Here is a 144,179-nt window from a genome sequence, read left to right on the forward strand (position 1 = left end):
GAGTGACAGCCCCATCCTCCATCCCTGAGGAATCAGCCCCTTCCCCACTACCTTTCATGCTGAGGCTTTCTATTCTTGGCCTTGTGGGAGTAACTCTGAGGTGGCTGGAGTGGGACAAAAGAGGTGACATAATATGCAATTAAAGTGGCTTAGTGGGCTCAGGCTGCCCAAACAGAACACAACCTGCTGGGCAACTTAAGAGGCATCTCCCAGTTCAGGAGGTTGGAAGTCCATGATCAAGGTGCCTATAAATTCGGTTTCTGGTGAGAGGTCTCTTACTGGCCTCTTGGAGACAGCTTTAGTCTCTCTTCTTCTTCTTATACACCAATCCTATAGGGGTAGGACTCCACCCTTATAACCTCACTTAACCTTAATTACCTTCTTAAAGGCCCTATCTCCAGAGACAGTCACACTGAGGGTTAGGGCTTCAACATATGTACTTGAGGGGATAGAATTCAATTCACAGCTATAAAGAATAGCTATTATTATATATGAGGCACTGATTATATGTCAGGCGTCACACTATGGATTTTTACATTATTTTATTCAATACTTGTAAAGTCTTTCCAGTATATATGAGTATGAGTTTATAGCCTCATTTTAAAGGTAAGGAAAATGAAAGCGAGGTTGAAAACTCAGCACCGATAATAAATAAATGACAGATCCAGGACTTGAACTCAGATGTGCTTGTCTCCAAAGATACTACTCCATGTCTTAATTTCAATCTCTCTCTCTCTCTCTCACACACACACACACACACACACACACACACTCCTTAAAGGGATTCTTTCAACTTGGAATTTTATCAAGACAACAAAGAATTAAGACTAAACAAACCTTAGAGGGGTTATATGTGGATTCATCAATAGTTATAAAAATTATCTTCCAGAGAATTTAAAGCTTCATCTAAGGACGTCCTGCTATTAAGTGACAGTTAATCTTCGGTAGAGCAGCATTGGCAAGCTCTTTAAGAAGAAATTATGACAAAAACAGTTTTGTACGTGATGTGATCCCTTCCTTCTTTCACTTCATAATAGCTATGTATTTGCTAGTCATCCGCGTCTTGGGCTAATAGCAACACATGTCCAGGACGATGTCAGAATAGCCATGTCTTTCTTTTCCATGGAAGAGATACCTGCAGAGAAGAATCAGTGTTCCACCTATATGTGCTCAAAAGGCCCTCCCTATAGATTCATACCGACCGCACATCTGCATCTGTTCCTCTGATTTTTTCCTCTCTGTTAAATGCACAGACGTGCGAAATAGCAGAAACTTTAGAAAGACACCACCAGCTTCCCCACCCCCACTCCAAGCATCCACAAGATGCCTGCGACAAAGAAAGGTGTCTCCTTCCCTGCCACGCTGAGCTATGTGGCTACAAGGATCTTCAATCCCACCCCTCCCCACACCTGCCCTTGCTTTTCAGGATGACAGCTGCTGGCCTAGGTGTGCCTCCCAGGCTCCTCTCCCAGCTTTCCTATGCCCTGGAAATAATCTCCTTCTCTCTCTCTGTCTCTCTGTATCTCCGTCTCTCTCTCACACACACACATATACACACACACATTTCTGCCCATGTCACAACAGCAATGGCCATCTCCAACAGGAAATCCATCTCACAATGAATTAAAACGGTCAATGTGGTCCTGTTTCTCAGGTGTTCCACCATCTAACCCAGCCATGGTTACTTTGCTTCAACCTACCCACCCACCCTCATCCTTCTTCCTGTTTAAGATTCATTTTGATACAGACACCAGGAGTTGGAGCAAAGGTGGAGCGGTCATGAAAGCTGTGAAATATGTTTAAATGAAGGGCAGTTTTCCCCAAATGCTTAAAGAGAGCAAGCTAATTTCTCTATAAATTAAGGGATTCAACTCAGTGTGTGTGTGTGTATTTGTGTGCACGCACGTGAGCATGGGTGTCTGTGTCCAGGGGAAGTGAGGGGTGTAGAGAGTAAGGGAGGAGGACAGAGAGAGAAACAGAGAGAGAGAGGGAAAGAGATAGAAAGAGAGAGGGAGAGAGAGAGATAGAAAGAGAGAGGGAGAGAGAGAGAAGGAGAGTAGAGAGAGAGAGAGAGGGAGAGAGATAGAAAGAGAGAGGGAGAGAGAGAGAAGGAGAGTAGAGAGAGAGAGAGAGGGAGAGAGATAGAAAGAGAGAGGGAGAGAGAGAGAAGGAGAGTGGAGAGAGAGAGAGAGAGAGAGAGGGAGAGAGAGGGAGAGAGGGAGGGAGAGAGGGAGAGGGAGAAGGTGAGAGAGACATTGAAACTCAACCAGAGCTTGCTAAAGCTACTAAAAGAAAGGAAATCTGTGGAATAAGGTCACTCATTATTCTCCCTTTGCACTTCAAACAAACAGTGATTGTTGGTTTAGCTAACAAGTTGTGCCTTAATTACAGGCCATTAGGCACCATTAATAAAGGAAACCAATTCCACAAGAATCTAAATTTCACTTCTTGTATTTCATTCTCTAGAAGGAAAACCAACTCAAAATAGATTTTATTCTCCGTTTCCAAATCCTGTAACAGCCCGGTATCCCGGTCCATCCAGAGCTTAGCTCAGCTGTCACCTCCTCTGCGAAAACTTTCCTGGGCTTGTCTCCCCTCCCTGCTGCTTGAGGCAGGGCAGCCTCCCTGGGCTTCCTGCCGTGGACTTTCAAGGGGCAGGTTGCTATGTGGACCTGTACCCAGATGACCTGCCTGCTTGTCTACCTCTCCAGATAGCCTCCGAGCTACCCAAAGGGGAATGATGCTTTTTTTAAAAAGCCTATTTTCCAGTGAAATAATAACAATAATTACTACTCACCTTCGTCATTGAATCTCTTATTTATGAGGACACACCCTTCTATTGACTTCTACTATCTAATTTAATTTTCACAACAACCCACTAGGGTGGACATTATTGCCTCTTCTACTATGCATTTCCTCCGCAGATGCACTCCCCATCTGTACCCACCCTCCCAAAAAATAAGGAAAGGAAAGGAACTGAGACTTGCCACTCAATCCAAAACCAGTTTCTCCTGACAGGAGCCTTGTCACTGGAAAATCTGATCCCTTTGAAGAATAAAACTCTCACTTCCAGTAAAAGGACATGGGTACCCATTCTAAAGTGGCTTCCTCCTCACTTGGGAGTTACCTACTATAGACCCAAGTCAATCCAGCCACAAGTGAAAAATCTCACAGCCTAACCCAGTCATCAAGTTATACCAAACCAACACTCAGATTTGTGTGATATCCATGCTCCAGGTAACATTTTGAGATACTTATTGAAAAATCTCTCAGCACCTCGGCAAGGTAAAAATCCTTATGCTGCTATCCGAGTGATCCTTCTAAAGCTCGTATTTGCCATGTTCCTCCCTTCCTTCATCCTCTGCCTGGTTCTGCACTGCCATCAGGAAGGACTTAGCACGGCGTAGATGACTTCCCCCATCTCAGCACACTCCATTCGGGACCTCAGATTTCACCATCTGGGGAAATGACACTTACATCAAGCAATTCACTGAGCTTCTGGTTAGAGACAAATCTCCGGCCCTAAATGCGACTCAACTTTCCTGCCTGACTTTTACTGAGATGTGTTGGTTTAGCAGTGAAAGTTTATATTCTGTTACAGAGTTGCCAAACCAGCACAGTGTCAAAACAGTGGCAGAGCATCAAAGAAATCTTCAAGTACGTGGAGACTTCCGACATAGGAAGAAGGGCACAGCTAAATGGAAGAGATTTGGAGTCCTGTATATGTACTGCGCTCTTCATGTTGTCTGGAGCCCTTCAGACATGATCTTTCTTGTTCACAAACATGCCTGCTTTGAAGACTAGCAAGAGAAATGGCATCTGATCTAACCACCTACGCGGGAGTGAAGCCTCTCAGGTATGTATGAAACTGATCTATGCAAAAAAGAAGAAAAGAGAAAAAAGTAAATTAAATTAGTCTTAGTAGGTTAAAGAGTCTGTGATTCTCTTTTTTTTTTTTTTTTTTTTTGGCCACGTCACATAGCTTGTGGGATCTTAGTTCCCTTGGCAGTGAAAGTGCAGAGTCCTAACCATTGGACTGCCAGGGAATTCCCAAGGGGTCTGTGATTCTTGACCTTTGTTACAATGGACAAAACTCTTTTCTGGTTTTGTAGGTAGCTCACTTGCATATGTCCATAATAAATACTAATTAAATGAATGAATGTGTATTAATATGTAAGCATCCTTAATACTTTCAATTGTAGTCAGGTAACCGAAAGTGGGGTCCCGCTGCTCGCTGCTCAAAAGCCAATAAAGAGGCCAGGGTGGTGGAAAGGAAAGTTTGTTTTATTTTGGATGCTGGCAACCGGGGGTGGGGGAGAGACCCCTGTTCAAAGGCCGACTCTCTCCCCTGACAATTAGGGGGCAAGAGCATTTATAGACAGAGGCAGGGGGCTACATGCAGAAATCATACAATCAGCTCTGACGGTCATCGTGAAACTGGTCATCTGTGGTCTGACCAGCGTCATCTTGATTAGTTTAGGTACAGTTCATCTTCAGTTCCAGGTTCGGTTTGTTTCCATTTCTTTGAGGCCAGTTCTTGGAACCGTGGCAGCTCATGTCATGGCTACAGCCTGGTCATCATGGAGTTCACTTCTTCCACCTGGTGAGGGTTTCAGTGTCTATAAGACAGCTCACGGGACATGGTTCAGGATATGATCTACAGCGCTTGAGGAGGAACTAAAGGTCCTTGACTTTGCTTAATGACTAAACTATTATTATTTGGTCTCCTTTGTCTGTTTTCCTTTGTTTTTGCATTTTCTCACTTCTCTGATTAAACTTATTCTTTGGCTAAAGTTTTTCCACAGGCAAAAAGCAGGCTGAGGACCTGGGGGATGGGGGGCAAGGACCATAGGGTCCTGCTCCGTTTCAGTCATAATCAAAACACCTTAATATTTTAAAAATCACCTTATATAATGTGTCATTTAATGTTCACAACACTGTGAGATTACCCATCATTCTCACCATCATCTTATGCCATGGAAACCATGTACCAGACACTGTCTTCATAGCGCTCACAACAACCTCTAAGGGACACACTTCCAGCATCTCTATTGACACGTGAACAAACTGAGGTTCAGAGAGGTTAAGTAATTTGCCCAAAGTTACAGAGTTGCAGAGTTGGTGCTTTAACCAGTGCTGTCTTATTGCAGAAGCTGTGTTGTTAAGCACACTAGGAAGGAAAAACAGAGTCTCGGGGGTAATTAAATGACTTGCCCAAGGTCAAGAACTGTGGGAGGACCCAGTGTTCATTCTTGGGATCCGAATTCCAGGTGTCTCAAATACATCACAGCGGCACTTACAATGGAAACCTGTAAGCGTCAAGTGTCCGGTGGAATAGCTTTCTTTTACCTGAGCCTTGACTGACATCAGCTCCGCCATGTACGTTCCAGCTAACATTGATCCAAACAGGCAAAAGAAAGATTCAGATTGTTGTCCTAACAATAGATTCAGGCTGGATGGCTGATTATATTACAGTTCCCTTTGATGCAATGGAAAAGGGCTCTGGCTCAATTTCTCTGAAAGGGCACGTCTTTGAAGCTCCTTCATGTTGAATTTAATGAGTCTGATTGTCATCTTCCAGAAGAGAGTGCAAGTGAGGCCTCTGCAGTTGAGGTGGAAAGAATCACTCTTCAATCCTGTTGTCACGATCATCAAGCAGTTGGGAGAACCAGGGCAGGATGTGAAATCCATCTGACCATCTATTTATAGATGAGGCAGTGCCTTTGTCATGGTGATCAGACAGGCCGCATGGAAGGCAACATCTGCAGCTGATGACTTCTGCAAATTAAAAATCATGTCCTAACAGCACAGAAAAGGCAATTTTATTTTTCATTCAAAACTATTGTATAAATGGAAACTCTTCTTCCTCCTGTCCCCTTTATCTTTATGACCCTCCTTCTATTTCTATGTCTCTCCTTTTCTCTCTCTCTTCCCTATGCGTCTCTCCCATTGTTCTTCCTTCTTTTTCATTCAACAAGAATTTGTCTCGTTATATGCTGGGCAATGTGCAAATGACTGTGGATAATCTAGAGATGATATTCCATGAGCCCCGCTTCAAGCCATTTCCAATATCTTTGTAGAATGGAGAGCACTCATAACTCAGAATCAAGCACCTATTTTCCAACTGTTTCCACCATTTATGTTTTTCCTCTACGATCTTGTAGCAGTCACTTTCTGTTTCTATACTGCAGACTCCTCTCCTGTGAAATAAAGCAATGATTCTTATAGCACAGATATTTTGGGGTGGCTTACATAAAAAGGAATGAGTTTAATGATGCTGATAAAAAGCCTAGTTGGACAATCTTGAACAAAATCAACTTTCTATGTCTCAATAGATGTAAAGTGAATATAATGGTAGCATGCATGTTGTAAAATTCATGTAGTGATCAAATGAGATTTGATAAATGAAATGCTTAACACTGGCAGGATCTGGCTTAAGAAGCACCTGGCTCAGTAACAGCTCAGTAGAATTTTGTTAGTAACATAAGATATGGGAGTGTACTTTATGAATGATAAAATGCTGTAAAAAGGCTACCTACCTTCCTCCCTTCATTCCTTCCTTCCTCCCCCACGTTCTTTCTCTCAGTTCAGAGCCTTGTGTTATAGTTAATCTCTTAAAAAGGTGGGATTCTGTTTCCACCTAAGATGAAGAATGCTGCAGAGAATGTAACTCTGACAATGTAGGTACTTTGATCACATTAAATCATCAGTTTTCTTGAGCCCATCAGAGAGCAGAACCATGTAGCCTGAATTCTAAATAGGGCCAATCCTTCCCAAGGGGAAACTCAAATTCTCTCACTAGTAACAGAATACAAGCGATATAAGTGGCTCTCATACAGGATAGTAAAAAGAAAACTACCTAGGAGAAAAAGATTCTCTATCTCCATGAGAGAGAAAGTAAACCATCTTGAGCCCAGAATCTGATACCAATGTCTAACAGAAATATCCCATCACCGAAGGAAAGATGGGAAATTCCAGACTAAAATCAGCCAGATACAAGATAAAGTTTGACTACCATGGAAAGGAGGGGCATGAATACCAAGAAAGCTGCAGCCAAATAGTCTGGAATCTTGATCTTGAACTTCCAGTCTCCAGAATTGTAAGAAAATAGATTTCTCTTATTTAAGCCACCCAGTCTTGTGGTGAGAAGACTAAGGCAAACTAAAATAAAATACATACCTCAGTCATGGTTGGTAGATGGATCTTGAAATAATAACCATATCCTACCTCCAGCTTTTCCTTGAGAATTTTAATTTAAATGTTGTGCATTGTAAGTGTAGCCATATTTGCAAGACTTGGTACCTATTTTCTTACTGACTTTCATTAAGTTTGTACTAAATTATACACCTAACAATACTGTATGAGAATGACTTCTTGTCAGATAGGATATTCCCTCCCCTTCCCTTTCCCCCACCTCCTCCTCCCCCTCCCTCTCCTGCTCTCCCTCTCTCTTTCCTACCTTTATGAAATACAAAATCATACTATGTAACCTATATCTTGTGACATTTTCCCTCTCATCTAGATGAGGCATTGTCTCAGGCTACTTGGATTGTTGTAAAAACACACCATAGTTTGGGTGTCTCAAACAGCACATATTTGTTTCTCACAGTTGTGAAGGATGGGAAGTCCAAGATCAGGGTGCCAGCTGGTTCAGTTCCTGATGTGGACTCTCTTCCCAGCTTATAGATGGCTGCTTTCACCCTGTGTTCTCACAAGGTGGAGAGAGTGAACTCTGGTCTCTCTTCTTCTTCCTATAAGGACACTAATCCCGTCATGAAGGCCCCATCCTCAAGACCACATCTAAACTTAATTACCTCCCAAGTAGATGTTTGTAAATCACTTAAAAGACAGTTTGGCCACATGGAATGCATTATATAAGTGCTTGATAATACCTACCTACACACATACATTCCATAAGAGAAATCTAAGTCTGATTTTTCATCAGAAGACAACTTAGCAGGTGTACAGTCTATGTCCCTGTTTTAAGGCACGGATGCACCCAACTTTTCTTGAATTGCAGAGGCTGCTTCAGTTCACTGCATCATAGCATCTCATCAACAAAATCTAAATGCATTATATGGAGCTGCCTGTGAATAAAAATAGCTCTATTCCTGATAAGGAAATTGTTTTTCCTCTCACCTTCTGATGAGAACTATTCTCACCCCCAAAATTCAGTTTGAGCACTTCAAGAATGTAAAAAGAAGGTGGAGAAAAAGGACTTCAGGGAAAGCTAGGCTTGTCATGACATGAATAATGCAAAGGTTAAAGGAGTCTTCAAGCATTCTGTATCCGCAGCCTTGGCATGGCAGCCCTGCCATTTGTCTATAAATAACTGACAGGTCCAAAGTCTAAGGGATTATTTTTAATGTTACAAGTGATAAAAGCAAGGCTCTGAAGGATTCAGAGGAGAGAAATAACCCTGTAGAATGTCAGAGGAAAGAACTTGCAAGTGATAAAAAGAATGAATAATTTAAGACTTTCTAGGGTTGAACGTGATCATTGGAGTTTTATTATGCTTCCCTAGGCCTTTGCTTTGAAATCCATGGTCCCTCCACAAGTGTAGTCCTTGCTCTGTTTGGCCTGATCTACGTCATGGGACCGTGGGCTTCCTCCGCATCACCAGATCAGCAGCGCTGTTATATGGGCACTGGCTACAGGTGATGTACTTGTGAGAAACTTTCTTTTTGTTTTTTGCTTTTTTTCATTCATGGCCAAAGAGTAAAACACGTTAAGAGAACATACAAGTATTTCAAAAGTTCTGTTCACGTTAACGTTCCAGAAAGTCTTACTTCTGTCTATTCTTCCTTGCAGCCTCTTTATTTTGAGGCATATCACCTTGGACGCTGTCACGTTTAGGTTACTGAAATAAGTTTACTACGTGGCCTACCTGTTGTCAAACTCATACTCAACCGGTCCAGGCTGCCCTCCACTAAACCAGATGAAGCTTTCCACTGGGTCCCTTCAATGTCCTGTCCACAAGGCTCTGGCAGCTGCCACTGCCCACAGAAACAAATCCTACTGACTACTAGGGCTTCCTTCCACTGCCACGTATGTGCTGATGACTCTTGAATCTTGACTTCTTTGCAAAAGGTCCAAACCCACACGTCAAATTGCATATGATAAACATATCCATTTTGGTTGTCCACAAGCTTCTCCAATTCAAAATTTCCAAAACGAGATTCCTTATACCCACTTCCTTCCCATGGAAAAAAAAAAAACAAAAAACTCCTTCTATTTCTTTCATTATAATCAAGTAGTCACTCATCCAGAAAAGCACTGAGACCCAGTCTCAAATATCACCCTCTTTCACTCACCAAATCCTAGCACATCAAGCTCTGTCAATTTTACTTCTTAAATACCTTTCTACTCTGCCCCCTCTTCACAATCTCAAGCCCTTATCCTCTCCTGGCATACCTCCTGAAAAACCTCCTCATTTGTCTTACCAGCTTTGGTCTCCTCTCATTAAAATATCCTCCACTCTGTCCTTACTCTGACTACTGTAGGCAGCAAACTTGAACAAGTTGTCCTCACCTTGACTTCCACTAGCAACTATATAATTGCCAGCAATTTAATTTTTAGCTAAGGTGGTTCCACTTTCGACACAGCAGGGTAAGCTTCTAAAAGATCAACATATGTGGGGAAAAAAGATACACAAAACAACTTCTAGAAGTCTCTGAATAGAGACCAAAAGCAGAAAGATTCTGGAAAGGTATTGAAATTTTGAATAAGGGAATAATATAATTTAAGTTCCACATTTTTGCAGATTTTGCCAGACAGTAATCATGTTGTGCGACCGCATGGGATGGCTAAAGTTCCCATAGAAATCCCACTGGCCTTCTGCTCTGAGGCATAGAACAACAGAACCTAGGATAACCGCAACCACCATGAGGTGAGGGGAGACTCCTAAAAGAGAGAGAGTTAGAGATGGGAAGCCCCAGGTTCCGTGTGCAAATTCTGCAAGATTCTGGCCGGTTCCCGGGGCAAGCTCAAAGCAACCTCCTTAAAAGATAAAAGAAGTGACTATGATTTGAACCACAGCTGAGACAAGATTTCAGTTTGAGTCTAGGCAAAAGGAATTATCAGCTCAAACAAAGGCATCACAATCTTAAAAGGAAAATAATAAATCTGCAGTCTCATTAACAAATCCTTCACAGGGCTCACAATGCAATCTAATATTGCCTGATGTAAGAAGAACCAAGAAAATGAGACCATTCTCAAGGAAAGAAATAGTCACAGAGACAAAAACTTGAGATTAAATGAATGGTGAAATTAGCAGGCAAACATTTTAAAGCAGCATCTCTAAATTTGTTTAGTGAGGCTAAAGAAAATAAGCTTATTTTAAATAAAAATGTAGGATATCTCAGCAGAGAAATAGATGATATGAAATAGAACCAAAAGGAATCTTAAAATTCAAAGATACAAAGATTTAATAAAATTGTGACTTGTGATCACAGAAGATGGCTAATGAACTTGAAGATAGATCAATAGGAATTATCCAATTTAATAAAGAGAATAAACACAGGAAGGGATAGATGGAGGGAAGGAAGTAATAAGGGAAGGGAGGGAGAGAGGGAGGGAGGGAGGAAGGAAGGAAGGAAGGAAGGGAGGAAGGAAGACTGAGCCTCAGGAATCTGTAGTACAGTATCAGAAAGCTTAACCTATGTGTGATTGTCGCCCCAGTCCCAGAAAGTGAGATGAGACAGAATGGGCAGAAAAATATTTGAAAAAATAATGGTCAAAAACTTCCCAAATTTGGTGTAAGATATAAATTTTCACATTTAAGAAGCTCAAAAAAAAAAAATCACAAAGAGAAGAAATATGAATAAAAAGCATGGCTAGGTACATCATAACCAAACTTTTGAAAACTAAAGATGAAGAGAGTACCTTTAAACAGCCAGAGAAAAGCTGCATAGTACATACTGTGTCTTGTGAAGTATAACATTCACTGACCACATGACCTTATCATTCCACTGCTAGATATCTATTCAAGAACATGGAAACACAAGGACTTGTACATAAATATTTATATTAGCCTCATTAAAAATTGTAAAAAAAAAGCCAAAAACAAAAACTGGAAACAACCCAAATGCCCATCAACAAGTGATCAGATAAGCAAAACATTATTATTTCCAAACAATGGAATACTACTCAGTAATAAAAAGGAACGAATGTACCAATGTGGATGAATCTCAAAATATTGTAGAAACAAAATATACATTCTGGATGATCCTATTACAGATAATTCTGTAAAATACAAGCTAATCTATAGGGGCAAAAAGTGGCTTCCTGGAGTTGGAGGAACTACAAGGATATCAAGGAAACTTTTGGGGTGATGATATATTCTGTGTTTGAATTATTGAAATGATACCATATGTATACACATCTTTCAGAACTGCTCAAAGTATACCTACTTAAATGGACGCAATATGTAAATTATACCTCAATAAATTATTTAAAAATATTATCTAAAGAAATCCAAGATGAATCAAAGAGGAAATGCATACAAAGTCCTGTTGTTCTTCAATATGTTTTGACATTGATCTGTCAGTTGTTGAAAAGTCTAAATCAGAGCATGGATTATGAAAAGAAGTGTACCATCATGTTCAGTAATCTATGAATGTCATCCAATGGCCACCAGTTTTTCAAATGAGTCTTTAGCCTCTCATGAAGAGATTTAAATCAGATCTCACTATAAAAGTTAAAAAAAATGGTTTTTAATTGGACAACTAAATGCATAGTCATATCAGTTACTGCAATATATTCTATTGATTTTAAAACATTTTGTCTTTAATTTTTTTCTTAAATTTATGGTTATATTATAATTGGTGGTAACTTAAAATCAAGAAATAATGTTATATGTAAAAGTGTTCTATCAAACACCTAGTATTTAACAGGTGTTTTGTTGTTTAAAGTTTTAGAAGTAAACATTTAACATTTGGGAAAGGAGATATAAAATAGCATTTTATATCAAAGTCTGTCAAAAAATATAATTCGCCAGAAGAGGCTTTACCTTAAATGTTCTGGCAAATTAGTTTTACCAAATTCCCTTCTGTGATAATTTATGGTCCATTTACCACGCAAGAACTAGGTAGCCAGAGTTTGGAATAACTCATGTCCCTCTGAGAAATTTTCTTAGCCTGAAGCTTCAGGATTATTCACCTTAATCTTGCTACACTCTTAATCCTGAGATGAATGGCAGCTTAAAATGTTATTAGAGATAGTTAAAAGCTGAGTTTTGCTCTTTCAAATAAAGAGGTAGAACAGAAAGGGGACTGAGATTATCCTACTGCAATGGTGATGGGGTAAAGACTTGTTTTTCCTTTATAAATTAACCTCAGTCAATGGCAATACTCATGAGGGTTTCTAATCCATATGGAGTAATCCACCTAGTATATAAAAAACAAATTTGATGTCATTTCATTTGAAAGAAAAGAAACTTGATGTTTTCATTAACAGTTAGATTTTTTTAGATATTAAAATAGCTCACAGACACAGTGCTCATACACCTGTTGGATGCCAAATCTCATTCCCCAATCAAGAAATAACCAGGGCTTCTTAGAGAAATGGCTGTTGCCAGGTCTAGGCCAGAGAAAGTACAAGATGAGCTTGAGAAATCTTGGTAAGCCAGAAAAAAAAAAGGAAGTTCTTAAAGGTTAATGTGGTCATGACAAGATGACTGCATAGCCAGCTCTAGGGAGCTCCCACTGGCCACGTTTAGGATATGTGAGAATAAAATTGAGAGAGATTGATTTTAAAGACTGATTTTTTAAAGTTGAATAAGTAAAAATCCCTGCATTCATAGGTTTATTCCAAAAAAGAAAAGGAAAAATAGAGAGAATGAAGCTTTCCTGTACAAAATAATGCCTGTTAATAGACATAGAAAGGATACAGAATTGTATTTAAAAAATAATTTTGCAACCCTGAATACATAATAATTGATTCAAGCAAGAATCATCAATGGTTTAAGAAATTATTGGTCAATGTCTACTTATGAAACAGGATCTTTGCATGATGTTACAATATCACCTCATGGATTGCTTAGTAATTATAAGGGAAAAGCATACCTTGACAATGGAGAGATCTGATGATCACCTCCTTAACCAAGTGATAAAATATAGTATTGGCAACATTGTACAACCTGACATTATTACCCTTTTGATGATGAGATACCTTAGGGAATATAACATTGCCTGCATATTATTCACACCAAAACATACTGAACTTGAATTTCATCAAGCTTTAGATCTAAATTCCAGTTGGAAAACACCAAGGAGAAAAAATCAGACAAGCCCAGAACATGGGAAATCTATGAGACAGCACTCTTAAACTCTTCCAAAAGTCGGTATCATGAAAAGAAAATATTCAGGAATTGTTTTCAGACTTGTCCAATAGAACTTCCAGCAATAATGAAGCTCCAACATGGTGTCCATTAGCTATCTGTGGCTATTGAGTACCTGAAACATGGTCAGTGCTACTCAGAAACTCTATGGAACAGTATAGTTCTTGCTTAAAAGAGATTGAAATGACATAAGAACCAAATGAAATACCATACTTTGATTGAATTCTGGCTCCAAAATTACAAATAAATAAAAGTGATAGAATACATTTTGGGTGCAACTGGTAAAATTTTAATAAGGAGGGCATATTAGATGGTATTGTAAATTATTAACATTTTGAAGACTGCTAATAATTTTGTGGTTATGAAGGAGATTGTCCTTGATATACAGGAGATGGATGTTTAAATATGTAAAGTTTAAGTGAATGATATGTACAATTTTCTTTAAATGGTTTAACAAAAATGCTGGGGGAATGAGGAGGGGGAGAGAGACAGGGGAAAAGGAAGCAAATATAGCAAAATATAAACAAATGTAGGTGTAGGGTATGCGGGTGTGTATTATACTATTATTCCGAATTTTCTGTATTTTGAAATTTTTAGTAACAGCTGTGGGGAAACAGCTCACAAAACCCTAATTTCCAGCTTTACTGACCTTAAGTGTTTGGAGACCTGAGTTGGCACTATTGGTGGGTGGGAATCTGCCCACCCAGAACTAGATGGAGAAGAATCAGAGGCCAGAAGGGAAAGAACTTGTTAAAGGCTCCACATCATTAGTAGGCTAAGAAGAACCTGTCAGCCTGAATCCTGACCCCCACTGCCGTGGGCTTTCCACTCTCCTTCGACCCCGTGCCAAATAGTGGCATAAGAGCAAAGGCTTCAAAATTAAACCTCTCTTTGACACCTCGTTTCATCAAGTAAGGTGCCCTCATCAGTTTCCCCATTTGTAAAATAGTTATAATCACAGCGCTGACACAGGAGATTTTTTCTGAGAAAAATTAAGATAAACTATGATGATTGGTCCCCAGTGACTGGGACATAGGAAAATGTCATTATTTTTATCATTATTATTTATGTTCTCATTAAGTAAAATGCTTGGCACAGTGTCTGGCTTCTAATCATTTAATAAATGTTTAGTTAGTGATAACACTAATTGTGATGATTATAATAACATACATTGTATATGAATGTATGCATTTTTAAGGGGAAAAACCTTGTTGGCTTTGGAGACAAATAAATTGCTAATTTTAACTTGGATTACACATTATGTAAGACAGGCTAAGAGAAGTGTGGAGAATAATTCACCCTAAAATTTCAGCAGCTTAATACAATAAAAGTGGATTTCTTGGAATATTGATATTTACTTTCTTAATTTGTAGGCTGGTTACATGGATATATTTAGTTCATAAAAAGTTACCAAGTTAAAAAAAAAACATATTTTGTGTACTTTTACAGAAAAGTCAATAGAAAGTTTTTAAAAATTAAACAAAAAATTAGAGTACATCAGCTTTAAATTGCCTTATTTGTAAATTTATTTCTCTTTCACACAAAATCCAATGTACATGGTGTAAGTCATGCAACGTAATGACTCAGAGGATTGTGGTAATCATTAGAGCTCATCATAGATTTGCTAGTTCTAGGCAAGTAGATCTGCCTTCTTGAAGTTAAGTGTGGCTGTACCACTCAGGGTTCTCCAGGCAACAGAAAAGCAGATGTGTGTGTGTGTGTGTGCGCGCGTGCATTTTAAGGGATTGACTTACACTATTGTGAGGGCTAGTAAGTCCAGAATTTGTAAGGCAAAGCAGTAGGCTGAAAAAACTGAGGCAGGAATTGATTCTGCAGTCTTGAGGCAGAATTTCTTCTTTCTCAGGGGAACCTCAGTGTTGCTCTCAAGGCTTTTCACTGATTAGGTGAGGCCCACACAGATTATCAAGAATAATCTTAAAGTCAACTGATTGCAGATTTGGTTAACAAAACACCTTCACAGCAACACACAGCCTAGTGTCTAACTGAATAACTAAGTACTATAGCCTAGCCAAGTGGACACATAAAACTAGCCATCACAGTGGCCACGTGAAACTCCTTGCTAATGAAATAAGAAGTAACGTTTGTCACTTCTGAAAGACAGACCAAAAGTGTCTCAATAGTCATGGAAGTATGTGCCAAGGTGGACCACACTTCAGCCTGGGTACCTGAGTAACCACAGTCAGTAGAGCTGCTGCCATCCCCAGGGGGAGCAGCACTTAGAGTTTGTATGTTATAGCAGCAGAACCTGTCCAACATCTCAATATGCAAGCAGGGGAAGAAAAGTTAGACGGTCATTCACTGACTCTATTTATCTTTAGCCCAGATAAAACGCATATCACTTCTTCTTTCAATCTATTGGCTAGAACTAGTCTCGTGGTCTCACCTACAATAGAGCTTGAAAAAGCAAGGGAGAGCACAGAGATACTTAGTAAATGTTTTTATCTTATACATCCTATTAGTCACATGAACTTTATTCATTACTCTAATTATTTGAACTTTGTTTCTACCTCTAGATAAATGGAGATAGAGACACCCACTTTATGTGGTTGTGGTAGAGATTAGATTAGAAGATAAATGTAAAGGAATATCATACGCTAAATCCCCGAGAATGGAGTTACCTGCTTTTATTGGTCCTATGCATCAGAGGTTCTTAACCAGTACAGAGCATGGTCTTTAGATCACAAACACCTGATGTTATAAGCAAAATGTTGTGAAAGTATAAATATGTGCATATTTTTTGTAGAGAGGTCATTGCCTTCCACCAGATTTTCAGAGAGATGTTGGGCCCAACATGTTAAGAATCAAATGATTTTCTTACCTGAAAAACAAAACTAAACAACCCTCCCTGCAAACCAAGTCATAGACTCCAGATGATGATCTATCTGGTTGTTTGCTTTCTAGAAGGAGTTAGGCTCAAAACTGTGGACCTCCATCCAGCTCACAGTAAATGCCATATCTTCACTGCATCTGCTCTTGGGTCCATCTGTCTTGCCCAAATATCTCCTATCTTTGACTGGTTACTGGTCTCTCAGCATCCTCTTCTCAGAGCTTCTCACCATCAGGCTCTGTGATCTGAGTTCCTCAAGTTTCTCTTCCTGCTCCCATAAGGCCCCCTCCTCATGCAGAGTCATTAGTCTGGCTCTTAAGTTACAGCTCTGCTATTGGGAAAAACCATCGCACTCAACGAATTCAGTAATTTCCACACATTATTTTTCTTCAATTTGATTTGATATTCCTGAGGGTCTGCATTAAGCAGAGTAAAATTGCTCGGTTCTGTCAGGAGATCCTAGATTTGGTTGAATTTTTTAAAAATTCTTCCCCCCCCCCCCAATTAAATCTCCTATGTCAATTCTAGCTACAATTTGTCAGATTCTGAGACCTTGAATACCTTTCTTCAAGGCAATTGCAATTAAGAGAAATCACTTCTTATTAAACCTAGAAGGGCCTGTTCTTAGTTAAAGGCCATTATTCCCCATTCAGACTCCTTCTGGGACTGTTAAGCCATTATGTGGAGTAGTTTTTTTGCCTTTAACCTTGAAATCATGTGGATTATTTAATTCTTAATGAAATCATGTCATATGCATACCCTTTTGATCTTCAAATGAATTAATTTGATCTGCTTTCAGCCTTCCCTGATCATTCTCAAAAACTTGGCAGAGAATCAGTATACATTGCAGGTTCAAGCCCAGAAGAAATAAGAGCTATTATCTGGTTTTCCAAGTTTTGATGCTTATTATATGGTCATTTCTATGTAGGAAAGACCAATGAGCTTGTAGTGAATGTAGCTCTCTTATTTACTGAGGTACAAATCCTTCCCCAGGAAAGATAATCTCATTATTGTGTCTTGGTAAACCAAAATGCATTGCCCATGAGTACCAGGTTTCCTTTAAGCTACAGAAGCAATATCCTAGTAAAAGAACCTCAAGCTGACCTGTATGCAATCTCATCTTTGAACTTATTGGTTGTTGGACCAGGGATTAATAAAAGCTATTTTAAAGTGACTTTGATGATAATTATGTCAGATAATTATATGAAAGCACCTAGCACACAGTGGTCATTTCATAAACGTTCTAAGGGACATTATATGCCAGGCATATACTATGTCTCCCCAGGGTTCTATTGCAATCACCTTAATTCAGAGCTTCTGCTTCTGCTTCTATTCATCCAATCCAAGCCTACATTTGTTTTTATCCTTGTTTTTTCTATTCTTATGGTTTTTACCAAGAAGTGCAATCTCTAGAAAGATGTAGTATACAGAGTAGGGGCATAGTTTAATGTTAAATCTTTTATATTAAATGGCCCAGCTTTGTCATTTTCTAGCTGTGTATCCTTTGCAAGTTACTACTGTATATAATGCTTTGGTTTTCTCATCTGCAAAATGAAAATAAGAATTTTATTTTTGGGCTTCCCTGGTGGTGCAGTGGTTAAGAATCCGCCAGCCAATGCAGGGGACACAGGTTCGATCCCTGGTCCGGGAAGATCCCACATGCCGCAGAGCAACTAAGCCCGTGCACCACAACTACTGAGCCCACGCGCCTAGAGCCTGTGCTCCACAACAAGAGAAGCCACTGCAATGAGAAGCTTGCACACCACAACGAAGAGTAGCCCCCGCTCGCGGCAGCTAGAGAAAGCCCGAGCAAAGCAACAAAGACCCAACGCAGCCAAAAATAAAATAAATGAATTAATTGATTTCTTTAAAGAAAAAGAATTTTATTTTCTATTTCTTTTGTCAGGACTAAATTAGTATACAGTTGACCCTTGAGTGACACAGCGGTTAGAGGCTCCAACCCTCCATCCAGTCAAAATCCACGTTTAACTTACAGTTGGCCCTCCATACCTGCTGTTGCCCCATATCTGTGGTTCCTCCGTACCTGCGATCTCCTGTATCCTTGGTTCCACATCCGCAGAATCAACCAACGCTGATCGTGAAATACTGCAGTATTCACTACTGAAAAAAATCCACGTGTAGGTGGACCCGTGCAGTTCAAACCTGTGCTGTTCAAGGATCAACTGTATTTGCATAAACCACTTAGAATCATGCCTGTCATGTTAATTATCATTATTATTACTCTTCTAGTGGGAAGAAACATATGGAAGAGATAAAAGAGAATAAAGAACAAGATATGGAAAATAATTAAGAGGTACGACCCTCTACTTTTAAAGAAACAAACATCTTTAGGATCAAAACCATTATGGAGTTTTGGAAAATCCAATTTAAAAAAGACATATAAAAATTGTAAACTTCTAACTGTATTTCAATTTTTAACATAATCAAAGAGACTAATTCAAATAATTGAACATGGTACTCTGAAGGTGCATTTGTAGCATAATATTATTTAAGGACAAAAAAATCAAGAAAATTTAATTTTTACTTAGTAGGTTTATTGTTAGTATTTAAATTGATACTAAAAATCTGGAAGTATTTCTTTATATTATAGCTAAGCAAATAAGTAAGTATGTTGATATTATGAAAATCCAAGGTTTTTGCTGTAGAAGAAGTGAAATAAAAATATAAAATAAAAGAAATTAAAGGAAACCCTGTGATATAAAATTTGAATTGGAAATATCAGTATGAACTTGTGATTTAAATATTTCCTAGCTTTTCTACTGAAAGGACTTAGAACCGGGGATGCCACAGAAGCAAGGAGCATACGTGGCACCCATATCTCAGTTTCTAAATTCCAGGGAGTCAGACTTCCCTAAGAAATGGCTAATTCCAGATCTGAGACAGGGAAAGGCTGCAATAAATCTTCAATATCATGGACCATAAGGCAAAAAAGTGCTCAAAGCCTAGGGGGCCATGAATAAAGGAGTGTGGTTGGCATGTGTATTTCAAAATATAATAAAGTTTGCTTCATCCTGTTTGCTTGTAATCCCTGGTTATGTCACCCCAAATGAGACTCAGCTACTCCGATAGGCATATGGCCACCTTGCTTAGGAAAGATACAAACGTGGTGAGCGTGAGAACATTCAGGAATAATGATGTAACCCTGAATGACTTAACCCAACTGATGTAACTCAATGATGTAACTTGGAACTAATAGAATGTGAGGCATATGGTAACTTTCAGGTCCTACGTTAACTAGCACAAAACTCAGCACTGCCACCCTCCTCCCACCCCTCTCCCAGCTACTTTCATCGAAAAACCCTTGTGCTCTGCTTGTTGTGACTTTCCAGGAAAGATCAGAGTATCACAAGGCAGAGGACACTTGGTGGTAGGCAAGGCAGAGAGCAAAACACTGAACAATCAGGGAATTCAGGTCATGAATCCCTTTACCACATTTTAATTTTGCCACTTAACTTTTTAAGGAAATAATGCTTTAATTTGTAAATGCTTAAAATAAATAAATAAATAAATGCTTTGTGTGTTTTCTTGATTCTGCTTCTTTGTTCTACGGCTGAAAAACTAGATTTTGCAGTGACTTGAATAAACTTGAAATTGAAACTAAAATTGGAAACTCAGGTGGAACACCGAAGCCATCTTTTAGAGGCTCTTATTGTCTAAATGTGTGATAATTTGAACATAAAAAGACTAATTTTGGAAATGGATCACACTGAATTTTTTTTAAATCCATATACCCATAAATATTATGCAGAAAAGATAGGGAGGAAAAGGGGGGAAATGGAAAGAAGGTCAGCTTATAAATGTAGAAATAATAATGGTTAGAAAAATCACTATTTTCCAACCACCAATACAATAATTGATTCAGGCATGTATCATTGACGGACACTAAAATCATTTGGCAAAAGTTGTTGGGAGATACAGTAGTTACATTCATTACAGAATGTAGATTCAATAATTTAAAGTAAACAATTTTAAAAAACATCCCTTCAGAGTAAAAAGAAGCTTTTCAGGTATTGCTCCTCAAAATGTGTACAATAAAATTCCATGAGATATTTTAAAAATCTCTTTAGGAGGAAGTTACAGCATCCAGCATCTCCAAACACAAGGAACTCAGTTTCCCACCCGCTTCCCCACCGCCCTCCTGCGCATCTTAAAACGCTGGAGTTCTAAAGAACACTCTTTAGGAAATACCTAAATTGAGTGAGTCTTACCAGATAATTCAGGTCATGATTCTTGTGTCCAGAGAGGACCATATCTGATAAAGTTCTCTTGGCCAGAGTGTGTCTCACATCGGTTGAGGGGCATCTGTCTGGGATGGGGGTAGCGGCACATCCACAGCCATGCATCTGCTGCATCACGTGGGATACAGTTCAATGATGCTCTCCACAGTACCTTACACACACTTGGCTCAGAGTCAAGGACCCACGAGTTTCTGCTGAACTGGATCCAAAGGATTCTAAACCTAAAATTGCTCTTAGGTAAAGAAATACGAAATTACTTCTTGGGAATTTGTGATTTATACTTGGAAATGTTAAGATAGCATTTCATTACCCAGATAATTCTAATCTTAATGAAAAGAAAATTACATCCAGGAGAAATCTCCCTAGCAATTATGAATCTCTACGAGACTGAAAACAGGAAAGGTGACAGGAACCAGAAAGCATGGAAATTCTATCATTTCTGTTGTATCTTCCCGGGAACACACCTGCAGATTGAGTGAGCAGAGCTTCAGGATTCCTAAACCTCATTCTAGCTCAGTCGTGTGAGTCTAGGCTAAACCGGATTGGAAAGACTGCAGCATCGCTGAATACAAATGAAATTTACTTTCTCATTTTGTGGGCTGTATGTATTTGGAGGACAATTTGGCAGAGAAACATTTATACCAATATCAGTTCTCCTCGGCAGTCATCAAAGTCATTTTTGCCATTGAAATCATGGTGTGGATAGGAGGGAAAAATACAGCCAAATTTATTATTCTCCAAACTTTTAATAAGCACCCACTATGTGGTAGAAAATGTTCTAAAGCTGCGGTGAATGAATGAATAAAATAAAAATCCTTTACAGCAAAGAGCGCACACTCTAGTGGAGAAGACCAATACGTACACATGCAGTTGGAATCTTCATTCAGAAAATATGTCTTGGATTCCTACTATGGCTGAAGAACTGTGCTAAGAGTGAGAATATGTAGGGATAAAAGGCAATACATATTTCTGAAAAAATTACTTGGAGAAAAAGGCAGTAAGTAATTCACTGTATTACAGTGTATTAAGTACTGTAATATAGTTGCTAACTCTGCCTAAAGAATTAGAAACCCTTTCATTTCTGAGTACTGTTTTTCTAGTCTTTGAAGCGTGAGGATGAATCCATTTGTCAGAGAAGAAAAAGACATAAGAGCAGTAAAGGCAAACGGAGGGAATCCTCAGCACGTGTCCTTGAGGAGGAGAGCAGAAGTCCTCTGGGCTCACACACCGTCCACTCTGGAGAGCGGTGTGGCTGTTGTCCCTAGGAAGGCCTAGGTCGTCACCATGGGAACACAAATTGCTAATGTACTTGTTCACCTTCTAAGATAAACGGCCCATGCAGGCATCTGTCCTGTTCTGGCTTTGCACCATGCTGTGCCCTTTTGTCCCCTACACCTCCTCCCACTTCTCCTCTCCCTTTCAAGTCTTTCCGCTGTATCCCTTGGAATCTTGATTCCTTATTTCACCAAGCCCTGTATTTCAACCTCTTTACTAACATGCCCTCTGTTTTGTATCTTAACTGGTCAACCTCTCAAAGGGGTGTTACTTACCATCAGATCCAAACGTAGCTCAGGGTCAGGAGCTAGGATCTATCTCGCTCCTGTTCTCCAATGGCCCTTTTGGAATATTGCAGGAGACTTCACTGAGGAAAGATCACTGCTCTTTTAATCCTCTGACATATGGTTAACAATAATAATAGTTATTATTATTAATTTATTATTTTTATTATTATTATTAAGAGATTATGGCTCAGATTTTAAGTGTATCACATACAGTCATTATAAATAGGCTTTTCTTTTTCTTCTTGTTTTTTTTTTACTGAAGTCTAGTCGATTTACAATGTTGTGTTAGTTTTCCTTTTTTTTATGAAGTGTTAGAGGTCTCCACTCAGACTAAGGTGGAGAAGAAAGGTCAGAAGCTCGAGGAGAGAAGAAGAAGTATGAAAAAGTGGAAATCAAATTTATTGAAAGTATAAGATTTCCAGGCATAGTCATGGTAAAGGTAAGTAACCACTTTACCCAAGGATGGAGATTTGCCGAGCAAGTGTTAAACAAAGGAAAGAGAGAGAGGCCAGAGGATGCAGGTATTTGTAAGACAGTGTTAGGATTGCTGGTCCACACCAAACACTGTTGAGGGCGGTGAAACTGGAATCACTCCGTTACGTGTAGGACCTTTTTGTCTTTGCCTAAGGACACACATAGGCACCTTAGTTTTCATCTTCATCTTCACCTTCAAATCCTCCCCACTCATCTGCCAGACAGTGAGTGAATGAGACTTGTTGATCCCAGCCCATAGCAATTGGGTCACCACAGCCTTAGATCCTTATAAGCCGAGACTTCAGGTATCATGGAGCAGAAACAGGCTATCCTTGATAGGCCCCTTCTGAATTCTTGACCTACAGAATCCATGAGCATAAGAAAATGGTGATTGTTTTGAGGTTTGAGGTGGTTTGTGATGCAGCATTAATGATTGCAACAGAATTTGGTGCCTGAAAGAGGCTGTGGACACAGCTATAACAAACATTCCAAAACATGAGGCGTTAGTTATGGGCCCAGGCAGTGATAGAACTGGGAGGGCCTTGAGAGAAGGTGGGAGTTCAGAGAAAATTTTGTCAACACTGTCACCTGTAGTGTCAGGGAAATTAGAAAATGTACTTAACAAACTGGTGGATTTGTCTAAGATTTTAAAGCAGATTGTTAAAATTTCCATCTGGTTTATTTTAGCCATGTATGATAAGATGAAAATAGAGAGAGATGAGCTAAAAAAAGAATCTTTTAGCTTTCAGAAAAATTTAAAGGAAATATAAAGTATTCAGGAGGTGTTGGGTTAAAAGAAAAAAAACAACTATATTTTATCCTTAGTCTCTCCCAGCAGATTATTTTCAGGTTAAGAAAGGTCCTCAGAGCAAAGATCAAATTGAGAGTGTTGTCAGAAAAAAAAAGTCTTAGAATGAAGGTAAAGGCAAGTATGTGATTGTAAAACCCTTTGACAAGACCTCAGAAAGATTTAAATTGGTGCTTCATAAACCCTTTAAAAGAGGTGAAAGTTCATCCAGGATCTTAAGGGCATGCCTCACGCATTCTTTCAATAGAGCTTCCATGAATTCTAAGGACATTGTCCCAAGCCAGCCTCAGAGGGAGCCCAAGTCAGAGAAGAGATTATCACAAGGCTATTTGTGAGTGTGACCTATGTCTAACGGTGGATATTATAAATTGACACATAGGAACCCTGCAGAATCTTTAAAGGAATTGTGTCAACTTGGGCAAAAAGGGACAGAGACGCTATGAAAGAAAAAGAGTCCTGTAGATCCACATTCATGTATGTGGACGAATCAGGAAGAGAAGGCTACTACTCAGTCGCAAACATGAATTTTTTTTTAATATGGACAATAAATGATGATTTTAGGGGGAATCAAGAGCCCCTGGTCTTATTCCTATCCTGGAATATAGGCTAAATTTTAACTGTCTGAAAATTGTCTGACTTTTCCACTCTACTGTAAGCTCCATGAAAGGAGGGACTTTGCCTAGTTTATCCCGTTTCAGGTGGATGAAGAAATAAAACAGACGTAAATGTCATATAGCCCCTGAACTCAAGGAGACACTTTTCCTCCAGTGGAGAGTGGGACAAGAAGAAATTTTTAAATGGATGGGATTTAGATAAAGAAGAAATAATTTCTGTCTAGAGAATCAGGGATAGCATGTTACACATAGACACACTGACACAATTCAACTGGGCCTTAATGAATATCACTGTTTGAAAAAAAAAAAAAAAAATGAAACCAAAAGAAAACAGTCTGTATTATCCCAAAAGTCTAGTGATTTTTCATAGAATTTTATAGGATTAAAATCCATTTCTACCTGAGCCAAGTTTCTGTATTTTGCCTTTAGTTATTTTCCCTCAAAAATGAAATTATTCTTGAACATTTTGAAAATTACCTGTAGGTATTTATGAAAGAAGTTAATTTGTAGGTGTTTGCAAATGGATATTCATCCCTGAGATTGAGGCCATTTCTTTTTCAGAACTGCTGAATGATATTGATATGCAGCAGAATTGTACCAGCCGGAGTCACTAGGGCCTGCTCTGTTCATATGCTAGTAGGTGCAATTATTTGAAGGGAATGCTGAAGGTCATTCTCATCATGGCAACAGAAATTGCAACCCATAATCAGCACGGAGTTTGAAGAGCCCTCAAAGAAATGAGCTACATGTATAATTCGGGGTTTGAGCTAATTAGAGCCAGAGTGAATATATCTGAAAAGGTTAGGATCCATACAGAGTAGAATTGTCTTGATTATAGAATATAGCTGCCCCTAGGCAGACATCATGCATTTCACTGTGGTTTGGGTTTTACAGGGTCTCCTGTCGCCCACTCATTTGAACAATTTCAGAAGAGCCTCTCAACTCAAAGCATCTTGTGGAACAGCCTCTTGAGGACGGTTCGGAATGAGGCATTTGTTTCAGAATCCAAAGTGTGCTCCTGATGGCATTGTCCATTCTGGGTATCATATAATGTCCCTGGGTTTAAAATCAAAAAAGTAATAAGAGAGAATTAGGGAAACCCATATAATGAAATAATTTTTATTGTATATCCATCTATTTATCTATCCATTTGCTCACTCATTTATTGAAAGCATACTTATTAACCTTTAAATATGTATTATCAGGCAAATAATAGTACTTACTTCATGAGGTTGTTGAGAAGATTAAAAGAGAATATCTATAAAGCTCTCAGAGCCATGCCTGTCTCATGATAAACGTTACATAGATGCTGAATACTTTTTCTCTCATAGTTTGTGTCCAATACCATTTTTTTGTGGAATGAATCAATGAACCAATAGACGTGTTGATGTTAATCAGGGAGGGACCAGACTGTTAGAACTTGAATAGCTGAACAGAAGGGAAAGCCCACATTTCATGTGCAGGGGAGATTAGATGCTTCTTTTTGGAAACAATGGGCGGACGAGGACCAGAATAAGAGAGTGCTTTCTAACACTCAGGGTAGTGGTGACTCTCATGACCTGGAGGTGCTTGCACCTGCACTGGACCTTCACTGTGCAGGGGTGGGTGAGGTGGGCAAGGGAGACCTTTGAGGTCCCTTTCCAGTTGAGGATTTTAAGTTCCAAGCAGTCTCTGAACATCTCAAAGATATTTGATTCGCCTCAGTTAGTGGACAGATTAATTTAAACTAAAGCTTTTTCAGTAAAATAGCACAAAGTAGCTATAAAGTAAGGTTAAATATGGTGGACTTTCAGTTCAACCATACTAATTCTGTGTTGACTGAGGTGCCCAAACTGTTTGCATTAAATCCTGAATATTTCATCAAAGGACAATCAAGAACAACAGAATATTTTCTCCTCATTTTTCTTCATGCTATAGAATTCACTTATGAGCAGTCACAGGGAACATTTTTTTTAACCCGAGTCCCTGATGTCATCACTTCACACACACACACACACACACACACACACACACACACACACACACACACACACAGGCAAAGTGGGGATGCAGGAGATGATATCTGGGAACACAGGCCTAATGGTTAGAAAGCCTTGGTTCCTCGTTCTGTCCGTGCTGTTTGCTCAGCAAATTTGGGTAAAGTTACTTGTGCTTCTGAGCTTCAGTTCCCTCCTCTTTCAAGTAAAGATATTATTTTGATGACTCCATTATTCAAAGAATATTTAGAGAGCCAGAAGATCAGGATTGTAGCCCAGCTCTGTCGCTAACTCGATAAGGGATCTTTGGTCAAGTTGTCTTCCCGTGGACCATCTGACATGCCTATAAAATGAACTACCTAACATATGACCTGGGTTTCCCTGGTGGCGCAGTGGTTGAGAATCTGCCTGCCAATGCAGGGGACGCAGGTTCGAGCCTTGGTCTGGGAAGATCCCACATGCCGCGGAGCAACTGGGCCCGTGAGCCACAACTACTGAGCCTGCGCGTCTGGAGCTTGTGCTCCGCAACAAGAGAGGCTGCGATAGTGAGAGGCCCGCGCACCGCGATGAAGAGTGGTCCCCACTTGCCGCAACTAGAGAAAGCCCTTGCACAGAAACGAAGACCCAACACAGCCAAAACTAAATAAATTTAAAAAAAATAAAATAAAATAACATATGACCTGCTTGCTTTGCAGAGTAATTGTAAGAATCAGAAATAATTGATATTTTGAAAACTGTATCTACAGATAAAAATATGAGTGTCTGCTTTAAATATATAAATATATTTATAGTTGTGTTTTAGGTATTTATACATCCATAAGTAATAGATCATACAAAATCTTTGCCAGTTTTATTATAAATTGAAGTAGGATCAAACACTGTCTTCTGCAAAGTTCCTTCAGCCTTTCATTTGTCCCGTATTAGTTCCACAATATCTTTTCAATTTGTACTAGTTTTTAGGGCTGCTGTAACAGATTATGACAAACTTAGTAGTTTAAAACAACAGAAATTTACTCTCAATTCTGGAGGCTAGAAGTACAAAATCAAGGCATCAGCAGGATCAATTCCTTCTTCAGGGCTCAGACGGAGACTCTCTTCCAGGCCTCTCTCCTGGCTTCTGTGAACAGCCATCAATCTTGGTGTCCCTCGGCTTGTGGCAGCATCACTCCAATCTCTGCCTGTGTCATCACACGTTGCTTTACCTATGTTTCTGTGTGTCTCTGTTTTCTCTTCTTGTAAAGGCACCAGGCATTGGATGAGGGCCCACTCAAATCCACAAATACCTCATCTCAACAAAAACCTGGTTTCTACAAAGACTCTATTTCCAAATAAGGCCACATTCTGAGGTTCCTGGTGGACATGAATTTGGGGTGGGGGGAAACCCTATCCAATCCAGTACACCATAAAACCCTCAAAGCCTGTTGCACAGAGATCTGCAAGAAAAGAGACTACTGATCTTATGCAGCGTATTAAAATATATGACGGGCTTATTATGTTGCCTTATGATGATTTCTGCTTTGTGCCCTATTTTCTACGGCATATTACTGCAGCGACTCCTTGTTTCCCATTAAGCGGGTGCACTAAGTATTCGGCAAGGGGAAGAAGGATGAAAGGAAAGAAAATGTACATGGATCTGGCTCACTCCCACCCTGTCCTAGTTAGAGATTTACACCCCAGCCGGGACTGTGTAGAATGTGGACCCCAAATGATGAAGAGGAGGCTTATAAGCTAAATTGTCAGATTTCCCATTATTCAATACAATTATGTTGAATATGTTGTTCTAATCCCAGCCGGCTGCAGAGAATTTAGATTCCACGCATGTTCTTACCGTGGCTCCGGCCAAGCTGTGAACCTCTAAGGCCTGATCGTTGGCAGAGGTGGTAATTGCAATAGATTCCCAGGGCAAAGGGAGTGTTCTGAAGAAGAGCTGTAATTGGAAGGTCTAGCAACTTCTGTTTCTAAACAATTTTTCCTTCTACTAAAAACCTTGAAATCTATGAATTTGATTTATTAATGAAGTCTGTCATTTTCAGATAAAACACACAGTCTGTAAGTGAACGTTCGCTTAATTTAATTGGGATAAAATTGGTCCTATGAGCAATGTATGTCATTGACAAAGTCACCCACACTCCCTATATTTCAGCTTCGCAAAATACAAAACAAATACTATTATCTGCAATTTTCCAGCAGGAGGGAATTCAACAAAGGCTTTAAAATAAGCTTCAAATGTAAAATAACATTCTTTCTACCATATATAAATCCGGGGTTTGCCTGGGATTAGTACCAAGAGAAGAAAAATAAGAGAATTTTTCCTACTCTGTCTTTCAGTTATAAGCCCCCTTCTGTCACCTCAAGCCAGGAAGAGACGGATTTTATTCCATCTAGTACACGGTACACAGGAGGATTTAGGCTGCCTTTGGATCTAAAACGGATGTGTACTCACCCCACCTCAGTCAGAACTGGAACCCTTGACCAAGTACTGTCACCCATTTATTATGCAATACTCCTTTTAGTTCTCATGGAATACTTTTAAAAATTGACCATAGCTGGACTATAAAATCTTGTCACATTTAAAAGAACAAAAATTATTCAGAGAATATTTTTTAGCCAGAGTACAATTAAGGTAGCAATCACTAGGAAGTAATTTGAAAATTCACATATGTTGAGAAATTAAGAAGTATACTGTGAGAACCCATGGGTCAAAGAAGAAACCATAATGCATATTAAAACATTTTGAATAACGTGATAATAAAACTATGGCATAGCAAACTAGTGAGATGTAGCTAAAGCTAAGCTTAGCAATTTATAGGCTTGAATAAATATATTAGAAAAGAACAAAAGCTGAAAAATAAGTATTTTCTAAACATCTATCTCAGGATGTTAGGAAAAGAATAGCAAATTAAGCCCAAAGAAAGCAAACAATAAAGATATGAGGAGAAGTTTAATGATAAAGAAAATAGGTATACAATAGAGAATAATAAAGCCAAAACACTAATAAATGGAGAAACCCCAGAAAAAACTGACCAAGGAAACAGGAGACAAAATATCAGGATTAGGAAGAAAAAGTGGGCTATATTACAGATACTACAGAATTTTAAATAGCATATCTGAAGGTAATTTGAAAAATTTCAACAATTTAGAAGAATAAACAAACAAATGCCTAAAGAAATTTCTAATTCTTACATAGGAAGAAAACATAAATATGAATAGCCCATAAATTTTAAAGAGATTAAATACACAAAATTAAAAACCTCACAAAGAAAACTCCAAACCCAGATGACTCATCAGTAAATTATAAAATAACTTGTAATAAATAATACTAATCTTAGGCACACACACACACACACACACAGTTTATTGTGCAAAGATAAATATATAATCACTTTTTAAAGTTTTTTTTTCTTTTTAAATTTATTAAATTTACAACAAACTTTCTTGCCTCCTTCCCCCCTCCTTCCTTTCTTCCTTGCTTCCTCTGTATAGTGCTATAAGTTTTGCTTATATATGGAATCCTGTGGCCACCACCACAATCAAGATGCAGAAGTTTCATAACCAAAAAAAGAAAACCAAAAAATTTTCCTCGTGCTTCCTCTTTGTAATCAACCCCTCTTTCACTCCAGTCCTTGGCAATTGATAATCTGTTCTCTGACCGATGATTGTTGTCTTTTCCAGAATGTCACATAAGTACCTGAAATCAGCCAGTGTGTGTTCTCTGGGTCTGGCTTTTTCATTTAGCATCCTGCATTTGGAATTCATTCATGTTGTTGCACGTATTTGTAGTTAGACCCTTTTAATTGCTGAATAGTACTGCATTGAACGTGTGTACAACAGTTTTTATCAACTGAGGGCCATTTTGATGGTTTCCAATATTTTAGCAATTATGAATAAAGTGCTTTTAAATGTTAGCTTATAGCTGTTTTGTGAACTTAAATTTTTGTTTCTCTTGTATAAATATTTAAAAGTGGGATTGCTGCTGTGTCATGTGACAAGTGTACATTTATATAAGAAATAAACTGTCTTCCAAAGTGGCTGGACCATTTTGCATTCTCACCAACAGTGTGTGAGAATTCCAGTTGCTCCATGTTTTTGCCAGACTTGGTATTGTTGGTTCTTTTGCTTTTAGCTATTCAAATAGGTGTGTAGTGTTATCTCATTGTAATTTTAATTTTTTTCCCCCAGTGGCTAGTGATGTTGTTTTCCATTTGTATATTTTCTTTGGCAAAGTGTGTACTCAAATTTTTTGCTCGTTTGTAAAGTTGGGTATATTTTTTAATGTTGAATTTTGAGAGTGCTTTACATATTCTGAATACAATTCTGAATACAAGTCCTTTGCCAGACTTGTGATTTGTGAATAAATTCTTCTATTATGGCTTGTTAAAAAAAAAAAAAACACTAATCTTAGGCAAACTTTTCTACAGAATAATAAAAAGGAAAATTTCCCAGGGGTTCTTACTGTCAAACAGCATTTGTTCCAAGACTGCATTTAAAAGTGAATCAATGTAATTTATTACATTAACAGAAAAAAATGAGAAAATTAATATGACCATGTCAATAGATAAAAATAATCCTATTTATTAAAATTAGAAATTCATTCCTGAATATTCAAATATATGTTTTGTTAGAAAGAAACTTTGTTAATCTGAGATAATGTTTGAAACCAAAAAATAGAATTTTTAAAAAAATTACATGAAAAAATGTAAAGAGTTCCCTCTGTAATCAGGAATGAGACAGGGTTTCCCATTATCTCAAGTTGTATTCAGTATTATAATAAAGACCCGGCCAGCACAATTAGACAGAAAAAAGGAAAAGTATAAGGTTGGGGTTGAGGAGGGGCCATAACTGTCATTATTTGCATACGGTATTATATGTGTAGAAAATCTATAAGAATGCACAGAAAAATTACTAGAAATAATGAATAGGTTTAGAACCATCAAGTTCATAGGGAAGTTGATTATTTTCCTCACTATATCAGTTTTATAACCCCATTTTCCTGCTTAAATGTGGTTCTATGTATTTTACATTCACTTGTTCCACGTGTATGTTATGGGCTGAATATTTGAGTCTTCCCCAAATTCCTATGTTGAAACTCAACCCCTCCATGTGATAGTACTGGGAGGTGGGCCATTTTGGAGGTAATTAGGGTTAGATGAGGTCATGAGGGTGGGGCCCCACGATGGGGTTAGTGTCCTTATAAGAACAGGAAGAGATGAGAGATCTCTCATTCTGCCATGTGAGGACACAGCTAGAAAGTCTGCAAGCCAGGAAGCAGGTCAGCACCTTGATCTTGGACTTCTCAGCTTCCAGAACTATGAGAAATAAAAGTATGTGGTTTAAGCCACCCAGTCTGTGTTACAGCAGCCCAAGCTAACTCATGCAGTGAGTTATTGTTATTATGATGACATATTATTATGATCATATCTTATTATGATCTTTGAATAATTTTCTCCTGACGAATGACAGAGGGCCTGTTTCTTATTCCATATTTACTGTTCATTTCACTTCCTAGTGGGTTCCCATAGTTCCTGACTCTACATTATGTGTTTGGTCCATTTTGTATCAAAAAATTGTTTCTGATATTTTCAATCAATCCCTCCCCAAGAAAAATGGCCTTTATTAAAACAGCCTGCAAAACCACAGTTACTAGGGGAGGTGGATGGATAAGCATCTGTTTGGCTTCCTCATTTTTTCCTACGATCACTACTACAATTAATGCAGGAAAACTCTCTCCAGCTAAAGCAAAGGTAATGCAGCAGAAGGGAAACCACAGGGGTGTGGGCATTCTACATGGTTCCATTCTTATACCTCTACAACTTATCGGCTAAGAAAATTGGGTGAGCAGCTTAGTTTTCTGACACAATTATCTTATCTATAAATTGGGATTTTAAATAAATACATCTCAGGGTTATCCTAAAAGTAAAATGAGATATCATGTGTCAAGTCCTAGCATAGTGTTTTGATATTTCTTCTTAGTAAATATAGAAGATAAAACAATAAAGAAAACAGAGTATAAAACCTTCTAATGTTTTAAGAATGAAGAGCCTCCAGTTCAGAAGTTGACTGTATATATTTTCTCCAGAACCTTTACACTTAGCTGTGGTCCACTTTTTTTATCTTCCTCAGCCTTAAGGCATGTGGCATTTCATTTAAAAAGGCGAGATCTTTCCCTTCCACCATCAATTAGCCATGACTTACCAAGTACCCACTGTGTAAGTGGAGGAGCTCTTGGTAAGAAATGCTAATAGTCTTAATAACACATACCTTAAATACAGCACCTTGGATTTCAGTAAGCTTTCATATACATCATGTTATTTGACCTTCACAATATTACTAGGGTATAAGTAGGGCAGAAATCTAGTTAGAAATCATCCCCTATTTTACAGATGAGAAAACTGAAGACCAGCAAAGATAAAAAGTATGTTAGTTCGTAACAGACCATACTATATGCCCCTTACTCTTGGAGATCTCTGGAAAAGTTTTTAGAAAGGGATACAGAGATTATCATATTAAGTGCATTAAGTCAGACAGAGAAAGACAATTATCATATACTATTACTTACATGTGGAATCTAAAAAAAATGATACAAATGAACTTATTTACAAAACAAAAATAGACTCGCAAACATAGAAAACAAACTTATCAGTACCAAAAGGGATAGCGGGGTTGGAGGGAAGATAAATTAGGAGTTTGAGATTAACATATACACACTATTATATATAAAATAGATAAACAGCAAGGACCTAATGTACAGCACAGGGAACTATATTCAATATCTTGTAGTAGCCTATAATGGAAAAGAATCTGAAAAAGAGTTTTTTTATATATATATCCGAATATATATATATATATCTGAATCACTTTGCTGTACACCTGAAACTAACAAAGCATTGTAAATTAACCATACTTCAATTTAAAAAAATAGCTTAAAAAGAGGGGCGGCTAGAGTATGAATCCAGCCACTGGTGCCATGGTGAGGATGTGAGTTGCGTTGGGAAACGTTCTGACTTAGAAGTCAGGAAAGATTATCATTAAGCCCAAATACCTGCCTTGCTATTTATTATCTGGAGGGGGACTTGGAAAATGGCTCCACCTCTCTGAGTCTCAGTTTCCTTGTCTGCACAATAAACATAATATGTTTCCTGTGATTATCCAAGCATTCACTGAAAAGTAGTTAAAGCTTTTAGCACAAGTAGCTGGCAAACAGTAGACGTTTACTAAACCTCATTTTGCCTTCTCCACCCCCTGCACATTCAGTGCTTCCAAAGGGCATTAAGATCATTTAACATTTACTCTGAAATAATCCCTTTTTTCTTATATGACCTCAGGGAACAATATTGTCTAAAACTGGGAAAAAAGAAGTGCTGAGGAATCAGATCTTCTTTTCAGTAATTCTGCACTGTTCTGGCAAATTTTAAAGAGGTTTCTTATTTTCACAGATGCCCAGTGTGGAGAAATACACCAAACACCCATGCTATGTTTAAAGCCATCGAATTAGATGACTCAGAAGGAACTCAAGGAGCTCACTGGGTCAGGGTTCTGGAATGAACCTGCATAAATTATCTCTGGACCAGTGTCAGAGCTCATCAGGGAGCATTTGTACGATGGGAACCAGAAAAAGACAGGGTCAACACTGTACGTTACAGAATCTAGACAGTCATAGAGCAGAGGGGACACGAGAGATCACCGTCCAAACCCCTCAAAGTTTAAATAATGAAAACAATGTCGAGGGAGTGGGAGAGACTGAGCTAAGGTCTAACAGACCGTGTACTCAAGAGTGCAGAGACAGTAGCGTTCCCATGAACGCTTTGTCAATCTGCCACCCCTTCCACATCTCCTCCAAAAACAACACACCACCCTTCTCTCTCTCAGCTCTCACTTTCTATCAGAGCTTTCCTCTCACCTGCAAACATGCACTAATATCTCTTCTCCTTGTTCCATACCAAAGCCAAACCAAACCAGAAAGCAACCTTCTCCAAGAGGGCACAGGAGATAGCTTCTCTGCCTTTCTTTCTCTTTACCAACAAACCTCTTGAAAAGGTCAATTGCATTTGTTGATTCTACAGCTTAATTTCCCATTCACATTTTTTTAAAGTAATTAATTAATTAATTTTTGGCTGTGTTGGGTCTTCGTTTCTGTGCGAGGGCTTTCTCTAGTTGCGGCGAGCGGGAGCCACTCTTCATCGCGGTGCGCGGGCCTCTCACTGTCGCGGCCTCTCCCGTTGCGGAGCACAGGCTCCAGACGCGCAGGCTCAGTAGTTGTGGCTCACAGGCCGAGTTGCTCCGCGGCATGTGGGATCTTCCCAGACCAGGGCTCAAACCCGTGTACCCTGCACTGGCAGGCAGACTCTCAACCACTGCGCCACCAGGGAAGCCCCTCCCATTCACTTTTTAGCGCTCTGAAATGAGATTTCTAGTCCCGCCAGACTTCACCATTCACCAAGGACCTTCTAATGACTGCTTTCATTCCTCGTCTTTTCTAATTATGCCTCCCTGAAACCCTTGTTCCTGGTTTCTGGAATGCCCTGGCTCTCCCCTCCCCACCCCTCCTGAGACTGTCTCTGACTCTTATTGGATGGGAACCATTCCTCCATTCCCTAAGTGATGGTATTCTTCCGCTGGGGACCCATCCAGGTCCTGGTCTCTGCAGGAATAGTTGGCTCTGTTAATCTTATCTATAACTTTAATCATTACCTCAATAGAATGATTCCCAGATTTATAATTTTACCTAAGATTCCATTTTTCACTCTAGACCCAAACTTTCACCTACCTATAGGCCCTTCCTGGATTTTTTACTAATTTCAACAAATCTAAAATATAATTCGTTCACTTTTTGTTTCCTGTGAAAAATATTCCTATACTGTCTTCTTACCCAGATGCAATCCTTGAAGTCATATTTTTAAAAAATTCATCTTTCTCCTTTGCCCTGAAATCTAATTGGTAGAATTGTCAGTTAAAGCAACACCATTTTCAATAGTATAAAAAATACAGCATACTTAGGGATTAACCTGGCCAAAGATATATAAGACATGTAAACTGAAAACAACAAAACATTGCTGAGAAAAATTAAAGAACACATAAATAAATGGAGATATATACCTACTCATATATCAGTCGACTATATATTGTTAAGATGCAAATTCTCCACAAATACAATCCCAATCCCAATCTTAAAAGCTTGTTTGTGAAAATTGACATCTGATTCTTAAATTCATATGGAAATGCAAATACCCTGGAAGAGCCAAACAACTTTGAAGAAGAGCGAAGTTGAAATATCAACACTATCTGGTTTCCATACTTAAAGGTAGAGTCTTAAAAGCAGTGTGATATAGAGACAGACAGAGAGAACAGAGTAGAGACTCTAGAAATAGACCCTCATGTACATTGACAGGTTTTGAAAAACATGCAAAGACAATTCAGTAAATAAAGGACAGTCTTTACAACAAATGTTATTGGAAAATTAGATATCCATATTAAAAAATGAACTTCTTCAATCTATAACTTGAACCATATACAAAAGTTCATTCAAAATAGACTAGACTTAAAACATAAAACTATAAATCATTTAGAATAATATTTACATAGGAATCAATTTTGTGACCTTGAGTTAGGCAGAAACTTCTTAGATGAAAGACAACATACATCTTTACCACATGATCCAGCAATTCCCTCATATGTATTTACCAAGAGAAATGAAGTTTGCCCCTAAGGAGAACACCTCACTCTTCCTATTTGGCTTATTCAGCCCCTCTGGGAAACCACTGGCAGAACCCAAGCCTCCATGGGTCCAGGGAGATCAGATGTGGGTACTTGAGTTCCTACAACTCCAACCTCAGCGAGCTCAGTGGCCCTTTCCCTCAGGAAACTAGACACTCAGTCTCATTAGACAATGGAGAGTGGGTAGCAGATGGACTTTAAAACCACAAGAGAGACCTTAGCCATCACTAGGGCTGATGTACCCACAAAAAGTCAAGGACCAGGAGTAACAGGCTTAAGTGGATATAGGCTGGCTCATAAACTGCATCTCACAACCTCCATAATTCTTCCTCTTGCTCATGTTCTATATCAGGTCAAGCACTGACTGCTATTTAAGAGCTAGGGCTTTGAAGACAAACATGCCTGAGTTCACATCTCAGCTCTGATGCTTTTTACCTGTACACCCTCAGAGAAGAAACTTATATCTCAAATTCCTTATCTGATAAAGGAGGATCATTTCTTCTGTAGGGAGTTCTTCTAAAGGTCAAACGAAAGTACTATGAAAAGTGCTTAGCACAGTTCCAAGCACATAGAAATTATTTTCTAAAGAGTAACTGTCGCTGTCGCTATCAGTCAAAATTGTCTCCATCTAACTGCCATTTTCCCTGTTTATGTCACCATCAACCCTCACCTTTTAATGGGCTTTCCTACTGGTGGGTTTTTCTCCCCAGTGTAGTCTTCCCAGTTCATCCTGGTCTATACATTGTTGGACATCATGTAGTTGCACTACAAGAACGTACAGACAAGAAAAATGGGGATATAATCTCTATACTCAGCTGAACTGCCCAAGAAACACATAAACTTTTAACCAGATATGTATCAATAGGTGTGATGAGATTAGAAAAAAAAGTATTTCAATTATTGTGGCACCAGGCAGAATCAATCAACCCCTGGCATGTTTTCAAGTATTTCCCTTGTCAACTACCACAGGTCAGACAAGAGGCTACTTAGCATCAGACCCATCCTTACAGCCCCCTGATGTCGATACTATCACCCTATTTTACATATGATAAAATTAAGCTTCATGGAATTTCAGAAATTTTCCCAAGGTCATAGGACTAAATGACAAGATCAAGATTAAAAACATATACTTGTCAAAGATCTGTCCTCTTCCCCCACTGTACTAGATAATCTCCCTGCCCACTTAAATGTGGTGTTTTTATATACATTTTTCACCCACAGAATCCCTTGTGAGACCCTGCTGTCACCCCCAAATCAAGAAATCTTATCCTACAAGAGCAAACAGAGCTGTGACAGGTGTGAGTTCAAGGTAAATCCAATCTAGGGAACCTCGGAGATTACAAATGTGTTCTAATTCTACCTAACGTCCCCTTCTACCCCATAAGAAAACTGTGCAGAGATTCTCAAACTTCTGAATTTCCTCTTTGACATTTTAAATATTCCAGCTGCTCTCCTAACAACCATGTCTCATGAGCACCCAACCATAACCTAGGAAAGTGGGACCAGATGCCCTGCCAAGTGGTTACAGTTTAATAGTAAATAAATGAGTCCCTGGTACTTCTCTTATAGCTGGCTGGGGAGCCCACTCCCACCTGCTGGGTCCACTAACAGCTGAGTAAATACATTGCCAGAAGCTGCAACCAGAGAATTACCATTCAGTGCCCACAGCCCAGGATATACTAGGACTGCTGTTGTTTATCCATTAACAGGCGGGAAATTACCAAAGCCCTCACTACTAAATCCCCTACTATGTTGTCTGTAAAAAAGATTGTTCTATTTATTGAACTGGAGAATCAGAGGCAGGACTATTCATTTAGATAAAATTAAATTAAAATCTTTAAGTTATACTCAAAGCCTGTATAAATGCTGCAGCCTCGTAACTAAGCCCGGGTCTTGGACAGCAGCCCACCTGATGTATCCATCACCAGCAGGTGAGGGTTTAAGCAGCAAGCAATCAGTTCTGTTATGCATTCTTCTTTTTCTTTTTTTCCCAGCTATAACCTATTTTCTTTTATTCCTTTAAAAATAACAAGAACTTTATTTTTTTAGTTAATTTTTATTGGAGTATAGTTGCTTTACAATGTTGTGCTAGGTTCTACTGTATAGCAAAATGAATCAGCCATACATATACATATGTCCCCTCCCTTTTGGACTTCCTTCCCATTCAGGTCACCACAGTGCATTAAGTACAGTTTCCTGCGCTATACAATATGTTCTCATTAGGTATCTATTTTATACATAGTATCAATAATGTATATGTGACAATCCCCGTCTCCCAATTCCGCCCGCCCCCCCCTCCTTGGTATCCATACATTTGTTCTCGTCTGTGTCTCTATTTCTGCTTTGCAGAAGACCTAAACAGACATTTCTCCAAAGAAGACATATAGATGGTCAACAAACACATGAAAATATGCTCAACATCACTAATTACTAGAGAAATGCAAATCAAAACTACAATGAGGTATCACCTCATACCAGCCATCGTCAAAAAATCTACAAACAATAAATTCCGGAGAAGGTGTGGAGAAAAGGGAACCTTCATGCACTGTTGGTGGGAGTGTAAATTGATACAGCCACTATGGAAAACAGTACAGAGGTTCCTTAAAAAACTAAAAATGCATTTTTCTAATGAACACCTATGGACCAACTCTGTGTTAGGTCATTAGGCCCTGGGCTATTATGCTCAGTGGGAGTATTTGGGTAGAACGCGTTGTCCCTTTCCTCATGGTATATCAGGGAAAGCCAATATCTGAAGAAACAGTTTTGATTCTGGGGGACACACATAACAGTAGACATATATTCAGGCCAAAGAAGAAATATCTCTAGCGGGATTAAACAAGGGATTGCCAAACAAGGAATGTGTGAGTACAGTTTCAAGGATGAATTTGAGTGTGTGAGCTGGGGAAGGGTAGATGTCTGATGAGAAATGTCATTCCATGTAGAGAAAGCAGCGAGTAGCAAGGAATGAAGGAGTAAAACAGCAATAGCATGTTGTAGAAAGTCAAAGGAGTTGGGAGTGGCACAAAAATGAGTCTGGGCATAGGCATGGGTGAAAACGCGGCCTCTCCTTCCAGCAATGCCACTTGCTTATCTCAAGGCTGAGTTCAGCCCTTGGTATGGTGTCCACAGGACACAGATGTGAGCATACCCTAGTCTGTCCTGTCCCCAAGAAAGAGACATTCCCTTTCTACGCTACACCATCCTTTGTTGTACTTCTATTAAACACCTTCCCTATTCCTGTGTTTTTCACCTAATGCTATTAACACTTCGTGTTTTCTGTAGATCAGGGGTGAAATTTTCCCTCTATGGTTCTCTAAGGCACGGTTTTCTCTACCACAGCACCTATTTGAATCTGGTACTTAACTAGAGTGGGAGGTTTTGGAGTGTAGAGACCATTCATTCTACATTTACAGAGCTTCTATTCAGGCCAGACTCTCTGGTATGTACTGGTGTCACAGGTAATAAGTGACAGCTAAGTACCAGGAGCTGAGTAAGCAATAGAGACAGCTGTCCCAGCCTAGCCCTTCCAGTGGTCAGAGGAAGCATCAGCTTTACTGATTTTTCTCTTTATCCCAGTACCAATCGTAGGAACTTGGACAATGGTGGTTACATTGTTGTGGCAATATTGTGTCTTGGAATGAGTAGTGAACTCTAGAATACTGAGTTCATGTCCATTTCTCTCATAATAATAGCTGGACAAGTCTTGATCATTTATTTTCCCATCAAAGAAATAAAAATTAAAACCATCCCATATTTGCAAAGCACTTCCTATTTCTCAATGTGCTTGAATGTGCATTGGCTCATCCATCTTTATAACAAATCTATGTACAGTTGTAGATACTGAGCTTTGGTGGTGAAAGGGCACAGCATGAACTTGAAGCTGGGATTTTCTTTGAATTTCAAGTCCTTTTCTCGTGTCCTAAGGTCCCACAAATCTCTAAAACTCTACATTCTGTGGCTTGGGATTTCTTATTTTCATTGAAGTGTTGTCAACTCATCCTTATTACATGTTGTTCATTCAAACCACATCCGACAGAACAATGGCCTTGGCAGATGTCGTTTTTGCTTCGTTCTGAACAGAAATAACGATGATTCTTCCTGCTGACAGCGGGTCCTCTCCCTGACCTCAGTACACACTTCTATCCCCAGAAAGAGAGGTCAGGCAGACGCCTGTTCCCAGGCAGTAGCAGATTTCTCTTTGTTGCCTGGGAATCTTCCACAGCTTTGGAGATATAATAGTATTCTGTCGTGTTTGGTGACGACATCTACCCTGTAACAAAACCTTTCCTTTATCATTTTCTCAAAGGTTAAAATCTTGCTCACTTCGTTTTTCTTAATAGCCACATGTCCCTTTTGGTTGGTTATATGTGCTGTGCTGTGTCATACACTGGCAAGGATGGTGAACTTGGAATCAGAGGATGCTGCTCTGGGTCCTGAACTGATGCCTTGTGACCTGGGACAATCTACTTAGCTTCCTTGAGACTTGACCATCTGTAAAATGGGAATAATAATAACATCTGACCTCCCTGCTACTGTGATTATCAAATGCTATTAAAATAGTGCACACTCTTATTATTACTATAGTTTTATGCACAGCTGAACTATTGAAGAATTGTGCTAATACACCTAGAACACAATTAAGTTGCAGTGCCATGAATTCAAGCCCATTCTGCAGTGATGCAATATGATTCAGTCTTTCTAGAGCATGCAAGTCTTAGCACAAGGTGACTGTGCTAAGGCAAATGCAGCCCCACTTGTGCAGATTTCAGGAAGGAAGGAAAGAAATAAACATTTATGAGTCTCACTGTTTTCCAGATGTGCACTAGACATGTGACATTTAATTTATTCGGAGCACCAAATGCTACAGAATCGGCATAATTATGCCCATTTTATAAGTGATGAAACCTAATGGCAGACAGGATAAGGATTGGATCCCAGGTCAGTTTGTTAATATTTAATATTTCATTTATATCCACATATGTGTATGATATTTGGCCTTGTGTAAGTATCAAGACTGAAATCGAACCCAAGTCTAGGGACTCAGAACCCAGTGAGGTGAGAGAGCATATAGTTTGCAGTCAGCAGCAATGGTTTTGGAAGCTGACGTGTGTTTGGATCTCATCTGCCCCACTTGGTTGGTCTGAGATAATAATGGGCAACTTAGACAAAATTTCTGGATTAATGAATCTGAGAAATGGCCACGACCTGCCTCACAGTATCACCGGCACACACAGCACAGGGTCAGGCGCAGAACTTCCTTTCTTCCTAGGCATTAAGCATCCATTCTGAAGTCACACACAAGCTATGTCTCCAGATTAAACATTTGGCACTTATCTTTGAATCTCACTGTAAATTCCTTGAGAGCACAGGCTGTGATTTATTCATCCTGCGTCTCCATAAACCCCAGCGCAGTGCTAAAGTCACAATGTGTAACTGGGGTAACCTGGCCAGAACGTTGCAACACGAAAATCTGGTTTTAAGTCCAGGTTCTGCTTGGGTGATTTTATGCAAAGGCTTTCTTCTTTTTTCTCTCTCCTGAGACTTGGTTTCTTGTTCTGTCTAATGATTCCTCTATCACAGGCTTATTATGAAGATTAAGTAAGTTAAAGCCCATCGTCAAAGTATGAGAACTCTAAACTGAGATAATGTTGTGAATGATTGAGTAAACCTTGTTTCCACCTAAAATAAGGCCGCTACTTTAAATTTCGTCTAATGCTATTTCCCCCATTTCATCTCTCCTCCTATCCTTATTCTCTCCATCTTTAGTGACATGATAGTGGTCTAGCTCTGGAATGTACTCAGGGCTATGTGAAACCAGTGACTAATACATTGATACATTAATTACAGGAAACTGGTAGAATTTGCAGGCCATGCTTTCTAGTTCTGATTACTTGCTGAGTGGGTTCAACTGCTTTCTGCGTCGCAGTGTTATCATGTATTTGCATTCAACTTCTTATTTTCTGACACCATTGCTTTCCGTAGGCACTCCTTTCCTCAGTAAATTGTGAGGAGGAAGTCAGGTGATAAAGACAAATGAAGAAGATGTATCTGCATCTAATTGAAGCAGTCCAAATATAATCAAAAGCAGTAGAGGATTTGGAATTATCCTGTCATTTTAAACTGTTAAAACCAAATACTAATGGATTAGATGAATTCCAATGGATCTTGAGAACCTATTGCTTTTAGTAGAGGGATCATGTGTATTTGTACTAAATTCATATACAGGCTCCGGCATCTTAATGAAAGAGTAATCATGACCTATGTATGTTATGAAGTTGCATCGAACTTTTGTCATTTCATACATTTAGACTTGTCAATTATTATAATCATCAATTTTAAGTGATTTATTGAAGAAGGGAAAAAGCAATGATAATTGCTTTTTCTTAGTAAGATATTTGAGGATTGTCATAATATGCAGTACTCTCAATATGATAATCAAATACTTTTATATAACCGACAACCTAATCTTAGCGTTGTGTGCAGATAAGTGGATTAAAGTCAACTCTCTTTCCAAATGTATAAACATTTACAAAATAGAAATTTGTTTTAGAATTAAAATAAAATACATTTCCTGAAAAATACAAGGGATGTGATCTCACAGAATCAGACAGAATCACAGATGACCTTTTTTGCTTGATTGAAGATTGTTCCAGAATGCAGGTGGAAATTTTATAATTATATAAGATACATAGTATGTATCTTTAAAGGGGAGGAAACAATCGGAGTGACTTGGGAAGAAAAACCCAGTATTTATTCAAAAGCTAGCATTTGTTTGATGCTTGTGTGTACATGGCACTATCTTGGGTATTTGTAAATACAGTATCTCATTTATTCTTTAAAAAAAGCCCAATACCAATATTTGACCCCTCTTTACAGATGAAGACATTGCGGCCTGGTTTTTTAGGGCTGTGTACTTAGTGTCTGAGCTAGAATTAGAACTCAGGTCTTCAACATCAGTTCCATTTTTCTTTCCCATATAACATCACAACATGCGTTTGAGCAAAGGAATGACATAAAGATTTCCTTAAGAAAAGCACAAAACCTATGACTGTAAGACACATTGTTTTCAATGTAACAGGCAAAATTTCCCCCCTTTTCCCCCTAAGATGTTTGTAAATCGAGCAGTAGCTGAATCCAACAAATGCAATCACACATTTTCCCTGGTTCCACCGAATGTCATGTGCATAATTGCACTTAATAATAATGTTATACACTCTGATTTTTTAAATGCGTGTCCTCATTTTTCATTTGGTCTGTTTATATAGCCTGCGTAGGTTCATGGGTGATTTGAAATATGCCTTTGCCTGAATCCTTTCATAAGCACACTTTTTTCCTTTCCACACTTACTTCTCTGTAATAATCCCATGCTTCAAAGTCCAACAGCTCACCTGCTGCAGCTTGAGCATGAGATAAATAAGGTCAGGAGGGGATTTATGAATCATCTCTTCTACCACCTTTTACGGGAAAAGCTGAAAACCAAACCCATTTGGCATTGACTCAGAGTGAGACTTCCTGAAGCAGTGAAAGGAAAAGGAAAACTATTTAAAGTCACATCTTCTAAAATAGAGCTTAACCCCAGTGACCCTACCTACGTGATAAGCCAGAAACCTAGCATCAAGAGTCATAGAACTTTTTGGAGAAAAAGTCAAGGTATGTCTCTGGCCTACCCATTTTTTGACTGACTTTGATTTCTTTTTGTCCACATTCATATCAGGTGGTCAAAGAAATCCCACTCGCTGAAATACATTGTGCCTGTTACAAGCCTCACTTTGCAGAAGGAAATCCAGTCATTCATCCAATTGATTGATCAGTAAGTCAAAGGTATTTACTGAAAAGTTACGACCATTTGTCAGATACTTCTTATGTACTTGATATTAACTAGGTGATTCTACATATTTAATTTTACTTAATCTTAAAAATTAAAAACAAACCCAAGCCATATAAAAATATATGAGAAAAGCTCTCTGGCAAAGGTAGATACATGGACAAAAATAAAAAGCAGTATTCTTGTAGTCTAGGTTTGTCACTCCACTTTTGTGCTTTTGCAGAATTTGAAAGACAGAAGCATAAAAAATAATTATAAATCTATGTTCATGGTTACACAATATATAAAAATGTAACTTGGGACATCAATAACATAAAGGAGGTGGGGCTGTAAAGGAGTAGAGTTTTGTATGCAACCGAAGTTAAGCTGTCATCAGTTTAAAACAGATTGTTGTAACTTTAGGAGGTTATATACAATCCCCATAGTGACTGCAAAGAAAGTATAGAATATAGACAAAAGGAAATGAGAAGGGAATCAAAATGTGTCACTACAAGAAATTAACCAAACATAAAGGAATGCAGTAAGGGCAGAAATGAGAGACAAAAAGCTATAAGACACAGAAAACAAATAACAAAATGGCAAGAATAAGTCCTTCCCCCTCTGTACTTACTTACTTTAAATGTAAATGGATGCATCCAAATGGAGTATTAGTTGGCCTTAAAAAGGAAGGAAGTTCTGGCACATGCTACAGCATGGATGAACCTTGAGACGTTATGCTTAGTGAAGTGATTGAGTCACAAAAGGCAAACACTGTATAATTCCTCTTATTTGAGGGACCTAGAGTAGTCAAAGTCATAGAGACAGAAAGTAGAGGGGTAGTTGCCAGGGCCTGGGGAGAGAGGGAAGGGGGATTTACTGTTTAATGGGTACAGAGCTTCAGTTTTGCAAGACGAAAAGAGTTCTGGAGATGGATGGTGGTGATGGCTGCACAACAGTGTGAGTGTACTTAATGCCACTGAGCTGCACACACACAATGGTTAGGATGGTCGATTTTATGTATGTGTATTTTACCACAATTTTTAAAATAGTAACAAAAAGTAAAGACAGAAAAATAGTAACAAAAAGTAAAGACAGAAAAGCACGGTAGGTATTATGGTTCCCATTTTACAGATGTAGAAACTAAGGGCTGTAGGTGTGTGGTGGTCCCATGGCAAGTCAGGGCCGGAGCTTGGACACACCATCAAGACCTCCATAAATAAGCATCTAAACGACCTCATAAAAAGGAAAGCACACTGGAATTCCACCTACATGAGAAAGACAGTAATTCTTTCTCAAGGTATTTTGTAGGTGAGAATTTATTTTTTAGCAAAATATGAGTTTTAGGACTTGGGAGGTATATAAATATCTCAACAAATTCATTTGTGAAATGAAAGGAAATTTTTGAGCCCTTTTATGGCCTTATGCAAGTTTCCTTCTGAGTGATGAATAATGGCATTAGTAAATCCTATGCTTTTTATATCTTGTCAGTGAAGTTTTGTCCTGAGATATATCCAAAAAAGGGATTGTATCTAAATAAGGTCTCTCTATAGCAAGATACTAGCCAGGAGACCAGTTAAGAATAAAAGTATAATGCCATAGAATCAAAGACCAGAACAACAGAAATGGAGTCTCCTGGAGTCTAAATTGGGAGCCAAGGATTATGCTAAACTCTGGGAATAAACAGACTTTGTGGAACCCACTGTTTATAATTTTTTGACCCTAAATTGATAAAATAAGGGAAACAAAGTCCTCTGTTCTCTAGTGGGAATATAAAAGAAATGTCAATTCCCATTTATAGAACACTAGATAATGAATCAAGTACCTTCACAAATATTACCCTAATCCAGATAAAACAGACCCAGGAATATAAAAACACTTAAACTTGCTCTTGAGTAGTACTGGGGAAATTAGCAACTAATGTCAGGTGCTGAAGCTGGCCTGGTACTTAGAAGGGAGTTATTGAAAGCACCTTACCTCACCGGAGTAGTGCTAGAAGAGGATGTATTAATTCCTGAGATAGTTTTACCCCTTGTCTAAATTTTATACTGGGTTCGTTGACTGATGAAAGCAGTAGCAAAAACAAGTCATGACTCTGAACATGAAAAAGTTTCTAAAGATGCTTCAGCCCATGAAAAAGAGCCAGCTGTGAAGTGTCTGAAAACTCCTGTGTAGTGGATATCTATTTTTCTTGATTCCTCAAAATCTATTGCACATTTTTGGTGGTGAAACCTGATTTTTACTTGGGAAATTTTTCTTCACCACTGGATAAAATCAGAGACAGAGAGATCTGGCCCAGCCAGGAGGTAAGCCCATGCTAGATCTCCCTTCCTAGCACTTGAAGAGAGAGAGTACCCAAAAGGTAAGACATGGAGGTTCAAGTGTTCCAGCCGTGGCACCCACAGGGGCAACCCTGTCCAGCAGGTCCTGTCCTGAGGCCTGTTCCTGCCTTTCCAGCCTGGTTTTCACTTTCCCTCCCATCCTATGAGTTCCACCCCAGCCTTCTAATAAACTCTCTGTTAGTTTATGTCAGCTGGAGTAGGTTTCTGGTGCTTACAACCAAAGGGTTCTAACTGATATATGAGGCTTTTTTGTTTTTGTTTCTCATTTATTCTTTCATTGAGTCATTAATTCATTCATGCATTTGTTCATTCAATAATCATTTATTTACCAAATATTTTGTGCAGGCCCTAGAATTGCATCAGACATGATAACTGCTCTCAAGATTATAGTCCATTGGAAGGAACTAAGATTACACTCCACTGTTTGCCCATGCTTTGTTCATGTTGCTTTGTTCTTCTGGAATGGCCTCTGTGCCTCTCCATTTCTTCCTACTCATATTTGTCATTAAAGCCTCAGCTCCTCCAAGAAGTCTTTGATGCCCTACAGGCTGGATTAAGTGACCATCTCTAGACTTGACACCACCATGTATTATTGTAGGTTCCTTCACTAGAGAATAACCTTCTTGAGGGCAAACACTCACCACCTTTATCTCTGCATCTTCAATGCCCAGCACCATGCAAGGCCCTCACTGGGAGTTCATTCATGGTCTCTGAAGAAATGGAGTGTGATGAGTGGTGAACAGACTTACATGCAAGATGTTAGTGGGAGAATAGAGACAGGAGGGACCAAATAGACTTCCAAACAGAGGGTCTAGTAAAACTTCAGAGAAGAGATGCCACTCAAGTCAAATTTTAAAGGATGATTGCAAGTTTTCAGATAATAAAGGACTAAAGTTATTGAATGAGCAGAGGGAGACCATAAAGAAAGACATGAAATAATGGGAATGCATAGAAGGGGAAGGCTGAGTACTCAGGGTGTCTGGAGTCTGGAATACAGATGTTTAGTGGCGTGAGGGTAATGAATCAGAAGAAGGGCTTTGTCATGTTGAAGGAATTTAGTCTTTACTCATATTCAGTGAGAGGCAGTATGACTGTATTAGTTTGCTAGAGCTGCCATAACAAAATACCACAGACTGAGTGGCTTAAGCATTAGGTTTATTTTCTCACAGTTTGGGAGGCTGCAGGTCTAAGATCAAGGTGTCAGCGAGTTCTCTTTTTTTTTTTTTTTTTTTAGAAGGGGGAACATGTTCTTTATTTTACTTACTTATTTTTTGGCCACACCATGCAGCATGTGAGATCTTAGTTCTCCAACTAGGGATTGAACCCACGCTCCCTGCACTGGGAGTGCAGAGTCTTAACCACTGGACCAGCAGGGAAGTCCCAAGTTTGGTTTCTTGCATGGCCTCTCTCCTTGGCTTGCAGACGGCTGTCTTCTTGCTGTGTCCTCACGTGGTCTTTCTTCATGTCTGTATGCAAGTTTCCTCTTTTTATAAGGACACCAGTCAGATTCGATTCAGGCCCACTCTAATGGTTTCATTTTAACTTAATTACTTCTTTAAAGGCTTTATCTCTAAGTAGAGTCACATTCTGAAGTACTGGGGCCTAGGACTTCAACATATGAATTTTAGGGTGACACAATTCAGCCCATAAAAAGAATGTAGTAGTCAAGAGCAGAGACTCTGCAGTTGACTTCCTAGGTTCAGATCCTTGATTTTTTTATTTAGTAGCTGTACAATTTTGGACAAGTGACTTAAACACTCTTTTCCTCAGTTTTCCATCTGCAAAATAGTATTAATAATTACCTTTTGGGTTGTTATGAATGAGAATAGTGCTTGGCAAAACAATACATAAAAGGGAAAATATTCACTGGGGAGAGACATAATCAAGAATCACTCTGGAGTCAGGGTGGGGGATGGGTTGGAAATAGAAAAACTGGAGGCAGGGAGGTCAGTAGAACATACAGAATTTTGTAACCTAGTCATTATTTCAGAGAAAGGGGAGGAAAGAGTGAAGATACATAAAGATGTTGGCATCAGCTGGGATAGGAAAATCCATAGGGAAAGCATATTTAGAGTGGAGGGAGAGGCGCTCAGAGACATTGTGAGTTTGAGATGCTTGAGATTCACCCAAGAATCAAGTCTAGCAGAGAGTGACACATACAGTTCTGAAGCCTGGGGTAAAATCTGGGCCCTTAAACAACAGAGTCAAGAGTCATAAGAGAAAAAATGGCAGCTGTATTCATAAACTATGGTGAAATTGTCCACAGAGAACCAATCCATATGACTTTGAGACTAGCACCATAATTTTCCAACACGATCACTAGGGAACGTAAGACCAAACCCCACATCCTTGCCAAAGGTCATCCTACTGACCAGGATCCTGGTAAGAGCAGCACCAGGATTAAGGTCTTAGTGGCAGAGAGATCTGCCAGGCTTCAGTTTCCAAGAATGAGTGTCAGGGAAGACAGGATGGAATAGAGGACCCTGAATTCCATCTTGTTTTCAATCTAGCCTATTGCGGGGGTTTTTTGGGTTTTATTTATTTATTTATTTATTTATTTATTTTTGGCTGTGTTGGGTCTTCGTTGCTGCGCACGGGCTTTCTCTAGTTGTGGCGAGCAAGGGCTACTCTTCGCTGCGGTATGCGGGCTTCTCACTGCAGTGGCTTCTCTTGTTGCGGAGCACAGGCTCTAGGCGCGCTGGCTTCAGTAGTTGTGGCACAGGTGCTTAGTTGCTCCACGTCATGTGGGATCTTCCCAGACCAGGGCTCGAACCCATGTCCCTTCCATTGGCAGGCGGATTCTTAACCACTGCACCACCAGGGAAGTCTGCCTATTGCGTTCTGACTGAGTAAAATCTAGAGATCAAAAGTATCACTGATTTAGTTCATAATTGTCTCCTAGGCCCAGGAGATAAAGAACTTAATCAAATGTAATCTCCTTCCTCAGAAACCACCATGTCTACTATGTATACAAATGTGACTTTGCACGTAGTCAGGTCATTCTGAGCCAGTGTTCTCTTCTGAAAAATTACAGTAAAATCGTAGTAGCCTTGCCCTTCCTCTGGTATCAGAGTGATGATATGTAATAGGACAATGGTTTATAGTTCCCCAAAGTTTATACCGGAGGGTGTTTTTGTTGTATCATTGTTATTAGTAAGCACTGACAAAGCCATGGTCAGTGGTATTTCAATAGAAAGGGATCCAGTGGACCCTACCTTTGTCTACAGTGTAGCCTTTGAATAACACTACTACCAGGTACATCACTTGTCAATGCCCAGAGCAGCCTTCTGGTGACCACAAAGTGACTATGCACAGAGAAAGCGACTTCATCGCAAACCATGTGAGAAATCATTTGAGGAAGATATCCTCTCGCCCCAAGCATCCTGTGACGAAGGATAATGTTTATTTCAGTGCAGTCCAGTCATGGGACCCAGTAGCTGGGCAGGAAGTGGTGGCCAGTCTTACAGATGGTTGACTCAGTCCCCAAACCATCTGCCGATGAGCACCAAGGCCCTACCTCGTTAGTCAAGCAGGAAACAACCAAGGCAGCTGGAGAGGGGAGAAGTGGCCTGGTTTAGTGAAAAGACCACCAGACTGAGAATCAGGACACCTGCTCTCCCCATCCCTGCTCCACCACAAATGAATTATCTGGATAAATGGTGAAAAACCATTTTTCTTCTCTGGGCTTCCAGTTCCTCCTCTGCCGAAAGAGGGATTTGAATCAGATTCTTTCTCAGGGAAAGGAACTTCCCCTAAATAACATCTAACACTTCTCTGTATATTACTGATAGTTGCTGTACAACTGGCAAGGTAAGTGTGATCACCCTACTCAGTAGATGGAGGTAAAATCTTTCAGCTTTACCTTTCCTCTCTTCTCCATCTCTGCCCCATGTCTATGGCTCCACTGAGGGCCGGCTCCATGAGTGTCCAACTTCAGATGGGTTCTGTGCTTGGTTTAACACTCTACTGTCAGGTCTCGAAATGCACAGTAATTTTTGAAGAAGGACCTCACATTTTCATTTGTCATTGGGCCGCACAAATTATGTAGCTGATCCTGTCTTGATTCTATGATCCCGCCTTGATTCTATGATCCCTGGCAACTGAGACTCTGGGCGGTAGGTGCTCAGGAACAGAAAAAGGTGTTTTCTACAGGGTGTAGTTCTCACTCCACAGAACCCCAGTGATGTGGGCAAGATGAAGGTGACAGAGGTGAGCTCATTAAATTGAGTCAAGTACTTCCAGGGGAAGATGCAGGGTCAATAGTTACAGAAAAAGGAAAGAAACTCTCCTGATCTGGGAGGAGCTAGGAACTAGCTCCTTGTCTCCAGATATTCTGACATTGTGGGAGAAAATTCTCTTTGTTATTGAGTCAAGAAGTTGGGAAATGTGTATGTGTTCAGAGTGGGGTAAGGTGCTAATTTCCTTCCAACTTTTTATGTCTCTGAGCCCTCAAGCTAGGGATCGCTTGAGGAGCAGGTGGGAAAGGAAGACAAAGGTTAGACTCAAATGATCACAATAAACCCTATGGTCCTAACTGCTACCAGAGCCCTTCCAGTGTGAATGTCGGATGAGGAGTCCAGGGTTTCCATGTGGTACCCTACACCTCATGCAGCTCTCTATCAGGGCCTCCTGCCTGCCTACGCCTGTGCTCTCTCTGCTGACAGCATCAGAGCTAGCAGTCCACAGATACTGCCTGGGATCTCCAGAGGGCTTCATGCCTCCCAGGCTTACTGAGGAGAGCCTGGAGTGGTGGCCTGGGAAATGCACCAAAGAAAATATGTGGGTGTCCCAAGGGAGAAGGAAATGGGAGTCCAGAGTCTTGGTTGAGAGACCTAGGCTCTGCCATGCATCTTAGCAAACTGGTCCTTTTGTCCTCATCTACAAATGATGAGGTTGGACAGCAGAGGCGATGTAGTTTAATATGTGAAATGTACTCCACGCAGAGTTAAGTAGTTCTGGGTTCAAATCCTGACTTCTCCGCATCTGTAACTGTGCGATCCTGGGTGAGTTTCTTCACTCCTCAAAGCTTTGTTTTCCTCATTAACACTTGAAAATAGACTCAATAATGTCTCTTTCACAGAGTTGCTATGTGACATGAATAGGCTGATAAGAGGATCACAGGAGGGTCCCACTCTGGCACATGTAAGCATTCAATCTTTGAAAATGATTACTACTTATAGAAGCTTTGAGACTTTCCCAGGGACCTGTGACTATGTGATGAAATGGTGTTTGTTCTGGTGTCTGAGACACGGTCAGCAGGGGCAGGAGAGGGGGGGCTCTTGCAGATTCAGTGCACATTTGGAGACATGGCCATGCAGTGAGCAGAGACTTCCATGGTATGCAGGGGCGGGGGGGAACAGAGTGCTCACGGGAAAAGGAGACCCCAAACCCCTTCAGTGCAGATTCTGTCCTTGGTGCTCATCTTCCTGTTGGCCAGGAGTGCGTGGGCGTGGATCACAGGGTTTGGTACCTCACAGGTCCAAGCTGGGCTCCATCTAGACAGACAGCTGGAGGCTGGCAGCACAGGATGCCAAGCACGTTGGGGAGGAGGCGGTACCTCAGCAAAACATGTTCTCTTCCTGCCTCCACTGACTGCTGGCTTCCAGGAGATAGCCGGGAGTAGCCGAGGGCTAGCCTAGGAGCCTCGGCCAAAATCGATAAATCAAGGGAGCTGTCTGGCTAGTGGTGATTTCTCTGTCTTGCCCATCAGCCTCCTAGGTAACAAGCAGCTCTGCCTGTTAGGTCATCTGTCAGGTCAGATGGCCATGGTGACACATCATCCTAAGGGCTCCCAAAGCAGGGTCCTACCCTTCTCAACTGATCTTCTTCTAACCACCAGTCCATTCAAATCTCAGGCATTGGGAAACTCTGTCACTTAGCCTCATTTGGACTTGCCCATCTATAATCTCAATAGGTACAAGGAAGTCTCTATGACCTGCCCCCTGCATTCATATCTCATCATACTTCCCTCTGCTTCCCACCTCATCTTTATATGTTGGTAATACCGAATTTCACTTAAGCTCTTTCCTCTTCCTAGGAAATAATGTTCCTCATCTTCCCGGCATCCTCAGCTACCACCAATTGGACTGAGTTCTTCATTTCCCCCCAGGCTGGGCTAGGTGCTACTTCTTCATGTTACCATGACTACCTGAGTGTACCTCTTCCCTGGTACTTGTCAAAATACATAATAACTCTCTCCTACTAGACTTGAGACCAAAGAGGATTCCTCATAATCCTATTACTTAATGCATAGTCAGATCTCAGGGTATATATATTTAAAAGAAAAAAGTGAAACAAAACAAAACTTCTACAAGTTCAATTCAATCTACCTTGATCCATCCTAAACCCCTTCTCCTGCCACTCGTTCTCCACAAAGTAGCCAAGTTCATGTTTGTACAACACAAAGCTAGTTGGGTCCCTTTCATGCTCAAAAGTTTTCAATAGCTTCACATAACCCTTAGGATAAAAATGCTATATCCTTATCATGCACTACAAAATCCTACTGGATCTAACTTCTGCCTATTTCACTCTCAAAAACACTTGTCCATATTTTTGGTTTCTGTATCAGTTTGGTTTGCTGTATAATAAATCACCCTAATCTAGTGGCTTAATACATAATCAGTTATTATTGTTCAAATGATTATTGTTTTAAGCCACTGGTCTTCTCTGGACTTACTGATGCGTCTGTCACCAGGTGTGGGTCAGGTAAGCAGCTCTGCTGATCTTGGCTGAGCTTGCTCACACGTTAAGGAGCTGGCTTGCCACAGGCTAGTCTAGAATGGCCCCAGAGAGACAACTTGGCTCTCCTCCATGTGGTCTCTTGTTCTCTAGCAGACTCACCTTCTCTTGTTTATAGGGTGGTAGCAGGGTTCCAGAAGACTTTTCTTGAGTCTTAGGCTCATAATTGGCTTAAAAACACTTCCACCTCATTCTGTTGACCAAAGTGGGTCACAAAGCCAGTCCAGATTCAAAGAGTGGAGACAGAGGTCCCACTGTTTGACAGGAAAAGCTGTCAGGTCACATTGCAAAGGTCATAGACTCAGGAAAGGGTAAAAAAACACAGTCACTTTTGCAATCAATTTACCAGAGACCGTGATTCAATAATGAGAATCAAGCATTTGTATTTTTAGTAAGTATTCAGATGATTCTGCCAAGTCACTCCAGGATCGTCCTTTGAGAGCACTACTTATCCTCAAGTCACACCACCTTCCTTCTGTCACCTGAACATGTCCTGTTCTTTCCAGAGACCTAGAAAGATCTCCATAAATCTGTGTTGACTGAATAAACAATTGATGATATTAGAAGTCAGGAGGGTTGGGAGCAAATCAAGATCAGAGATTCAGGAAAAACAAAACGAGAAAGATAAAATCAAAGGTATCGGAGGCCCCTTTTCTACTTGAGGTCCAAGGCTGGACGTAGATGCCTGGAAGCGAGCCCAGGCAGGAGGCTATGGAGAGAACCCGGGAGAGAACAGGGCAAGCAGCATTCAGATCTCATCTCAAACTCGCCTCATCCTCCTGTCCCTTGGGACTTCAATGATGTTGAAAGAACACATGTCAGCCCCACAGCTGACACATCTGCTTCAAAGGCAGCAGAGCCATATGGAGTCTGTTTGCTCCTGTGCCCCATCCTCTCCCGAGCTGATCACCGTTCCACGTGGACCTCCTGCAATTGATTAAAAAAAGGATTCTGCTCTTACCGTGCTGTGAGAGAAGAGCAATGCGTCTTATCACAGGGAAGGTCCAGCGTGTTCCAGGGCCGCTGTGGGGAATCTCCAGCTCCAGTCCCACTTGAAGCCTGGTTTCTCCTAGCAACAAGAAAGAAATGCAGGAGCAAATCCCTTCCAAAATCCCTCAATCCCCAAATCACAATCTGTACATCCAGAGAACAAAGATCCGCCAACATCTGCCCCCAACACCTCATTCTTCCAATATTGAGACTTGAAAGACCAGGACACATTTGCTTTTTACCATTCTATTATGAAGGGAAATCTTAGTTTTCTATCACACTCACTCAGCTGGAATACTTTTCACATGTTTCTCCTTTTCAAACTCTCTCTCTCATCTCCCAAAATAGCCACATCAATGATGCACGTTTTCTTAAATAAGCTCCTGTCTCCTTAGGTTCTCATTACCTGCCTGGAAAGCTGAGTCATGCAGGATTCACACATCATTATTCTGGGTCATAACTCCAGGCAGGGTGCTCCCACCTCCTCCCCATGCTCAAGTTACCCTCTGTCAGTCACCCTGACCCCACGGGCTTTCTCATACATCCTTGCGAAGCTGAGTTGTCAGAGGAACCAGAGTGCCACATCCAGAGGCAGGACTAAGTGATGGCTGGTCTCCCCCAAGCAAAGAAATTGGCCCAGATGAGAATGATTCCCTCTTAGCTTGCAGCCAGTTACCTTCGTCTCCTGGAGACTCATGTGAGAGTGGGAAACATCCATTGGTCAGGTCCCACCATCCTCATTTGAAAGAAATTATTTTGATGGCTGGTCTCACTTGGAAATGGGGATAGTAATAGTTAGTACACTGAATTCTTGGGAGGGTCAGATGCCTAGGAAGTATCCAGCATGGAGTTTGCTCAATGAAGCGTTGGTTGAGTGTGATTCTAGGTTGAGATGGAAAACGGATGATGACGGGAATGAGGCTGTCCTGTGTATGCCCCAAAGCATGCCTGCAGCAGATACTTCCAGAAGTTAAGGAAATGCACCTGTCCTGGGAACTCCCGAAATGAAACTTTTAGTTGAATGATGAAGCAATTCAACCGTTGAGTTCATCTGTGCCTTAGGAAAAAGAGAGTAATAAAACTCAAGATGATGAGAGAATTAATGTAAGTCCTAAAGGAATGAGGTGAACAGAATTACTGCAAAGGACGTTGTGCATTCTGGTAACAGAGATTGTTTGCTACAGTTTGTAAGAACTTAATAATTATAAGTGAACACATTGGTAAAATAACCTACATAAAAACTCTGGCAAGAAGTTTTGGACACGGAGTGCCCTTGACATTAAACTCAGATGTAAGAAGCATGCATGGCGTATTAGGAAAGACGTTGGACGGGGAAACAACAGACCTGGGTTCCAGTTCTAGATTGCTTCATCATCTTTTTATCCAGGGTTTTATTCACCTTCTTTGTAAATTGAGGGGTTGAAATGGGGGTCCTTAAAGATCTTTTCCAGTGTGACTTTCTCCGATCCCTTGTGGGTGATTCCAGTGAGCAGGAGACTGAGGTCTCATGAGCTGGAATCACCAAAGGATCACAGATACCGGGAACTTTACGTTAGGAAACACATTGCAATGCAGTCGGAGGCCCTTTCAATGGGTGAGTTTGGACTGACCAGGCAAGAGTGCTGCCATGCCCTCTACTTGGAATCCAACTTCCTTCTCCATCTGTTCCTCTGTCCTCTCACTACAACGCCTTTCTCTGATCTCCACTTAGACGTCCAACCTTTCCACTGGGAAGCTTCTCTGCCCCTCTAAGTCCGGGTCCACTGCCTTTCTCCCTTACTTGTCCCCATAATGCCCTCTACTGCCTTTTTCATCATATTTCTACTGGATCATGGCTTCTTTTCTCTCTGCATTCCCCTCTCAACTGCAAGCACAGTGAGGTCAGAGACGCTGTCTATGTTTCCCCAGCTTCCAGCACAGTGCCTAGTACACATTCTGTCCTCAGTGTGTGTGTCTGTGGGTGTGTCTGTGTATGTGCACATGTGTTAAATGCAAACCAAGACCTTAGTTCAAATACTGGCTCTGTCACTAACCTGGGCTCACCAACTGCCCATTTCCCCATCTTTTCTGTCCTCTCTATCCCCATTGCCAATTCTCAAGTTCAGGTTGTCATAATTGTTTACCTAGATTGTTTCTAGAAACTTCCTTTCAGCCTGTCCTCCCTTCTTCCAATGCTTGCCCTTTGCTTGCTTTCAGATAATTTTCATTAAAACAATGTTACCTCTAATTTTAAAAAAACCTTAGGATTGATATAAAAAGTCCCAACTCCTTAGTCTAGCTTTCAAGGCTATTACCATCTAATCTCAAAGTACCTTTCCAGCCACTTCTCCCTTGAACTCTGACTCACCAGCATCAGACTATTTGCCATTTCCTGAGTGCCCCATCAGCTGTCACATCTCTGGGCTTTTAGTGCAACTCACTGCTGCCTAGGATGTCTCTCTCACTCCCTTTACTACCTCGAGAAATTCTCTAGGATCAGAGAGATCTTGTTCCTCCTCTTCCCCCGGCAATTAGCACATTTTTATAAAGGTGACATTAATGTGTGCTTTCTTCATTCAACTGTAACTCCCTTAAGCAGTGACAAAATGTCTTTTCAGCTTTGTCGTTCCTGTGGGCCTGGGTGGAATGCCTACATGGCACCACATAGAAATTGGTCAATGAAAGTTCGTAGGAGGAATAAATATCTACGTGTAAGGGTCTAAATTGCTAATTTCATTTTGAAGTGCTCTCTCTCTCTTTCTCTCTCTCTCTCTATCATCTATCATCTATCTATCTATCTATATGTATGTATGTATTTCTAATCAAGGATATCCAAACACATTTACAATCCCACTTTCCCATATCAGGTGAGATTTACAAACTGCAGCTTAGAAGTAAGTTTCTCATGAACTTAAGTTGAAAGTCTGAATAAATATTCAATACATGAAACTACTTGAATAATTGTTCTCAACTTTGGCTGCTCAGTAGAATTTCCTGGGGAATCTTTAAACCCTTGATACCCAGACTGCATTTTGCATTTTCAAATTTGATTACCCCTTACCAAGTGAATCAAAATCTCTAGTGGTGGAACCTGGGCATCATTATTTTTAAAGCTCCCCAGGAAACTAGAGTGTGCAGGCAAAGTGGAAAACCAGGGCCTGAACAGAAGACAGAAAGGAACCGGTGGAGAAACTGGCTTCTGTGACTAAAGCAGCGTGGAAAGAGCCCAGGTTGTTTGGTTGAATCATATTTCTTGGTTCCAAAAGCATTAGATGAGGTCATGGAGTGGGATCCTAGTCCAATAGGACCTGTGTCTTTTTAAGAGGAGGAAGAGACATCAAGGATGCTCACATAGGGCAAAAGCCAGGTGAGGACACGGTGAGAAGATGGTTGTCTGCTAGCCAAGGAGAGAGTCCTCAGAGAAACCAAACCTATCAACACCGTGACCTTAGACTTCCAACTTCCAAAACTGTGAGAACTTCATTTCCGTTGTTTAAACCATCCAGCCTGCCATATTTGTTATGGCAGCCCCAGCAGACTAACATGCTCCATCATCCATGGCATCAAGAGGTTTGCTCAGATAAGCCAGCTCTGCGGTGTGATCATGAAGTTGTTCAGACAGAATCTGAAATTAGCCACTTGACTTCTCTCCTCTTGGCTATTCCTCAAAGTGGAGTCAAATTGGTCAAGTTTTCTGGGGTTGGGGTTTTATGGACCATGTTAAAGTAAAGCTAGCCCCATCTGACATTGGTGGAAGAGGCACGAGGCTGATAAGAGGCAGCTAATTCGTGCAAGTGGGCTCAGCTTACCTGGTTACCATTGTATTTGCTCCCTGTTTACCCCAAACGGCTGGACTCCATGAGCTACCCCTGCATGATGTCACACTTCTGTGCTGAGAAGCCCAATTAGGAAATTCTTTGCCTCAGCATTTTCCGTCTTATCCCCTGCTCCATTAACAGCATCCTCTTGACTCTGGAGGGCGGACCATTCTGTAACTCAATCCACTCCAGAGCACTTAATAAATTTTTGTTCAGGGTGATGGACAGTGTGATGCAAACAAAGAGTTTTACAATCACACTGCCCTGCTACTGAACCCTACCTCTCTCGCTTAGGAGTTGTGAGAACTTGGGGCCACTGTTCTGAGCCTCAGTTTACTCATGTGCAAAATGAGAATGAAAGTAACTTTATGTAGTTGATATGAGGGTTAATGAAAAATTTATTTCAGAGTGTAGAATGATGTCTAGCACATTGTAGCTAACCAATATTCCCCTTTGCCTGTGATCTTTTGAATTTCAATATAATCTAGTTTTAGCTTATAATTTAATGTTGAGCACCAGCTAGCAGTAAGAGATTGCCAGTGTTTTGGAGCTGACACGTTCCTTATGTTTCATAGTCCAATCCCTCCACTTTACAAGGAAACCATTTTCCCCAAGATTATGTAGCAAGTTGTGCTCAAGCTGAAACAAGATCCCAATCCCCCTGACTCCAGTTCACCACTCTTTCTAGAACTCCTTCTGCCTGATAGAGCATGCAGTCACTGAATTTTCCTTCAGATGGTAAAACCACATCGGTTTCATTCCTTCCTCCCTGGACAATCTCTAGTTTACCCATTGGATTCTCAGCTTCACTCTGCCTTATTCTTCAACATTCCCAATACAGACCATTGCATTGCCCTCTGCTTGTCCCTGAGTAGATGTGTCTAGTAAGTTTGCCTCCTATGTCCCAGGGGTCAAAATGTGCGCATTGAAGGTGGCTGTCCGTCAACAGCAGAAGCCATACCTAACTGTTTTCAGAGACCTTCATTATTAAAAAAGTTTTGATTCTGTGACTCTGAATGAATGCAGTAGAAAAGAGTTCCCCATACCATACATGAAAGTCATTGTGTTAAACAGGAAGAAACTGAACTTGGAAAAAACTTCATGTTTTAATATTTACCTACAGCTCAAAATGATGGAGTGCTATATGAGAACCCCAAGATCCAGTTCTAGCCCTTTCAGCATCATCTCTGCTGTTATTCTCATCTGTTTCCCCAAACTGCTAACATATATACGTACATGCCAAAGGAGAGAGAGCATTGCTCCTGCAAACTTCACATCCTTGCACGTGCTCTTCTCTTTGCCTGAAATGCCCTTCTCATGTTTTCTACCTGGAAAACTTTCACTCATCATCTCAGTCTGTTTGGGCTGCTATAACAAAATACCACAGACTGGGTGGCTTATAACCAACCAAAATTGATTTTTCACAGTACTGGAGCCTGAGAAGTCCAAGACGAAGGTGGTGGTTGCTGAGGGACCACTTTCTGGTTCAAAGTCAACATCTTCTCACTGTGTCCTCACATGAAGGAAGGGGCTGGGCGCTCTCTGGAACCTCTTTCATAAGGGCACTAATCCCATTCCTGAGGGTTCCACCCTCATGACCTAAATACCTCCCAAAGTTCCCACCTACTAATACCATCACCTTTGGGGGTTAGGATGCAACACATAAATTTGCAGGGGACACATTCAGAGCATAGCATTCATCTATCAAAAGTTACTTAGAATATCATCTTCTCAAGAGGGTCTCGATTCCCTACCTTTTTTCTTCTGTGCTAATTCCATACTTTGCGATTTTCTATAAATATTATCCTTGTCTCACAAAAGTGTAATTTTGGCTCTTGGCACTGGGCTGTTATTTCCCAAAGTTGCTGTGGGAAATCATCCTGGGGGATAAAGTAGGAGGGTGGTTATTGGTCATTAAAAGTTTGAGAAAGCCATGTTAAGCTAGTTACCTTACTGGAAGACTTTTCAAAGACTTTAATATGGTGACCTGGTATTGTGTATTTCCCTGAAGAATGACAGAGAATTCAACATTTTCTAAAACTTTTAGACACGGTACACTGTTTCAATGGTTCATCTCCAGGGACTAATGTTCTGTAAACACACTCAGGGAAATTTTGCACTAACCTGTAAGTCCACTGAGAGAAGAGGCTGAGTTGAATGTATTTATCTCTTTCCAGAGCCCAGCACTGAGCCTGACGCTGAGAGAAATTTAATAAACATCTATGTATTGAGGTGAAAAAAAAGAATTACATTAGATGGCTAATTCTTTATCCCAACGCCAAGGGGAGAATCTGGAAGTGGGTAGCAGGCAGAAAACTCTTCCCTCTTTCCAAGAATTGACTAATTCTCATCAGTACCAGACAAGATGCTCAAGCAACATTTACTCTCTGCTGCCACCCCCTCACTCTGACTCACAGCAGGTTCCCAGAGCCTCCCCCAGGAGAAAAAAAACAAAGTGACATGTTTTGGCTGGAACTCAATGGCCGAGAATCTTGTCACCTGCCATAGTTTTGGGGGGAGAGCTGTTAATTTGACAATAGTTCTTGTTTTTTGTTCTCGCACAGACTGTCTGGGGTGGGAAGAACCTGGCCCCAGCAGAAGGAAGTGGGGCTTTTGCAAAGAGTTTATAGCATGGATCCTGTTCGGAGCCTGGCAGCTTTCACTTCACCATCTATCAAAGTAACCCGAAGCAGATATGCTAAGAGACTCCAGCATTTTCGAATTGTACTCTTGGCTCACAGGGCCAGCTGGAAGCCCTTGAACATGTCTGCAGGGTTAAAATTGGCAAACGTCCCCCTCAGAAGATGCTGAGTTCCCTGTTTCATTTGGCCAGGCTGCTGGGGATACTGGCTAAAGTGGAAGCTGATTTGGATCGACTAGCCTAGTGGCTCCGGGTTTTGGCAAAGTCTCTGGAAGGATTTCTGAAATATTCTGGTTTTGACAGAGGCCAAATTATCTTTCTGAAGTTTGTGCCCCCTTAATAACGAAATTCATGTACATTTCATGGGAAATTCAATCCATATGTTTGCAGGCTATTTATCCTTAATGTATTCAAATGCCATCTTGCAAGAGAAATTTGATTTCAAGAAAATATTTTGAGTTTTCGATAAACTCCCTCTCCTTGAGTCAGAATCAGTCTTTTTGTTAATTTCCCCAAATCTCCTATGCAAAGGGCTCAGATTTGATTTTAAGTTCTTGGCCCTGATATTTCCAGAACAAATGCTTTAAACTCAGCTGTATTCTAAACTCTTCTTCCTTCTTGCTCTCCATATTCACCACAGAGTCACCAGAATCAAGAGAAACCAAAAGGATGTTGAAATGATGCTGGTGCTGAAGCAATGTGATTGTGGTCAGTGTTTTGTTTGGTTTCCTCCTGATTCAGAAAAATAACATTTCTCTTTATTTTTAGACTTCTTCATCAAAATGACATTGTTCCTTGAAAGCAAACGAAAGTTAAGTTTGTATTTAGAATTGGTATTACATTGAAATGTTTCAGAGGCTTCTGAGTTCATGGATTTCAATTTCAATAATCTGCAGTTACCACCATGAATCTACCATGTGTCTGTCACTTAGGAAGCCATGTGCATGAGATATGACCACTGGTGTGAACACACACGGTCAAGTTGTGGACTTTCTGCAAAGCAGTCAGAAATGCCTGACCAGTGATGGGGGGACAGATCAGATCCAGATCTAGACTGATTTACAGAGAGCAAGATTCAGTTTCTTATCTGAAAGTTGAGATAAATGATAGTGGGGTTTAAATGAAATAATGTATAGTTTTGCGATCATTTTTTTTTCAAAACAGAATTCTCAGAATAGTGTGAACAAAGTGATATACTGAAAAAAATAATGCCTAATGTGGAGGCAAACCGCTACTACAAAAATTTATTTACACTTTCTGTTTTCTGGAAGAAAAGGAGTTAACTTATGTTAACCATGGGAGTACTAGGGAGTGTGCAAGTAGTTGAAATTTTGGAGCTTGAAGAGACGGTAGAGATTATCCAGGTCGGTCACCATTCCTTCTTTGTACACATGGAGAAACAATCCAAAGAAGACAAAAGCCTTGTGTAAAACTACAGAGCAAATGAGAGAGAGACCCAGGCCTAGAACCCAGGTCTCCTGACTCAGAGGCCAGAGCTCCTTCAGTGTCACAAACTATATTCACCACAATCTCCGTCACCTTCTTCATCTCCAGATTTGGACAGTGGCCCTTGTTTTCCATAGTGCTAACCAGAAATCGTTCAGGAGCCTGTGGGTAAAGTAAGATCTACTAGTGAAGTTCTTTAGGAACAACAAAGCCATGAACAGGTGTAGACATCAGGTTTTTCCTAGACCTTACCCATCAACTCAAGACATTAGGTAATTCATTCCATGGGAATTTTACCTACAAGGATTGGTTTTTTGCTCAGTTATCCAGAAAATGAATAACAATAAATCCTCAAGGAGGTTTTAATGAAGCATCACTGCCTTCTCTTCAGGATGACTGTTTTTCAAATCAGGGTGTTGACTCTCTTGGGTTTGGGGCAGTATACCAAGGTTTATGCAGAGCCAAGCCCAAACGTGGTACCTCATCTGGAAAAGCCAATTCTACTGGAAATTTGGGGGGAAACATTCTTTTCTTAAAAAAATAGAGACAGCTCTAGAGGAAAATACAACATTGCCTGAATTTAAATGAAACATGAAACTTGCAATTTTGTTTTTAAATGATAGCTTACATGTATTGAGCCCTTATACACAGGAACTGTGCTAAGAGCTTAATATACATTAACCCAGAGCAACCCTATGAGGAAGATAAAATCAGTGAAGCAGGCAAGAATGATAACTGACAGAGGCAAAAGAAGCTGCCCAAGCCACACAGCTCCTAAAGATATCAGGATCCAAACACAAGAGCACCAACCTCCAGAGCCCATAAATTTAACCCCTATGTTATAGCATCTCTCATTCTGATATCTACCGGGAAGGGCAGTTTTAGCCATGTCACCATAAAGCAAGGGAGAGCTCATTCACTCTCTTCTGTTGGCTTTGAATACTCAGTGGAAAATTTTGAGAAGCCTTGGATTCTAGCTTCCCCTGTGGCTGGTGGTGGTTATATAACATGCGCATCAGTAAAAAAAAAAAGAAGAAGAAGAAGAAGAAAAAAAAAAAAGCTGAATTGCAAATAGTCTACTAACCTGGAAGGAATGTCTGAATGACTCCCACACCACACTGGTGCTAACTCAGTTGGGAGAGTTTTGCGGGTTTGCTGTGATTTTATTGAAATAAAGGGTTTGGCTATCATTGTTAGTAACTCGAGTGTGTCTTTTGATCCATGTAGAAATCGCTCAGCTAAATGACATTTACATGTTATTCTTAACTGCCTGTGGAATCAGATAATCCTTTCCCCAGAAGGATGTCAGCAGCCTCCATAATTTGTGAAGGAAGAGCATCCGGGAAGGAACAGGGGGTCATGCATGCCTGGGGGGAAGATGTCTGGGTTGATGATTCACATACTTTTATAGCTTCGGTTTTCACGGTCTTTGTTTCTAAAAAGCAATTTGAATGTATGTGAGCTTTATGATTTGCGTGTATTCTCAGGGATGCACTTGAGTCTATTTTCGCCCACATAGACTCTAGGAATGTGATCCAGGGGATGGATGGTCTGATTTGCTTCAGTGTCAGAGGGTGACCATGTGACTGAGCAGGGTGGAAACGCCCATTCCAATATGCTAGTCCCAAACTGTGCCAAGAATGAACAGACCAGGAAAAAATATTGTGTCATAAGCCCAGACCTTGAATATTCACCAAAGGTCTCACCAAATGGTGTAAGGCTGAGTCTGAGGGCCAGAGCGTTCTGTGCAGGATGTGAAAGTTCACTGTGGAAGAACTCCAAAATTTATGACTTGTCTGAAGTCAGAGGAAAAGTACCATGCAGGCTCTGATTTGCTTGGTACCGGGGGATCTGTTTGCAAAAACAGAGGGAGAGATTCAGACGTTAAGAGCAGAGAATCTGACGCAGGTGTCCAAGGACGGCAGTGACAGCCACCGCAAAGGAACAATCACAGTCGTCAGAGAAGCCCGGGGGTTTTCAGAGCATCCGTCTTTACGTGTTGACTTGGGTTCACTTGCTCTCCAGCACTCCTTCCTTACCCGGCATCTGACATCCAGTCGGTAACTGGCAATCCTGCCTTTTTTATTCCTCAGACCCAGTCTCTCCCCACTCCCCACCTGCACTCTTCAAAAGTGGGGCGGGGGGTGGGGGATCATCATTTCTTCCTCGATAATTGGAATCGTCTCCCCAAAGAGTCCCTTGTTTCCTTGCTACAAGTCTTGCCCACCAGGCCATCTGATACCAGGCTTCCACAGCCATCATTCTCATCTGCATTTTGGTTGTGTCTTTTCCTTGCTGATAAAGCATCCTGTGGCTTTGCATTACAATGGGCTAATGTCCAGATCCCTGAGTGGGGCAAGCATAGCCCCCCTCCCCCATCAGTAATCCTGGCCCTTGCTACCCTTCCCACCATCGCCTTCGCACATCCAACACTTTGTTCCACCAACGCTCAGGGCTTTCTCACCATTCTGTGCCTCTGCTACCAGTGTTCCCTTTGCCTGGAACATGGTCTGACATCTTACCCATGCTGCTCCCTCACTGCCAGGTTAAGGCATCCATATCCTTTAAGTCCCAGCTATTATCACCTGCTGACGTCTCTCCTGGTTGCCCCGTAGCCTTGACACACTCTTCGCTGTCAACCGAGACAATCCTGCTATACCACAGGATGTGACCAATCTTTGTACATCATAACGTTTACCCGACTGCTTCTCCTTCCAGACCACGAGACCCTCGAGGGCCAAGACCGTATCTTATTTGTCACTGTGTCCACAACGCAGCCCAGCCCCAAGGAAGTTCTCAGCCAACCTACATTCAATTAAATGGAATTGAGTTTGCCTTACATAAAATTGAGGGGCAGTAGAGATTTAAATGAATTATTTCTCTTCTAAACCACATGCCTGGATTATGCAAAAGGCGAAGGGATCTATTTTTTTGTGGCCAGTGACATTTCAGCTTCCAAGGGGCAACGCTGGGGCATCAGTGCTCAGCCTTTCCATCCTGTCCCTTCCAGATGAAAGCTCCGCAAGCAGGCACTTGGTGCTGCCAGCCACCAACTCACTTTATATCTAGAAAAGCATCTTGGCTCTTTTGGAACAGTCTGCCATTTGGGACAATTTGTATGGCTACACAAGCACAATTCTACTTCACTTCAAAAGGCCAGGTTACAACAACAACAACAACAAAAAGCCAGATTTTTGTTAGCCTTCCTTGCCCTGTGGCTCTCCAAAATTTGTTTATTTGTACTCCAATGCATATCTAAGGCTTAGGGTTTGAAAGAAGGAAAAAGCAGAATTATGTTCTCCTTGTCCCTCTGCTGGGTGGATAAGCAGATATTTAGAGGAGAGGTTCATTTATGCAAATTCTCAGAACAGCAGATTCCAACTTCAGGATACTATAACTGGGCAAAGGGAAAGTCCTATCTACAAATTCACTTCTGTTAGTCTGGCTTATCCAAGGTAGACAGGGACCCCTATTTGCCTGAAGATCTGCTCAGCATTCTGACAGAAGGATGAGGTAGCTTGGAGACCGATGGTTGGGAGCAAAAGAACAAAAGACTTCTGGAGAGAGCACCTGAGCAAGCAAGAAAGACCTCTGAGGTTAGTAACAACTTTCAGCTTTGCACAAGTGTGAAGAAACAGGTACTTCATTGGGTGGTCCACAGGAACATCTTCTAATGCAGCCCTGAAAGAACATGGGCCAAGTTCTTTATTTCCAGAGGATGGTAAAAAATAGAAATGGTTAATGTTATGGACTGGATGCTTTCTTCATCCCAAAATTCATATGTTGAAGCCCTAACCCCCAGTGCAAAGGTATTTGGGATGGAGCCTTTGGGAGGTGTTTGGGGTTAGATTAGGTCATCAGAGTGGGACCCTCATGATGGAATTAGTGTCCTGATTAGAAGAGGAAGAGAGGGACTTCCCTGGCGGTCCAGTGGTTAAGACTTTGCCTTCCAACGCAGGGGGTGCGAGTTTGATCCCTGGCCAGGGAGCTAAGATCCCATATGCCTCGCGGCCAAAAACATAAAACAGAAGCAATATCGTAACAAATTTAATAAAGACTTTTAAAATGGTCCACGTCCAAAAAAAAAAGAAAAAAAAGAAGAGGAAGAGAGAAGGACCCCCTTATCTGTCTCCACCTGCACACACAGAGGAAAAGCCAGGTGAGCACACAGCAGAAAGGTGGTTGTCTGTAAGCCAGGAAGCAGGTCCCACCAAGAACTGGCACCTTGAGTCGGCCGGCACCTTGATCTTGGACTTTCCAGCCTCCAGAACTGTGAGAAATAAATGTGTCCTTTAAGTCGCCTAGTCGATGGTATTTTGTAAATAGCCCAAGCTGACTAAGACAGCTGGGCTAACCTTTGGTACAGAATAAAGTACTGTAAACTTCAAGGCATACCATGACTTGGTGGAAAAAGCGTGGAGAGTATCTGTAAACCAAGAGATGGCGCCTCTCTCACCAGCCATGCGACCCTGAGAGACTCACTCATCGTCTCTGCACTTCAGGTTCCTCTCTGTAAAGTGGGAGCAACACCCACCCTACTGGGACGTTGCGCTTGTTAAATGTGGTAGATTGGATGATGTCATGAAGAGATGCGTCATCAGGAAGAGAGAAGGGAAAGGAGAGGCAGCTGCCATTGCTTAAACCTGCAGGCAGGGAAGTGAAAGACCCAGGAGGTACCAGCCCGATCAGGGAACATTCAAAAGCGATTAGAAGCCCTATTACTGTCCTGTGTGGGGTCCTTGAGTCCAAGGACAATTTCATAGGTGTTTCCCGTACCCCCTCCCCCAGCCGGATGAAGTAAGAGTTGTGTGGGTTTCCTTTGGGGAAGGAATTTAAGCCCTTTCCCCATGACACTGGGGCGGATGGTGAAGTCAGTCCTACTGCAAGGGCTCAATGGCTCCTTGTTTTGCCTTTTATTGAGATGAATGTAAAATTTAGACTGGATGTTTTCGTTAGGGAAAAGAAACTTGAAGACTATATAATGCAAATGGAGATTCCATACATCTCCACTTCCTCCCTTCAGGAAGCTGGAGCAAACTGGGCTCCTGAAGCACAGGACTAAACAAAGAACTCCAGCATCCTGTCGTTCTGACTTGTGCAATTCCAATTTGAATCACGCCGCAAATGTAAAATGACTTCATTTTCCTGTGCCAGATCCCCTGAGGATTTCAGACTTGTTTACGCCTCTCTGAAATGCAGCTCAGCCTAGCCTGAGTGAAGGAAAACACTTCGATAGGCAGAAAGCTGCTGGAGCCAAAGCCAGAGCTATTCATTCTCTTTTGACAAAACTCATCCTCTCAGAACAAGGGGACTTCAGTCCCTCGTGTCCCAGCCTTGGCAGCGCAGTGAGAGCTGGTTTCATGTTGGGCTTTAGAAACCAGTGCTCCAGTAGAAAATCTGGGAACCCACAGCGCTCACTCTACCCAGAACTCTGCTCCTAGCACAGCCCTAAACCCGGCTCCACTCCTCGACATCGCTTGTAAACAATGAGGTCAGAAGAAAGATCCCCCTCACCACACACGCTCAGGGCTGTTAAATCTCTTTAACAGTAAATGGTATCACTTTTTGGTTTCCTGGATATTTATCTCATCCTTGAAGAGCAAATAGTACCAAATAGAGCAAATCTTTACCAATAGGGATATTCATTGATTAGATATTTATTGATCTCTAACCATAGGGGATAACAGGCACCAAAGATACAGAGAAAAAAAAACCAAACGTGATCCCTGACCTCTGGTTCCAAGTTTGAGAGGCCTCATGGTACAGGTGAACCAAGCCCTGCTTCTCCTACATGCTGCTTCCCCATCTACGGAATGATGGTCACGGTCTTTACCTTACAACAGACCTTGGGGGGATTACCTAAGAAAAGGGCTGCTGCGGACCCACACAATGGCACTCACCTCTTCATACTGGCCCTAACCCTGTTTGGTTACATGTTTCTGTATCCCCTGCCTTCCCTCTCAGCCCCCTTGAGGAATTAACTGAAGACCCTGAACTTGCGCTGAGGAGTTCTCAGCCCGAGTGGGAGGATTAGGTGGCTTACACGCCTCAGTGTGAATTAAGCAAAACTGGCCAATGAGGCAGGGTGATACAGTGAGAATCCCAAAGCAGAAATAAAGACGCTGTATAAGTGCGTGTCCTTTACAAAGAAAGAATTGTTTTGGAACACTTAAACTAAGCCATTGAATTACCCCACCCCAAGAATCTCTGAATGTAAATAGACTCATGTTAATTTTCTACACAAAAGGCTTCCTGTAATTGCACAGAAAAAAAACAAAAGGTGAATTTACAGCTATCAGAAAGGCTGTGTGGGAAGAGCAGCTCAGAAAAGAAATGACCCCAAGGCTTCAGAGATGGAATCGGAGGAGGGTTTGGAAGCAGCCAGGAGATGTATTTCATCAGATTCACGGTAAAAAGTCAAGGCCCCTTCATCTCTAGCTCCTTCCACATCAACCTGTACTCACCACGGTGCGACTTTGAGGACTGGTGAACTCCGTTTGCCTCTTATCATGCAGCTAGCTGAGATGTATTTCTCCAACTAATCCCTGTGCAAGAAATTTAAATGGAAAAGAAATGTGTTTGCAAATGACAGTGCTTCCTCATCCGACTGTTCCCAGGCCCATTCTGGCCGTAAGCTCCTCTGAGGCAGACAAAGCAGGGAGGCTGTTATGGTAAATCTGTGCCGAGCATTTTCTGGAGTGTGTGCGGTGGGGTGTGAGGGGGGCGGGAGTGGGGGGTGAGTGGAGGAAGAGGTGGGGGTCTGTAGTGGAACCGGAGCAGGCCTGGGACCCAGATGCTCTGGACCCCAACCTCAAATATGCACTTACTCTCTGGGGTACCTGGCCCCAGAGCACAGAGGTGTACTGGTTCCCACTGCATTCCAGTCTTACAGTAGTTTTGTAATTAGGGATTAGTAACTTCCTCTTGGAGATAAGAACATACAGGATCAGAGAGGTTAAGTGACTCTCTCAAAGTCACACAGAACTGTCTGACTCCAATGCCAAGCTCCTTCTACTGCAGACCCCTCATAAGGCCATGTCTTCTCTCAATCACTAGGCTTCCCCAACAAAGCGAGGATAGGAGAGGACAAGCCACCTCCGCTGTCTCTCCCAGCCTTAAAAGAAGCTAACTGTGAGGTTTTTCAATAATTCACACTAATATTTCTCTAGAAAGATGCAGAAGAGACATAAAATGCTGATCAAGTGTTATCAAAACACAAAGAATTAGTGTCAAATGTATCCAAAGGGAAGAAGTTAGTAATTGAGAATTTTCATTTGAGACATTACAAATACAAACAGTGTAGTTCATAGTCTTTATTTGTCTAAGAGTGGACTAAGCATGGGTGCCGAGGGAAGGCAGAAACTAATGAAAGAAAAATGAAGTCATGGAACTTTGCTCTCAGGTCTATGTTCTGAAACTATCCCATTGCCCTGAAACACAGGGGGAAAAAAAGTATGCATATATTAGGTATTTGAGCAGCTATTAAACCTAAACAATGTTAATTAAGAGAAACAGAAGCACAGGAATTCCCTGGTGGTCCAGTGGTTAGGACTCTGCGTTTTCACTGCTGAGGGCCCAGGTCCTGGGTTTGATCCCAGGTCAGGGAACTAAGATCCCACAAACCATGTGGCCAAAAAAAAAGAAAAAAGTTAAAAAAGAGAGAAGGGGAAGCATCTAGAAAGATTATCACTGCCTTTATTTAATCTGACATTTTACAGTTTATCAATAAAGTTCATGTCCAAAATCTCATGGGATAACCATAATAGCCTCTTAAGATATAAAAGACGATGATTATTATCTTCAACAGATATAGAAAAGGATGCTCATTAAATTTGAGTGAGTTTTCCAAGTTCAAATGGCTTAGTTAACTATAAAACTGAGGCATGTTGTTTCATTCTATTCTCTAATCTGTCCCCCGGTGTGTAGTATTATATATGACAAATAGTTGGCACTTCGTAAGCTGTTCAATGAACGAAATTCAAATTAGAAAATCTACCCTCATAAGGATGCTAAAATTTTTCTTGTCTTTATCCATAGATCCAATAAGCATCTCTCTGCCTGTTTCACTGGAATTGAAAGTTGAGGTTTCCTGGGAAGGCTGCCTTTACCTGAAATTATGCCATTAGAAATATTTAAGAAGTACTCTGTTTTCAACGCCCATAGAAGAGAGACTATGGTTGCCAACAGATGTGTTCAATAATGTTGCGGTAAATAAATTGGATAAGTCACCATAATTCAACAAGCATTTAATGAGCAACTGCTATGTGCTAAGCCTTTGTCAAGCCACAAGGAATGTCAAGGGAATGAAGCACAGTTGCTGTCATAGAGAGTTCACAGTCTAGGGGTGCAAAACAGGCAATTATAAGATAGCACGAGGTATGATACTGCTAGAATGGTCATAAGGCCTTACAGAGCTAAGTAAGAAAGCAGAGAAGGGAATCCTAAGACTACATGGGGAAGACAAGGAGGTGTCAATAGGGAGTCTTTTTTTTTTTTTAACTTTTTATTTTATATTGGAGTACAGCTGATTACCAACATTGTGTTCAGGACTTCCCTGGTGGCGCAGTGGTTAAGAATCTGCCTGCCAATGCAGGGCACACGGGTTCAAGCCCTGGTCCGGGAAGATCCCACATGCCGTGGAGCAACTAAGCCCGTGTGCCACAACTACTGAGCCTGCACTCTAGAGCCCACGAGCCACAACTACTGAGCCCATGCGCCACAACTACTGAAGCCCGCACGCCTAGAGCCCATGCTCTGCAACAAGAGAAGCCACCGCAATGAGAAGCCCACGCACCACAACGTAGAGTGGCCCTTGCTCGCCGCGACTAGAGAAAGCCCGCACGCAGCAACAAAAGACCCAACACGGTCAAAAATAAATAAATAAAACTTATAATAAATAAATAAATAAATAAACAATGTTGTGTTCATTTCAGGTGTACATCAAAGTGATTCAGTTATAATATACACGTATCTATTCTTTTTCAAATTATTTTCCCATTTAGGTAGTTACATGATATTGAGCAGAGGTCCTTGTTGGTTATCCATGTTAAATATGGCAGTGTGTACATGTCAATCCCAAACTCCCTAACTATCCCTCCCTTCCACCCATCCCCCCTGGTAACCATAAGTTCATTCTCTAAGTCTGTGAGTCAGTTTCTGTGTTGTAAATAAGTTCATTTGTATCATTTTTTTTTTAGATTCTGCATATAAGCGATATCTTACAATATTTCTCTTTCTCTATCTGACTTACTTCAGTCAGTATGATAATCTCTAGGTCCATTCATGTTGCTGCAAGTAGCATTATTTCATTCTTTTGTATGGCTGAGTAATATTCTGCCAGTGAGTAGTCTTGGTGTCAATATTAGAATGCTCTGTAGAACTTTGCTTTATTTAAAGTTTAAAGGGTCTTTGAGATCAATTTGGATCAAATCTCATATAATTAAAAGGTAAGTCAAACCAGAGAGGGGAACTAACATGCACAAGATCACGTGGGGTTACTGTCAGTGGTAGAACACAGGTTTCCTGGGACTAATACCAATTTTATTTCTCAGGCCCTGTAAGTATAAAGAAGCCTGTGAATGAATGATGTCTCCATTTCACCTTAGGTGGACAGTCCCCCCGAACTCACAAAGACCAGGTGAGGTATGTATGCACCTCATTATTCAGGATGGAGGAAACCCACCCGACCACACAGTGATGGGTCCAGGATTTGAACCTAGACCTGCATGTCTCCAAGCTGACTCCTGCAGGGGTCAGTGAACAAATCCATCAGCTTGTAAATTGGAAGCTGGAGGTAACAGAAGAATCCCAGCTCTTCATTCTTTTTTTTACAAAAGGATGAAAGGACGTCCTAATTATGGACACATTATGCTGAGCTTAGAGTTGCTATCTTCTAGAAGTTGTGAGGTCATGCACCATCCCATGCAGAATTGACCAGACACTTGGACATGATGTGATCTGGTTTATAGGCCATAGGACTTGAAGGAGGTGGCCATTCACAAATCCTATGGAGAATAATGGAAATGATTGTTGTGCTCTGGTCAGCCAGAGCCATTAACAGCCCTTGGTCAACGATGATTTCATTACAGTCCTGTCTAAAGGAAGAGGATGTATGTGCTGACCTCTCCTGACTTCTCCATTCTTGGGCCCGTGGGATTGTCTTTATTGGGTTGAGGTGGTGAGAACTGAGATATGCATCTCATCTGGGGTGATTTGTTTGGTATATTTTTCAAGATTCATGAAGCAGATTGTTAGAACAGATTTTTTTAATTTTCTTTTTTGTTATGTTTTAATACTATAGTGTATGTAATGGCATAGAAAGAACGGTTTGAAATCTGCTATATTCTTCCTTGTTTTAAACTGCCTCTCATTTACACATATCTACATATGGCACTTGAGGCATTGACATAAGTAAGGACGCAGCATGAAATCTCAAGAAAGGGGGAGATCTCTCTTTGCAATGTGGCCAAATATCTTCACCAGGGCTTTCCTATTGCCTAGGAAAATGGATGAATGTGATCTGACCCCGATCCTTGTGCCCCTAATTCATGGCAAAAATTAAAGTTCTGTTTCACAGAAGATAGGAATGTTCAGTAAATCCTGCTTTCCTGCTACCATCCATGTTTATTCATTGTAATTTTATGTCATGGAAATCACCAAGAATGTTGGATGTGGTTATTAATTTATGTTTAGGCTCTTGACCTTGAGTCTGTCAGTCAATTCAACTGGAAAGATTTTTTAAAAATTTTTTCTGAACATGTGCTAGGTGAAAACATGCTGTACAAGGACTATGGATAAATCTCTGACCTACAGGAGCTCACAGACTGGTGGACCCCAGAAGTCCAGAAGGGTGAAAAATTAAGCATATGTAAGATGCAGCAAACTAAAAGCCCATGGAATCATAAACCTTTCATATGAATGTGACTAGTTAGACTGCCCAGATGGAAGAACAGAGTAAAGGCAGAACATGCCTTCAATCTCAGACTGATGACCAGTCCCCACTCTGAAGAAATTTTAATAAAATTATAGATCAAGGAAAAGGAGCCAGTGCCATCTGCCGAAGACCAATGTCCTAGCTCTCCTCTTTCCCTCCAAGGCAGCTGAAGAACTGAGCAAAGACTCAAGCCATCATATCCCACCCTCCAGCCCATGTTTGATTCAACTACACCATTATTGGCTATTATCCATCCTAGCTGCAACAGCCTCTATTCAGAGAGAATTAAGAGAGAAAGCAAAACAATATGAAAGCAATGCAAAAATTGTGTCAAAAGATGAAATGAAATAAAAAGAAAGACACAGATTATGAGTACTCTGGAAAAATGTAACCCCCCCCTCAAGGAATGGAGCCAATTTTAGATTTAGTGCTTTTTATTTTCAAGGAAATTACGAGAATATAAATGTTAAGAAGATCAGAGCAAAGAGAAGATGATGAAATGAATGATACATGGTGACAGCAATGATAAAGAAAATAAGGACACAAAAATAGAATACCATTGCAGAAGTTTTAAAAGGGCATTAGAAACATCAAAAATAGAACTGATATGGCACTACAGAAAACTAAGACAGTGACATAGAGGATAGAATGAGAAAAAGTCCATAAAACAAGAAAAAGATAAAGAATAAAAAAAGAATAGATATGGGTAATAAGCAATGGAGCCAACACTTTGGGATAATTAATATTGCTAATATAGTAAAAAGAATGTCTTAAACCAAAAAATTCAAATACACAAATGAAAAATTTCTGGAAATGAAGACCTGGATCCAAAATCCTAAAGGGTGTGGTATGTTCAAAGAAGAGTTTGTGAGAATGACTCACATTGTGTTATATTTTGATGATAGTATTGAATCTTGGGGATAAAAGAATGATACTGACAAGTGTCCTGGCAAAGACGTTTACCCACAAAACTGCAAAAAAATGGATGGACTCAGAATTTACCAACAGTAGCATGAGATGATAGAAAACAATAACACAATTGCCCATGAACTTTTTTTTTTTTTTTTTATAAATTTATTTATTTATTTTTGGCTGTGTTGGGTCTTCGTTTCTGTGCGAGGGCTTTCTCCAGTTGCTGCGAGCGGTGGCCACTCTTCATCGTGGTGCGCGGGCCTCTCACTGTCACGGCCTCTCTTGTTGCGGAGCACAGGCTCCAGACGTGCAGGCTCAGTAGTTGTGGCTCACGGGCCCAGCCGCTCCGCGGTACGTGGGATTCTCCCAGACCAGGGCTCGAACCCGCGTCCCCTGCATTGGCAGGCAGACTCTCAATGACTGCGCCACCAGGGAAGCCCGCCCATGAACTTTTGAATAAAATGAGTGTGACCCTTGAATTCTGTATATAGCCATATTCTCAGAAACATAAGGATAAAGAAAAAACATTCACAATATACTCTTCTTGAAAAAAATCTATTTTAAGATGAATTCCACCCAATGAAGAAATCTTATTTTTCAAGATAACAGATGTGGCAATTTGCACATAGATTACACGAAGGGTGAAAGAATCATTTGTGAACATTTAATCATTAGAAAGGAATTATTTCTAAAACTTCTAAGGCTCTTGATACATACTAGCTAAATTATTTATATTCAGATTTTTCTAATGTATGTTCCCACCAGCACTGCAAAATCTCTGCTCTGACTCAAATATAATTTTCTGCTATTATGCCCACGTGAAAAACCTTTCTTATTTTTGGTTGTATTTTTGTTCTTATTAATCTGAAGGTAAGATTTACCTTCAATGTGTTTATTAGCCACTTTTCTATTTTCTAAGGGATCATCTTATTCATCCCCTGCCTCTGGATAGGACTAGTCTACACCATCAAGCCTAGATAGGAGGGAAGAAAGGAGTGTCTCTCCAGACTTCAGGTTTCTCACAGCAGACACAACAGGGTACCTGTGGGCTTATTCATATGTTTACTGTGATGCTCTCTCCCCAAACAGGGGAGCTAGGCTGGGCCAGCCCCCACTGGCTGTGGCAATATTCCTCACCACCCACAGACCATAGGTGGGTGATTCCCAAATCAAGTACAAGACACAAGAGAAGCATGTCTACACAGCACAGCCAACTCAAAGAGCTCCCAGGAGGGTTGGGAAAAGAGAGAAAGACACAGTGGATGTGAATTGACATCCACATTTATTGGGAGTGAGTTGTTTGCCTGCAGCAGAGTCTGCACGTGTCACCAGAATACTCTACATACAGCCATACTCTCAGATATATAAAGATAAAGGGAAAATATCACCAAGATCCTGTATGGGCACTGCGGAAATATTTTCAGGGGAAGGTGGGTGTTCACCTCCTTGATTACTCACTCAAATATTTGAAATGCTTGTGTATTTCCAGGAGGGCTGGATCAGGAGAAGGCATCTATCAGCCCATCTGGCACTCAGTGAAAGTTGCTTTCAGTCCCAAACAGCTGTTTTGATTTTGTGACACAGTCTATGAAGGAGATGCTGCATCTGGCACTGACCACAAATTACTGTCTCATCGTCAGAGTCAAGGCCATGCCAATACTGAAAATATGAAAAGCATCCTTAAATCGTTTTCATTTCCTTGTGTAATAATGACATGAAGGCAAAAGGGACTCCTAGCACTTTATGTCAGGTAGATGAATTCGTCTCATCCAACAATTTCTAGCTTCTTTGAAAGTCTAATTAGCTAAGCTAGAAGGATCCCAGAGAGTAAGTCCAACTCGTAAAGAATATGGCTACCAGGGGGGAAGCGGGGGGGAAGGGATAGTTAGGGAGTTTGGGATTGACATGTACACACTGCTATATTTAAAACAGATAACCAACAAGGACCTACTATATAGCACAGGGAACTCTCTCTGCTTAAGATCATGTAACAACCTAAATGGGAAAATGTATAATTGAATCACTTTGCTGTACATCTGAAACTATCACAACGTTGTTAATCAACTGCACTCCAGTATAAAATAAAAAGTTTTTTAAAAAGTTCCTATTTACAGGTGAGGAGACCCAGGACCGGAGTGGGAAGAAGGATGTCCACTGTCACACAGACAGTTGATGACAGTGCTGGGGCTTTTATTAGCTGGTAATGTTGTGATGTTGCAGCAGAGCAATAAGACAATTTCATTCTCTGTGTGTTATTTTGAACGTAATTTCTCAAGGTCAAGTGTGAGGACAAGGTCTATTTGCATTTGTGTCCTCAGTACCTGGCACAGGGCTGGGTGCAGAGTGGGTGCTCAGTGATGGTTTGGTGCCTTGAGTGAACTGCACGAGTAGCGGGCAGTCCTCCGGCAGCGCCGGGCTCAACTATGACCATGCTCTCCTCTTCCTGGTACGCGCCCCTTCCCTGCACACTCCCTTTGTCTCTACACCACCCACGGCACCACAAAACCACAGAGCAACAAGCAGTGGCTGGGCGGGGGTGGTGACTGGGGAAGGGCAGACACATCAAGAGACCTCGGGTCTGTTTGTTTTTGTCTGGCGAAACTTGACAACAGTTTAAATCTATTTGTCTTGAGAACCCTCAAAGATAAGACCAACAGTTTGAAGGAGGGGAATTAGTCATAGGCAAACATGTTTTCCCCATATTGCCCCAAGAAAAATACCCATCCCCCTTCAAAGTTCTCCAGTTTTGGCATCGCCTACTTTATGGAACATTAGGTCAGAACCCTGGGGTTCTGATTTCATCAGAAATTCTGCCGTGAGACATCACTGGGCTGCTCGGACCTCACCTGACCTTGGAGGACCCTTGAAATTTCCTTGCATTTCCTTCGTATACATATGAAAATTGCAAATATTCCCCCCACCGCTTTCAGGATTGAAATGTTTCAGGAAAGAAGTGTTTGAATGACTACATTTACTTCACGTTGTTTTTTACAGCTCTGTTCAGTCTGCTATATAAATGGAAGTTCTTGACTGCATATATATTAAAATAACAATTATAACATAAGCAGCAGCCTTTTTTTTCTCATCTGATGAATATTTACTGCACACCTATTATGTGCAGGCTCTGGGAATGCAGTGATACATTAGACACAGCACCCGCGCCTCACGGAACAGGCACGAGTGAGGCAATCCAAGCTATGACAGAGGTGACCCAGCACGTCACATGCTTTGAGAAGGAAGATGTAACTCAGACTGGGTGTCAGAAGGCTTCTCAGAAAATGTGGAGTCTGAATCGTGTCCAAAAGGATGAAAGGTTTCAGTTAAGTGAACAGACAACGCAGGAGCATCTCAGTTTGATTATTTCAATAGGGATCATTTAAAATCTTATAATCAGAGCATTTTAGATCTGGAACCCAGCATTTTATCTCTCAGGATGTAAGGATGCTCCCAAGAGCCTACCTTCTTCCTTTTAAATATACTAGATTCAACTTGTTCATATTTTTAAAGTTTCTTATACAGAAGCCTGCAATGCTGCCAAATGGGGGCGGCAGATCTGTGACAGGACATGGACCGAATGCAGGCATCCTGTCCTGAGGTTCACATGTATGGAGAAAAGGGCCACAGCCGTGCCACCCCTAATAACCCCACTCTGTCCCTCAGGACAACTCCATGCTGGAAGTGGGCTGGGAGCCTGATAAGATGCAGACGCTGTGACATACACCCCAGCCTCCTGTGCTCACCGCCCTCTCTGGCCACCGTGATGGCACATCGCTCCCTGCTGTTGTGCAGGGCGCATCCTGCCAGACTGCACGAGACAGGCTGCTGTCACCAGTGAATGTAGCCATTGTGTCAAATGGATTCAGAGCTTTGGTCTTGGTTATCAAGTTTGCATCCTAGTGACCTCATTCGTTTCACAAATTTTTATTAGATTTTACTACGTGGTGGGCTAATCATGGGGGGTGTCAAGATGATCATGGCCATAAATGTGCTCCCTGCAACAGGCTGAAACACCAGTTGTGGCCACTCCATCAGAACCCCAGGAAAAGGAAGGCCCAGGCCTACCTGGGAATCATGTAACAACCTTCCAGTGGTCCAGGTAGATAAAATCGCATCCAGAGGACCTCTGGACGCTCCCTCTTCCTGGTTGCCAATACTCAGCCGGTTGCCAGCATCTACTGATTAAACATCTCCAGTATTTCTTGAGTCCCCTGCTCCATCTCCATCACCACCGCTCCGGTTCAGAACTTCATTGCCTGTCCCCGGGCCCGCTGTTGCAACCTCCCCGACCCAGGCACCCAGACACAGCCCATCCGAAAAGTCGCCAACGCATTACTCTTTTCTCCAGTACAGTTGTGATTAAGGTAACCCCCCACTCAAACAACTGCAGCTGTCCCTTTGCTTAGCAAACAGAACACCACCCAAGGCCCTCCACGCACTGTCTACAATCTTGCCCTTCGGCATCATTCCCCACCAGCAGCCTTACACATCCTCCTTCTGCCAAACCCTGTTCTCTCTCTTCTTTGTATATATTCTCTCCCTAATTCCTTCAGCAGGGATGCAATTCACCATCTACTTAAATCACCACCTTCTCTGCAAAACCTTCCGTCACTCCCTCCTTTGACTACTCAAGGGAATGTATTTGAAACACTTTTAGGATAATGATCACTTCCTGCCTTGTACTATGATCATCTATGCATCTCTATCTTATTTTTCTTATTAGACCCCGAGTCTTGCAAGAGTAGGATTTGTATTATTTTTCACTCTCCAGTGGCCTAAGCCTTTATTTGACCTAATTTGTAATTCGGTAAAAGGAAATGAATAAATGAGTGAATCTCTGGTTTTAATTGTTAGATAAAAATAAGTCCATCACAAACATCACCCTAGAGTCCCTGGAAGTGGATGGTCAGGTTAGACCCTCTTCTAGCTGGGCAAGTGTCCCGGAATAGGGAAATGGCGATTTCAATAGGAAGTGCCTAACTGTTTCTGCCATGGAAGATTTTGCAAATGGATATAAAGCATGTGATAACAAAGAGCTAGAATAAGAAATACAGACACCACTCTCCAAGGAAACCATGAGGCTGGGAGCATAGAATGTGTATACAGAATTCCTGTGTTACTCCGGATATCTGGGAAGACCTTCCATATAGCACAGTGTAGACTGTAAACACCACCCCACCGCTGACTGTTAGATTCGGAAACAACTGGTAATAATAAAAAGAGCTAACATTTAATGATCACTCTTTATGTGCTCGGCATCTTCTGTGTGATTTACATTACTACTTAGTATCTAATTTCAGCCCTAAAACAGTTCCATAAAATCGGAAACAGAGAACTCAGTAATTTTCCTAAGATTTTGCTGGTCTTTGCAGTGAATGTAACAATATCCCTTCTCAGATTAGAATTAGAGAAATTTGCTCTTGCCTTTGGAACCATCACCGCCTTGTCTAATGGTCGTCAATCCATACTGAATGGCCCCATAGAGAGGACAGAGGGATTCTGATACTCAGGTGGACTAGTTCTTGGGCCCTACTTCAACCTGGGCATCTCTATTTTTATTTGTTTTATAATTTGGACTTCTGGCTAAAACTTCACTAGAAGAAAATACGTCACTACTTTAAAAACTAGTTTGGATAGATATCCACTGTATTAATGGATGTCTTACCTTTGTAAAGCAACATTGAAAAATATACTGTATGTTGATAATGCTTAACACAGAGCTCAGAACACACAAAAGTGCTCAGTAAAGGTCATCTGTAGATACTGTCATCATTATTTCATCCACCATGACATTCTCGACTCCTGTTTGTGTCTCCTGCAAGCTTAAGGTGACCATCTTCATTTAGCAAATGGGAAAAGCAAGGCATGGAGGTGTTCGTGCTCTATTTGTAAGGTCACAAAGCCAGGAAGGAGAGGAATGAAGTGTGATGGTTAATTTTACGTGTCAACTTTGACTGGGCCACGGGAGCCCAAATATTTGGTTAAGCATTATTTCTGAGTGTGTCTGAGGGTGTTTCTGGATGAGATGAACATTTGAATTGATAGTGAAGAAAACCACCCTCTCCAGCACGTGTGGGCTCATCCAACCCATTCAAGGCCTGAATAGAGCAGAAAAGGGAAGGGGGAATTCCTTCTCTCAGACTGCCCGCAAGCAGGGTCATCAGTCTTCTCCTGACTTTGGATTCAGACTCCTAAACTGAAACTTGTACCATCAGCATCCCTGGTTCTCAGGCCTTTGGACTCAGACCTGAAACTATAGCATGAGCTGTCTTGAGTCTTCAGTTTGCTGTGAGTGTAGATCTTGGATGATCTTGGATTTCTTGGTCTTCACATATATGTATATGTATTCTATTTCTCTGGGAAACCCTGACTAATACAGCAGGTTTTCCATTGCATTTAGGATCAAGACCATGTTTTTCTTGGGTAACTCAAATCTCACTTCAGCCTTAACTGACGACATATATTTGCATCATTTACCCCCACTCTTAGCTCTTTCCTTGATTGAAGACAGTCAACCCTGCTGTTTACAATGGCCCTTTCTTAAGGTATGGAGGTTATGTAAATAACAAGTTAATTTCTCCACCCCCTCCAAACCTCTAATATGGAACTTGTATGAGTTACCAACTCCCCTCTTTTCTCTTCAAGATTATCTTGACTCTATTTGTAAATACTATTGGGCTCTGATCCCTAAGCCCCATTCTGTACAACATGCAACAATAGTTTTTAAGCTATTTACTCTGAAAAAAGACCCTGTAAATAAAAAGTAGAAATGTACTATCTAATGTCTCTTTTCTGTTTTTTTTTAAAGCCATCTGCATTATAGATTTTGTGCTAAAAAACTCCAGTGTGATAATGACTACCATTCAATCAACAAATATCTACTGAGCATCAGACAAGCAATCAGGAATTGAAGGTACAATAATAAATGAGATTCAGGCCTTGGCCGTAGGATTTCTTTGAGAAGAGAGACTTAAACAACAACAAAAAAGATTACATTAAAATGAGATGAGTGCAGTTCTCCCCAAAGATCAAATGCATACCTCTATTATTATAGTTGAATAATCTGTTTACATTGTTACACTACACTGCTGACCCTGGAGCATTCTGATTAAAAAGAGACTTTACTATGAAGATCTGAATGCAATTCTTCCAATTATTTTGTTTTGACTTTATTAGGGTTTTGTTCTTGTTGCTGTTCATTTATTACATGAAAGGAAAAATAAGGTAAGAAAAAAATCAACCTACAATTCCACATTTAGATTACATTCTTTATTTGCTAATTCCTTTCTTTGATCATGTGGTCTGGACCAGAAGGACAGTTGCTTTGGGGCTGGGCAGCACAGGTACTCTTCTGTTTTTAATGATACAGAAAGAGTCAAAGAAAGGCTGGGAAGTTCTAGACAAAGTTCTACTCCTAATTTCAATCCTAATTCTCCTTCCAAACCAGATTGAGATTCAGAAGAATATAGACGAAAATGGTACCGGAGAGTTCATCTCTTCCTATCCCTCCTTTTACAGATAAAGGTGACTGATGCTCAGAGAAGGGGACAGCAATAGGGGACAGAAGGTGATACAGCAATGTTGGCCTGGGAATGCTGGAGAGGCAAAGTCATGTCTTCCTTTCTCATGTCCTCTGTCCAAAGAAAAACAATAAAAATGATAGGGAGAATTTAGGAGTAATTGTTATATATATTCCAAAGGCAATCATACTAAAATATTTTGAGTGCTTCACTTGAAGGATGAAAATTGATGGATGAAGTCAACTAAATCAAGAACAAAATGGATTATGCAAATTTGAACTTACTCCTTCTTATTTTTATGTCTCCTGACCAGAGTACAATTATTCCAGATCTAGATATTCAGCTGCCTACTTGTCAGTTCCATGTGTAGGCTTCACACACAGTACCAGTCTTAGCCATTATTGCCATGCCCCACCACCAGAGGACCAGATCTCTCTCAGGGAATGGAAACCTTATCTGGCCAATGGTCAAGCCAGAAATCTACAAGTCCTCCTGGCCCCTTTCTCCACATTCTCACTCATCAGTTCAGTGCCTCTATACTGACCTGTCTGTGTTCAAAGTGAGAATTCTGAGATCATATTGTGGGTTAGAATCAGAGAAAGAGTTCACAGCTGTGTCACTGTATCTCAGGACAGACCGCCTGCTACCACTTCACACCACTTCTTTTCACTTGTTCCACTTGTGACAACTTCTCCTGTCAAACAATTCTACTGTGCCTCTAACCGAGGTCCATCCCGTTGCGTTTAGAGTCATTTGGTCTTGTCATTTCTTAATTTAGTGAAGCAGGGATATGGGAGACTAAAAATGAAAATTCTAGGCCATGAGGTTACAGAAGAAAGTAATATGAGTACTTAGCTGTTCAAAGGTTCATAAACCATGCGGACCCATTCATAAATAACTGTGATCTGAGAGTTTTCCTGAGTGAGTTAGGAGCCAAATGATGGGAAGTACTGAGGACAAAATGGGGGAAATATTCATTTTTACTGAGTTCCAGGGTGGATTTCAGAGAGGAAGAAACATAAGGTTTTAACCTTAAAGTGCTGTAAGAATTTCAAAATTTGTCTTGAGCATGAAAATAGTATTAGGGGAAAACAACACCCAGGACAGGTTTAAACAGTCAGTAATTTTTGCCTAATCATATGCTGCTTCTGAGAAGTCCTTTCCTCTTTCTCGTCTTGCTTCGTAAGACATCTCAGGTGTCATGTCTTCTAGAAGGCTGGACAAGTTTGCCCACTCCTATCCAGGTTAAGTTCCCTTCCTTTATGCTTCCCTTTCAACCAGTATTTACCTTGGTTTTCACACTCTTGGTTGCCACCTGATTACCAGTCCTTCTCCCCCAGTGCGCTGTGAGTTCTTTGGCAACAAAAATCAAGTCTTATCCTTGGGTCACAAATGTCAAGCACAAGTTTTGATTCCAAATAGGAGAAAGTCTGTGTTTACTAAATACATGAATGCATGAAGAAATAAAGAAGTAAATGCTATAGCTAGATAACAAACTTCTTTGGGTTGAAGACAGCAAAGAAGACAGGAACTTTGCAAAAGCAGTAAGAAAGCAAGGGTAGAAAATCAGGTTAAGAAGGAAAAAATGCTTAATTATATATCATAAATATTTACTGTATCTATTTATATATAAATGTTTATTATATATTTATTATAAATATTGTATTTACATGTCAATATATAATGTATATAATATATATATAATTTAAATCAATGGATAATCTTAAAAGATACTAAGGAAAAAACTCAGAGACCAAGTGCCAGATGGAATCAGAATCCAGAGATAAGAACTAAAGCATCAGCTTCCTCGGGGATATCTGTGATCCTCCAAGAAAGAGCACATCCATCTTAACCAGGCTCAAGGGAACAGAAAGCAATGCCTAGGGCCTGCACAAGGAAAGTAGCTGGATGGGAAACTCCTGCATGAAGCCAGGTTAACAAAGATCTATATCTGTAATTTAAAAAAAAAAAGGTAGAGTAGAAAAATATCCCTCAGAAAGAAAGTGCAAAGAAACCTGTCTATTCACCTTTAGTTTTGGATACTGTGAGGAGTAAGGGGGATACTTCCAGGAAATTACTAACCATCAGTTAGACCTCAGGTATCTTTGGGGTCTGAAATACCTGTGTATTCTAAAAAGGTCCAGACCAAGAATTTTATATGATTATTTTAGGTAGTCTTCTTAGGTACCCTGCAGACGTAAAAGCAGATGTTTCCTGAAGTAATTTGGGAACTCAAGCCAGGCTTCAAATAATTTGAATAGATAATATTTCAGGGAAAACTAAAACCACAGAGACAAAACATGCACACACAAGGGAACTGGACACCATGATGAGAGTCAGCCAAAGCAGCAAACAGTGCATTAAATTCTGCAAAGAATTTAGACACTAAAATTCACATGAGTATAAATATTTACATTTACAGTATTAATATTACATTACATGTGGTGAAATAAAAGAAGAAACTAAAGAAGGATTAAGAGCTTATAAAAAATGATCAGGTAGATTTGAAAAATAACCAAATAAATGTTCTAGAAATCAAGAGTATAAAAATTCAAAGTGAGTTGGTCATTGGATTAAACAAGCCAAAGACTGACCTATCTGAATTATCCAACATGCAATCAATTTAATTAGCCTAATTAATAAGAAAATGTAGACTATTTAATTTCCAAATCAGTAGAAAAGATGGAATGAGAAAAAATACCTAATCTAGAAATAATGTTTAATCTAGCCAAAAGAAGGAAAGAAATAAAACAGAAAATAAACAGAATTTATAAAATAACTTGAAACTTATAGCAATAACACGTAAATATAAAAATTATTAGAGAATAATAATAAAACACAAATATATTCCCAACGAATCCTACCTGAGACACAAATATATAGAAATATTTCTAGGTAGAAAATATATCTTTTAAAATAATAAAGCAAGAAAACTAGTCTGAGTCTAGACTGTGGAGGCTGCTTTAGTCGTTCGTGCTGAGCCTGAATTCTGCAATTTTTCTGCTCGGTAATTTTCCCCCAAAGAGAAATGTTCTTATGGCTTACAGCCCTGTGTGCCTAGCGGCCTGTTCTTCAAGGACAGCTTAGTGCGAGGCCTCAGGTTCTTTTACCACTATTACAGCTGACCTCACACTATCTTGAAATGCATTAGATTCTTCATCTCCTCGCTGCAGAAACGTCACAGGCTCCCTCCTTCCTTGCCTCCCCGCTTCCTTGCCTCCGCGTACAGATGTCTGTAGCCATGGCTTCTTTTACTATGTCTCCCGGGAGACAAACACTGTTTGTGTTGATCAACTGTTTTACCAAGACCCCAAATTTTCCAGCACAGTGCTGAGATCTCGCTGTAGAGTCAGTCCCCAGTGATTGCCCGAGTCTCAGCTCTGTCTAAGGGCGTGGTCTTAGACCCCAAGATCAATGCTCTGATTTTGCCTCTGTCTTTTATTATGCTTGAACTTCCTGAATTGCCGATTTCTGGGGGAACAACAAATATCAGTGGCTTTGTCTCATCAACCTCCCTCAAAAGCCCTATGAAGTATAGCATTATTTTTATTCTCCATTGTCCAGGTTAGACACTGAGATTTAATGAGGTAAGCCATTTTTCTAAGCTTACACAGAAAGGGAATGATAGAGCTGAGATGGTAACCTGGACTTCCGCAGACAAGTCTTGTGCCCCTGCTCTTGCACTGAGATACTCTGTCTGCCCACATGGATGTTGGGAAAACCAAATAAAATGCATTCAGATATTATGCTGAATTCATCAAGCACTAGACAAATACCCGTGACTAATCGTCATCGTCCCCAAATCTTGTTCGCTACTGATATGAATTCTGCCTAGGCAACATTAACCTACAAACGAATATATATGCTCTGATGCAAGGAGGGTGTTGCAGTAAGCCCTTCCTTCCCCCAGCGTCGGCATCCTCCGAAGGCTGACATCAACAAGACAGCAAGTCCGTTGTCTATGGCTCAGTTCAAATGCAGGGAACCAGAGAGGGAACCACCCTTTAAACATCTTCAGCCATTTCAATGTCCCAGGGTTGCCCATTGAGATGTCTGCCAACAATAGTTTGATGGGGGAGAGCAAGGAAAACCTACGTTCTTGAGGCATTTGTTGGGGGTACTGCCAACACAGATGGGAAAAGAGAAGAGTGTGTGTCTTGGAAGCTTGAGATGGGCTCACTTCCTTCAGATGAGCATGGTACCCCTCTCTGCAGCCACATGAGTAGGGCGTCTTGCCCACTTCTTCTCCAACAGAACCCGCTCTATGGTTTAATTCATTAATTATCTTACCCAGACTTGGTGAGCTTTATCTCCTGAGTGTCAGAAATAAAAGTACAGTCAGATCAGTTGATTTGAAAGAGAAAAGGAGATCGATTTGATTGTTATAGGATTGCTTCACAAATAGTAATATTTATCAGCAGTGTATACTTAAGCCAGACATTATCTCGTGTAATCATTTCTTCATTTAATCTTCACAATAACCTTCCACTAGGTAGATGCTATTCTTACCTCCCTTTTGTAGAGGAGGAAACAAAAGCTCAGAAAAGTGATACGACTGTCCCAAGGTCAAGGCTCAAACCTAAGGTTGCCTAATCCAGGACCACCTATGGTCTTTGTTGTTGTGCTATAATGTCAAGCTTAAGCTGGTGGTTTGCCAGAGACAAATCCTCCTCCAGGTAGGTAGTGGTTTCCTAGGTTCTCCAATGACTCCTCTGTCAGTACTATGAGGGCACAAAGGAGTCAGCGCTTGCCTTGCCAACCTGGAAGGACTTGTTCAAGATTGGTCTCTGTGAGCTGGACACCTTCCAGACCCTCTGCAGAGTGACTCTGAGCTGTTTGTTTATTTTTCTATGAGGAATGACACTGAAATTGGCTAGAAACCTGAATCATGTCATAAATGAAAGAAAGCCTAATATGGGCTGTAGATACAAACTTTTAGATGGTTTACAGATGGAGAATAAATAGCAAAAGTGAAGAAAGGGAGATATAGAAAAAAGTACCTTCCTTAAGTGGCAGAGAAACACAGCAGATGAGCAACAGGAAATGCTGGAAGGTGAGGTTAAATGCTAAAGAGGGAGCATCTTAGGAAAGATCTTTATCATAGGGAACTTGCTTCCTTTCATTCTGGGTTCTGAAAACTAAAATAAGTAGCCTTGGTTCCAAAAGACCTATTTCCTTAAAGGGCAAAGAGCAAATATATTAAAGTGTTTTTCGTGCTTTTGGCAAGTGATCTAAAGGGAAAATTCTGCTCCTTTTGGGTTGATATGCACATACATATCCACTGGCATCAGAAAAATCGCTCGACTGAGTCAAGAGTCCAATTTGACTTCTCGGAGCATCAGTTTCCTAACTTAAAATTAATGTAATGCCTTCATATGGTTGTTGTGAAGAGGAAATGAGATAATATATAGTAAAGAAAAACTGTAAAGAATGCTTGCTATATAAAGGATTGGTTGCCACAAAATCCCTCTCCCTCCCTTTGGCCCAAGAATTGAATACAGATAAAGTCCAGAACAAGTTTGGCAGTTAGCTATTGATATGATTTAACTAAAGACTATGTCTTAAGTATTGATATGATTTAATTTTTTTTAAGACTGTGTCTTAAGCATTTCGGATTGTCAGCCTGATGTGCAGATATCTGCCCAAGTAATCCTAGGCAAATACCATTTGTTGAAAGATTTCTGGTTGGTCTTTTGGAAGCAAGGAGCCTGAGTCAGAGAAGGTAGGAATTCCTCCTTATCCTTCTTTCTCAGGGAAAAAAAAAAATTATTATCTGGAAGCCTGGGTCTCCTGAAGGAGGTGGTAAAAGCCATAATCCAGGCATCACATCCAGGGTCAAATACATAATCTGTGGTACCCAGTGCAAAATGCTATCTCAGGGTCTGTAGTACAAAAAGCAGGATGGAAGAAGAACAGGTGAAGGTACTAAAATATAAAACTTTTCCTTTAAAAATATTTTATTACTTATAAGCCATAATAAACATAATAGTGATACATGACTAATGACATAAACTTACAAACTTCAAAAAATAATATTTTAGTGTCACAATTTTATAAAAGACAATACATAATACTTTATTCATGTGATGTCTTCATTGACCAAAACAGTTTTATGTCTTGCTTTTCTGAAAATTCATTTCTTAGATCATCAAAATTTACACTTTTAGTTACTTTATTTACAATCTATATCAATGAAAGTGTCATCAGTCACTCTTGGCAAAGGCAAAATCACAGACATTGCTTGAAAGTTTTTATATTTCAGAAGGATCTTTCTGCTGATGCAACAGTTACTAGAGCTATTAAAAGGATTTTATAGGTTGTGACAATACTGATAAGTTATTTCAAAATATAAATTATAGTACATCTAGAGCTAATGATTCTTACACAATTTTTCTAAAGAGATTTAACTCTTCATGCAGTCAGTTTTCACTAATCATCAGAAAAATGCAAACCAAAAACACAATGAGTTATCACCTCATGTGTTAGGATGGCAATTATCAAAAAGACAGAAGATAACAAATGTTGACAAGGATGTGGAGAAAAAAAAACTTTTGGTGGGAATGTAAATTGGTACAACAATTATGGAAAACAGTATGGCAGTTCTTCAAAAAATTAAAAATAGAGCCACCATATGATCTAGCAATCCTACTTCTGAGAATATATCCAAAAGAAATAAAGTCAGTATCTCAAAGGGATATCTGCATTCCCATATTTACTGCAGCATTATTCACAGTAGCCAAGCTATGGCAACAACCTAAATGGCCATCGATAGATGACTGAAGGAAGAAAATATTAAATATATATATATATGATGCATATATATGATGTGTATATATATGTGATGTGTATATATATGTGATATATAAATATATACACACACAATGGAATGTTATTCAGCCTTAAAAAGAAGAAAATCTTGTCATTTGCAACAACATGGATGAATCTAGAGGACCTTATGCAAAGTGAAATAATTCAAACACAGAAAGACAAATACTGTATGATTTCACTTGTACATGGAATCCAAAGTAGCCAAACTCAGAGAAGCAGAGAGGAGAATGGCAGTTGCCAGGGGCAGTGTGGGGAAAGAGGAAATGAAGAGACACTGGTCAAAGGGTGCAAAGTTGCAGTTTTGCAAAGTGAATAAATTCTGGAGACTTAATGCATACCATGGGATGATAGTTCACATCATTGTACTGCATACTTGAAATTTGCTAAGAGGCCAGATCCTAAATTACATCTACACACACACACACACACACACACACACACACACACACACACACATACACACAATGGTAACTATGTGGAGGTGATGGATAATTTATTTAGTTTGTAGTGATCTTTTCATAATGTATACTTATTTCAAAACATCAAGTTCAATACCTTAAGTATATATAATTTTTATATATCAAAGATATCTCAATAAAGTTGTCAAATAAAAATATGAGATGAGATATTTAAGTTTAAAAAGTATAGGAGTATTACTTCTATATGGAGAGATTATTTATTTAAAAAAAAGTATTGTTGGTCATTTCAATGACTTTATAAAATGGGAGAGTAAACAAGAGGATGACCACCAACTCATCCAAGTTTGCCCAAGACCATTCAGGTTTAGTCCTGCACCCTGGGAAACTTCTCAGCTCTGGGCAAACTGTGTTATCTGGTAAGCTTAGCAAACAATGTAAGGGCTCTCCCTTGACAGCTCTTTTGATGTATCTCAAAGACATTTTTCTAGTGCAATCTTGTTATAATAAAGCACAATTCTGTTGGGCTTTTTAAAATGAATTTAATTTAAAATATAAGGTCATACAATGGCTTTTGGATGTTTCCTCTGACATTTCCTACAGCTTATGGGGGTCATTCAAGAAACTGAAAATGGCTTGATGATTTGTATATGACTTAAAACATCTGTCCATGCATTGTATCACTATATCTCTAATTATAATGAAAATCAGTTTTAAAATTGTCTTGCTTATCAATACTTAGTTCATCTGAAGCATACTATAACAATAGTGTTCTTTTACATCAAATATAATAATTATTAAAGTTAGTTTCTATTTCTAGGCCTGTGGATATTTGCTCGGCTATGTTGCTACTGTTTTCAAAACCGGAGATTCTGAAGTCTTTAAAGAATTCTAATAACTGCCTTGTAAGTTCTATTGCAGTGTCGATGTATACACTTTTTTAATTGAAATGAAATTCACATAACATATAATTATCTGAAACTGTACAATTCAGTGGCATTTGGTGTATTCACAACATTGTAAAACCACCACTTGCCTTTGGTTTCAAAACTTTTTGATCACCCGAGAAGGACACCCCATACCCATTAAGCATTCGTTCTCTGTTCCCCATCCCCTACCCTGGAAACCATCAATCTGCTTTCTATCTCTGTGAATTTACCTATTCTGGATATTTCACATAAAAGAAATCACACAATACATGACATTTTGTGTCTGGCTTCTTTCACTTAGTGTAACGTTTCCGAATTTCATCCAAGTTATAGCATGTATCAGCACTTCATTCTTTTTCAGGGCTGAGTAATTGTATGTGTAGACCGCCATTTGTTTATCCATTCACCCACTGATGGACATTTGGGTGGCGTCCACCTTTTCACTATTGTGAATAATGCTGCTATGCACATTCCTAAAAAAAGTATTTATTTGAGTACCCGTTTCCAATTCTTTTGAGTATGTATCTAGTGGTAGAATTGCTGGTTCATACAGTAATTCCTTGTTTAAATTTTTGAGGAACCACTAAACTGTTTTCCACAGTGGCTACACTGTACCATTTTACTTTTCCCCAGCACGTTACAAGCATTCCTATTTCTCCACATCCTTGTCAACACTTATTTTCCATTTGGGTTTTTTCTTTTTTTTAAAATAACTATCCCAGTAGGTATGAAGTGGTCCTCATTGTGGTTTCAATTTGCATTTCCTTAATGACAATGCTGTTGAACATCTTTTCATGTTCTTGTTGAACATTTGCGTGTCTTCTTTGGAGAAATGTCTATTCAAGTCTGAATCCCCGGTAAATGAGACTTCTATTTTCAGCAGTGGTGGAACAGGTGATTTGAACCAACTCTCCCACCAACTTGAAAACATGAAAACACCCCAAAATGATGAGATGATAATGTGCATAAAGACTCAATATAGTAAAGGTGTAAAGAAATCACCACACTTAAACCAAAATTATCTACACATTTGATTAAAGTCCAGCAAAACTCCCATTCTTTTTTTTTTCTTTGAAATCGAGAAATGTATTCTCAAATCAATTTTTAGATGATCTGTTCTAATACATAAAGCTGATTAAGCTACTGCCCTGTTCCAGACCTCTCAGTGTCTCTCCATTTCTTTCAAGGTATAGTACAAGGTAAAGTGGCTCTCCTGGCCTGGATCCGCCTCCTTCTTAACCTCAACTCACCTTTCTGTCACTGGAAAGTGGCACCTCCAGGCTTTTGTAGATGCTGTTCTTCTTTCTGGAGCGTCTTCATTTCCTGAAACCTCCGAACTCGTCTCTCAAGGACTCAGCTCAGGTGTCGCTTCCACACAAGGCGGTTTTAGGAGCTTGTCCTCTGAGTGTTCCTGCCATTTGTACGTAACTCCACCAGGGCACCTACTTCCTCTCTGTACCATCGGCATTGGCTAAGTACTCTGTCTCTACATTTGACAGTGGGCTGTCTCCACCTGCCCAACCGGCACCGTGCTTTCACATAGCAGATGCTAGATAATTACCAAAAGGGTCAACGAATGAACTAGGGAATGCGACAAAAGTATATTGATTTGTCTTTATGCCCTCTGGACACAGAAATGAAGAGGAGTGATTTTCTGCTACCAGGTTCACAGTCTCACCCCTTTTATAAATTTTAGTTGGCTAAATTCACATCTAGATGTCTGTCTTCCATCTATTCATCCATCCAACAAGTATCTGTTAACCTGCTATGTTCCACATGTGTTACTAGATTGAACCATGTGAAATTGCTGATATTAGACAATTTCTAACCATTTTCGTATGGTTCAACTTCCCATAACCATTGTAGGGGAAACTGTCTCTCTGGTCATAGCCTAGAGGGAAATAAAAAGGTTCTGATACATAGTGAGTACTCCTAAAATGATTCTCTTTTAAAAGTTATATCAAATAAAATGCCAACAGCTCTTGAATCAGTAAAATGTTTGCCTTGCGTTCATCTGTAATCAATTAGTTTGTAAATGGTAGTTATTGAAAAGCCAGTTTTATCCAAGGCAGATAATGGAAATCAACAATATCTATAAACCAATGGAGAAAACATCTGCTCAGGCTTGCCTGCTGAAAAAGAGAATGGGAGTATATTTTAAAACTAAAATACTCTGAGTATAATACTTTATGGAAGACATAATGAGTACTGACAACATGACAGATGTTTTCTGTTGACTAAGAGCAGACCCTGTCTCTGCTTAATGAATCTGCAGTTCAGGTTCTACAGACATTGCAGAGAGATGATAAAAATACACCGGAGGGAAGGTAGATGCCTGTGATGAGGCAATCCCAAATGGCTTCTATCACAAATGGGTCTGCAGGAACCTCAGGGATGGTTTCTGTATAAAGACAACAGAAATGAACTTAAAAATGTGTTTCTTTTGTTAAAATCATACCATAATAGCTCTCTGAATTTCCTTCCAGCCTACTGCCTTATGGACACAACTGGAAGCCTTAGAAACAGGTCTGTGTGCCCTCTTTTTATCCCCTTCATTCCCCACTTGAGTGCTATGAAAACTGAATTAGGGCTTTAAAAATGCTGTTTTTCGGGCTTCCCTGGTGGCGCAGTGGTTGAGAATCTGCCTGCCAATGCAGGGGACACGGGTTCGAGCCCTGGTCTGGGAGGATCCCACATGCCGCGGAGCAACTAGCCTGTGAGCCACAATTACTGAGCCTGCGCGTCTGGAGCCTGTGCTCCCCAACAAGAGAGGCCGCGACAGTGAAAGGCCCGCGCACCGCGATGAAGAGTGGTCCCCACTTGCTGCAACTAGAGAAAGCCCTCACACAGAAACGAAGACCTAACACAGCCATAAATAAAATAAATAAATAAATAAATAATTTAAAAAAAAAAAAAAATGCTGTTTTTCTTCCAGCCTAAGTAGGAGGTGAAGCAAGCCAGATAACTATATGCATTTAAGGACCTGGGAGGAATTAGGGGAACAGAGCTTCCACCCGTATAGACTGAGGTGGAACCAACACGGGTCTGGGCACATACAAACACTCAATCAACTATTTTAGGACTGAAATATCAGAATTAGAAAGTCCTGAGTTTACATCACGGTGTCGTAGTAAAAGCAAATTGTGTAGAATCAGAGTCCTAAGTTCAAATTCTTGTTCTGTCGCTGCATCATTTTACGGCCTGTATCTCACTGGGCTTTAGTTTCTTTATTGAAAAAGGTGGAGAATAATGCCTATCACAAATGGTGGTGAATATTAAATAAGATAATTGTCTTTGAAACATTCAAGCACGATACACACCATGCAGTAATTGAATGAATTCGCAGTGTCAATAAATGGGAGCTGAATTCAAATTTACCCAAACTAAATCCACCTCCCCCTGGAGTAACTATTCCTCTGCTCAGCAGCTTTTGTACACTCATTCCTTGAAATTCAGTGAGTGAGTGAACAGGAGTGACAATTACAAAGAGGAAAATTCATCTGACTTGGATATGAATTGTTTCATGAGTGTAAAGGGTCTATTAGTCCCACGCTACAATCTTTTGTGGGCAGACGGATTGCCTGGTGATCTAAAAGTGCTTAAAATTACTCCTCAATTACATCCATATTATTAGGCTCTTATCATGAAACTCTTCAAGATCACACATAGTAATTGAAGCGTACACGATCCTAACACCTGGTGCATGTGTAATATGAACATTTAACTCTCACTTGCCTTACACTTTTTTTCCATCACATAAAGTTCTGCTCTTGACCTAGATGAGCAAGTAACAAAACCTCTCTAAGCCCCACTTTTTTTCAGTCTTAAAATAGGTATAATGATAGAATTATAAGGAATAACTAGGATAAAATATATAAAATCCTTCAAGTGTTTGGGACAAGTTCAATACTCAATAAATGGTAGCTACTGTCGTTGTGATGTTGAAGGTAAGTAAATCTAGACGCAAATTCTTACTTCTTAATTATTAGCTCTGTGACGCTGGGTAAATCAAACTTGCTGAGCCCTCGTTTCCCCATCTGTAAAATGGGATTAATGATACTAACCCTATAACATTGTTATAAAGACTACAGAACATAGAGAAAACCCCTTGCCTTCATGGATCTTTTTTTTTTTTCTTCTGTAGTCCCCTGTGTCAGGTGCTCTGAGTTAATCACCCTCAGGACATCCTTGAGAGGGTGACTCAGCAAAGGGAACTTCTTGAGAAGACCCCAAGGTCACAAACTGAGTTCAGATAAGGATAAAACATTTTCCACAACAATAGCAGAGTCCCGGATTTCTTTTTCCTTTATCTCATGAGCACATCTGTGTTAAAAGGGGTCAGCTCACACTTGTGTCTGCCACTGAGCTATTCCTCAAGCTACCAAGGTTTGGCTCAGGGCTGTAAAATAATATTAAGTTCTGACAGTTAAGAAGTGTGCCTGGAAAAATAACCAGAGCAGGAAGGAGAGAAAAAGCATTAGAATGGTGCAGATGGATTTTGCAGCTGGGTAGAGGAACATTAGCATTAGACGTAGGAAAATGTTGACTACGGAGCCCAAGTTTCCTTTCACACAAAGGTTAGCGTCATTTCAGTGTGAATAAAATCATGTTTAAGGTATGATGTTGCTTATGCCGTTTATCGCTCCTCCATCCCGAAAGGTTTTCAGCTTGGCAGCATTTTCCCTTCTGCTAATCCAACTCTTCTTGGAAAATGTCATTTTGCTTGAATTTTCATAGCTTTGCCCCTCACTCAGGCACCTGGGATTTCCGGATCAAAGCCACTGATCCAGAGAAAGTAGGAAATAGTGGGTGTTGGAGAAGCAGTTCATTTCTGTAGGTGGCCATGTGGGTTAATTTCAAAGCTATGTCAACTAGTTTCTTTACTGCCTGTTGCCCTTGGTTTGCTTTTTCTACGTAGGCAAGGAAGTCTGTCTCTGGCATCATCTATCGGCTTATCAAGGTCTGTAGGTCCCTCACTCAGAAAAGGACTTGGCTTACAGCTGCCCTTTTGCAGTGAATGGGGGAGATAGGGTGGGACGAGGGAGGGAGTCGGCTGTCTCATCAACATGTGTATCGTCCCCTTAGAAAAGCCTGTGAGCTAAACTGTGGAAGGGACTTACCCTTTGCTGAGCTTCCGCTCTCTGCCCAGCTCTCCACAGGCTGGACAGGTTAAATAAATTGCTTAAAGATAGAGAGTGATAAAAGTGAAGATACGCACAGCACAAGCCAATTCCACATAGCATTCTCTTTTTCTTGTACCATATAGTCAGGACCTCATGGGACAAATTGGGTGGGTTGGGGGGTGCGGGTACAACATCCTGGTGGCAGGACCTTAATTTAAAACGCAGGACAATCCAGTATATTTCTACCCATCTCAGTGTGTTTTGTGGAATTAGGGCTGATGAGTAGACTCTGCAAAACCTTCCTATGATCAACAATATAATTGTGTGTTTGGGAGGAAATACTCACTTTTACGCAATTTGTTGTTTATACTGAGACTCGTGCACAGGCTCCTTAATTAATGCTATATAGTTTGCTTAAGGCATTTAGGAAACTGGGGCAGAGGGACTTTTACTGTAGAACTCTCAGGAGCATTTTAAGTCACTCTCAGAGAGCCTCTTGCAATTGGTGATGTTTTGTAAAGCGTTAAGCAGAAGAGAAGTCACATGAAGAGTAAGAGAAAGTCTTCAATATGAGAAAGGAAAGTGTTATTATTCACATGCAAGGAAAATAGCCAAAACACATCCAGAGCTGCCCAAATGGTGGGGAAGAGGATAGAGGAGAACTTGGAGGCCTGCTATTGGAGCACCCACGTGACTGTCCTTTATCTGATGTTCCGGCTGGATCTCTTTCCTCCATTCTAGCTCATTTCTCCCCACCATTCTCACACTTACCAGAAGGGACTTTCTAACACACACACCTGACAGTATCACTCTTCTTATACTTTAAGTGGGCTTTCATAATGTCCAGGGTAAGAAGGATCTTTACAAAGCTGATTGCATCCTCCCACCCCAGTCTTTGTTATAAATTATTGGAAATCACTTCTAAAATAAACTTAATGAAAAGTAAATAAGCATCTGAAGTAGAAAGATTATATTGAAGTGAAGTGCATCTTTGGTGAGCTGTGTGATGTTGGAAAAGTTACTTCACCTCTACTGGCCTCAGAAAAGTGAGGCAGCAGATTACAGAAACCATGTCTAAAAATTAAATATCATATAACTCTTGTTTTTGAAAAGTGCGCTATGATTAAGTCTTGAAACTACATCCCTTTCCTCAAGATTCACCCTCTACCTCTATCGTTTAAAATCTCAATAAATCTATTATTGTTCTGTGAGTTACATATTTGGGAGTACATTCTGAATTAAAATACTTCTCAGGCCTCTTTAGTTTCCTATTTTTCTGGGAAGATTAATAGAAAGCATGCTGAGTAAGTGGTTTCATTAGCTATCAGCAGAAAGGCCTACAAAACAGAAATCTATTTTTGTTTTACATGTTCCTTGGGCTTAATATGAAATTCTCAAAAGAGAGAGAAAGAAAAAAAAAATCAGCTAACATAAATCCCGTAAAGTACTGTCATTTCCATGTTTTTTTTTTTCAGTTGAGGAAACCGAAGCTTAGGCTAAATAACTCCGTCAGTGTGATGAACAGTTGGTAAAATAATGTACTGAGAACTCTAGCTGGAGAGAAACACTATGTGCCCAACCCAGGACTCCAGAATCCCATTACTGGCATCTATAAAACACCAAATGTTCCCAAAGCCTCTCCACATCCCCATTCTCTTAAGATTCCTGAGGGTATATCCAGAGGGACACCGATTTCAGTGACAGCTCATGCCAACTCAAAACAAAATTTGCTGAAAGGCAAGAGTGCTCAAAAGTAGATTAAACTCACTCAGATTGATCAGCAAACAGCTAAAAATTATGATAGAAACCTCAGGGTGAAAAGAAGCATTAAGCCTGAAAGTTTCTGTTGTCATTAAGTAGTTGATTCCAAAAGTACAAACCTCTCCCCAAAGTGAATAAAACCTTGTGTTAATAAACGTACTAAGCATTTTCATTATGTTAAAACATAGAAGAGGAAGAAAATAATGTGTTTTCCAGGTATGTTCACTTTTAAATATTATCTCATTTCTATAAGATATAGAATTATATAGATACATGTCAGAATTAAAGGACATTTATTCTGTGACAGGCTAAATACGAGAGAAAGAGAAGACCATCCTCCTTGACCTCAAGTAGGACATGATGGGTCAGCTGTGTGAATAGCATTTTTGTAAGCCATAATGCTGGGAAGAAGGCAGATGCAGGTTCTATGTTAGCCAGAGGAAGATGACCTAACACAGGAGTTAGGTCGTAGTATTTGAGCTTAATGTTGAAACATGAATACATTTAGCAGTAAGAAAAGTAGATGGAACAAATCCAGGGTAAACAGAAGAGCAATGATAAAGGCACTGCAGTGTGAAATACCCTGTAGATGTTGTCCATGACCCCAGACTCTGGCTCCACCATCTGCCACATCTGCTGGTTCCTGTTGGCTTGGCCCTAAAGCCCCATGTGGCCTCCATCTTGATGGGACCACAAAGGAGACACGGGACCTCCCATCCTCAATCGAAGGCTTATCCCAGAGGCTGGCCATATGGCCCACTCCCTCACTCCTTCCTATGGATCCAATACTCTGTGTTTGACCTTGAATATTTAACATCCCCAATATGAGAGTCTTTCTCCCTGACAATAAAAATATACACCCGGCCCTCTTCCTTTTCTCTGGACCTCATCTTCATCCTCCAGGAACCTTCTAACAGACTTCCCCTAAGATGTGAGCAACTGTGTTGGAAATGCCCCAAGGTGACATGCCTTATAGAATCCCCTCCCGTTGGGTGCAGGTAAAACCTTTGCGTTGTTTCTAACAAATAGTCTATGGCAAAGGTGATGCGATATCATTCCCATGATCGTATTGCATTATATAAGACTCCTCCCAGGGCTGGAGAAATCTTCTCCTGCTGGCTCTTAAGAGTCAAACAGCCATGCTCTGAAATACCTTGGGAGACGGCCACGTGGCAGGGAACTGCAGTGACTTCTAAGATAAAAGGTTTCCAGCCGACAGCCAGTAAGAAGCTGATGGTCTCAGTCCTGCAGCTGTAAGTAAGTGAATTCTTCCAACCATCTGAATGAGTGTGGAAGCGGATTCTTCCCTAGTTGAATGTCCAGATGAGGATATAGCCCAGATGGTATCTTAATCTCAACCTTTGGAGACTGAGCAAAAGACCCAGTTTAGCTCTTCCTGGAATCCTGATGTACAAAATATGAGATAGTAAATGTGGGCTGTTTTAAGCCATGAAGTTCATGGTGACTTGTAACTCAGCAATTAAAAAAAATCCTGATACAGTCATCCAGGTCTATCTTATATCATGAAATGCCCAGAGATCTAAAAGAATGAACAGCCCCAAAAGGATGAAGATGTATCCTCCATGTACATCTAGCTGACCCCATCAGAGGTCTCCTTCCATAGCAACGGAGCGATGGCGGTAGACGGGAGAACTAGGAGTGGTTAGCATATTTCCTATATGAAAAGATGTAGAAAACGTGATAGGAGGAGACATAAAAGTACTGGTATTAAAGGACAATAAAAAGCAAAGCTGACAGAGGTGAGATGTGAGAAAGGCAGGAGACAGACCTCCAAGGGCAGGGGTGAAAGGGACAACTAGGCACTCTGATCTCACAGATTTCTGTTTCCCAGGAACACAAAGAAGACGGCTCCCTCCCATGAACAGCTGAGGTCTTCTGCTCTCCACACCTGTGTGGGCAGGAAGGCGTTTCTTTCACTGCCTGGCCATGTGTGTGTAGCCTACAGACCTCTTGGTATTTGGTGGTATCTGCATTTTTAGTGGAGGTAACTTTGCTAAACAGCTTGCCTGTGCTCCTGAAGCACAGAGGCGATGAAATCCAGAATGGGATCTAGATACTCTGACACCAAAGCCCGTGCTTCTCTACTGCAGGGATTCTCAACCCTGGAGAGCTTTGAAAAAATACCCCCCAGACCAATTAATCAGAATCTCTGAAGGTGGGGAATAAAAACTGGGTTTTTGCTTTTTATTTATTGTTTTTGTTTTCTTTTTAGAGCCTTCCAAGTGATTCTAACATGGAGCCAGGGTTGAAAACTTTTGCTTCACCGCATATGACCATGAGAAGGTAACAACTTCTAAAGTTCATTGTGAAGCCCATCCCCAGGGGTATTTGAGGGAGGCAAATGATGGGCCTAGCAAGTTTTAGCATTCTTTTCTCCTGCTAGTCTTTAAGATGCTTCCCTATACAGCTTTAAGGAACACACACTCATAAAATATATATATATTTTCTTTTTTTTTAACTGGAATCTGGGTCACCTAACATTTCTTTCCTCACTTCTGCAGTATCTCTTCCAAGCATGGCGCATAAAGCACCCAGTATGTTGTTCAATGATAAATAAAACTAGGAGTATATCCATCGGGGACAGGGCTCCCTTTCTTGACCAAGATCTGTTGGTAATAATTTGTTTGATCCTCAGAAAATCTGCCTAATCAGGTTGAATTTTCTGCTCTGTAAAATTAAAAGGTTGGCCTTGATGAGTATTAAGGTCTTTTCCAGCTCTGAAAATTGCTGCCAATTCCATATCTAAAGAAATATTAAATGATACAGCTATGATAGAGCTATGTGGCAGATAATTTAGTAACTGGGAAATGTTTCATAAAATATATATGCTGAAAATTATATCTGGATACTGCTCTATGTGTGTGTGTTTTCTTTGGTTTTTGGTCTACATTTCACCCAGGAAGCAGAAAAAGACTCAAGCGCACTTGTAGTTCTGGCCGTGCTTGTGAACTTGCGCTCATGGGGGCTGCATATACAGAGTGTAAAGACGAGGGGCCTGGGAGATACAGACAGCGTCCACCCTCTGCTCTAACATATGACAGCAGCATAACCACGCCAGGCTTTAACCTCTCCTAGATTCTGATTCCTCATCTATAAAATTGGAATAACAACAATTCCTAACTTAGAACAGTGCGAGAAAAAGTCTAATGTAGTGTGCAGTCAATGACTTATTATTATGTGAATATTTCCCAACATCCCAGAACCGGTAATGAGGACACAGAGGTGAGAGGTGACGATGGGACAGAGGTAGAGAACAGTTTGCTAGAAAATGTTCTCTTATTCTGTGTTTTACCAATACTCCAAGAATTAATGAGTCCACATTCTCTGGTAAGAAATATGTCTAGTCAGTGTGTTTGCAAGTCCACAAACAAAACATCAGTAAAAAGAGGAATTATTCGCAGAAAGAAAAAGTCTTGATTTTTCTCAAAATCATGAGAAAATTTAACCCAACAGTTCTCAAAATGTGGTCCAGAAATATACTGGGATCCCTGCGGCCTTTTCAAGGAGTCCACAGGTCAAAACTGTTGCCATGACAAAACTCAGATGCCATTTGCTTTATTCACTCTCATTCTCTTTTGGGATTACCGTGGGCTTTTCTAAAGGCTCCGTGACGTGTGATGACATCACTGCTCTGATGGCCAATAGAATGTGTGCTCGTGTATTCTTGTGTTTTAAAAAAATTCAGCTTTAATTTCTGGTACAATAAATATCAATAGATGTAGCCCACATAACACAAAGGCACTTTGAAATTTTTAGTAATTTTGAAGAGTGGAAAGGATTCTAAAAGCAGAAGTTTTGATAATCCCTGTTCCAGCTCATCCAATAAAGTCCACGTTAGTATACATTTTAGGATAGTAAGAAAAACCTATAAGCCAAGCTTCTGTATGTCACTACACGCCTCTCCCAGTTCATTCTACATCAGTATGTCTCAGCCGTGATTGTAAATTGTCATCAGCAAGGAGCTTTAAAAACTACCGATACCCAAGGTCCCCTCCCCAAGACATTCTGATTTTATATGTATGGGGTTTTGCCAGTGGACCAGGAGTTTTTAAAGCTCCTCAGGTGATCCTGTTATATAGCAAGATTTGAGAACCACTGTTGTAGGAAGGGTGATCTGATCCCAGGAGCAAACCCTCTGATGGGCAGGATGAGCCCACTTGGCTTCCCGGGGCTGAACTCAAGTGGAGCCAGGTTAATTAGAAGGAGGAGTGTGAGCTCTTCTAGGGCTCCCGCCTAGGGAATTCCTTCAGAACCTGTGCCCTTGGACTGGCATGTGAGCCCAACAGTCTGAAAGCTCAGATCTGGATTCTAGGAGCAAGCATCCCTTGGGCTCTGCCCTGGACACTTTCTCAGTTCTCCTTGTTCTTATAGTACTGTGGAGACTTAGCCCATTAGTAATCCCAGCCTCCCTGCTGTGCCCTCTGCCAATCTATATAAATTGATAAATTCAGGATCCACACGGAACAGAAGCTTTTTTCAGTCTGATAAGCCAGCACCCCTGCCAAGACCAAGTGGGCTGATTCATCCTATGGCAGTTCCTAAGCGCTGCTCCGCAGAAATCACAGCCAGGCCTGCAAACTTGCTGTCTGTGTGTCAGGAGACAGAAGACACCTGGGCCCAATCCCATGGTTGTCATGACAGCCAAGTCTAAAATAGACTTTCAGTCACAAGAGCTGTTTGGCTGACTCTGACCTACATGTAAGCATAAATATTATTCGTGTTGGAAAGGAAGTGATCTTCGATTTTATTCAGGGAGATAATTTAGAAATGCAGGCTGTGGATTTGCTCCATGGGAATTTTAGAAAGTTTGAAAAGAGCTCCTAAATTGTGAAGATTATAGTAGCTTGTACATTTTATAATATACAATTGTACAAAGTGACACCCATGTTCCTTATTGCCACCTGGTTGCATGTCAGGTATTCAGTCTGTATGTAGAGAAGCCCAATGTACATAAGTCTTGGGTGCAAAGGTGAACACTGTTATCAATATTAATATTGATCCACTTCTGCCACCTCTACACATTCACAAGAAAATGAAGAAACGGAGATCCAGGAAGAGGGAGGTGGGATATTTGGAGCAAAAAATGGAGGAGCCTAAGAAGGAGATTTTTACTTCTCTGGAAATAGTCTGGAATTAAGAAATCCAAAATCCCTTCATCTCTCTTCATCTTGTTCCAACTCTTATTTTGTTATGTTTGCTCTTTCCATTAGAGTTCTATAGTCAGCTCTACTATTTTTACAAACAATGATCCTAGCATTTTTTTCTAGAAGGTTCTACGAAACACTGTGTTGGTAAAAGGCACAGGCTCTAGACCTGAGTCGTCCAGTACGGCAGCTGTGAACCACTTGTGGCTGGTGAGTGCTTGGTCTGTGGTTGGTATAACAGATAGGCTGTAAGTGTGTAATACACATTGGATTTTGAAGATTTAAAATGAAAAATAATGTGAAACATTGCATTTATAATTTTTATATCGTTGTATATTAAAACGAAAATATTGTGGATATATTTGACTAAATAAAATATGTTACTGAAATTAATTTAGCCTGCTTCTTTTTACCTTTGGGATGTGACTACTGCTTGTATTAGTTACGATCTCCAGAGAGAAACAGAACCAACAGGATGGATGGATAGATAGACTTATTATTGGAATTGGCTCATGAAATTGTGGAGGCTGAGGAGTGCTGCAGTGTGCCATTTGCCAGCTGGGGACCCAGGAGAACCAGGCGTGTATTCCAGTCCTAGTCCAAAGGGCTGAGAACCAGGGAAGCTAGTGGTGGAAATCCAGTCTGAGATGAGATGTCCCAACTCAAGAGGGAGGCAGGAAAAAAGAGGGCAAACTCCTCCTTCTTCTGCCTTTTGTTTCATTCAGGCCCTCCATAGATTGGATGGTGCCCAGCCACTCTGGGGAGGGCCATATGTAAACCCATTGATCCAAATGCTAATCTCATCCAGAAACACCCTCATGGACACCCCCAGAAAGAATATTTAATCTGGGGACCATCCTCATGGCCACTCAAGTTGACACATACAATTAACCATCACAATGCTTCATTTTACTTTCTTAATGTGGAATCTAAAAACTTTTAAATTACCTATGTGGTCTATATTATAAAGAGATGAATAGAGAGATGATAGAAAGACAGACAGATGATGTCGATGATGAAGATAAAGGAGGAGGAGGAGGAGATGTAAATCTCTGCCTCAAGGTCACCTTCTCAGAGAGGGCTGATCTGGCTGGCCTATAAAGTAAGCCCTTAGACCACCACCATTCACTCACTGTCATATCACCCTTCTTTGTTTTCTTTATAAAACTTCATGGCGTTTACTACTCTGAGATGAGCTTATCCGTTTACATTTTCAGCCTGTCTTCCCTCTGGGATGACAATAAGGCTGCAAACCTTGTCTGACTTGGTCATCACTTCTTGCCCAGGACTTAACAGATGTTCAATAAATACCTTCTGGGTGAATGAATGTATGAATGAATTCTGAGCCTTCAGTCATGCTGACTCTTCTCTCAGGCTCTCATCCTTCTTTTCGTTCTCTATGATGTGACTCATAAGTCATGAACACATGTCTCCTTCCAAAACACAACTCAAGCATTAATCTTCATATCACTTCAGAGCACTCTGTTAACTAGTCCAAGCTCATACTGCTTGCCCCAAGACAGGCCAATAAATTGAGAGAGGAGTTGCTGGGGCAAGGAATAGTAATTTTATTCAGAAAGACAGCAGATCGAGAAGATGGTGGACTAGTGTCCCAAAGAACCATCTTGCCTGATTAGAATTCAGGCTTCATTTATACTAAAAGGGGAAGGGCTGTGGTTGGTTGTTGCACACTTCTTGGTGTCAAAATCAGGTCATGATTTCTTGTAAATCTCCAAGAAAACAAATGCTATTCTCTGTTCCACAACTTTTTATCTTTATATGAATGGAAAAGTGTTATACCTTCAAAGGTCAGAGCCTTGAGAATGGTCTCTATCCTGGATATTTCAGGCTTTAGGCAACATTCTTAACTTGCAACAGAAGCAATAGAATACAAAAGTCAAAGTAAAAGAAAGAGATACAAAATGGAGTCAGAATTGTTCTTCCCTATTACATGAATTGTCTGTGATCCCACAGACTCTTGAGCTTGGCACAGTCACCATGCTTCTAGGTAATTGTTCTTTTCTGCATCTGCTCCTCCACTATAAGTTCTTCCAGGGTAGGGACCATATCTTTTCTCCCTGAATTTCTCACGGGAAAACCTGGCATCCTAACTAGGGAGAAAAGTAAATGATCAGTGTCAGGTGACAGGTTTAAATTTCTTACTGAGCTAACTGGTTGACTCTGAAGGTAATTCATAACATTTCTGATTCTCCATTTCCTCACATATTAGATGGAAGCTTGGCAGTACAATTTTCTTTTGGAGTTGCTTGTGTTTTTATAAGCATGTATGTATATGTTCTTTGATTTTTGCACAAATGGAAACATACTCTGCATATTAGCTTGCTCCTCTCTCTTAACAATTTGCTGTAATTTAATTTAGAGCTCTTTTCATATCCATGGTATAAAGCTACCTCATGTTTTTTGATGGTTGCATATTATTTGATATTATGGATTATCGTAATTATTAAATGGTTTCCTATTGATGAGCTTTTAAGTCATTGTCATTCTTCAATAACTTCAAAATAAAGATGCTGCAACTAATAGCCTTGAATGTGTGAGGCCTGTAGCAAATCTATTATTAAGATAAAATTCTAGGGGCTTCCCTGGTGGCGCAGTGGTTGAGAGTCTGCCTGCTAATGCAGGGGACGCGGGTTTGAGCCCTGGTCTGGGAGGATCCCACGTGCCGCGGAGCGGCTGGGCCCGTGAGCCACAACTACTGAGCCTGCGCGTCTGGAGCCTGTGCTCCGCAACAAGAGAGGCCGCGATAGTGAGAGGCCCGCGCACCGTGATGAAGAGTGGCCCCCGCTTGCCACAACTAGAGAAAGCCCTCGCACAGAAACGAAGACCCAACACAGCCAAAAATAAATAAATTAATTAAAAAAAAAAAAAAAGATAAAATTCTAGAAGTAGAATTACTGAATCAAAAGGTATACACATTTTTTATTTTGATATATGTTGCCAAATTGTTCTTCATAGAATTGTACTATTTAAACTCCCACCAACAATTCATAAGAGTCTATTTTGTTGCACACACTCACCAACATAATGTGATATCAAATATTTTTATCTTTGCTGATCTGATAGCTAGTAAATGTTATATCATTTTAATTTCTATTTGCATTTCTCTTATCACGAGTAAAGTTGAATATCTTTCCATGTATTTAACAGTCATTCATATATAGTTTTCTATGAATTATCCAATCATCTAATTAGTGCATTGTTGATCTTTTCTTATCAGTATATAGAAGCTCTTTATATATGAAGGACATTTTGATGTCAAATATTTTTCTTGTTTTTTTGTTTGTTCATATAGTAAAATTTATGACTTGTGGATTTTTTTTAACTTATAAAGGCCTTCCCACTCCAAGATTTATTTTTAATTCTCTAATGTTTTCTTTTCATATAGGTTTTCACTTTTTATGTGTAAACCTTAAATTCATCCAGAATTTATTTTATCATAAGTTGTGAAGGAACTATCAGCATTACTTTTTTCAGATGGTTACCCAGTTGTCCCTACACTATTTATAGGATAATTCTTTATGTCCGGTAATCATAATTCTCAAGCTTATTATAGTCTTAGTTCTATAGTTAAATGAATTCAGCTATCTCTGTCATCCCCTTTATTATACTTCTCCCCCAAACCCTCAGAATTGTTTCCAGGGTAAAAGTGAATGTCAATTAGCCAAGCATTGGCTAAGTGCTCCATGAATTTTTCTCTATTGTTATTGAAATTCTTGTTGAATTTTTTATTTCAGTATATATTTAAGTTCCTCTTTTTACTTAAAGTTAAAGAACTATTGTAATTACCCAAAGGCATAATTGTCACAACATTTATTGGGCAACAACTTAATTGTACAAGCTGTGGAGGATATACCTAAGCAACTATCTAGGCTGTGCACATGGAAGACCCTGAAATTAATGGGACAGGAACTTTTCCTGCTAAGAGCTTAACAGGCAATTCCCCTGTCAGCAGTTCAACAGCTAACTTCAACGTTAGGCAAACTGTAATAGAGCTATAATGGACATGGAAGAAGAATACTGTATAGGAAAGTAGAGGGAGAATTTATTCTCTATAATAATTAAAGCAGGACGAATGTAGGTCATGTCCTTTAGTCTGGACTTTAAGGATAAGGAGGGTTGTAATTAATGGAGTTAAGAGGGAGGGATATTCCAAACAGCCACCACTGAAGCCAAGTCATAGACCTGCGAGCCTGTAAAGCATGGAGAGAATGGAAAGTAATATGGACCGACTAAAATATCTATCCTTCTGCTTATACTGCTAGCAAAGAATTCTGAGCCAGGGTAACCATTTTGCAGAAGGCTGTTTGACCAGGGCTGGGCCAGCAGTGCCTCTGACCTGGCCCTTGGACTTTGCTGCCCACTGAGCCCCAAAGGATTTGGGGTTAACTGAGGCTCTCCAGATGCCTGAAATTAGATTCTTTAGTACCATTGTGAGTCCTTTAACCTTTTTTAGCCTTAATTTCCTCATTTGTTTTATAGTGTGGTTATGAGTAGTCTACATGAAGCATCAATCATAGTGCCAGGCTCACAGCTGTTTATGAAAATGAGTGAGAGCTTAGCCAAATTGTATTCAGAATGCCTTTTGGATGCCCGGATGGAGTTACCCGTGTAGAAGAGAGATCTGGAGCTTATGAAAAGTTAGGGATTAGAAATAAAGATTTTTTTAGAATCCACGGCATGTAGGTGGTATTTGAAAATATGGATAAGATCTCACAGGAAAATAATTCAGAGAACAGGGAGATGAAATCTACTATACAGCCTTGAAGAACACCAAAGCATGTTCATGCAAAGCACTACAGGAGGCACTCCTGTATAGAGTGTGTGGAGGTGAGAAGTGCAGTCACAAAAGGCAAATTGGAATATCCAGAAAAACAGGATGAAAAAACGAAAATCATCCATAATTTTATCATCCAGAGATAATCACTTTTAATATTTTGATCTCTCTTTTTTTATGCATATTATTACTTTTTTAAACACAAATTGAATTATATTCTACTTGCATTTTGTAAAATACGGAATTCTGTGTGAAATTTTCAACATTCACTCAACAGATATTTATTGGGCACTTATGTTCTGTGTGTTGGGCTAAAAGGAAAATGTCTTTGCCCTCTTAGGGTTTACATTCTAGTGGGGAAGAAAGACAATAAGCAAACAAATAAAATAGATATGAGAGTCCAAAGGATAAGTGCTATTGAATAAAAGAAAGCAGATAACAGGGATGAAAAATGATGAAAAAGGTGCTTGCTCCTTTGTATAGGGTGATCAGAAGAGAAGATAATATTTGAGCCAACTCTTAAAGAAAAATAAACACAAATAGATTAAAATGTGCTATTATTTTTCTGGATTTTGTATTATTGGTGGTATATTTCAGCTTTTTAGCTATTTAACTTGTGATTTCTTTTTTTCCTTCTAAATAAACATTTGCCTTTGTCTCTTAAAAAATAAAAGTGCAATTATCTGGTCTTGAAGACAACAAAAGAGACAGACAAATGAGCAGACAATTCTTTAGATCTATTATAGGAGAAAAGACAGGGTGTCACAGGAGCCGAGCGGAGAGGAGGAATATCTCACTTAGGGCAATCTGGGAAAATAGATTAGATTAAATCTAAATCAAGCCTTGATTAACCACATAAAACAGGTGAGACGGGATATGAAAGACAGAGTAAACATGAGCCCAACGGTGTTAGTGTGAGTGTGTGCTGGTGGCAGTGTGTTGAGGTAAGTGGGAGAGATAACATCTAAGAGCTCCAGCATATAGATTGGTGAGTAGAGAGGAGGGCACAGCTGGGAGTAGAGAGAGAGGTAAGATAAGTTATTTTCAGAATATTTAGTGCTAATTATAATTTACAATATTAATAGGGAGGAATCTGAAAGATAGGTAGTGTTCTAGAACCTATTTATGCTAAAAGAACACTGCTGGCCATCCTAGTGAACATAGTTTTAGATGATGCTTCTTGCTTATAATTATCTCATAAGCCATCTCACATTTTTTTGATTAGAATTCTCTTCCTAACAAGCAAATCTTTCTGTAAGTGGCTTCTCTCTGGCCACAGGGTTTGCTTCATTTTAATACATGGATCAATTTCTTAAATAAGTGTTCATCTTTCATCAAGAGTTTCAACTGCTGCTCAAACCTATATTTCATCAAATCTTTCTCATCTATTGAAACAGATCTTCTATCTAGAGAGATAATGATCTATTAATGGAAAATACATAGGATTCTTGGAATCAATTCTGAGCCCCATCCCAGCTCTAGGACTTACTAGGTGGGTAACTTTGGACTAGCCATTTGAAATTCATGAGCCTCAAAGTCCTTGTGTGTAAAACAGGGATAAGATCAATCCCAATTTCACAGAGCTGTAGGTGGTCTAAAAAAGATGGTGAATGTGAAAAATGTTTTGTGAATTGTGAAATATCACATATAGCACCTTTGATTTTTTAACCTCATCTCTCACTAGAGCTTGAAAAGAGAATTTACAATCCATTTGTGTTGATCTCTTTGTTACATACATTCTTTTGAGCTTTACTCACTTATAATTTTTGTAAGACTAAATTATGAGACCTTCTAGTCCAGACCATGGCATCTCATAGTAACACTGTGTCCATAACCTTCCTGTTTTCAAAGATACCAGGGATAAATTCTACTACTTCCATTTTAGGATAGGGTTCTCTTCCTTATTTATGGAAAGTTTCCATGGTTAATCCATCTGCTACAGTTAGAGTGAAACAGAAATAGAGACTGCCCATTTATTATAGCAGTATAAGGTCTCTACTATAGATTGTAAAGACATGTAATAATCTAAGATTTGTTTCCCTATCGTTCCTCATAGATGAGACGTATAACCAAAAGCATTCCTTTTCTAAAACCATCTTCATTACGATGACAATAATTATTCATTGCCTAGAAAGCAGTGTATTTTTGTGTTTTATGTACACAATCACATTTTAATCCCCAGAACAACTTTATATGTTGGCTATTATTATATCGACACAGCAGATGAGGCACTTAAGGCTCAGAGACAGTAAATGATTTCCTCAAAACCACACAGCAGACAGGTGGCTGAGTAGGATTTGAGTATGACTTTGCCTGACTGCAAAACCAGATTGACAAACAAAGATTAGCAGTGCAGATAATAATATTTGAAAAATTACATACACAGAGTTGTATAGATGCAAGCACAGAATCATTGAAGTAACAGCTGGGTCAAAATTCAATCTTTATCATGGACTGACAAGTAGTTTAAACTTAAGCAAATTTATTTAACCTCCCTGAGCCTACTCTCCTCATCTGTAAAATGAAATTAATGTCTGCTAACTTGTAGGTCCTTTCTTGTCTAAAAATTCTATATTTCTCTGTTTCCTTGGGCTGTGTTGAATTTTTAATGCCAGAAAACATCAATGGCAGCAGCCCTCAGCTATTAGATAGTCGAATCTCATTGTTAGCTTTCGTTTTCGAGAGTAAATAATACACAAAACAGATAGAAGATTTTTGGTACAATAAATAGCAGGCTTGTTATTTTTTTTAGGTGTGTCACAGTCCTTGAAACTTACTGTAGAATCGTATAATATTATGTCTGGAGGGGACCTTAAAATTAAACAGAAATACTAGCTTGAGTAATACTACCTACTGTAACAAATAAATCCCCAAATTTCAGCAACTTAACAAAATTGAACTTTCTCTTTCGAATTATAGTGCAATACCACTATTTTGGTTTGAGGACAACTTTTCTCCCCATGCTGCTTCATGGATCCAGACTCCTTCCATTTTAAAACCCCCTGGGGGCCAAGTCATTTTCAGTATGTTGCTTGTGGAAGGAGAAATGGGAGCAGAGAATCTACTTTCATGTCTTAAAAGCAGTACTCAGATAGTACCAATAGCTTCCCCATACATTTCCTGGGCTAAAACTCTCACGTGGCTGTTTCACTGAAAAAGAGGAGGAGAACGTTGAGGAAAGCACTGATCTTGGTAAACAGTAAGCCACCTTGGTTCCCATGCAGTCTCTGACCAGCATGTCTGTGATGCACCCTTCGTCCTATCCAGAGACACATTCACTGTGAGTTACAGCATCCTCAGCTCCGAGCCCATGATCCCCAGATCCAGTGACCTCTCCATCAAGTACAGAGGTGGCCCCTCATGATCTGGTGATCTAGGAGCTAAGAAGAGCAGGCATCTGCCCTCCAAACATTCAATATACCAGAGTGTAGCGGATCCAGTATAACCGCAGTAAAACTGTCACTGTGTCCAAGTTCATACTGCTCACTGCATGACAGGCCAACAAATCAAGAGGTGAGTAGTTGGGGCAAAGAATAGCAACTTCATGCGGAAAGCCAGCAGATCGAGAAGACGGTGGACTAGTGGCCCAAAGAACCATCTGCCTGAGTTAGAAGTCAGGCTTCTTTTATACTAAAAGGGGAAGGGATGGGGCTGGTTGCACACTTCCTGGTGCCAGAATCCTTTGTTCTCGCAGCTGTCCAGTAGGTCTGGTCACAGTGTTCCTGTAAGCCTCCAACAAGACAAATGTTATTCCATGTTTTGTAACTTTTTAATCTCTATATGAATGGAAAAGATTTATACCTTTGAAGGTCAGAGCTTGAGAATGGACTACCATGTATATTTCAGACTATAGGCAACATTCTTTTCCAAAGGTGCAGAGCCAGCATGACTAAGCACAGGCAACAGAGCACAAAGCTTAGAGTTAAAGGAATAGGTTCAAAATGGAGTCAGGTTTGTTCTCCTCTGTTACAAAACTCCCATTTATAGAGGGAAGAGTAGGAAACAGGAGGCACTCAGTGGTCTACAGTCACAATGGAATCATGTTGGGCAGGTGAAGATATCTTGCTCTGGCACAGGATGTTCTTTGGGACAAGACCTTGGAGAGGCTACCTGGGAGGATTTCCCTTTTCTGTTGTTCTCCATGACCCTGGCTCTGGCTTGTGGGAAGTAGTTCATTGTCCATTATCCTCCATGGTCACGAGTGTGTTGGAGGCTAAAGAGCTTTTGCAGTATACTTTCTGCTTTTGCAAATTTGGGGACCCAAAAGTTGTTTTATAATCACAGGGATTTTTGGTGTTGTTTTTAACATCCAGAGTATTCGTTTCTTTGGCAATACAATTTTCTTTAAAAGTTCCTGTTACAGATTGGGGAATATAGTCAATAACTATGTAATGTCTTTGTATGGTGACATATCATACCTCGATTTATCATAGTGATCATTTTGAAATGTGTAGAAATATTGAATCACTACATTGTAGGTCTATTATATTGCAAAAACAAACAAACTCATAGAAAAAGAGATCAGATTTGTGGTTACCAGAGGCAGGGGGTGGAGGGAGGGGAATTGGATGAAAGCAGTCAAAAGGAACAAACTTTCAGTTATAAGATAAATAAGTACTAGGTATGTAATGTACAACATGATAAATATAATTAACACTTTTTTTTTTTTTTTTTTTTGGCTGCGTTGGGTCTTCATTGCTGCACGCAGGCTTTCTTTAGTTGCATCAAGCGGGGGCTACTCTTTGTTGCAGTGCCCGGGCTTCTCTTGTTGTGGAGCAAGGGCTCTAGGCACGCAGGCTCAGTAGTTGTGGCACACGGGCTTAGTTGCTCTCTGGCATGTGGGATCTTCCCGGACCAGGGCTCGAACCCATGTCCCCTGCATTGGCAGGCGGATTCTTAACCACTGCGCCACCACTGCACCACCACTGCTGTATGTTATATAGGAAAGTTATTAAGAGAGCAAATTCTAACAGTTCTCATCAACATCAAAGGGAAAATTCTTTTCTCTTTTTTTTAATTTTGTATCTATATGAGATGATGGATATTCACTAAACTTATTGTGATAATCATTTCATAAGTCATAAGTAACTAAGTCAAATCATTATGCTTATACCTTAAACTCACACAGTGCTCTATGTCAATTATATCTCAGTAAAACTGGAATAAAAAAAAGGTTCCTGTTACTGATTGAATTATGTCACCCCAAATTTATATGTTGAAGTTCTAGCCACCAATACCACAGAATGTGACCTTATCGGAGACAGGATCTTTGTAAGTTAACTTAAGGTCATTAGGGTGGACCTTAATCCAGTATGGCTGGTGTCCTTATAACAAGGGGAAATTGGAGACAGACTTGTATATAGGAGAACGCCATGTGAAGATGAAGAAGCCCATCCACAGGCCAAAAGCCAGGGCCTGGAGCAGATCTTTCCTCACAGCCCTCAAAAGGAACCAACCCTGCCAACACCCTTGTTTTGGACCTCTAGCTTCCAGAATTGTGAGACAATACATTTCTGTTATTTAAGCATCCCAATTTGTAGCCCTTTGTTATGGCAGCCCTAGCAAACTAATACACTTCCTTTAAAAGTTTCTGATCTGTTTTCTACCAATCAGTTCCATGTATAAGACTTCATTTTTTCCCAGACATGATAATACAGTTTGCCGTATTTCTTTGTTTTCTAATACCCATTCTTACAACTCTCAACTTCATATTTTGTACCATGGAATCATCTGAAACAATAAGTCTGAGTAGAAAAGCTTTATTAACCCTTAGTCTGATCTTTGTCACAGGGCTGAGTTCCTTGTGCTTAGCTGGGTAAACTTAATGGTCCATTTTTTTGGTTGTTAGCCTTTCCTAGAATTATCTCTTACCACTTGGGGTCCAGATGCCATTTTCTTTTCAACTGTTGTTTTCCATTCCTCTGTCATTGGACACTTAGGTTGCTTCCACATCTTGGCTATGCTGCTTTGAACATTGGGGTGCATGTATTTTTGAAATAATCTTTTTGTTTTCTTCAGATATATAGTGAGCAATGGAATTGCTGGGTCATATGGTAGTTCTATTTTTAGTTTTTGGAGAAACCTCCATACTGTTTTCTACAGAATGCCATCTATTTTAGGTATCTACTAAAGCAGCATTTTTTTCCTGTAGAAATTTTTATGTTAGTCATGGTAGTAGTAGCAGCTGGGACAAATTAACCTCCAAAGTTCAGTGGTAGCAGAACAGAACCAACAGAAGTTGGTTTCTTTCTCACATAAAGAGTGAGTACGAGTGTTTCTGGTATGTAAAATTTTTGTTTTTGTTCTTGTTTTTTTTTCACATGGTGACTCAGAGATCTAGGCTCCTTTCATTCAAAGGCTTCACTAATCCCTGAGACCTCGTTGCCCCCACCCCCAACTTGCAAAAGGAAGAACATGGAGCATGAAGGAGGCACAGCCTTCCTTCTTAAAAAGCCTTAACCCAAGTGGCACGTCACCTCTGCTCCCATTCCATTGTCTGAAAGTCAACCAAATGGGATTCCTAAATGTAAGAGAAGCCTGGAAGTTTAGTCTACCTGTGAGCCCTGGAATAAGAGGATGCACAGATTTTGGTGAGCAGGTGTAGTCCTTGCCCTTAGAGGTGTTATGCCTATTTTATAGATGATAAAATGGAGGCTCAGAAAGATAATGTAATTTGTCCAAGATCATGTAGCTTACAAATTATAGAACTGAGACTTGAATCCAGGTACATCTGACTCCTAAAAGACAAACAAGAGGAGGCTAGTAGAATGGTTAATATTCTGGAAACTATCTTGCATTTGCCAGATTTAGCCAATAAAAATACAAAACAATTAAATTTGCATTTTATTTAAACAGCAAAAATATTTTAGCATAAATATGTAATATTTTACCTACAAATCCTGCACAAAAGGAATGTTGTAAGAATTACAAACTGCAAAGAATTACAAGTGCAAAGAAGACGTTGAGATGAATATGCAAAATGTTTCAAAATATTTTAGGTAATAACCCAAGAAAATATAATGCTTGAAAATTATAAGAACTCCGTCTTTGACTCAGTTCAAGAAGGAATTGCCAGTGAATTAAGGCTGCTCTTCAGCTGAGCTCCTTGTCACTGAAAAGTGTGGGATGAATTGTCTCTGAGGAACTGTCTGAAGACTATCAAGATATTCTTTTGTTTCTGGAAAACGTTTGGATGTAATAACCTCGTATGTAAGATGATATTCTGAAAAATTGCTATGGATATTGGGCGTGGCATGGGTGAGGTGTAAATAGACGACTATTCTAAAATACACTAACATTATAAATAAGTCATGTGTATTATCAAGAATAAAGATTCAATGTTTACAATCTCTAAAACATGAGTTTGATTGTGAAATAACTGAGCAGACTTAATGGGTCTTTTTGCTCATAGCCTGTCCCTAAACTATCTCTTACCACTTCTGATCCAGATGCCATTAGCTTTTCCAACTCCTGCCTATACTATTTAATTCTCAGGACAATCTGTCAGGTACTATTTGCCACATGTTATAGATTAGAAAAATGAGGTTCAGAGATGTTCCAAGGACACATTTCTCATCAGATAGGAATCTTGTAAGGCCTTAAATTGAAGTTTCTTGAGCCCTAATCTCCCATCTCTCCATTAAGATAATTAAATGTCTATCCTACCCTCCTGCCTGCCCTTTTCCATACTGCACCAACCCTAGACACACATAAACAAAAGTAGTAACTGGATATTACAACGATTTGTGAACAAGGTCATTAGATAAAGAAAAAGATGGTCCTCAACACCAGCTGCAGAAGAATTGGATGCAGGGTAGGTGTGCAGCAACCTTTGCAAGAGGACCAAACCTCACTCTTCCTTTGAAGGATACCCGAAATAAGACTCATTTAAATATGATAATCATTTGTGAGTAAAAGAAGGTTGGTAAGAATTTTGTTTTTGTTCTTTTGTTTTTGTTTTTGGATACAAGGGAGTTAGAATGGCAAGTAATATACTGTCAAATCCCCAGCAGATGCAGTCTTTGGCAGTGGCATAAAATAGGCCATCTTTCCATTAGAGCTGATTAAGCAAGGATTCCCAGTCATCAAAAAGTATCCCATTAAGCTCTAACGTTCTCTAATAATTTACTCAGTATGCTTTTCAATACTTGGAAAATCCACATGAGTTTTCCATTTGAGCACCACTAGGATGACTCATTCTTTTATTTTAGCAACAGTTCAGAAACAAATGGAGAGAAGGTGTATGTCAAGGGGATAGGAGAGGTGGGAGTGTGGAAAGGACCAGAGAAAGTGCCAGAATCATCTTTTGTTGCTGAAGAAAGAAACCTGTGATCAGAAAACCTAAACGTTAATCTTGGAAAAAGAGGAAGCTGCACTTTTGGTTTGAAAGAGGTCTATTCATAGGAAAGTTGTTTCAATGAAGTTTGAGTGAGCTTCATCAGTCTAAGCCGATGATTTCAATTAAGAGGTTACAGAACCTGGACTCCTTAATTACTCTTACGAAAAATTATTAACAAAAACTACAGTGCTCACCTCTGCCTACTTCACCTGTTCGGATTTACATTGCTTTATCAAGTGAGTGCATGCTCGTTTATTTTTGACAGATGGAGAATTGTTATTTTAGAAACATTTTACCAAGTCCATCACACTTCTTAGGCATGACCAGATAACGCATCTCTCATTGGGAATGTTGTTTAAAGTAAGTACCACTCTTAACCCTTAGCACCTATATTTTAAATTTTGTCTCCTATTTTTGATTATTTACTCATGTGTGGGCTGGATATCTACCTTATCAAAATTAAAGCACATGACTCTGAATTATTCCAAATGCCTCCCACATATTATCAGCAGGTAGCTAAATTTGTGTGTTACATGAAAGAATTCCAGGGAAAAATAGGAAATAATTCTCTAGCTATCTAGGCAACTGTGGCCACTTGGATTAATTCTTTTGCAAAGCACTCAGACAGGAATGCTCTTTGAAGGTTTCAATTGTTAGCAACCTGCTTTTGGATTAGTAGAGTAGCCCTTGTCAAATGTTTCAAAGCACTTTGCAGTCTTTTTTGGAGACTTTAAAAATAACATATTTTGGAGTCAGGTGGACATGAGTTCAAATCCCAGCTTGACCTCCATCGGCTAGATGGTTTTGAGAAACTTGACCCCTTTCTTCCTGTGTTACAACTCTTGTTGATAAGTGAATACCGTTGTGAAGAGTAAAGTTAGCATTTGCAAAGAACCCAGCAAAGTGTTTAACATGTAAGAAACTCTTGGTAAATGTTTGTGACAAAAATTTTATATGATACTTCAGAGTTTATACAGCAGTTCATCATTATTTCTCCTACTCACCACTGGTTTGCATAACCATTGGAGTATTATCAAGGCAGTTAACATCAGAAAACTACAGTTAATATATCAGAATGAAATAATAAAGATAAAAGAAATCAAAAAATAACTTAAAATAGTCAAATATTAATACAAGCTTTTTATTTTTGGCAGTATGTCACAAGCACAAAAAAAAAAGATTCACTGTAAAAAAAAAAAAAACAAACTCTCAATTCAAATACTAAGAATAAAGGATAAAAGTTTTAAAGCATCTTTTTAGTAGAGTTTGTGAAAAAAAGAAGAAAAATTACAAAAGACCAGAATTAAAAGAGAGATAGAAGTTAGAGTGCTAAGTTTTTTGCTGAATTCAAGGCTACTGAAGTAGCATCTGCTGACCTAATTAAACTAGACACAGGAGATACAACAACTCCAAGGGAAATTCATGGTATTGGTAAGATGGGGAACATGAGCTGAGACCTGCTATCACAAGTCAGTACTCTTGTACTTGACAGAAATGATGAACTTGATAATATCCACCCAGTGGTAAAGACAGACAATGAGGGACTTTTCTATCTTTGTTGTATTAAAAAAAGAAAAAGTCTCTTCTAAGAATTCATAAACATAGAAAATAGTATGGTGTGTGGAGGAGGGATAGTGACCAGAGGTGAGATATTCTAAAGTCTATTGGGGAGGGTAGCAGAGGGAGTGCTTAACTATATATTTTGTAAGATAAGTATTGCAATATACACATTACTACTTTAATAGTAACCACTGGAATATAAACAGTGGTTATAACTTCAAAATTAGTAGACAAGTACAAAGAGAATCTTTAAAAAATCTTCATTGAGAAAAAAATCATAAAAGGAGAACAAAATAGAAAATAAAATATAAGATAGCAGATATAAATTCAATTATGTAAGTAATCACAAGATATAAGTTAACTGAATTTGCACTTGCAGAACAGAGGTTGCAAAACTAGATTGTTAAAAAAATCAAATCAGATGGTATCAAATAATTGATATGATGGTAATAAAAACTTCAGTGCCATGTGGAAAATGAAATAAAAGAAGTCTCTCAGAAAATAAAACAGAAAGATAAAGATCAAGAAAATAACAGAAGTTGAATGAGACAATTAGAGGATCAGTTTAGAAAATCAAACATCCAAATTCAAGAAATCCACAAACACAGAGAATAAAGAAAACAGAGGAGATGAAAATGTCAAAGTATGGTCTCTAACCACAACAACATTAAGTTACAAATCAATACTGAATAGGTATCTAAAAATTCCCAAATATTCAGAAATTAAACTTCAGCATAATCCAGAGTTCAAAGAAGAAACCACAAGTAAAATTTTAAAATAATTTAAACTGAATGATGAAAATACAACATATCAAAAACTGTGGGATGCTGTTAAAATGGTGCCTAAAGGGAAATGTGCAGTATTATATGCTTGTATCAGGAAAGAAGTAACAAGTTAATGAAGTTTCCACACACCCCCCAAAAAGAAGAAAAAAGAAAAAAAAGGAGAAAATTAAGTCCAAAGAAAACAGAAGAATGCAAAAAAAATTCAATAGCAGAAATAAATGAAATAGAAGAAAACATCACTGGAGAAAATCAACGTAACAAAGCCAATTGTCTGAAGAAACCAATAAAGTTGATGCAGTGCTTGTCGGCCAATGAGACAAAACAGAGAAGACCCGCGTTACCAATAACAAGAATGAAAAAGGGCACAGCGTAGGCTCTGATCTGAGATAGCAAATAGATCAATGGAACAGAATAAAAAGCTCAGAAGGACACCCACATATGTAATGGATGTTTCATATACAACAGAATTGGTGTAGAAAATCAGTGAGAAAAAGTTGAAATTGTCCCTTGATGATATTGCAACAATGGAATAGACAGGGTGAGACTACTACCCACATGCCCTCAGGTATAACCTTATGGTACAAGCACTCTGCCCCCCCAAACGCATAAGGACTTTTTCAAGTAGTGCAAGCTTACTTTACCCTTGCCAGTGGAAATCCAGAGAAGAGCAGAAATAATACTCCCTCAACTAGTTACTAATATGAGTTGGTATATAATTGTTCCAGCTCCCTCACCACTCAAGTGAATAAGTGGATGAATCTGAGATTCCATGTCTACCCTCACTCCCACAGTTCCCCAGTGGGGTAAATCTCTGATTTCTCACAATGAGATCTATTTTGATTACGTATTTGTTATCGGCTGCCTTGCCCTCCTGGTTTCTTCCCTAATTCCACTCCAGATTTATTTCTTAAATAAACTACTTGTTCTTCAATCATTTTCTTACAGTCTTCGGAGTGGGCAACCAAGATTGTTACTAACTAAAGAAGGGATGAAAGAAAAGAAAAATGAAAGGAAAGAAGGAAGGAAAGAAGAAGGCAGAGAAAGGCAGAATAATTTTTTTTTAAATAAACTATCTTCTACCTACAAGAGACAACTTTAGATTTATAGACAGAAACAGTTTGAAATTAAAAGGATTAAAAAAAGGTAACCAAACAATAACTAAAAGATAGGTGAATAGCTATACTTTCATTATCAAAAATAGACTTTAACTTAAAATTGTTACTAGAGATAGAGAAGGATATTTTATAATAAAAGGATCAAAACATCAGGAAGCCATAACAATTATATATGCACCTAGCAACAGAACCTCTAAACACATGACACAAAAGGGATAGAATTGAAGGGAGAAATAGACAAGTCAACAAGTCAACAACAATACTTGGAGATTTCAATACCACCACTTTCAATAATTGATAGAAAAACTAGGCTGAAGATCAACAAGGAAATAGAAGACCTGAACAGCATTGTAAACCAAGCACACCCAAAAGACAGCTATAGAACTGTCTACCCAATAACAGCATAATACACATTCTTCTCACATAAAGGTGAAATATTTCTTGTGATAGACCATATATTAGGGCACAAAACCTTTCTCAGTAAATTCAAAAGGATTGAAATCATACAAATTATGTTCTCTGACCACAATGGAATGAAACTAGAAATCAATAACAGAAGGAAATCTGGGAATTTCACAAATATGTGAAAATGAATAACACACTTCTAAATAACCAATGGATCAAGGAAGAAATCACAAGGGAAATCAGAAAATACTTTGAGATGAACAAAAAACAACACACAACATACCAAGATTTACACAGAGAAAACAGTGTTTAGAGGGAAATTTAGTTATAATGCATTATAGTTATAAATGCTATGTTTGGCCATGATATACAGCAAGGGAGCTGTTAAACTCTGCTGGTGAAAGTACAAATTAAGGAGAAAACTGCAATAACTAATGCATTTGAAAATCTGCTATCTTAAGATCCAGCACTCACCTTCCAGGCACATACTACACATATGCACAAAAATATCGTACATTACTGTTCAGATCAGCACTGATTTTAATAGCAAAAAGTTAGAAATTACTTATATTACATCCAAAGACAAACAGTTAAATAAACTGAAGAATTTTTATTTAATGGGATACTATCAAGTAGTGAAAGGAAAAGAACAAAAGCTAATATTATCTACATTTATCTACATAAATATGCATATATATGTCACAAAAAAATATGTATACAGTAGTCCCCGCTCATCCACAGTTTTGCTTTCTGCAGTTTCAGGTACCCACGGTCAACCATGGTCTGAAAATATTAAATGGAAAATTCCAGAAATAAACAATTCATAAATTTTAAATTGTGTGCCATTCTGAGTAGCATGATGAAATCTTACGCCATCCAACTCCCTCTTGCCCAGGATGTTAATCATCGCTTTGTTCAGCATGTCCATGATGCATACGCCATTCACCCATTAGTATGGGGAAAGCATAGTGTATTTAGGGTTTGGTACTATCCCTGGTTTCAGGAATCCACTGGGGAAATGTATTCCTCACGAACAGGGAGGACTACTGTATATCCATACATATATTTCACAAAGAAAATATTGAACATTAAAAAGTCAAGTTGCAAAAAGTACATTAGTATGACATAATTCATATAAAATTTTTAAATATCCAAAATAATACTACATTTTTTTAGAGATACATATACATATTTGTAAAAGTTAAAGGAAATTCTTGTGAATATGAACACTTAATCCATGTTAGTGATTGCATTTGGTGTGAGATTGGGAGAGAAGGGAATGTCACAAAGGCAGGACTCACAGAGGACATCAGTTAAACTATCTCATAAGCTGGTACATGAGCACATTCTTTATGTATTTTTATATAACAGAAATAATTAATCTTTTTAACTTTTAATTAAAAATATAAATGCTTTAATACTTGAACTAAGCAGACCCTTCCTGCAAATGAGTCACTCAGAATTGCAGATAATTATATTTCGCCTGGAGAAATTTGGGAAGATACTGGCCACAATTTTCTAATAAAACATGGAGGAAGGGGAAGGAATGTGGAGAAGGAATTCCAGGGTCACCGTCTGACTAGGGAACTGAGGAGGAAAGGTAGATCTGGGGAAAAAGTGATGAGTTCAGATCAACCTGTATTAAACTAGCGGAGTCTGTGGAACCTCCTGATGGGCTTTTAGAAGTGGCGGTGTGGTCTAGAGCTAAGAAACAGGAAATGTTTATTTGGATGTCACCTACGCAAATATGGTAGATTCAGCCCTGGGCATAGATGGATTTCTTTAAGAAGAACACATGTAGCGGGGGAAAGCACTATGGTCTGGAGAGTCACTTGCCAAGAAAAGAAAGATTTTCAAGGAGAGGATCGCCAACTTTACCAAATGCTGTTGAAAGATCACATAAGAAGAGTATTGAAATTATCTATTAGATTTAACAACATGAGTATGTCAGAGTCTTTTAGTATATAAAGCCACAAGAACCCTAGGTTAGCTTCGTTATGACTTAATTGCTAGAATAAAGGAAAATAAGGAGCTATGTTAGAAATAGTCACCTGAACAGTGAAATGGTCACCCCAAAACCAAGAGGCCTTATAGAAGAGGCTTTACTCAGAAAATGAATTGACTCAAGAGACCACTTTCTCTCTGGTCCCACGCGTAGCCCTTCAGAGGATTTATGGTTGATGTGGGGTGGTTTGCAGTGTCCAATGTGAATGGATGGTTAATGGTAGTCAGTGCCGCACCATTTTTGAGGATTTCACCACCTCATGCCCATACTGGTAGCTCCTCACTAACTTCTAGGCCAGTTAGCCAAGGTCAGGAAAACAGGATGGGTATCATAAGCTGCATACATGTCTGCAGTAAAGTATTTCTTGGATCACCAAAAGCTGCAAGAGGTATCTGACAAGAGCCTTTACTCTTTCGTCTACTTTCCATCCTTGCCACTCAACCCCTTTGGGAGTAGCAGTACTTAAAACATTTTTCCTAAAGAGTCCCTGTCCTCGTGGGTTTTACTGCCTAGTGGGTGATAGAGACAGCACACAGCAGACCAATAACTAAAGTACAACTTGTGATTCAGGTCATAAAGAAAATATACAGGGAGTAAGGGATAAAGTAACCAGAAGACACCTACTTAGACTCTGAGAAGAGAGGACATTGAAGCGGAGATCTGAAAGACGAGACCGGAGCCAGACACGTGACCTTCAAGGGGAAGCACATTCCGGGCACAAGGAACAGCATGAGGAGAGGATCAAAGATAGGAAAGGAACTGCCAGGAAGCCAGCATCGCGGGGTTGGCGAATGAGAAAGTGGTATGAGATGTCAGGGGCAGGCCGGGTCTGAAGAAGCACCGCGCAATAAAACAGAACACAAGCCACAAGCGTAATTTTAAAATTTCTAGCTATTCAAAGGAGTAGAAATAGGTGGGTACCAAGGTGGCTGGGTAGGAATATCCTGCGCTCACCCCCTCTCAGGAGCACACCAAAATCACAACTATCTGCAGAACAACCATCGATGAAAAAGACCAGAACCTACCAGAAAAGATCTTCCACCACTAAAGAAGGAACCACAGTGAGAGGGGCAGGAGGGGTAGACTCGTGATATAGCCAAATCCCATACCCCCAGGCGGGCGACCCACACACCGGACAATAATTACTCCGCAGAGGTTCTCCCACAGGGGTGAGACCTCTTGAGCCCCACGTCGGGCTCCCCAGCCCGGGGTCCTGCACCGGGAAGACGAGCCCCCAGAACATTTGGCTTTGAAGGCGGGCGGGCCTTCATTTCAGGAGTCCCAGGGGGCCGGGGGAAAGAGAGGCTTCACTCCTAAAGAGCTTAAAGGGCCCACACAAAATCTCACGCGCTCCAGGACACGGGGCAGAAGCGGTCATTTGTTAGGAGCCTGGGCCAGACCTACCTGCTGGTCTTGGAGGGTCTCCTGGAGAGGTGGGGTCGGGGGGTGACTGCGGCTCACGCTGGGGACACAGGCACTGGTGGCAGCAATTCTTGGGCGCTCCTACCGCGTGGACGCTGATGTAGGTGGAAGCTTTTGCTGGCGGCCGCCATGGTGGGAGCCTCCCTCCAGGTCATTAGCGCCAACACCTGGGCCCATTCAGCAGCCTGTAGGCACCAGGGCTGGGACGCCTCAGGCCAAGCAACTAACTGGGCGGGAACACAGCCCCACCCACCAGCAGTCAGGCTGACCTAAGGCCCCCCTGAGCTCACTGAGGCCTCAGGACGCAGCCCTGCCCGCCAGAGAGCCCAGAACCCAGCTCCGCCCACAGTCCCAGAATCCCCTGCGCCAGGCCCCGCCCCGGGGAGCCTCTGGGCCAGCCCCACCCACCTGGGGCGGACGTCAGATACAAGAAAACCGCAACCCCCCAGCCTGCGGACCCAGCCAGCTGACGGCAAGCCAGACCCTGCCCTGGGACCAGCTGGGCCCCAACCCTGCCCGCTAGCAGGCCAACACAAGCTTCAGGACACCCCAGACCCTGTACCCAACTGTGTCAGGAACTGCCCCCCTCACTTGTGAGCTGACACCAGCTCTGGGACCCCTGGGCCCTGCAGCCAGACTCCAGGACCCAGCTCTGCCTGCCAGTATCTGGCACTAGCCCCCCAGGACCTGGCTTCACCCACCGGTGGGGGGGGAAACAGCCCCAGAGTCTACTGGACCCTGCCTCCGCCTACCAGTGAGCCAGCACTAGCCCCAGAGCCCCCTGGGGTTCCGCAGTCAGCTGCTTCATGACCCGATCCCACCAACCAGTGGCTGGCAGCCTCCACACAAGGCAGGGCCTGACAACCCACTGGACCAGGGGCCAACCAAGCCTAGCAGACTGCCCACATAGTCAGCCCGCCACAACAGAAGGACCCACGCAGCCCTCATAGGAGGAACCCCTAGAGTATATAGCTTGAGTGTAGGGGGGGGGGGGTGCTGCTGGGACCTATAGGACGTCTCCTATAGAAGGTCACTTCTCCAAGGTCAGGAAACGTAACTAACCTACCAGATACATAAAAATACCAACTGCGACTTAGGCAAAATGAGGCGACAGATGAAGACTACAATAACTGAAAGGAAAAATGCACTAGATGGGATCAACAGTAGACTGAATGACAGAGGAATGCATCAGTGAGCAGGAAGATAGAGAAGTGGAAATCGTTGATGCTGAATAGATAAAAAAAGAATGAAAAGGAATGAGGACAGAGACCTCTGGGACAACAGCAAGGGCACTAATATTTGCATCATAGGGGTCCCAGAAGGAGGAGAGAGAGAGAAAGGGCCTAAGAACGTATTTGCAGACACAAGAGCTGAAAACTTTCCTAACCTGGAGAAGGAAAACACTGTCCTGAGCAGACAACCTCATGACACTTTTGGCAATTTAAATGTAGTCATTTTAAAGCCTGAAAGCTGCATTATTTTCATCCTAACTCAGGATGTAGTTTAGTGACCAGAACTGAGAAGAATGTGCCAAATGAGCGTCAATCAGGTGGATTTTGGGCTATCACTGCAAAAGTGGAATAAATTTATAAATTTAGTATCCTCAGAGTAAAAAAATAAAAAAACATTTTTCCTAAATATACTTCTTTTAAATGTTTTCCTTTAATCATCCATGTATAGAGAAATGCTAATTTTACAGTGTAATTTGTGCTAAGCACCTACTTTAAAATATGAAATGATTTGTATCTATTTTAAAACATGAAGTGAACTTTATTTTCTTAAAACTTTTTGAGCACAAAAGCAATATTCATTTTACTTTTTTAGTTTGTAACCTTGAACCACAGGTGAAGAGTTTTGAATTAATTTCTGTAATTGCCTGAAATTAATGAAGAAAGATAATGGAGACACTAAAATTTGACTTGGAAATTACTTTGGCTTAGGAAAGCAAATCTGTGCACTATCACTTTTGAAAATGAATAGAAAGTGTTTTAAAACCTATTCAAAACAATAATTATTGTCTATTGCACTTGAAACAATTAATTAACTTGTTTTCCTATTTGGCCATACTGAGTGAGAACCATTGCTATTCAATTTATTTTAATATAATTTAAAATATCTTGGTTAACTTTTTATTGATTTAAGGTATTTCTTTCATTTTTTTTCTGATTCTGTAGTTGTTTAGTCATATGGAGGAATTATAAGATGCTTTTGAGCTCTTTTGTTATTTCCTTGCAATCAAGTCTCTGGTGTTTATTGTATTGCATATGTCTGCATAGAAAACCATGGTGGTTTTCTTTTTCAGATTTCCTGTTGAAAATCATCTTTTTGTCTTTAAACAGATCACAGATCCACATTGTTAGGCATAAATGGAACATTATAGATCTAGTCTAAATGTGAGCTGAGACCAGAGAATGCAGTCACTATAATAATCATATGATGTTTGCAGAGGTGGTTCTTCCCCATTCTAGATATTTCCTTCCACATGGAGAGAGTTTATTACCTTATCACTCCTGATCTCTCTCCATTCTCTCACTTAACTCTGCCCAGGAGAAGGTAGTGAGATATCAGACTGATGTGCCTGAAAAGTGAAACAAAATATTCATATCCTTTCCTTTCCTCTTTCTCTTGGGAACAAGAAGATACAGAGATACAAATGTATCTTTGTTGCTAGAATCCAGCTTGTGACACACTCACTGGTTTTTTTGCTGCCTGTTCTAAAGGAAGATGAGTATCACTAATTTTGGCATTAAAATCGGGAAGCATGCTTTCCACCCCAGTGATAATGGTGGAAATTTGGTCTCCACCTGACAATTCTTTGTCTTATTTGTTGTTTGATTTAGAACTAAAGTGGGGAAAGAGGAGTGTTTTTAATCGGGCCATTCAAAGACACCAACAATAACAATGATATTTATTAAGAATTTCTGCATGCCAGACACCTTTTTAAAGTTTTTGTATATTTCATGTAATCTCCATAACAGCTCAAATAAAAAATAACAGTCTTTGGATTTGATAAATAGGTCATGGACTAGCAAAGTCTATTTGCAGAGGGTTGAAGAGTGAAGGGCAGGAAGCTGTTAATTTAGATCACTCAGGTCATTCAATCTTTGCATATGAGCTGTGACTTACAGTCTTTCATTATTCTGTTTTCCCTTTTCTGGAATTTCTTCAGTTTGTGAATAACCATGTCATCCTCCAACATTTAGACTGGGCAGATGATACCATATGTGATATGTCCACCACAGAATGGAAAAGACCGTAACTTACCTTATTCTGAACTTTCTGAACTGCCACTGAAGCTACCTAAGGCACCTAAGTTTGTCCTAAAGTTTTGTGGACATCTCATTATATATATATATCATATATTATATCATCTCATTATATATTATATATATATATATATCACATAAGCAATAGCAGCTAAACAGAAGAATATTATATATATATATCATGTAATATATATATATTACATGATATATATATATCATGTAATGCTCATGTGATATATATATGTGTGAGATAATATACATAAATCACATGAGCATTACATGCTTATTTTATTAAGCAATCAAGCAACAGAATGCAAATATATGCAAAGTTAATAATCATCTTCCCATTCACTTTAATTTCACTCTCCCGTTTAGCTGCTATTAAACTCCCAAACTAGGATTACTAGGGAAAAGTGTTTTTGTATTTTTAATTTTAGTAGATAGTTCTAGATTAATTTTTAGAGGCGGTATAGCAATTCACACCCTCACCAGCCCAAGAGTGTCCAGCCCTATACATCCTTTTTATATTTTTGTCAGTTTGAGAGTTGAATATCATATTGTTTTTTAATCTGTATTTATTTGACTACTAGAGTATGAATATCATATCATATGTTTATTGGACATTTTATTTTCTCTTCTATAAATTATTAGTTTAAATAGTTTGCTCAAATTTCTATTTGTTTGTCTCTTTTATGAGCTTGTAGAAGCTCTGCGTGTATTAGAATATTTTTCTATCATCTGTGTTGCAAATATTTCCCTCTCCTCTTTTGACTTTTTTCCAATTTGTCATAAAATTCTTACAAATTTTTCTTTTTAAAATATACAGTTTTATTCCCTAACTCTTAACAAGTGTCCGAGTGAATATAAACTTGGGCACTTCCACACGAATTCAAAGGCACCATCTCCAATGATTCCCAAAGGTATCCATGGATCCAACTCACAGGAGCTATAAGGAATTTATATCATCATCTCCCTCAACAGTGGAACCAAGCGAGTCCTCTGGCCCACTGACTTCTGTAACCTGGGGAGCTCCGAGGAGTCACATTGGGCCTGAGGGCACTCATGCAAGAGCATCGAATAAGTCATGGCTGAAGTTACAGTCACACATCACAGTCATTCCATAAACTGTATCCTCTCCACATCAAAAGTAAATACGACAAACGGATTGAAACCTGTCCTTCTCTTTAAACGTCATCTTGCAAATTGCAATAGTGAATTATTTCAAGGTGTGTTGTGGGAAAACAATCTCTGGATGATGGCATACTTTTACATTGCATTTGAAAATTGCTTTCACAAACGATTCATTTATTCAATCTCCCAGAAATACCAGTGTGTTCCATAATCTCAAATTCAGAATTGAGATTTACAAAGGTAAGAAATAACAAATCCCAAATAAAACAAATAAGTGGTAGAGCTAGACTAGGACCCAGCCACAGGATGCCTTACAAATACTTAAAAGTCTACCTCAAAATTCTATGAGTTAAAAGAAAAGAAATAATTAAATATATTCTCCTCAAGCTCCAAAAATTTCAAGATGCACAATTCTGAAAGCAGTGTCTGGTGGGGTTTGGAGTGAGACCATGTCCCTCCACATGGTTCCTTCTTCCCTTGTAGATTCCACTTTTGCAGCTATGACTCACTTCACCAATAGTCTTCTGAGTGTTTGGGTGCAGACACCAAAAGTATCAGCAGATCTGGTTTACAGGTACTTTGACTTTAACTTTGAATGAAATTAGTTTCCAGCATAAATGTGGTAACTGTCCCTCTTAAGTGTTCTGTGTTACCTAAAGTGTTCTTCCTCTTCTTATCTGAAAAAAAAAAAAAAAAAAGGTTTATTGAAGACAGAGCCCCAGGATCTCAAAATAATAAAAAGTTATTTAGGAAAAGAAGAAAACTCTCGAAGTAAAATAGTTATTGTTGAGCTATTGGTTGAAGTTTGTTTCAGCAGAGTCCACAAAAGGATTAAGCATGAAGTCAAGGAAAGTACACGCTTCAGGTACGTTCAGACATGGGGCATACAGAACCCTGGCTCTGCCATTGTTCAACTGCACATGCCATTGAACTCTGACGAATATGGCAGAAATCAGGATAGAACTGCTACACTTTAATGGCTTGTTACCACATTCCAGGCTCTATGCTTTATGTGGATTATCTCACTGAATATTCACACAACCTTAAAAGGCTTCATGAGCCCATTCACAGAGCCCTTGTGAGGATTAAGAAAAGCAAAACTCAAAGTGACTGTCAGGGGGCCATCTGCAGGCTATTGGGTCTCTGCACATAATTGAACTAAACATTAAACATTGCAGTGGTGCAGACAATAGGGCAGAAGGGGAGATGTGCTAATTTAGTGCTAGTTTATTAGAACAAAAGTCATAGGAAATTGGAATCTACCATGGATATGAGATCTTTACTTAACCCTAGTTAAAACTTGTTAGTTGTAGCTGAAGATAATTTTTTTAATGAAGTTACAGTAAGAAATTCATTATACAGGATACAATCATTCTGGAAAGAAAAGTATTATTTAACACATTCTCCATGTGATATGGCTCCAGATTGTAAAATGACTTTTCTGTATTGGAGTTCACTCAAATCCCATCTTGGGTACAATGTGCTTACAGATCTGCTTCTAAAAATATCCCTTTGTATTTTGGAACTTATAGCTAGTCTACTAAGTGGGGGGGAAAAAAAGTTGCAAGCTTGTCATTCTCTTATTGCTCCTAGGTGAATTGCTACAAAGCACACCATTTATTATCTCTATTCTGCCAAACGGAGAACATTTTTGAAAGGCTCAAGGAAATTACTTGAATGTAGGATTGTTCAGGAGACATACTCAAAGAAATATCCTTTTTCCACATCTGTTAAGAGTGGATGTTTTGTTTCTGAACAGATATTCCTACATTCTTAAAGATTTTTTTTTTGACTTATGATCCTGGATTTAGTGCCAGACTATGGAAAATCCCACTACAATCAAAAGCAGCCATAACACAGCCAAATGGTTTTTATGAAGCCAAACTATACTGAGGTTTTGGTGAACTCTCTTTTTTTTTTGCAGGATATTCTTTGTGTATTTCAGTAGTCTGAGTAGAAGTACAAATCCAGAGTATGACTTGAAGGTATCACTCAATTAAAAAAAAAAAGTTCTCCCATCTCCCAGATGGCTTTATTTTAGAGAAAGGGTACAACAAATCAAATCCAACACACTTGGACAAGTATGTACCAATTCATGCAGCCAGAGGAGATGTTTGTATTAACTGGCTGTCTTTAATAGACCTATTCTGAGTAGTGAAGTATAGGAAGAGAGTGATTTTTTTTCCAAATCTAAAATTGGCAGCATGGAGGAGGCAGCCCTTTGCACCTGACCCCCAACTTCCCTTCTAGTAAAAGTTTAAGAGAAGTTTCAGGAAGAAGAAGACTGTGTCCTTGATTCTGAAAATTTTCACTAGTTTAGCACTGCTGTTAGTTTAGTCTTGTTAGCACTACTAGTTTAGGCATTGCCCTTCTGGGGTCTCTACTGAATGGTGTTCAGTGAGGTCTTTCCATTCGGTGTGGTCAGAACTCCACAATGTCTTCAGCTCTAGTGTGTGGGCTCTGGGAGTTATTCAGCTTACACATGTAGCTTAATACTCAGCAACAAACTCAAGAAGAGCCTTATACAGATTCCTGGAGCTCCTTTTCTATTTAGCTCCCTCCTCTCTAGTACCCTGACCCAAAATGACAGCTGCCCCCTCTCTGAATCCCAATGTCCGTCTTCTCAGGGGCAAGTTTGCTCTGATCTGCCTGGCTTCCCCGTCTCGGCACCATGTTACCATGTTTCTGAAAGCACTTCTAGGAAGGGCAGAGCAGTCCTAGCACTCTTCTCCTGTGTCGTCCTTCTCTCAAGGTTCACAGTCCTGATCTGCCTGTGGTCCAAGTCTAAAACAGTTGTTTCATAGATATTACAGTAGTTGTTACACGGTTGTATATAGACTCAAAAGTTTTTGGGCTAACTATGGAAAACAGTATGGAGGTTCCTTAAAAACCTAAAAGTTATCATATGATCCAGCAATCCCACTCCTGGGCATATATCTGGAAAAGATGAAAACTAATTTGAAAAGATACCTGTACCTCTGTGTTCATAGCAGCACTATTTACGATACCCAAGACATGGGAGCAATCTAAATGTCCATCAACAGATGAATGAATAAAAAAGATGTGGTATACACATACAGTGGAATACTACTCAGCCATAAAAAGAATGAAATAACACCATTTGCAGCAACATGGATGGACCTAGAGATTATCATACCAAGTGAAGTAAGTCAAAGACAAATATCATATGATATCACTTATATGTGGAGTATAAAATACGACACAAATGAACTTATTTGCAAAACAGAAATAGACTCATAGACGTAGAAAACAAACATAGTTACCAAAAAAGATAGAAAGGGGGAGTGACAAATTAGGAATTTGAGATTCACATATACACACTATTATATGAAAAATAGATAACAAATAAGGACCTACTGTATAGCACAGGGAACTATACTCAATGTCTTGTAATTACCTATAATGAAAAAGACTCTGAAAAGAGTATATATATAGATAGATATACAGATATATATAACTGAATCACTTTGCTGTATACCTGAAACATTGTAAATCAACTATACTCAAATAAAAAAAATTTTAATGAAAATTTTTAAGTTATTGGGCTATACTTAAAATGAGTGTGTTCTACTGTATGTAAATTATTCTTCAATAAAGTTGATTTTAAATACTGTAAAAATGACAACATAGTATTAGCATATCTGCTGCTCCAAGTGTTGTGAATTCTTTTAAGGGTATAGTTATTGTCATTGTGATACACAGATGAGTAGAACAGAATAGGAGAACCCAGAAACACACTTACAATATATTGAATTTCAGTTATGATAGATAAGGCAATCAAGATCAGTTAGGAAAGAATACAAAAGTGAGTAGTGCTAGGACAATTGATTATCCATATCAGGAAAAAAACTGCATTCCTACTTCATTTATATAAAAAAGTATAGGTTGCTTAAAGACTTAAATATGAAAAGTAAAAAGTATAAAACTCTTAGAAGGTGACAGAAGAATATCTTTATGTATTAAAGTTAGGGAAGAATTTCATATACAAAGAATACAAACAAAAGAAACATACTGATAGATTTGACTACATTAAAATTTAAAATCTATTTGTCAAAGAAAACCATAAAGAAAGTGAAATGACAAGTTAAAAACTGTGAAACAATAGCTGTAACACATAACTGAAAAAATTATAGACTATATAAATAAAGTTTACAAACTGATAAGAAAAAGAACAAAAATACGCCAATAAAATAATAAGAATTTGAATAAGAACCTAAAAGAGAATATGTGGATGGGGAATAAACATAGGAAAATATTCAATCATCTCATAAATCAACAGGGAAATGCTTAAAACCCAATGAAATACTATTTTTTACTTATCAACTTGGCAAAAATTTAAAATACTGTCAATATCAAACATTGGCAGGGATATGGATTACAGGAATTATTTTACATTACTGGCAGGAGTATAAAATGTTAATAGCCATTTTGAAAAATAATGACATTTTCAAGCAAAACTGAAGACCCACAAAGCCAACAACCTATCAATCTCCCAGACTCATTTACCTGGTGAAACTCTTAACACATGTGCCCTGAGAAACATGCAGTAAACATAATAGTAGTATTCATATTATCAAATAACTGGGTAATCTCTGGGATACGTAGATTTTGATATAGTCATATAATGGAATAATACACACAATGACAGTTAACTATAACGATTTAAAAACAACTAAACAATAAAGAAGCCAAAAAAAAAAAAACTGAACAATGTATTGTTTGAGATGCTATAAATATTTAACAACTGGTATCACAGAGGCACCGACCAATCAGAACAAATAACAGCCATAAAACTGGAGCCTTCTCTTTCTTCTGGAGGAGGTTTGATGTGCCAGGCAGTAACCTTTTATTTTCTGGATCATGGGAAATTCTAGTAGGTTTCATGATATTGACCTGAACATTTGGAGCAGATGGGTCTAAAACAGGCTTAGGATAGTGACTATTTACTAATGGATCAGAAAAGATTTTGATATCTTACAAACAGGTGTACAAGTGCTTAACAATTGAATATTAACCATAAATATGTTCATCAGTGAGTCAACTACAAAGCAAAGTCAGGGTGTGATGATGGACACAAACACCAAGGTGGAGGTTATTTGGGGTGTGCGGTGAAGACAGTGAGCCCTGGATAGGGAAGAGCAGATCAGGTTTGCATTACTGCTGATCTTGATACGTCTCCCATGTCATAAAACCATGTATTTATAATTATTCATTATTTAACATAAGCAATAATAACTGGTGAAAAAATTTTGAAGATGATAAAAGTAAAATTTTTAAATTTCAGCTTTATACAATTTTTAAAGGTTACACTCCACTTACAGTTATTACAAAATATTGGCTATTTTTCCCGTGTTATGCAGTACATCCCTATAGCTTATCTTACACCCAATAGTTTGTACCTCCCACTTTCCCACCCCTATATCGCCCCCCTTCCCTGTCTCCCCACCAGTAACCACTAGTTTGTTCTCTATATCTGTGAGTCTGCTTATTTTTTGTTCTATTCACTAGTTCGTTGTATTTTTTAGATTCCACATATAAGCGACATTATACAGTATTTGTCTTTGTCTGACTTATCTCACTTATAATGGCCTCCAAGTCCAACCATGTTGCTGCAAATGGCATTATTTTATTCTTTTTTATGGCTGAGTTATATTTCACTGTGTATATATATATATATATACACACATTCATCTTCTTTATTCATTCATCTGTAATGAACACTTAGGTTGCTTCCATATCTTAGCAATTGTACATACTGCTGCTGGGAACACTGGGGTGCATGTATCTTTTCGAATTAGTGTTTTTTGATAAAAGCAATTTTTGATCAAAACAAGCTTCCATTTGGTTGAAAGGCTAGAGATTGCAAGCCAGGTGGAACAGTATAATTGTTAAGAGAAGGATCGTGGGGAAAAGATGGGCTCTGGTCCTGGCTATGCAGTTTGATGGAAGTCACTTAGTCACTTCATCAGTCAAGCAGGAATACTAACATCTAACAAATAGCTTTTGTGGTAAGAGTTAGTTGAAGTGACGACCTTGAAAACAAGACTTAAACTACAGGGTAGCAGTACTGTTGTGAATTTTTCTGCTACAGATCTCCCCATTTGAAGATGAAAAGGCAGAAATGAAGGAGCATTTTCTAGGCCTGCAGAGCTAGCAGCACACTGTGACTTAGTTTTAGAAATATGGGAACAGCGTAAAATACATTTCAGAAATACAGACTGGGTTCCTGACGTGTACCCTGCTCATCCCCGCTACTCAACCCTTTGCATCAATAGTGGCAAAGCTCTGAATCATAGATTGGGAACGCCTCCTGCATACATTGTTTCTCTCCTTCTTCTCTGATTTCTCTACCACATGGAAGAATGCGGCCTGTTTTTGAAATGTACCCCATCAAGAAATAAACTACACAGTCAGAAAGATAAAGCCATTCCAGGCAAATCTTTGTTTTCAGAAGACAGAGACTTGAAATAATGTGTCAGCAATTATTGACAGAAAATGTGACTCATTCAACAAAGTTTACAGTGATCAAAGCTGTAAAAATTCTGTCCAAGAGTTTGGCTACTATTTACTTTACTTAAATAATTTCAGGGGGAAAAGAAGCATCTGTGTCTGTATAATATATTTTTGCAGGATACCCAGTCTAGAACACTATCTTATTGCTACAACTCTGAAGGTGAAAATTTATTTTTACTTTCTTTCTTAACTGCTTCTTTAAATCAAGCAATAGTTTCTGAGTGAAGCAAAATGTTTTGACCCTACCAATTTCAAATCTGAGTTTATTTTAACCTGCTGTGCTTTTAAAAGTCAGCAGTCAATATGCCAGATGGCTTTGGTTAATCTTATATTGTTCCAAATATACTTATTTATGACTGACTCCCAGGGAATCTTGCAGCATAGCAATTTGCTTGTTTCCCTCCCCAGGTTTAATCAGTATACGAAAGATCAACCTGAATGAAAAATGTGTTCAAGTTGCATATTATCCATGCAAGCCAGATCCAAAGCAGATATCCTTTCATCTGGATACTAATTGGTGGTATCCAGAAAGCCTGTCCCAGAAGGGAAGAACAGCATACGCAGTGCCGCTTTAAGGGAGAGCAACACCAGGATAAATAAAATAGCTTAAAGTTGAAGAATTCATTTTAATGCAGGTGAAGAATTTTGACAATGCAACAATCCTAGAATTGTTCTCAATTTTGGGGGGGATTAGCTATGATATAAACATAAATGATTGGTCTTTTATCCAGTATATAACAACATTAGTAGTCGAAAAAAATAAAGTAAAAATAAGAGGAATAAAAACTCTATATGATAAGCTTCATTAGTTATTTAAATTGATATAAGAATAAGATATTTTTTATTTTATTTTATTCAAGTATAGTTGGTTTAAATGTTGTGTTAATTTCTGCTGCATGGCAAAGTGATTCAGTTATACATATATATACATTCTTTTTCATAAGGAATAAAATATTCTTGACATAATTTGAATTTGTATAATATTACCTAGGAAAATTGAACTTGATAGTAATAATATACCCCATGTAAAAATGCACATAGCAAAAGTTGTAATCTGTACTATTTTCTAGAGATCAAAACTATCAGGAAATTCATGTTTAGTGTAAAATTTTCTTGTGAAATAATGGATTACTGTAAAATAATGTGATGAAAATAAAAATAGAAAATATTGGAAATAGTTTGAGTGATCTATATAGGGCACTGATCTAGAATTAAAATGACAAGGGAATTTGTTGTAGAATATACCATTTTAACCAGATTTCAAAGATGTTACAGACAATTCGGTGCATAGTACAATGTTCAATAGTTTTAGTTAAAATGCTTGTTTTGAAACAACTTAGACAGTCAAAGCAGAGTCTAACAACCTCTACAGCAAAGTGGCAGGGTCAGAAAAGCGGTAGAAAGGCGGCCTGTACCCATTTTTAAGATTTCCTCCAATCCAACGCTATCCCCTCCACTAAGTAAACTTGCTCTCTTTCTGAGTTCCCCCTTTTGTATACAAAATTTTCTGGCTAAAATATCATTGCCATTCTGAATTCCTCCCATTCCTCTACCCTCAACTCAATCTGTCACCATAGTCAGATGATTCTATCAGCTCAATCTTTTTCTAATAAGTACTCTCCTCTCTGTTTCTCTTTGGTATGATGATTATTACTTTTTAAAACACAAATCTCACCATGCCACCATTCTACTCAAAAATGTTTGGTTTTTGCATTTTGTTTTAACAAATTCACTGGGACTAGACTAGCCCTCCCACCATAAAAAATATAACACAGTTTTTAGGCAACAGTTCTCAGGCCTTGGATAATAGGCAGTGCAAAGCTGTGATCCCTTAGAGAATAAAAACACCTGAGGCGAGCCCCACCTTCCCCCAGGTCTCTTCTCAGGGATAACGCCCTAACTGCAGCACAGGAGGTAGCAATCAAGGGAGCATTGGGATCTCGGTGAGCTTAAGAATCAGAGATCAGAGCTCAAAGCTGCTAAAATACCTCTAATGACATTGCTCTGTAGGGTACAAGAAAGGGGACTGTTGTTAGAAAGGAAGCTCCAGAAATCATAAATCCACCTGAGAGTTCCCTGCAGGTCCATGGCGAATGGCTGGGATGCACGTGCTCAGGCTGGGACTTGATGAGGACCAGCAGAGAGTAACTGCCATGAGCTTGAACTTAGGGAAAAGCTACGAAATGGTACTCACTGCTGGGAGGTGTTGAAATTCTGGTCCAGCCACATTGGACAGATCTTTTTAACACCCTGGCATTCAGATGAAATATCAGAAAGTTTATGCCTTAGGAGTAAGGACCATATCGTAGATTAAAGAATCCTCCAGATCCAACGTAACAAACTCTAAAGTCAAGCTTTGACAGGATCGGGCTTCCCTGGTGGCGCAGTGGTTGAGAATCTGCCTGCCAATGCAGGGGACACGGGTTCGAGCCCTGGTCTGGGAAGATCCCACATGCCGCGGAGTGACTAGGCCCGTGAGCCACAATTACTGAGCCTGCGCGTCTGGAGCCTGTGCTCCGCAACAAGAGAGGCTGCGATAATGAGAGGCCCGCGCACCGCGATGAAGAGTGGCCCCCACTTGCCGCAACTAGAGAAAGCCCTTGCACAGAAACGAAGACCCAACACAGCCATAAATAAATAAATAAAAATTTTAAAAAAAAAAGCTTTGACAGGATCAAGGAGAGCCACTAGTAAAATAACAGAACTCTGATATCATTTATATGTGGAATCTAAAAAAATGAGACAAAAGAACTTATTTACAAAACAGAAACAGACTCACAAACACTGAAAACAAACTTATGGTTACCAAAGGGGAAAGGAGGGGAGGGATAAATTAGGAGTTTGGGATTAACAGATATAAACTACTATATATAAAATAGATAAACAACAATGTCTTGCTGTATTGCACAAGGAAATGTATTGAACATCTTATAATAAACTACGATGGAAGAGAATCAGAAAAAAAAATATATGTATATATATACACATACACATATATAATTGAATCACTTTGCTGTACACCAGAAACTAACACATTGTAAATCAACTATACTTCAGTTTAAAAAAATAGAAATAAATAACTCCTTAAAGGGAGCTGACAAAAGCTAGGCTTCTGATAATATGTCATACACTATGTCCAGCATAAGGTCAAAAATTACATGACATGTTAAGAAGCAGGAAAATGTGGCCATAATAAAAAATATTTTTGATATCTCTTATTACATAATAAAATAAAAACTGTGAATAGTATGAAAGACCCTTCATAATCTAACTCTTATTTACATTGCCACACTATATTCCTGCAACTCTTTCTCCATGTGCAATTTAGACTAAAATGTCATGAAACTTCACAATGTTTCCTTATCACCTGAACAAACCAGCCTCATGTGTGCCTCCGTGACTTTGCAGATACTGTTCCCTAGAATTCTCTATCTCTAGCATCTCTAAAATCTACTCCCCACCCTCCACCTTCAAAACTATATCATATTCAAAGCACAGATTAAGTAACATTTCATTGGGGAATATTTTTCCTTTGACTGCTCTAAACAGCCTTACTGTATCGCCATGTACTCGTATCGTTTAGATATATTCCTGTTTTCCCTACACACGAGAAATTTTTGCTAAATCTTGAAATGCTTGATTACTAAAAATTCAGAATATTGTCACTTTATTTGTTACAAAAATTAAACTTTTTTGTAAATGAATTCAACTTGTAAATGTGTACATGTGTAATGACAGTTTGCTTTAGCTACAATATATATGCCTACTATGAAAACTTAAAAATGAAATCTGACTTTAAATTTATAAATGGTACTCAAAACAAGAGATGCTGATTTCAAATATTCTGTTTTTTTAATCCCAGTTTTGAAGGCAACAACAGGCTTCACATTTTCTAGAAATATTTTTGAAACTTTTGGACCTCTTTGATTTGGGGTCTCTGATATCTTCCTCACAAGTTTCATCTCCTTAAGGGGTATCCATGTCTATTGCTAAGGGGAACCCACTCTTCAAGCCTATGTTTTTAGGATTGCATTTTATGTTAGTTGTCTTTTGTTGCTATAACAAATTAACACATACTAAGAGGCTTAAAACCACACAAATCTATTATCTCCCAGACCTATAGGTCAGAAGTCCTGGTGGGCTTGGCTGTTGCTCTGTTCCATATTTCACAAGGCTATAATCAAGGTGTCAGGTAGCTGGGTGCTTATCTGGAGGCTCTGGGGGAAAATTCACTTCTAGGCTCATTCAAATTGTTAGCAGAATTCAATTCCTGTGGTTGTAGGACTGAGGTGCCCATTTCCTACTGGCTGTCAGCTGGGAGTCTCTCTTAGCTCCTTTGTCAATTTCCTTTTTCTTTGCAAAGTAACATATTCCCAATTCCAGGGATTAGCACATGGGCATCTTTGGAGAGTCATTCTGCCTACCACACACAATATTCACAACCTGAACTCTTTACCATGTTGTTGAAAAAGCTTCCAGCTGATGTGTCCCTCTGCAAAATAGCCATGACAGGCTGGCTTTGCTGGCACTTGTGGTTTATAACCATATATTTTGCTTGCACTTTGGAACATAAGCAAGGGAAAAGGGTGCTTCTGTTTGAGGAAAGCATGGGGAAAAAAAATCTACCTTCTATTTCTATTTGAAAGGAAACTGAGGTTTCAATAAATATGTGTGAGTTATTGCCCTACTGCCAATCACATCTTAATTTGGCATGGCGAATACTCTTAGCCTGGTGCCTGGATTTATTTTTAGCAGTTGGTATTAATCCCTGTTTCTCAAGAAAAGATACCCTTATTGTTCTGGATCATTGGAATTTAATGGAAGAGGAATGAAGTTCACCAATTGCTGATACAAATAAGTGCACAAATAATTTTTTTTTTAACCAAGGGATTTCACTTAGACATTTACTGAGCAACCATCCTGTTGTAGGCAATGACCTTGGCACAGGGTTCAAGGATGTATAATCTTGTGTGGAAGCTACATGTCTATGTTACTCATGTTTTAAAAGTAAAATATTTTGACCCTCTGGAGTTTTAATTATTGTCAACGGTTGGGCACAGGAAAGCATGAACATCTTCAGTGTTTGCAGTACTGTAGTGTGAGTAGTAATATCTTTCCATTATACAGTCAGGAAACCAAGGCTCCAAGTAACTTACCTCTGGTCATCTAGCCTGGAATTTAATTGCCAGTATCACTGATTCCAAAAGCAATGCTCCTTTTACTAAATCGTATTTAAAAATAGAGACTGGCTCATTTTGAAGGCATGATAAAATGTTAGGGAAATCTTTTGGACTGTAATCCTGGGCATGTTTATTTCTAAGCCTTGGAAGAAGTCAGGAGCAATGAGAGTGGAAAGACACGGTCGATCCTCCATCTACATTTCTCTGGCTCCTTAAAAATTAGGCTTTTTCAAACTAAATGCCAGCATGTAGCTTATTGTCCATTTTTCCTGCTTTGTCTATGCTTTTTTTTCCCTTAGAACTGAAATAGTGTGGAAAGATGCCTGCTGTGTTCTAGTCTAAAGCAGAAAAACACAGCTGTTTTTCAGCTTGCATATGTACATATAATATTTAATTTTGTGTTCTTGATAAGCAGCATCTATTTATTTTTAAACAAGTCCAAGTTCAGCAGTGCTTACCTGATGTGTATGATGTTGTATGATGTTGAACTGAGTAATTAAATTCATCTATATGAGAATAAATTTGCTTTTGTCTTTGCCTTGGTCTCTTATACTGCCTGCCCAGCCTTTGGCATATAGTAATTAGTCCTTATCTAAAGGAGGCAAAATGTATCTGAAGACCACACAAAACAAGGATCCTTCCCCATGCTTTTCTCCTCTTCCTGCCCTGGAAAACTAATGGACCACAACACCTGTTGATCCTGCCTCAGCATGGTCTTCTGGCCTCTTCCACACCCACTTCTGGAATCCAGATGTCGGTGGGGCTTGAATCTGGAGTTCCGAAAAACCTGAGGCAGAGTTTCCCAGCTGATGTCTAGTCTGCATATTAGACAATGTTCTCCCCAAGCCCTCATCCCCTGCACCTGCTTCGACATCTCCTTCCCACCCTAGAAACATTGGCTCTACTTTGCCTCTCACGCCAAAGCCAAGTTCCTCAGTTTGGTATTCCAGGCTAAGTTCCCTGAATCCTCCACTTTTTCCCACTTCCCCTGATCTCAACTCATAGCCAGAAACCCCTAGAAACAAACAAACTTGACCTTGAACAAATACTAACACTGCCAAGCTCAATTCCTTATCCTGTAAAGTGAAGAGACTAAACGTGGTGATCTGACATTCTTGCTGAATCATTGTGATCCCTGTTAGGTTAGTGCCACAGCTGAGCTAAGCTAAAATGTAGGTACAACTGATAAACTAAAGGTACAGTTCACAAAACAAAGCTATATTTTGCAATATAAGTAATTTATTTACTATATTTAGCAATGTAAGGTATATTAAAATATAGGTTCAATAAAATATAAGTACCGTTGATCACCAGTGGTAAATCTGAAAAGATTACTTTGGAGGGTTTTACTATCTTTTTTGAAAGTGGAAAGTTTTAAATACATAGACAAGTAGAGAGAATAGTGTGGTAAACTCCATGTGTCTGTCACCTAGTTTCCACAATTATCAGCCCATGGCCAATCTTATTTCATCTAACTCCACCACTCGCATTCTTCTTTGATTATTTGAAAGCAAATCCCAAGCATAATGTCCTGTCACTATATAAAATTCAGTATATAAATATATATCTGAGATAAAGTTTGTTAGAAACATAACCAAAATACTATCCTCATACTTAAAACATAATTTCTTAATGTTATTAATTACCCAGTCTTGCCCAACCCTCCTCTTGGGGTATTTTTAATGACACATTGAGTGGAAATCTGCTTCCCAATAATGTGCAAGCCCCACTGAACCTCATTCTACACCACACCAGAAAACTCAGTTAATTCATCGACTTATAAGCAAATGACCCAGACTTACAGAAAAAGCAGTATGGGTCCAGGGTTAACCCATTAAAAGGTGTCCATGGTTGTGTTTTTGGTTTTGGTGTGGTTTTGGGGGATGGGAGAGGTGGGAGATTTGGTGTGTTGCCTCCTTTTTTTTTTTTAACAACTTTATTGAAATATAATTGCTTTACAATAGTGTGTTAGTTTCTGCTTTAAAACAAAGTGAATCAGTTATACATATACATATGTTCGCATATCTCTTCCCTCTTGCATCTCCCTCCCTCCCACCCTCCCTATCCCACCCCTCTAGGTGGTCACAAAGCACCGAGCTTGTTGCCTCTTTTTTAAGAAACAAAATAGTATCAGAAATTATAGAGTCAAGACCAATAAAAACAAATGATCTAAATTGGAAGGAGATCATTTCAAGAGGCCCACTTGGTGCTAAAATTCTGTGATTTTAATAGGTATGGGGTTCACAGAGAAAAGAAGCCAGTCCAAATTAGGGAAAAGAATGCTTTATAAAATGAGGTGACAAATCGGCTCTCCCAAGGGCTGAATCAAGTCTATAGAAGTGTTTTATTTGACTCAATAATTCATATAAAAATACTTATTATTTGTTCACCTTGCCAGCTACAGTTCTAAGTGCTAGAGATACAGCAGTGAAGAAAATCAACAAAAATGTCTGTCCTCATGGAGCTTACATTCTTGTCTATAATTTGAATGCATGAGGTGAGCCATGTACCTCTTAGGGATTTTCTTCTATGCTTTCTCTCTTTTTTTAAATTGATTAAGAAGGATTTTAGGGAAGGCATGCCCTCCTCAACTGGGTCACAGGCCACACACTCTCTTCTTGTTTTTGACCCTGGCCACCAGCATATCAGATTCATGGATATATGAATTTTTTAAGCATTTGAGTTTGTGACACCCTGTTCTACAACAAAGCTCTTTTGTCTTCAAATAGGTTTAATTAATACTGCTATTCATTAGTGGTCCTTTATCATTTTGGGGAAGAACTTTTCTATCCAACATGTAATGACTGAGCTTCTAATCTGTGCAGAGCTCTGGACCAGAAGCCAGAAATACAGAGAGCAGTAAGTCCTGGCCGGCGATGTCCTGGAGCTCCAGGTCTAGTGGGGAAAACAACCCATAAACCTCATCCTGATGTCATCTGACAACTACTGCATAGCCATGCAGAGTGATGGGGTAGGTAGGGAGTCCATTCTTTCTGGCACAGGGAGGGATGGAAAAAGAAACTTACAAAAGTTTCACTCATCTTCCAGGGCAACAGAAGAGATAGATATTAAATGTACTGGTATCACATTTATAGATATCTTATTAATAATTTAAAAGTTTACTTCAGAAAGGGTTACCTGTCCATAAATATGTTTCCCCAACTACATCATTCTTCTATTTTTCCATAAAATTCTGCAAATGTAATTTCTAGGTCTACTTTAATTCAGATGATCACAAATTATAAATTAACAGGACCTACATTTAATGTATATTTTTCCTCAGGCTATTAATGCTCACTCATGTCAAATGATTATTTCTTCAGAAGGATGAGAACCATCACAAATACTGTAGGAGTATTTGTATGCTAATAAATTTAATTAGAGGCAAGATACAATTTCTCCTCGTGAAGATGGAATGCCTGCTTTGGCTTTACCCTTCAGCAAACATAAAAGGAGCCTCACAGTGGAACTAATATAAAATTTCAACGCTGAATGGATACCTGAAGTCATAAGTTCCCATCTCCAGCTTCCAGATGAGAAAATTCTTAAAGCATCCAGGAGAGCCGGAGGTATTTGAGGAGATTCCAGAGCTTCAGACTCAATGCCATCCTTTGCTGGCAGTGTTCAATCAGGCCTGAAGACATCCTTCCTCCTGCTCACTAATCAAACATGCTGGCTAGGAAGTAAGACCATTCATTTCTCCTCCACCCTTCCTGGAGAAAAAAAATCAGACAGTATCCTCCCCCAGGAACATTTTACGTATTGGAAGTCGGTTGTTTTGGTAGCTCCATGATAACAAACATCTGAATGTAAATGATTGTGCTTGAGTCTTAAATATTCCACTTAAATATTCTACTTTTTGCCTTCATATGACCCCAACTCCCTAGAGCTTACTGGAAAGTCTCCATCTAATGTAGCTCTCATGTTGCTCGTCTACAGACCTGCTGCAATTCCTAAGCATTCTGTTTTGAAACAGGGAATGACATTTGTCTCTTTATTCTAATAATGGCTTGATGAGTATTTGACCCATCCAGGTATAAACTCATACTAATCAGGAAATGAGACAGTTTGACCAAGACAAGTATTTGTTCATCCCTTTTACTTAGATGATGCTAGTTGTTTGAAATACCCGCAGACAAGAACGTAAGCTGGGAATCTCACCCCTCCATCCACCAACACTCAACCAATCCCCAGTTTCTATGATTCCACTTCCTTCCGTATCAGATATCTCCTTCTCTCTTGCTTTATCATCGCTGACTTAGGATATACTTTTCTTGCCTTTCACCTGTACAGCTGGCACCAAACGTACTTCCTTTGCTTCATTCCTTCCACTGGAACTAGAGGAATCTTTCTCAAATCCAAATCTGACTATGCCATTCCCCTGTGTAAAGACAACAATTTTCCATATCCAAACTTCTTGGCATGACATATGAGATTCCTCAAGGAATCCTGTTTATTTAGATTTCATCATCGTCTCCCAACACCCCGCTGTGATTTAAGCCCCAGCAGCACCAACCTACACATGTGCTCCAAACCCACTCAGGGGTTCTACGCATTCATCATTCCTTTCAAAGTCCTCTCCAGACCTCCAGCCACATTCTCTTCTCTCCACCCTTCTACTGGTTTGGCCAGACTTCTCCAACCTGGGACGATGTATAAGGTCACATTCCATTAAATTCTCACACTACAAAGTAAGAGCTCCTCCTTCAGACCCCAACCTACCTCTGGGCTCCCAGTTCCTTTCCTATTTCAGGTGTGCTCTGGAATAAGTATCTCGTGTTTTCCCACTTGACTGCATTTCCAGACCTCATGCTTTCCCCTAACTGCAGCAATACCCTGAGGATAGCGGAACAAAAGAACAACACAGAGAGTAAGTTGAAACCGTTCAAAGATCTGACAACTTTCAATGTCTACAGACTCAAATCCACCATCTGTCTGTTCTGCGTAGGGCTCCCTCTGTGATGCTGGCCAGTCTGCAAGCTGCTCTGCCCACCATAAAAGTTCCTAGGGCCTGACCCTCATTATGGTCTCAGAGAGAAAAGAGGGTCACCTTTCTCTGGTCTGAAGCCAGCCTCCCCACCCTAATTTCTTATTCCCAAATTTGTCTCATCCTAGGATGAATGAGAGTGGGAATATCACTTCCCCTGTTGGGGAACCCTATTCTCATCCACAGGGGTGTGGTTCTAAATTGCAGCCCCAAAAGAACAAAATTCCATCAGCACACAACAGCTGAAGTCCAGTACATGTTGGGTTATTCAGTCTTAAATTCTATGAGTAGGATGTTAAGAGTGGGACCGTGAGTGTCCTGTTTCACGGTCTCCAGCTAGAGGTAAACAGAGAGCAAACGTGCATGCAGCCCCCTGCGCCCTGGGGGGCTCTCCAACAATGAACCTCAACTGACCTGAGTTCCAATGAATACATGGAAGAGGTAGGCTGTCAGTTTGCAAATTCTTCCTGTTTTTAGGGAGAACCTAAAATATCTCTGCAAACTTTGTTGCAACTTCAGGAGTAATTCTTTCTTTTCATGTGTTCAGGGGGTCATTGTGACTCTCCTTCATTTGCAGAAGAGACAGATTCATGGTGCTCAGAATAAAATCCCCTTCCCCCAGAAGGCTGTGAGCACTCGGACTTGGAATATTCTCCGGTACCCCCTTTTGCTGCTCTCTGCTTTGCCGTCTGGAACTTCAGCTTCACGGGTCCCCCTTCAGTCCTTGAAAAAGGTAAGCAGCTAAATGATTCCTTACACTAGGACCTTTGCACATGCTGTTCCCACTGCCTGGGACACCATTCCTCCCCACCCTGCTACTCATCCCTGAATCTTGCAAATTCCAGGTGACCTTCTGAGGCCTCTCCTCCAGCATCCTCAGACAAGGTCAGGACTGTCTCTCCCACAAGTCTGTGCTTATCCTTCATGACGCACATAATTCCTGTCTTTCCAAACAGGCTCCTGAGCTCCAGCGGGGCAGGAACCACATCTTTTCTGTTTGCCTCTCCCCAGTGCCTGGCCAACACAAGTGTACATAATTAGTAATTCTGAATAAAATGATTTTCACCAAACAATAGATTATCCTGGTCCAAAGGTAAATTCTATTTTCCTTGGTGGGTAACAAATATTAGTTTAAAGCTTTGAAATGTCAGGTTTTCTTTTCCTCTAACTGTACCTATTTGACATACATCTGGGGCTTCTTTTCAGTCACAGAACATTCTGTTACACTTAATTCAGAGGTTTATTCTCCCACAAAATCTCCAGCTAGACGTGACACAGATCTTCAGTAAGCTTTTCCGTCATTTAGGCTGCCTCTTCCTTGCCTGTACTACTCCTGCTCTACTGCCAAATCTTATCTGCATTTCAAATCCATATTCAGTGTCACCTCCTCCATAAAGTCCCCCTGGTTCTATTCAACCACAAGATCCCCACCCCTGCTTTGGACTGGAATCCCATGGCATTTCTTTAAGGATGCCATCACACTCTACCACATGTAATCATCAGCTGGGGAATGGTTTGACTTTTTTTCCCTCACTCCACTAGCTTGTAAAGTTGCACTGTGACACTTGAGACTGAAGGCAATGAAGAGCTTGAAAGAGATATGATGTTTTCTGTGAGTTCATTTATGTTTGTTATATTTATTTATTTGTTTTACTTTTTAGATTCTACATATAAATGAGAACATACATTATTTGTCTTTCCCTTTCTGACTTATTTCACTAAGCAT

The 144,179-nt window shown here is 39.8% G+C and overlaps 1 long non-coding RNA gene across 1 annotated transcript; it reads right to left on the minus strand.

The window, feature by feature from the left end:
• Positions 1-4,266: 4,266 nt before the first annotated feature.
• LOC309612170 lies at positions 4,267-73,328 on the minus strand. The gene is made up of 2 exons (XR_014235024.1): positions 53,434-73,328; positions 4,267-24,960 (listed from the first exon to the last, which is right to left on the minus strand). It is a non-coding gene; the product is annotated as an uncharacterized lncRNA (long non-coding RNA).
• Between the last annotated feature and the right edge of the window lie 70,851 nt (positions 73,329-144,179).

The sequence above is a fragment of the Balaenoptera borealis genome (genome assembly GCF_965194805.1).
Source record: "Balaenoptera borealis genome assembly, chromosome: 15".
In the NCBI taxonomy this organism is placed as follows: domain Eukaryota; kingdom Metazoa; phylum Chordata; class Mammalia; order Artiodactyla; family Balaenopteridae; genus Balaenoptera; species Balaenoptera borealis.